At 33.4% G+C, this 113,011-nt stretch overlaps 4 protein-coding genes across 5 annotated transcripts; all 4 read right to left on the bottom strand.

The window, feature by feature from the left end:
• Positions 1-19,284: 19,284 nt before the first annotated feature.
• Positions 19,285-36,655, bottom strand: LOC111511681 (inactive pancreatic lipase-related protein 1). The gene is made up of 4 exons (XM_023167715.2): positions 36,499-36,655; positions 28,888-29,415; positions 26,036-26,381; positions 19,285-21,066 (listed from the first exon to the last, which is right to left on the bottom strand). The coding sequence occupies exons 1-4, from the start codon at positions 36,551-36,553 to the stop codon at positions 21,009-21,011; spliced, it is 987 nt and encodes a 328-aa protein (XP_023023483.2). The 5' UTR covers positions 36,554-36,655; the 3' UTR covers positions 19,285-21,008.
• A 3,463-nt stretch (positions 36,656-40,118) lies between these two features.
• Positions 40,119-75,329, bottom strand: LOC111511684 (uncharacterized). Its single transcript, XM_074185709.1, has 7 exons — positions 75,162-75,329; positions 70,772-71,230; positions 63,325-63,667; positions 60,432-60,439; positions 50,764-51,249; positions 49,437-49,779; positions 40,119-41,881 (listed from the first exon to the last, which is right to left on the bottom strand). Exons 1-7 carry the CDS (start codon positions 75,235-75,237, stop codon positions 41,824-41,826), a joined length of 1,773 nt encoding a protein of 590 aa, XP_074041810.1. The 5' UTR covers positions 75,238-75,329; the 3' UTR covers positions 40,119-41,823.
• A 9,854-nt stretch (positions 75,330-85,183) lies between these two features.
• Positions 85,184-85,990, bottom strand: LOC141487014 (uncharacterized). The gene has a single exon (XM_074185708.1). It carries the CDS (start codon positions 85,988-85,990, stop codon positions 85,184-85,186), a length of 807 nt encoding a protein of 268 aa, XP_074041809.1.
• Positions 85,991-93,732: 7,742 nt separating this feature from the next.
• LOC141487048 (lipase member I-like) lies at positions 93,733-110,506 on the bottom strand. 2 transcript variants are annotated; one of them, XM_074185838.1, is made up of 4 exons: positions 110,349-110,506; positions 106,481-106,930; positions 96,538-96,919; positions 93,733-93,866 (listed from the first exon to the last, which is right to left on the bottom strand). In XM_074185838.1, the coding sequence occupies exons 1-4, from the start codon at positions 110,401-110,403 to the stop codon at positions 93,809-93,811; spliced, it is 945 nt and encodes a 314-aa protein (XP_074041939.1). In that variant the 5' UTR covers positions 110,404-110,506; the 3' UTR covers positions 93,733-93,808. The 2 variants fall into 2 exon arrangements, with proteins under 2 accessions (XP_074041939.1, XP_074041938.1); XM_074185837.1 differs by having other exon boundaries at positions 106,481-106,972; positions 110,349-110,503.
• Positions 110,507-113,011: the final 2,505 nt, after the last annotated feature.

Raw genomic sequence — 113,011 nt, 5'->3', positions numbered from 1 at the left:
GAAATAAAATTTTCTGACAAATGGATAATAAAAATTTTTTCCATATGATGCAAATTTTTGAAACTCACTGTACATCAACAGTACATTGATTTTTCGTACTAGCTTCATCAACTTCGATAGTCAGCCCTCTGAAGTGATTCATTATCTAGATATCGGTCTTGCTCCTGGGGCGAATTGATAAATGTTGAACCTATGAAATCTGATTACTACTTTTTTTACTTATTTCATTTGTTAATATTTATTGAAGTCCAGCATTATTCTCAGCAATCTACGGTATTGATCAGATAAAAAAATAATAAAATCGTTGGGTCTAGCCTTACTTGAGTAAATATGTAAATACTACGTCCAAAATTTTTATTATTTTTTTATCTGGTCAATACCGTAGATTGCTGAGGGGAATGGTGTGATGTCTGCCACCATGCAGCATCCGAATCATTTTTTTAGTTTTCAGTACATTATCTACATCTTTTTTTTTCCAATGAAACTGTTCAACATTTTTTAAAAATTATTTCATTTTCAAGTTTTTAGTACTACCTACTATTTTACTAGTCGAGCCCTGTCATCAGGAAGGGAGTGGGTCAAACTTCAATTACTAAATGAAACAATTTTTAAAACGAAAAGATATGGAACCTGAAACTGCGCTCTATATTCAGAACACTTTTAAAAATTGATTATTCCATTTATAGAAGTCTTTGTTTTTGTTTCTCTTTCCCCAGCATTTTGCAAGCAGGTCTAGTCGAATAACATGATCTAAAAATTACTGATTGAAATGAATTATGCAATTATTATACAATAATTGTGTCTAATTGTTATCTTAATGAATCATACAGTGTGTCCCACTTCTCATGGAAACACCCCCGTATCTTCCGTAATATTCGAGGTGGAACGATGAAACTCTCAGGACTGATGGAAATGCTCAAATTGCACCTACCACCTGAATGTGGTTGGCCAAAGTGATATACACTGTCCGCCACTCGCGATGGAACACCTCATTTTTACGGTAAAACATATTAGGGGGCAAAATAGGCACAAAATTCCTATATATTTTATGTACAGTTCCAGGGTGTACAGCTACCTCTAGCGGGTGTCTTCTATTAAATTCAGCGGCCGCTTCACGATAGGACCTCATCCCTTCACCAACAATTAAAACAATTTCAATTTTTGCTTGAAGTGACAGACGTGCCATGTTGAACTTTGTCAATTAAAATGAGCTGATATCAGATAAAATGGGAACTTCAGAAATATTAAAATATGAACAGGAACTCACGAACGGAAAACAACTGGAACACAGGAACAATATCCTACACAAATACAGGAACAATAAACACAATGGGAACAAAAACACGGCAGAAACAACAGGAACAACGGTGATTCAAAGAACAACAATACCAGAAACAACAAATGCAATGAAAACTGGTCTGGGGGTTAATACAACAAGATCTTTCAACAATATTGTCAAGTTGACAGTAAATATCAATGAGCAACTGTTCTCCATGGTGATTTCAGGGCACCGCATGATTCAATGAAACTGAAACAATCCCTTCAAATGATTTCAGACAACAATTCAGCAAGTAGGTAAAATAATCTAAATTCTACATGTTCACCGAGTGCGATTTTTTCTTTAAAAATTAACAGTTGTGTCGGTGTTGCAATGAGTATGAAGATCAATTTTGTTACGGATGGTAAAATGTTTCTTCAATATTTTGATAAAGGACCCCGCACATTTCTTATGAGAAATGGCTTGCCTTGAATTTTGCCGAAATTTTGATATGTTGTAGTTCTTGATGTGCTGATTGAAAGTATCCACAGCCAAAGCTCAGAATTGTACAGTTTTTGAGATGTGAACCTTTGAATATATATAGATTTTTTCCATTTTTTTCAATTTTTGCTCATCAAGCGAGGGCTCTCACTTTTGGTTGGAATTGAATTTGGATGTTCAGCAACCAGAATTAGTTTTACGAATAATCTTCTTCAGTTATAATAGATGCCGCCATCGATAATTTTTCATACACTGATTCACACTATCTCGATAATCTGAGAATGCGGTGCTGTGATATTTACCTCAGATAGGCTCAAAATAGATGATAGCATCTCACAGCATCTGTATCTTTCATACCTGAGAGTACTCTCCAGATAGAATGAAGGGGTTCAGGTATTGGAAGCGAACTATTTTGCGCCGTAATATGTTTTACCTAAAAATGGGGTGTTCCATCGCGAGTGGCGGACAGTGTATAATACTTTGGCCAACCCCATTCAGGTGGTAGGTGCATTTTGAGCATTTCCATCAGTCCTGAGAGTTTCATCGTTCCACCTCGAATACTACGGAAGATACGGGGGTGTTTCAGGAAAAAAGTGTATTCGTAGTGAGTTGGTAGTAATGATCACGAATCTGAAGGAATTTTGAGCCTATTTTGCCCCCTAATATGTTTCACCGTAAAAATGTGGTGTTCCATCGCGAGTGGCGGACAGTGTATATCACTTTGGCCAACCCCATTCAGGTAGTAGGTGCATTTTGAGTATTTCCATCAGTCCAGAGAGTTTCATCGTTTTACCTCGAATATTACGGAAGATACGGGGGTGTTTCCATGAGAAGTGAGACACACTGTATATTTGGTTGAAACACCTAACGTTAAACTAATTAAAGGTGGAACTAGAACCTCTGGCATAATAATAATAATAAATCCAAAACAAGCACTCTTTCCCATCACCAGATATTCAACTTCCGTTCTGAAGCACCTTTCACTAATTATGTGAGCTTCTTCAGGAGATGAAGGAAACTGTGTTTTCACATTTCGTCGATAAGAGTATTGCATTTCTGGTGATTGGGAAAAGTGATCGTTATGGATTCAACGTATAATTGTTTGAATACATTATAATAAGAATGATATTTCTTTTATCAGGTTTGAAAAAATTACACAATCGATAATATGCACGGAACACTAGGATTGCTGTTGAAAAATAGAAACTTAGAAAGATACAAAATCAACAACCCCCAAATTAAGAATTGCTCTCTTCAGATGCTCCATGTATGAAATGGTAGGAAATCATAATGAAGAAAAGAGAATTGAAACTTTCTATGTTTTTTACCAATTTTATTTGTAATTAACGTTATTGCAGTAACGTTAGTTACAAATATAAGTTCGAAAATGTCCGTAAAGGATGAAACTGCAGTAACGTTAGTTACAAATAAAAGTGGTAAAAACCATAGAGAGTTCAATTTCTCTTTTCTTCATCACTCCTTTATTCAATATTCTTAATTATCTAGAAAATCAAAACATTTTTTCGTATTATTCCCTGAATTATACTACCTGACACTTTACGTGTCAGGTAGTATAATTCTGACACTTTACGTGTCAGGTAATATAATTCTTCCTAACTCCAATTGATTTCTTGATCGATTTGCTTACGGAATGTGGATTAAATGATTCCCGTTCATTGTCGTATCTTTTTATACAGCAACATTCTCCTATTGTTCAGAAAGAATGAATATTGAAATATTATTTTTAATCAGTTGACGTCTGATTTGACCCTTCATCTTGTGATGCCATTCTTGTCGGCGGATTATTTGATAGCGGATATTTCAATGATGTGTTTGAATCAAGGATAAGCGCCTCTTTCTATTTTGAGTAACCGTAGAAATAATAAAATCTTACGTGTATTTTATTGTGCAAATTTCAATATGGCATAAGAATTTCATTTGATAATGGTTTGCTACTTAATTTTATTTATCGTAAATGCAAATACATCAACTTAACTGGTCCCTCTACTATAGTTTAACGCGCAAATCCTTAGCTTTTGTTTCTTAGACATTTTGACTTCAAAAGTCGAACATTTCAATCTGTAGTCGTAATTTTGAGATTGAAGTTGAAATTTTGAGATTAAAGTCGAAATTTCGATTTCGAGTTCAAAGGGTTGAGAAAATACTCAGTCCATGACACTTTCTCAATATCCACCTATGCTTTCCAAAACTATCAGGAAATAGAGAAGAACATATAATAACAATGGCTGGTTCATTGAAAAAGGTTCACTTTCGAATTCGTAGTGAATATATTCCTTCAAGGGAGCTATGCTACATCATAACTTTCTACAATGCGTCTTTATAGGTTCATTCCCTAACCCTCTAGATCCACCCCATGATTTCTCAAGCAGAAAAAGAAGTTATAATTTGACTAAAAGGTGTTTCCATAGGACCTTTTGTTTGTTTTGGACTTCAATGAATTTTTTAGCGAGAATTAAGAATTAAAAAAATTGGAATATTAGCATGTCTGATGTAGGAATGTAGGCTTTTACGGTTGGTGTCAATGTTTTTATTGTTTGCAGTTGAATTCAGTTTCAGTTGACACGTCAAGAAGAGTATTTTGACCTAGTCATTGAAGATGACTACCGCAGTTGCAGTTGAAACGTTTGGAGATTATTACCAAAGAAGACCACGGCAAAACCTGAAAACTAACTGAAACACATCTGTTTTTATTTGAAATCACTTCACTAAATTTTTTCATCGAGCGCTAATAATGACACCGACACCATTATTGTATCTATTCCATTTCCAGTCATCAAAACTCACGGCATCGCACCAACTTTTTGAATATGAAGGGTTAGGTTAGCTTAGGTCCAAAGTGAGTGGGTCTATTCGACCCTTCACCGCAACCCGCAAGGGTTCATTGTGGTTCACACCTATTCACACTCGACCAAATAAACCCAGCAATAATATTTTGTATTCTGTAACTGTTTCCATTTTTCAAAATAAATATTTTTTCAAAAATTATTTCAAAAGAGAAGATAAGTTTTTTGGCTTCCAACGCCTTCTTCATCGTCAAACGAAAAGAAGGAAAGACTTTCCAAAGATAGATTACTCACAGAAGTTTCATTCAGACATAAACTGTAAGAGAAAAACCTTTTCGAAACCAACTACTTCCATACAAAAATTGAATTAATTTTTTCCATTCAGTTCTTAGTCCAAATATTTGTTACAGAATTGAACTGATATCATTCATATAAATGCTACACAACGTGATATATGAAATATAGTTGAAAGAGTATTGATGAAAACATCACTTACGGAAAAAGTGGTTTTCGTGTAATTTAATGTTCATATGGAAGTAGATGTTTCGAAAAGACATTTTGCTTTCGTTTAATTGAAAGGTCATGCGAAAGTAGTTATTTCGAAAGGTTTTTTGTAACGTCCTGTATGTTTTATCCACGTTTATATTCATTTCATTAGTATGTATTGGAAATATGATTTTCCCTGTGCTTATCTTCACTTTTTACACTGAATCGTCAAATCTCTGTTGAAATTTGTTTTTCCGTTTACCAGTTGCTACCCCCTATAAACGACAATCTTCAAAAGAATACATTTGTTCAAGCTAATGATCAACGAAGTCTCAACTCTGAAAATACGATTCCCAGCACTATTTTCCATAAGGAACATGCGTGGTCCAACCCATTTTTAAATGGGGTATGTAGAAAGTGAACAGATTTTTTTCAAACCAATTTCATAAATTTGATATTCAGATTTCGAAATATCAATACACGTCGCAATATAAATTTTCCGTTTCCATATAAACTCATATAATTTTCGGAATAGTGTTTCCACCTACCTTTGAACTACTGCTAAATAAATTGGTCTTTGAATGAGCATAATATTACTTCAAAATACAAACTCTAAAAATTTTTATTAATAATTAAATATATCACATCTACATTTGATTGTTCATCACTTGAAGGGTGAAGTGTGAAGGGCTTCCTTTTCGTTATGGACGCGCCTTCATGGCTCCACTGGGGCCATGGAAACGAACCCAGCGATGTTACTGGGCTGCATTCACCAAGGAAAGTATACTCCGTATTATTCGTGAATTTCACTAGTTCGGACTTCCATTGTCTACTATATAAAATGATTTGAAATCCCTGAAACAAGTAAAAAGGAATAATTAAAAAAAGAATAGCTGAAGATAACAATTATATTAAGCAAACAATAAACCTGAAATGAAATGATAGTGAAATAACCTACAGGTAAAAATATAATAATTGAATAAATAAAAATTAAAGGAATGAAAAAAGAAAATAATAAAAAAGTGTAGAGATTCCAAGTCACGTTAGTTCACGACGTTTCGATTGTGGGTATCTACAATCGTCTTCGGGTGATAACTGGACTGATTCCTCCGAGAGATGACTATTTATAGGTCGTTGAAATACTTTCACTTTCTCTGCTTTCCATTTTCCGCTTCACTGATTCCGTGAGAGATGACCGTTTTGGCGGGAGTTGGCCATTTTTCGTTTGATGATGACCCATCATCAAACTAACCAGTGGATTCGGCCGGTAGCTCTCCTTCATATTTTTTGATTTACCTGGTTTATGAATAGGTACTTACTACCTTAGCGCGTGTCAGGCAGTCTGGGTAGTGCTGCAATTTAGAGATCGCGTTTACGATATGCACTACTTGCACGAGACCCTTACGCGGTAGGTTTCGGAGCAGAACCGCCTCAACGCCATCGCTACCTGGCGCCTTGTTGAAGGGCAGGTAAGCATAAACATATGGTAAGCATAAACATATTCCATAAACGTATAGTGAACGAAAAAAAAAATTAAACATCTTTCTATGATTGATGATTGTTGATTATTGATGTATTTTCGTGTATTGCAAAATGAAAATTTTTCACATTACTTTCTATATATCTGAATATGAGAATTTTGACAACACCCTCAATATGTACACTTTCAATTAAAAAATCTCACTAGACATATTCTCGACAATTTCAAACGAATTTTGATTACTAATCTAGATAATGTGATAATCTAGTCAATGAAGTTAATTTCTGAATCAAATTTACAATTCTTACTTTCCTAGATTCTGTAATAATCTTTTTTGTGCAAAACGAATAGTCCCCCATTTGGTATCCTTCAAGATTTCAATATATGGTATTGAATTGAAGTTACCTATATTTATTTTAGTATTCCAGCTAAAAAACGTCAATTAGGAAACCTACAGGAAAATCAAAATGTGGTCCATAGAGGAACAGGTTGAGTGATAGTTACAATTTGGGATGGTAACCGGTTGGGTTGATGTCATCCAACCCGTGCTAGGAATCACAAGTTAAAAGGTAAGTTAGTTAGTCCTCAGCTCGTACAAGTTTCGACTTTTGACAGTTGTCGTTAGTCGGGGTGCGATAGCTGGTTAACGTAAAAACGAAATTTAAACAGACAGACAGATTTGAAGAAGATGACTTTGTCAAAGTGTTCTGACAAGTGAAGGGTGCTTTCAATAGATAAGTTTTTTCATTTCCGATTCACACAAAATAGATGCGGTCGCAGACTTTTATCTCACCTAGAAGCGACGCAGAAGCGTGTGAATTGAGTGATCTGTTTAAAAAGGAAAGACGCAGAAATAACAAAAGTATCACGTCCGCGCCTCGTCTCTACCCGACTAACGATTAACGTTTTCTGACCTTCTAACGTACTATTCCTAACAATAATTGAAATATTTGTATATGGGGTACATTAGAGTAGAAGGGCAAAATTTTTGGGGAAAATAAAAACTGTTCATTTGATTTCACATCATCATATAATAATATAAAAATTACATAATTGAGATACATAAAGGCACTTTATTAAACTCATCATCAAAATGAATGGATGTAAAACACGGCAATCCTTCATAATTTTCTTAACAGCACCGATTTGCAGAAACATTTGGATTTAGATATTACCTACCCTATAATTCGAAGTTGATCCTATACCGAGGGTTGGTTTTACCCCGGGGTGGATGACCTCTTTTCGTAGGTGAAAAATGTTTCATTGGATAAAAATTTGTTTCAAAAAATCTGTCTTTCCGTTAACCAGCTGTCTCACCCCTACGAACGACAACTCTCAGAAGTCGAAACTTGCGTGAGCTAAGGACAAATGAGGTATTTCCTCTTAACGTGTGATTACTAACACGGGTTGGATGATAGCAAGTGAAAATCGATCTTTCAGCCTGTGGCTTGAACCAGCGACCAACACTGCGGTCGATTTGAGTGAGTGAACACAGCACCCACGTCGAACCGACAGGCTACCGTCCGCCGATTGAATAAATCTGAATAATTTTTGTCTTGTGAAGTGTTGTCCAAATACTTGATACTTTTCGATTAATTCGCAGGTAAATTGTCAAATTTTCCACCAAGGATACCCAAGTTTTCATAATACCTTTCGAAAAAATCATTTTTAGTGAAAAGGTAGCTCAAAAATAACAAAAAAATTGTATTTCTATTGTTTGTAGACCCAATACAAATGGAGTAATAGATTGTTTAAGTTGGTTTTCATTATTCAAATGTCAAGAGTCCCTAGTTCCACTACTAAGCCGGTTATTACTATTAAATGCTAAAATCACTCTTTGTTTACCACCGTTGTGGAATTGGCCGCGATTCGATTAATTCGCAGGTAAATTGTCAAATTTTCCACCAAGGATACCCAAGTTTTGATAATACCTTTCAAAAAAATCATTTTTAGTGAAAAGGTAGCTCAAAAATAACAAAAAAATTGTATTTCTATTGTTTGTAGACCCAATACAAATGGAGTAATAGATTGTTTAAGTTGGTTTTCATTATTCAAATGTCAAGAGTCCCTAGTTCCACTACTAAGCCGGTTAAATGCTAAAATCACTCTTTGTTTACCACCGTTGTGGAATTGGCCGCGGTGGTAGTGCGCCCGACTCACGATCGGAATACCATGGGTTCGATTCCTGCCTCGACCAGATATTTTTCCCGAGAGAATTTATCTGGTTTAAGCTGGGATGATTCTGCAACCGTGCTGCAGAATCATCCCAGCTTACACGTTAAAAGGTAAGACCTCGTTAGTCCTTAGCTCGCACAATTTTCTCAACTTCTGAGAGTTGTCGTTCATATGGGGGCGACAGCTGATTAACGGAAAAACAGATTTCAAACAGATTTTTCAAACTCCAATTCAAAATAAACGTTTCCACCGTACAATTCACTTTATTCATGTACTTGTCATGTGCTCTAGAAGTTTGACTGGTTTGAAGAGCTCATTTTTCCAAAACGAGAACTTTTTCCAAACAACAGAACTGCAATACTTTTTTCGACGCGCGTTTCCTCTTCTGAAGACGCCAACATGATTGGTGAAACGCGCTTCGAAAAGAGTATTCCATTCTACTTTTGAATTTATTCAATGTCAGAGGTTTAATTTTTTTACTTGGTGTCGAAAAAAAGTGAGCTTGAAGTGAAAGAACATTTTCGTATTTCTGCAAAAAATATTTTTCTAAAAAAAGGTGGAAATTATCATTTGAATTATTTTTTGAAAATTACAGAAATGCATTTTTTACTTCAAGGTCATTGTTTTTTTCAAAACTAAGCACTTTGAATCTATCGTACTTCTGGAGTGTATTACAAGCATATGAATAAACTGATAAATATTATTTTCAATTGAGCAGGTGATTTTTATATTTTTTTTGCCGAAAAAGTAGGTATCGATTCGCGAGAAACTGCCTGAAAGAGAGAGTTTATTGGCTGAAAATTGACACCAAGTCGCGACTAAGTTGAAAAGTATTGATTTTTATTAAAAAAATGAGGAGCAAAAGTTGCCTAAAAATGATCAATGTATTCATTGCTTGATTGATTTTCAATAAAAAAATGCTCATCCCTGAGAAGGGGTGACATCCACACCCAGGGTAAAAACATCCTCCGGTAAAGTGTTTACTTTGAAGTAGAGAGTAAATCCAAATTTTCATGAATATCGGCGCTACAAAATTATACGGGAAGGAAGTCGATGATAGTTTATCTATTTTATTTGTTTGAGATTTTCATCGGTGGTTTCCTCCTTGCTTATCCGAGGGAAAACGGTGATTTGCCATTTGTTTTCAAATAGTATTCTCCAGAAACTCTGTAACAGTAAAAATGACTTTTGAATTTTCATCAAGAAATCAAGGAATATTTTAAGTTCGATGATAAGGACAACCAGTATATATTATAAATTAATATTTCTCGCCAAGTCTATCTGTCTAAACGCGATAAACTTAAAACCTACCAGACACGTTTTCATAGAGTTTTCACAAATGGACGTAATAATTGAAAAAGAAGGTTTTGGTGTATAAATCATGGATATTTCATGTGAATTGGTTGAATAATCACGATGTTAACTGTGTGGAATTGGTGCAGATGTCTTACTCTACGAGCTTTCATCAAAAATGGGTTCTGAGGTGAAAAAGTTATATATGTTGTGGGCAACCACAACATATACATATATATATATATATATATATATATATATATATATATATATATATATATATATATATATATATATATATATATATTTATACTTTATTATATTATTTTATTTATATTATATATTATATTATTATTTATTTATTATTTATATCATTATTATATATATATATATATATATATATTCATACTTTATTATATTATTTTATTTATATTATATATTATATTATTATTTATTTATTATTTATATTATATATATATATATATATATATATATATATATATATATATATATATATATATATATATTAGATCGAAGGTTTTCACGGACAGGAATATGATGAAATGATTTTTCGGGTTTGTTCCGTGTGGTGTATTATCATCCTCGGTGGGAATGAATTTCGCAACGTTTCGACAAAGTCTCATTTGTCATCCTCTGGCGATTAATGTTAAGTGTTCGGAAATCATCTGACCCTACTCAGATGACTTCTTACTTAACGAACACTTAACATTAATCGCCAGAGGATGACAAATGAGACTTTGTCGAAACGTTGCGAAATTCATTCCCACCGAGGATGATAATACACCACACGGAACAAACCCGAAAAATCATTTCATCATATTCCTGTCCGTGAAAACCTTCGATCTAACATTTCAAACCTTAACGGGGAGAAGGGGTCATATCGAGAAGAAGAAGAACTCAGGTACCAAAACATACAGGTACCAAATTCAGGTAATAACCAACGGTATATATGTAACAGAATCATTATACCCACATAGTAAGAAGTCATCTGAGTAGGGTCAGATGATTTCCGAACACTTAACATTAATCGCCAGAGGATGACAAATGAGACTTTGTCGAAACGTTGCGAAATTCATTCCCACCGAGGATGATAATACACCACACGGAACAAACCCGAAAAATCATTTCATCATATTCCTGTCCGTGAAAACCTTCGATCTAACATTTCAAACCTTAACGGGGAGAAGAGGTCATATCGAGAAGAAGAAGAACTCAGGTACCAAAACATACAGGTACCAAATTCAGGTAATAACCAACGGTATATATGTAACAGAATCATTATACCCACATAGTAAGAAGTCATCTGAGTAGGGTCAGATGATTTCCGAACACTTAACATTAATCGCCAGAGGATGACAAATGAGACTTTGTCGAAACGTTGCGAAATTCATTCCCACCGAGGATGATAATACACCACACGGAACAAACCCGAAAAATCATTTCATCATATATATATATATATATATATATATATATATATATATATATATATATATATATATATATATATATATATATATATATATATATATATATATATATATATATATATAGAGGTTGAAGGTTAGCACGACTGGCTAAGTTAAGAAATAGCACGGGGATTGAAACGGGTGTGCAGTCGGAGACAGAGAAAAATGAGAACTCTTTTTTCTGTTCAAGCTTTCGAGACTTTATTGACTCTTCTTCAGGAACTCTAGATGATAAGATGCAAATTAACAATTGTCAAAATTTGTTGTACTTTACTTACGAAAGTTGAGGTTATGTATATGAAGCAAGCATGGGAAGAATTATTTTCTTAAAACACTATGAAACTGTGATGATTTATGAAACACTCATGATACTGGATAACAGGTTAAAATTGAGAACATTATAATAAAATGTGGATGGCACTAATAACATTAGATTGTTGTAAAATAATTTTTTTTAAATTTTTGTATACATCTTGTGAAAGGGACATGTCCAAGTCAACTGTCAATTGTCTTGACCTAATTTTCAAATATTTGTACGTGACTTCTCTTTTCAAGCTTGGGAACGAATCTTCCTTTGTTTTGTGACGTAGGTCACCAAACCAAAAAACTAACAAACATCTTCAAACCCCTGAGCATCAACATCACATACAAGCCAAACACGGAATTAACACAAAATATAAACAGCTATGAAAAAGAAGAAAACAAACACCTAAACGGAGTGTACAGCATACAATGCTCGAACTGCAACAAATACTATATAGGCCGAACCAAGAAAAAACTAATCCAAAGGTACGGCGAGCACACGCCATACAAAACAAACATAACTTTTCCCCACCAGAGAATATAAACTCATAAAACAAGTCAATAAAGGAAACCGTATGAACATCTGGGAAAACATCCATAAATTTTAAAGTCATAAATCACTTATCGATGAACAAATAAAAATCAAAACACAACAAGACCTATCATTCAATATACTACACAATACAATACACATTTCTAGGAAGAGTGAACCTAGAGAAAAGCCAATACAAAAGATAGTACCTAATGTAACCCAGATGCAGGCAAAATTAGCTGCGGTACCTGTCTTAAGGCGTTCTAACCGCATAAAAGAACAAACAAGGGGATGAAACGTTCAGTTTGAGTAGAGCCAAGAAGATGATAGCACGACCAGCTATCGAAAGCGCTCGTATATAATAAATAGAAATTATAAAGCTTCAAATTCTTATATATATATATATATATATATATATATATATATATATATATATATATATATATATAGAAATAGCACGGGGATTGAAACGGGTGTGCAGTCGGAGACAGAGAAAAATGAGAACTCTTTTTTCTGTTCAAGATTTCAAGACTTTATTGACTCTTCTTCAGGAACTCTAGATGATAAGATGAAAATTAACAATTGTCAAAATTTGTTGTACTTTACTTACGAAAGTTGAGGTTATGTATATGAAGCAAGCATGGGAAGAATTATTTTCTTAAAACACTATGAAACTGTGATGATTCATGAAACACTATGATACTGGATAACATTATAATAAAATGTGGATGGCACTAATAACATTAGATTGTTGTAAAATAAAATTTTTTAAATTTTTGTATACATCTTGTGAAAGGGACATGTCCAAGTCAACTGTCAATTGTCTTGTCAAAAAATATTTTCTAAAATATTGGAAAAGGAGAAAAGATCCATGTCTGTGGTATGGAATGCAAAAGTGACTAAGTTTATCATCAGACAGGAATAAAGTGCTAATTGAAATTTGTGATGAATTTTTAAAAATAAATTGAATAGAATTTTGTTTTGGTTAACATCTTGGAGGAATGAACAGTTGTCTTGTCATTTACAGCACATATTGAAATTGATAGATGAATGGTTAAATGTAAATTTATTTTTTGATTGAGTTAAAAGAGTTTGAGAGGGTTTATTGACAGATATTTCCAATCATTATGATGTGCAGATTGACTTTTATTATATTGGATTGGTAGCAGGATGGTTGGTGCGTCTGTTTTGATTGTCTAAGTGAAGTAGGTAAGTATAGATTATACTAAGTCCTTCTATGTCTCTTCTAGAATTCATACTATTTTTGTTGCACTTTAGCACAACATTCCATCAACCATGACCACAAAATTGCATATGACAATGTCAAAATATTAGACCAATCCAACAACGTACACAAAAGAATGTTCCTAGAAATGGCAAACATTTTCAAAAATCCTCTCAGTATGAATTCTAGAAGAGACATAGAAGGACTTAGTATAATCTATACTTACCTACTTCACTTAGACAATCAAAACAGACGCACCAACCATCCTGCTACCAATCCAATATAATAAAAGTCAATCTTCACATCATAATGATTGGAAATATCTGTCAATAAACCCTCTCAAACTCTTTTAACTCAATCAAAAAATAAATTTACATTTAACCATTCATCTATCAATTTCAATATGTGCTGTAAATGACAAGACAACTGTTCATTCCTCCAAGATGTTAACCAAAACAAAATTCTATTCAATTTATTTTTAAAAATTCATCACAAATTTCAATTAGCACTTTATTCCTGTCTGATGATAAACTTAGTCACTTTTGCATTCCATACCACAGACATGGATCTTTTCTCCTTTTCCAATATTTTAGAAAATATTTTTTGACAAGACAATTGACAGTTGACTTGGACATGTCCCTTTCACAAGATGTATACAAAAATTTAAAAAATTTTATTTTACAACAATCTAATGTTATTAGTGCCATCCACATTTTATTATAATGTTATCCAGTATCATAGTGTTTCATAAATCATCACAGTTTCATAGTGTTTTAAGAAAATAATTCTTCCCATGCTTGCTTCATATACATAACCTCAACTTTCGTAAGTAAAGTACAACAAATTTTGACAATTGTTAATTTTCATCTTATCATCTAGAGTTCCTGAAGAAGAGTCAATAAAGTCTTGAAAGCTTGAACAGAAAAAAGAGTTCTCATTTTTCTCTGTCTCCGACTGCACACCCGTTTCAATCCCCGTGCTATTTCTATATATATATATATATATATATATATATATATATATATATATATATATATATATATATATATATATATATATATATATATATATATATATATATATATGTATATATATATATATATATGTATATATATATGTATATATGTATATATATATATATATATATATATATATATATATATATATATATATATATGTATATATATATATATGTATATATATATATATATATATATATATATGTATATATATATATATATATATATATATATATATAGAAATAGAATATATAGAATATATACATATATATATATATATATATATATATATATATATATATATATATATATATATATATATATATATATATATATATATATATTATATATATATATATATATATATACATATATATATCGATAGCTGATCGATAGCTGGTCGTGCTATCATCTTCTTGGCTCTACTCAAACTGAACGTTTCATCCCCTTGTTTGTTCTTTTATGCGGTTAGAACGCCTTAAGACAGGTACCGCAGCTAATTTTGCCTGCATCTGGGTTACATTAGGTACTATCTTTTGTATTGGCTTTTCTCTAGGTTCACTCTTCCTAGAAATGTGTATTGTATTGTGTAGTATATTGAATGATAGGTCTTGTTGTGTTTTGATTTTTATTTGTTCATCGATAAGTGATTTATGACTTTAAAATTTATGGATGTTTTCCCAGATGTTCATACGGTTTCCTTTATTGACTTGTTTTATGAGTTTATATTCTCTGGTGGGGAAAAGTTATGTTTGTTTTGTATGGCGTGTGCTCGCCGTACCTTTGGATTAGTTTTTTCTTGGTTCGGCCTATATAGTATTTGTTGCAGTTCGAGCATTGTATGCTGTACACTCCGTTTAGGTGTTTGTTTTCTTCTTTTTCATAGCTGTTTATATTTTGTGTTAATTCCGTGTTTGGCTTGTATGTGATGTTGATGCTCAGGGGTTTGAAGATGTTTGTTAGTTTTTTGGTTTGGTGACCTACGTCACAAAACAAAGGAAGATTCGTTCCCAAGCTTGAAAAGAGAAGTCACGTACAAATATTTGAAAATTAGGTCAGAAACAATTGAAGTCCAAGTATTCCATTAATAATAAATTATAATTAAACGAAATCCAACACTAACTACCTGCAAAAGCCAATACATCACGTAAGAAAATAGAGAAAGTATCTTGAAGGAGAGTTCGGATTTCCGAAGGCCGGTCCTAGAGATTTTCATCAAATTGGTACATCACTTCACACATAAAGGTGAGAAATCAGGTATTTATACCAAACTCCGTCATGGACTTGCACCAAATCCATGCCGGTCATAAGTCCGGGAAAAGGAGTAATGGTCTGCAGTTGGGAATCCGGACAATATATCTCTACCGTCCGGCTCTTCCCAACAACATATTTCACTTTGTTTCAACTTGTCTTGGGTGAATCTGCCTTCGTGCTTTTCATCTATGATCTTTCGGTCGCTCTCGACCAACTCTTGCTCTTTTTCGACCCTGACGCTATTACAACATTCGAGGGCTGTCATTCCTTTCACGACTATTTCGCGCAGGGAGTAAACCCTTTCAAAAATCCGAAATCCAAGGTGTAAACCATACCGTGCTGAGATATGAATGGCTCCATTCGTTAAGCAGTCAAGAACAGTGGCTGTGAGGATCTGGCGCGCCCTCGTAGTATTTAGCCTTAGCGGGGCAAGGGAGCACTACCTCGCCGGATAGATAGTTCTGCCCAAATAGTGGGAACTGTATCGATACACTTAATAGAGCTAACAAAACGAAGGTGCAGAAAATGACAGAAGAACAACTGAAAAAGCTCGAGGAAAGGAGCTCCTCCAGAACAAAATAGGAGGGCACAACCGAAAATCAGATTGGAAGAGGATGATGAAATGCCAACAGGAGGTAGGCAGATACAGACTCAGACGTCAAATGCAGAAGAAATGAGGAAAAGCATAGATAAGCATTCAAGCCTTGGACTCAAGGAGGGATGGAAAAAAGGCTTGAGAGACACTTCTTCCTTCTCAGAGGAAGATAACACCCAAAGAGGAAATACTTCTTCCTTCTCAGAGGAAGATAACACCCAAAGAGGAAGAGAGAGGGCACCCCTCTTGAGAAAAAACGGGGGTGGGGAAAAAGAGTATTAGCGGTGAGGAAGGGATTGAAGAGATCAGGAGGGCAATGGAAGATCTCATGGAAAAGATGGAAGCTCTGAAGAAAGTTGTAAAAGATACACCAAATACGCAAGAAGAAATTGAAGAATTAAAAAACAGGTTGAAGCGATGGAGTATAGTATGAATGTGGTGAACAGGAAAATGGGAACCTACAATTTTGCACAGAACCCAGAAACCCACAAAAGGCAGTCAAATCACATTAGTACTCAAACTGACTCGTCACAGGATGGGAAACAAGGGACACAGGAAAAAAGAACGATAAGCACACAAACATATGACAGCATGGAAGAAGAAGAAGAAAACATACGATTATGGCAGGAATAGATAGCGAACCAAACTATATTAGTGGTCTTCATGGCTTGTTGAGTATAATCGACCTGAATTGGCCAGAGGGTAGATACCAGAATACTAGCCTCGAATATAGAGGAATCTACGAAGCAAGAACGGACGAAAACGTAGTAGTAATGTAAGACCCCACCATCCTGTTGGAAAGTGTCGATGAAATGAGAAAGGAACTGGAGAGGACATTTCCAGACTTATATGGAATAATAGGGGATGGATTATAAAAAGGCGACATTGAATACGCACAAAGAACTACATAAATTGAACGTTCCAAGGGTCAGAGCGAACAAAGAAGTTCACTCTACTTTGTGGTGGCTAGTGATTAACGAAACAAGAAGAACCGTATCAACAGCAAGTAGTATATCGGCTAATAATGAGCCTCAAAATACTACAAATTGATGTTGGGAGATCTAAAAGCTCCCATGACCTCACCTTTGCGACCGCCGAACAACGGAACGTAGATTTGGTACTGTTGCAAGAACCAAATGAGGCATATGCGACGAGACAAAATTTCATCACTGACGGCAACTAGAAGTAGGAAAAGGATATGCGGTAGTTCATTTCCGCAGCTTCGCCCTCTATAATTGTTACGTCTCACCAAATAGCACATTACAAGACTTCGAGAGGATAATTGATACCATCATGAACAGTATAAGAACTGACTGTGCGGTAGAGAATGTAAGGGGAGAATATATAGCGTACTGGTTAAATGCCGTAGATATGGCCGTCGGAAACAGTGGAAACTCTCCCACCTTCGTTAGAGGAAACAGCGAATCCATTATAGACATAACTTTTGCAACATCCACTATATTCAAGAAATCAACAAACTGGGAATTATTGCAAAAGGAAGCACAATGATGGAGTGTAAGGACTGGAAATACCTGGGAGCTGCAAAACTATTGCATAGGCAGACGACCTTGCACTTGTAGTCAGAGCAATAAACGAACTAATGATCTGTACCAACTTAGGTCTTGAAAAAATTGAGAACAGGATCTCAGACAATGACCTAGAAATGGCCCCAAAGAAAATAGTAGCCGTTGCTACTATTTTCTCTGGAAACAAGGAGGGTATATTGTTTGAGGTGAGCAGTCATAGCATTAAACCGACCAAACATATAAAGTATCTCGGAGTGTGGATCGACGATAAGCTAATTTTTAATTGTTACGTAAGAAATACCATCGAGAAAGCTCAGAAAAAAGTTACGGCGATGGATGCTATAATGAGCAATATTGGAGGACCGAGCTGTGGAAAAAGAAGGATGCTTAATGGGGTGGTACAGTCAATAATGGCCTAGGGGAGAGTTATGGTCATACAGTTTCTGTCGGGCCATGGAACTTTCAGAAGTTATACGAATGAAATAGGAAAAACGGATTATAGATGTGTATATTGTGGCCAAGTGGATGATCCCGAACACGCAGTTTTTCACTGTGCTAGTTGGCAAGACATGAGAATACGTACCTTCTTATCTCTAGGACAAATCCTAACACCGGATAATGTGATAGAAAACATACTGAATTCGGAAGCTGCATGGAAAGAGGGAAAATACAATGATGAAAGGTGAGGAGAAAAGCCGCTGACATACCTGTGTTATATCCTTCTGGTTTATTCCGGCGTTCCGGCGTCAGACAGCAAAGATGAAAGTGGGGTTTTAGTGGGTTAGAGTCCCACCCTACCCTGTTACTTTCTAGCGCAGGGTGTGCATGAGCACTTCACCACTCACAAAAAAAAAACAATCCTTTTAAAAGTTCAAACTTGTCACCAAATGAAAATACGCATATTAAAGACATGTCCGAATAGACAAGCAGAACAATACATTCGAAGATATACCTACTCATAAAAGTTTCAAATAACAAAAAGGCGATTTTTGTTAAAACTGATACTTGACGTTTCCACAATAAAGTGCGTTCCGTTTTCAATTCATAGTTCGATTAGCATAGATCATACTTTAGACTAGATTGATGTTTTCATTCTTTTACACTTTTATTTAATTGTTTTGTGTCTCTTCCAACATTTATCCACAGGTACATCTGCAAATCGTGTTGTTTCCTGGTGAGTTATATTTATATTTGACGTGTGAATCGGTGGTTCGAACCGTAATGCTGAACGATCGAATTCCACTTCCTATCGTGCTAGCAATCACACGTTAATTCAAATATTTGTATGATGCGATACATTAGAGTAGGAGGGCGCAATTTGTGAGGAAAATAAAAAATGTTCATTCGATTTTATATTATCATATAATACTATAAACAATACATAATAGAGAACCATGAAAGCACTTCTATGACTCTACAGTTTAATCTTCTCTTACTGTAAATAAGGATACATTGAAGACTTTATTGAACTCATCATCAAAATGAATGGATGTAAAATACGGCAAAACTTCATAATTCTCTAAACAGCACCGATTTGCAAAAAAATTCGATTAACAATCTACCGATCCTATACTTCGAAGTTGATCTTATACAGAGAGTTGGTTTTAGCTTGGGGTGGATGACCTCTTTTTGGAGGTAAACATGTTTCGTTGGATAGATTGAATAATTTTTGTTTTGTGAAGTATTTTTCTAATACTTGATAGTTCCTGATTAATTCGCAGATAAAGTGTCAATTTTTTTCTTCAAGAATACCCAGGTTTTCATAATATCTTTCGAAAAAATAATTTTTAGTGGAAATTTAGCCTAAAAAATAATAAAAATTGTATTTCTATTGTTTGTAGACCCAATAAAAAAGAAGTAATAGGTTGTTGAGGTTTGTTTTCATTAGTCAAAAGTAAAAAGTCCCTAGTTTCACAATAAAGCGGGTTATTACGGAAATAATGTTGATCCCTATTTTTCTGCGACAAACAAATGCTAAAATCACTCTTTATTTACTACCCCAATTCAAAATAAACGTTTCCACTTCACAATCCACTTCATTCATGTACTTGAGATGTGTTCTAGAAGTTTGACTGGTTTGAATTGCTCAGTTCTCCAAAACGAGAACTTTATACAAACAACAGAACTACACTACTCTTCTCGACGTGCGTTTCCTCTTCTGAAATTCAGTTTTGAAAAAAAAAGAGCGTGAAGTGAGAGAGCATTTTCGTATTTCTGCAAAAAATCTTTTCCTAAATATAAGTTGAAAAGTATTATTTGAGTTATTTTGTGAAAAATTACACTAATGCCTTTATTACTACAAGCTAATTTTTTTTTCAATACTAAGCACTTTAAACCTGTTGAACTTCTGGAGTGTATTACAAGCATATAAATAAACTGGGAAAAATTATTTTTTATTGGGTGGTAATCAGGGGGTGATTTTAATATTCTTTGTTGCCGAAAAAATAGGTAACGATATAATTTTCAGCATAACTTGCTTAGTTCAGATGCCAAGGAATTCAATAAAAAAAAAATAATAGAAACTTTTTGAAGCATTTCAAGAATGGGTATTTCTGGTTGAAACTTTCGATTTTGGCATTTGACGATTACGAATCAATTTTCAACAAGCTCTCACTCTGTTTGTATTGATTCTGAAGACCAATATTTCTTTTGTTATTTCTGAAAAACTTCTTCACATGGAATGATTTTTTTCAATGAAACACTCTCTCTTTGAGTTATTCGCGAGAAACCACCTGAAAGAGATAGTTAATTGGCAGAAAAATTGACACTAACTCGCGAATAAGTCATATTGTATTGATTTTTAGAAAAAAAATACGGAACAGAAGTTGCCTACAATTGAACAATCCATTCATTGATTCTATTTTCAATAAAAAAATATCTCATTCTCGGAAAGGGGTTACATCCACACCCAGGGTAAAAGCATCCTCCGGTATCGTGTTAACTTTGAAGTAGAGGGTAAATCCTAATTTTCATGAACATCGGCGCTACAAAATTATTCGGGAAGGAAGTCAATGATAGTTTATCTATTTTATTTGTTTGAGACTTTCATGGGTGATTTCCTCCTTGCTTATCCGAGAGAAAACGGTGATTTGTCATTTGTTTTCAAGTAGTATTTACCAGAAACCCTGTAAAAGAAAAATTGATTTTTGAATTTTCTTCATATATCAGTACATATTATAAATTAATGTTTCTTGCCGAGTATATCTGTCTAAACGTGATAAACTTAAAAACTAACAGACATATTTTCCACAAGACGTAATAATTCAAAAAGAAAGTTTTCTCGTATAATTTATTAATATTTCGTATGAATTGGTTGAATAATTACGATGTCAACTGTGTGGAATCGGGGCAGAGGTCTTTCTCTACGAGCCATCATCGAAAATGGATTCTGAGGTGAAAAGGGAAGTATTTTTGAAAGAATGAGCGTTAGAGGGCAACCACAACATATATAACTCCCTTGATCATTCTATAATGAACTATTTTTTGAAATATTTTCAAACGTTTCAGATTTTAACCGAATATTCCATCAAATTTGGACTGGACATATACGGAATATTGTGGAATGCTCTCAAGCACTGTTGAATTTTTTGGACTGTCTTAGAACTTTCTAGAGGACGGCACACCCAACTCCTTTATCTTCAAAAGAAGACTTTCTTCATGGAGGAGCTGATGTGACACTGACCAAAAAATGTAAACATGTATTTTCTGCTACCAGTGTGAAGCCAGGTTAGGTTGCTAGTATAACATTTGTTTCAAGTAATGGTAAAATCAACGTTATGCAAGATATCAATATCCTTGATTTCAATTTGAGACCCACCGGTAGGCAAGTATTTCAGCCTGTTGGGCATCATCAGTACCGGGCAGGCGATCCTCGATTGAAGACAAACTGTGAATGAACTAAGAAGAGTACTTGATAAAAATAATACCCAGACAGCTGGAACAGCTGTCTACCAGTGGCTCTTAAATTGAAATCAATATGGGAATTATCAGAAAATTACGTATCTATTTATATTTTTTCAGTATATTTCACACCTATGTCAGGACAACTACAGTAATATATTTTGTGAAAATACAAATATGAAGATTTTCAATATCAGCTTTTTTATTCATTAAGTGTTCCTCGTGATTGTCATGTATCATTTCTGATAAATATGATATATTATTTGAGTTGTATTGATTTCTCTATGTAAAAATGAGGGTTTTCAAAATTAATTCTATGATTCTCCGAATTATTATGTTCTGCTAACGCACAAAAATTTGCTTTTCGTTTACAATCGCTCTAGTGGGATGTAATGCGACTACTTAGAGGTCTAGATGTTTGTCCCATATAAGTTATAAAACAATCCACACAAAAATATTTTTATTTCAAATTGGATATTTGTTTATTGGAAATTGAAACTTTTAGTTTACTATATAATTCAGATATGGTAGTGACATTCATTTTGTAAATTTAGAGGTCATCATTTCTGAAAACATTAATTATTTTGGTGAGAGCGATTTATATATGAATGAAGGTATAATGTTGTCGCAAATAGTTCTTTTTCTGAATGTGTTAAACTTTTTTTGTAGACATTCTATTTCCTCTAGTTTTGTCAAGTTACTGTCATTGATATATGATTGATAAGTCAATTGAATTGAATTTCCTTTTGAATATATTTGAGTCTGTTGAGTACTTTCATAGTTTCCGATCCATATTTAGTCCTACAGTCGACGTATTCATTCACCGGGTAGGTGAATTTCGAATATTTAACATTTGGCGACCGTGACAGGAAACCGACTATGGAGAAGGTAGTAGCAGTGCATCGAAGAACGTTCGATCAGGTTTTCAATGATATTTTGAACTTGTTTGACCAAGAAAACACTGACAAGATTGCCATATTCAGCAAAATTAGTATTCTGGGGGAGAAAGTCCAGGTCCTGATGGATTTCCACATACATATGGTGGATATTTCATTAGACGACGAATATGCTTTGAACAAAGAAATATCTACAGCTGATGAATACTCTGGCAAGTATTTTAAAGTCAAAATTTAAGCTGAAAATCTTTCAAACAAGAACATTATTGCTTACTCTCTTTCTCAATGTTCTAGTGAAACGTAGAAAAAACTGAAATTACCGAAAATTGGATATAGGAAGTTTGGTGGTTAGATCAAAGAATGGCTTTCCTTTTGGGAACAATTTCAGAGGGTGAATAATGATGAAGACATTGCACCAGAGGACAAATTTCAGTATCTGATCCAAGCATCGATACCCAATTCGAAAGCTCGTCAACTCATAGATAGTTACCTCCCCAGTGTAAAAAATCACCCGAAAGTAATTTGAAGGCCTAAAGAAAAGATTTGGGAGGAAACATTTTCCTGTAAAATTCTACATGCGTAATTGTTGAATCTAATACTGAACAATTTGTCGACTCAAAATAACCTCAGCTTCCTTTACGACAAAATGGAATCACAATTACGTGCTTTGGAGACCCTCGCAGCTTGTGCAGCCATATTATATCCTTTAGTGGAGTCTTGTCTTCTAGAAAACCTCATACGAGTATGGCAACGAAGCAGTCTTTACGACATTAACTCTACATTCAAAGATCGCCTTGACAAGTTGATGAATTTCCTCAGGAAAGAAGTCGAGAACGAGGAAAGAATAACTTTAGCTACATCTGGATTCGGGTAAATTCAAGAAGAAAAATGATTCCCAAAAACATCATTCTTCTCTTCCAACCGCAATTGTATTGATGAATAACAAACTATACAAAAAATGTAATTTCTGTAGTGGACATCATCCAAGCGAATTCTGTACCGACGCAAAAAGTGGACATTATTTAACCGTAAAAAGAAACTCCTTGGAAAAACCTGCTATTATATCTGCTTGAATTATGGATATATTTCCAAAAATGTCGTGTGTCCATAACTTGCACTCTTTGGGGTGGTAAACATCATGCCATTATGTGTTCCAAGTCCGACGATTCAGACTCAAAAGCAAGTGTTATGAGTACAAGTGTAGAAAACAGTCTATCAATCAGTTCATATTCCGAAGTTTTTCTAGAGACATTAGTGGTCAATTTGAATGGATTCGACAAATTCAGAACAGCTAGAATAATTTTTGATACCGTTTCTCAAAAATCATACATCACAAAATCTGCAGCTGAAGAGATGGAATACAGCTGCTCGCGGCAAGAAGAAATTATTCACGCCTTTTTTGGTGGTTCAAGAACGAATGTTGTCAAAGATAATTGTTATCGCATAAAATTGAGTGACTTGAAGAATAAATATGCTATGCTGATGATGATGGTATTTTGAGATTAAGAACGAAGGTTCCCGAAAGAACCGATTTCAGAACAGATAGTTCGTTTTCCTATCATTGTGCCTTCTAAGCATTATCTTGTGAGTAAGTTAATTCACGAAAGTCATGTCCGAGTTCTAGGATTATTGAGTCTCCTGCGTGAGAGATTTTGGATAATCAGAGGGAGAAAATCAGTTTGATCCATCATTCCAAAGTCTCCAAAATGTAGCTGATTCAACTCCAGACGTATTGAGGTTCTAGCCATAGCACATCCAGAAAATCGTGTGCGAGAAGCCAAAGTTTTTGAAGTCTTCGGTGTAGATTTAGCTGGTTCACTCTACATTCGAACCGGAGAGAAGGCTTGGATATGCCTATATACATGTGCCATTTATAGAGCTGTTCATTAAGAACTTCTCTCATAACTGTCTCGAGATGTTTTCTTACAATCATTCAGAAGATTCGTGGCCAGAAGAGGAAAACCATCGATTGTAGTCAGCGACAATGGCACAAATTTTGTTGGTGCTGAAAATGCCTTTTCACAATTGGATTGGAAAATGATAACCACTTACAGTACCACCGAAAGGATAGCGTGGAAATTAAATCCCCCAACACTGCCTGGTGGGGTGGTTGGTGGGAGAGGTTAATCGGAATTATGAAGGATCTACTGAGAAAAGTTTTGGAAAAAGCCAGTTTGACATACGAGGAGTTATTCACGATACTTTGCGATTGTGATTCAGTACTGAATTCGAGACCCCTCACTTATATGTCCGAAAATTGCAAAGATTTTGTTCCTTTGGCTCCTGCTATGTTCCTCAAGGGGATTTCAGAGTGCGGAGTTCCGGATTTAGACGCCGTGGAGAGTTCAGATTTAAGAAAACATCTGAGATACAGGATGAAGCTGATAAATGATCTTCGTAGGAGATTTCTGTTGTAATTGTCATCGGAAAAACGAAAACAGAGAGAAATCAAAATTGGTGAAGTCGATCTGATAGGCACCGATAATATCAGAAGGATGGAATGATCTTTGGCGTATATTCAAGAGCTGATACCTGGGAGGGCTAATAAAACACGTCTGATCAAACTAAAGACAACGAAGAAAATAGTACTCAGGCCTCTACAACGATTATATCCCTTAGAGATGAATTGTGCTGATGATTTGGACTCAACTCAGATATCAGACAGAGCAGTTTCTGCAAGAGAGACCGAAAGTAAAGAAACTGAAGAAATACAAGAAAATGACAAGGGATGTTTCGAAAATTCTGAACCACTTCCGATAACTACTACATATGGAAGAAAAGTTAACCTGTTCAAAGATTCTCTTCGTAGCAATTTGAGTCGTTGGTGAACAAGGTTCCACAACTCAAGGTGGGATTATGTCGCAGATAGTTCATTTTCTGAATGTGTTAAACTTTTTTGTACACATGGTATTTTCTCTATCAAGAGTTGTCAAGTTGCTGTCATTGATATATGATTGTCAATTGTATTGAATTTTCTTTTGGATATATTTGAGTCTGTTCAGTATTTTCATAATTTCCGATCCATATTTCGTCCTACATTCGATGTGTTCAGTCACCGGGTAGGTGAATTTTGAATATTTAACAAACGTCCTGTTCAACTCTTTCATTATTTTGAAAGTCTTTCACGAAATAAGATTCTATCTACTAACCTGAAATACAACAAAAATATCAATAATAGAAACGGAATGAATGAAAACGTTGAAACCAATTTGATCTTTCGAAGGCGATAATCGTTTTCCTACAATACAATTGTTCATTACCCCGTTAACTAATTACTACTCCAGGAGTTGAGTCTTACCCTTCGTCAGGTGAGTAACCTCCCATCTGAGATTGCATATTATCTTCACAATTTCCCGTATCATAGTCCCATTGACTGTTACACCTCTCTGCTGAAAATCCACCGTTCACTATAGATTCTGCATAGAGTTCGTAAGATCTTGTGTGCGAGCACGACCCGGTTATATCTAAAGGACAACCTGGCTGAAATTCGCCCCCATTCGGATAGTAGTCCACATGACCTAATGTTCTCCTGAATCCAAGAAAGGCAGTATTGGTATGAATAACATGAACGAATTGTGCATCTGTGGGATCCAGTCGGTTGTTTGTTATTTCATAAAAAAATCCAGGTCCAGCTGGATCCAGCCCTGAAAACGAGTGGTAATAGTAAATGAATGAATGAAAATCTCTACAATAAAGAATGTATGATAGCAGAAAAAGTCATTAGTAATACTTTAAAAATTGGAAATAATCAACAAGTTACAAAATATCTTCAATGACAAAAAATAGACTGGACTAAAATGTTTGTTGAACACAAAAACTGGTTCACGGTGACTCATTTCTCCCTGAATTTGGGGAAACTCATTCGTTCCAGCAGATGAAAAAAGAAAGGTCTTTTTCTTACCGTTTTATTAAATGTAATGTAATTCATTGAATTCTTTCATTGTGAAAAAAAATGTACCTGTTTTTCATTTGGGTCGGGAAAGTCCTACTACTGATTGAAAATATAATAATAATTTGTAGCTCTTTCCTTCTTGGGTGAATTTTTTCAAAAGTTCCAACAATGGAAATATTCAAGGTTTCGGATTTAATTAAATTTTTCTTCAGGGCTCGAAAAGTAGTTTTTCGTGTTGATAAATTTCTATTTTAACATATTGAGATACATATTGGATACAAATGTAAAAAAAAATAAAAAACATTGCAATAAATTGATGGATGTAGCCGTTACTACATGGTAGGAAATCATAATGAAGAAAAGAGAAATGAAACTTTCTATGTTTTTTACCAAGTATAAGTTTGAAAATGTCTGCAGTAACGTTAGTCTGAAACTGCAGTAACGTTAGTTACAAATAAAAGTAGTGAAAAACATAGAAAAAAAAACTTTGCAACAACCAAATTTCCAAGACAACACCAACACAAAACGACATGAAACAAACGTTTGTTTCATCATGCTGGAAGGTTCGCCGTCTAGAAATTTATAGAACAGTCCGAAACACGCTGGTGTATTCGAGAGCATTTCACAACATTCCAGGATATCCCAGAACATTCTGGAATGTACAGGGAATTCCTGGAACATTCAAGAATACCCCAGATCATTGTTGCGGACTATATTGTACGGAAGAAGAAATCAGTGTTAGGAATATACAGTACGATGAAAATTGCTCCTCTCTTAACTTTCAAACGGGATAAGGTATCGAGGTTGGAGAAGGTTCACGTAAGAAGGTATTTTATTCATTTTTGGTGAGAAAGACAATAATGCTGTATCACCGAGAGGGTGGTTACAACTTTTTTCCCAATAGAAAGGGGAGTCTTCTGACACCTCGTTTGATAGATGTTTCAATTCTCTTTCCACAATATCTTCATTTCTGAAAATTCAATCATCCTTTCCAGAGTGATAATTAGTTCTATACAATATGTGAAGATTTGCAAACAAACGATTAATCATCATAATTTCAAGAAAAATGTGTTTATCCACATCTGAATAAATGTACAAAATATTCAACATTCACTCCCTGACAATAATGGAATATGTTAACAATTTTTCTCCTACATTATGAAATGTTCCTGAGTTATTCCATTACAAGCACCTCGTTTCCTATCAACGAGTTCTAGAATGAACAGTGATTGTGTATATAGTAAACTCCACATGTCACGTATCACCTCAAATGAGCATGTGATCTAGTGAGCACTTCTAAGGGATTACGTATTAAACGATTCGAAAAATGGTCGAACCCAGATGATTTTTCAACTGAGGAATCACACGTTAAAAGGTGAGACCTCGTTAATCCTTAGCTCGCACAAGTTTCGACTTCTGAGGGTTGTCGTTCGTAGGGGTGCGACAGCTGGTTAACGGAAAAACAGATTTTTTTTTTTTAAACATCGGTTTTCAGCAAGATGTGGTACCTCTTCATTTCGGTAGGCTGCTTTGGTCCATTAGAGTGACTCGCTGGATCAACTAATATGAGGCCGTGAGATTTTTTTATGAGGATTTGTGAAATCTTAAGTATACGGTAGTCTATTCCGGAGCTCACGGTCGAAAAACGAGATGCTCCCGAACAAATTACCCCAGAAACATTCGGTGATGTAGGAAATGAATTTGTGAACAAACTTCATCATTGTCCGGAAGTGAAAGGTGAACATTTTCTGAAATGAACTGGAATTAGATGTGAATACATGTTTTCTTGAAATTATAATATTTATCCTTTATTTGCAGATCCTCAAAATCAATAAAAACTGCTAATTACTTTGGCTAATCAGATTTTCGAAAATCAAAAAAAAGTTGGATATCAAAAGAAGTATCACAAGATCCCCCTCTACTTTTGAAAAATTGAAAGTGTCCTCTCGGTGACTAGTGATGAAACACTATGTCTTTCTCATCAAAAAGTTTTTGAAATGATATCTTTTTACATAGAATCTATCCGACCTCTATACCTTATCATGGGTGGATGAGTAGAGGAGGGGGTATTTATATCTGCAAACTCGTATATAAAGCAAGATCTGTCAACGTAATTAAAATTTCGTCTAATTACTGTAACTACAACACAATTTCATATCAACTTCCTCAGATAGTAAATAATAATAGGTTTGTATCAATTCAGGATTTGTTGTGAGATTTTTCAAGATTCCATTGTTTGAATCTATAAAAAAACTTACCCACAATTAGAGGCAGATTTCCTTTGAAATCTTCTCCTATTCGCCCTGCGACATGTGCTCCAAGTGAATGGCCAACAATAAAAATTTTGTTAATGTTAAGTCCATGATCCGTTATGAGAACTTTGATCAACTCTCCAGTTAGTCTGCCTACATCCGGAACTGCTGCAAATGCTTCAAGGTAAGTTTTAAGAGCGATACTGCTCCAGTCCACGCAAAAAATATTCACATCCTCCTTTTCCAAAAGTGCGTTGCCTACTATTTCTCTCATGCGCGATGAAAAGTCGTTCTTCCAACCATGTACTACGAACCAAGTATCTTTCTTAGGTGAAAATGAGGTTTTATCTACTGAGCTTGGATCTTTTGTATCGATTAGTACAGGAAGTTGATCTTTGCGGCTCGCAAAATAGAATTTTATATCGTTCTCTGTCGCATGGTAAGGTGGTATGGAACCTGTTCTATTCTCCAACTGGTACACCCCCGGAGCAGTTTCCACAATGGTACTGAACACACGATAGTCGCTATCAGTAACTGAAATATTTCATACTATATCAATGTTTACGCTCATAACAGTGAAACGAAGATGACCGAATTTGTAATATAAATTATTCGTTAATTTTTGGACTGTTTTTGGATATTATTTCTTAAAAGTTGTGATATATTAAAAATGAAAACACTCTCATGAAATATATATTTGTCAAACAAAGAAAATACAGTAGAATTCATATATAACGACCCCAGTCATAACGTCTATCTATATTTAGTTATTGAGAAAATATACCATTTAGTGCGACTCCGGTTTAAGCGACCAACCTCTTATAGCGACCGTTTTTCATGATAATACATCCGATTAAAACGTCGCGCAATGTTTTGTTTACACAATCTGCGCACCAATACGTTGGCGAACTCCCTCTTCTCCCCTTCTCCCCTACTAAGAGGTAGTATTCTTAGGTACCTCTATTGATAGATACTACTAACATATATTCATAGATACGCCAGAGGTTCCAGTATGAAGTTTTTGCCACTTGTAAGTTCATAAAGTTCGACAAAATGAATTCTGTGAAGCGAAAGTGTTTTGCAATTGAAAAAAAAATTGCAATATCACACGGATTAGAAGCCGGTGAATCAAATATAGCCCTCGCAAAGAAGTTTGACGTATCCCATTCTACAATATCCACAATTAAAAAGAATAAAGATAAGATCGATTCGCTGTTCCAAGCCAATGTTTTGAAATGCAAACGTGTAAGGACTTCTACTCATGAGCAGTTGGATAAGGCATTGTTAAAGTGGTTCAAGCTTCAGCGCGAAAAGTGATGTACACTTTACTACCAGAAAATTAATCCGTTTTGTGCGTCGTCCGGTTAGTACGACATAGTATACCCTGTTCCTTGAAAGTCGTTTTATCCGGATTCTACTGTATTTTTTCATTCGAGAAGTCTACCAGACGAAGAAATTGAAGGCTAGGCTACCAAAATGGAGTTTAACTGCGATAACATGATTATTCCGAACGGCAGCAATAAAACTGACTACAGTCAGTTCATCATCATGATAACATGTGAATATTACTGGAGTTTTTTCCCAACACCTAATCGTTATTTTTAACACCTTGACAAGTGTTTCGATCACCAAGTGATCACTTTCAAGAGGAAGATTGAACTGGAAAAACTAGCAAGTTTAATCCTATTTATCTATACAGGTGTACCATACAGGTATACTCTACAGGTATACCACACATACAGGTGTCTTTAATCTATTAATTTTACAATTTGTCCTTATGTAATAGTTAGTTGAATCTAATATTTAGGTAAAAAGGCACAATATTGCCTATTTACCTGTCCTAAATTTATTTTAACAAGTTATATAGTATGCTATTAAGTATTGGTCCGTCATCGTTATTCATAATATCATTATGTTTACTCATTTCTACACTCTCATAGTAGTTGCCTGTTATTGTAATTGTCTAACTAATCTTAATGTATTGAAGTCTATGGATTGGTTTTGTTGCAAAATATGATGGGCGACTGTTGATTTTTTAGGTCTTCCGTATTTTTAGTGTACTAAGTGTTCCTTATATCTAACTTTAATTGATCTTTTTGTCTGTCCATAATATTCTGCATCGCAGTCTTTACATTCAATTTCGTGAATTTTACTTACCGGTACGTGTGCTTGTACGTACAGGTATATTCCTGACAGTTCACATCACTGTGGACATAAAGACATATTGTAAAATTAATAGATAAGACAAATTGTAAAATTAATTTAAGACACCAAAGATGTGGTATACCTGTATGTGTGGTATACCTGTAGGGTGTACCCGTATGGTACACCTGTATAGATGAATAGAGTTAGTCTTGCAAGTTTTTCCAGTTTAATCTTTCTCTTGAAAATGATCACTTGGTGATCGAAACACGTGTCAAAGTATTGGAAATAACGATTTGGTGTTGGGAAAAGAGTCCAGTACTATTCATTACTACACCAAAGGTTCCAAACAGTGCATAACAAATGGTAACATGTTATTAAGGAACAAAATTGGTGCAATTTGAATAATATCGATGCATTTAGCTGAGAATATGTCATGGTCTCTATTACAACTCATACGACTATCAAATAAAATTCATTCATACAATTAATATTCAAATAAAATAGACCGAAAAAAAATTGCCACTTTCTACTGATTCCCATAACCTCACGGAAATAAGACAACGATTCTCCAGTTCTAACTCCATCTTGAAAACCAAGAATTTATATATGATATTCAGAAATTTCCATATTTTATTCGGAACTCGTCGGTATAATATAATGTAGCAATTTCATTGAAATAGAAATGATTAGGCGACGTACAATAAGTGCATCTAGCCGCGTCAAGTAGATAAGTTATATGACTCGGGTGCCGGCTCTACGGTTTCATGTTGAGGCACGGTAGATTTCAACAATGAAATCCTATTGTTGAAAAATACCCAAATAATCTATAATGATTTGATCATTCCTGTCATTCCTGTTTTGTCTTTGTACAGGATTACTTTTTAACATAATTTTTGATACTGCACCAGTTTCATTGAATATTTTATTTATTTTATTTACCGTACCGCAGCTAATACGAGGACGATCTGGATGTTTCTCATTAAATACTCTACAAACCTCTTTAGCACTTCTAACGTCATCTCCTTAAAGGCGTACAATTTCAATTTTCTCTCTTACACTCAATCTTGCAACCATGGCACAAAATAATTCGAAGAACTGTAAGGTGAATATTGTTGACAATAGTGCACTTGAATCTTTCACAAATGGCAAACTGTAATGTCATTTCCATGGCAACTAAGATTTCAATTGAAATATTAGGTCTTAGTTTTAGTTAATTTGCGTGAAAACTTGAATGTAATTACGCTATTTTCATTAAAAATATTTACGTTATTTGTTTTTTTTAATAATGTTATAATAAAAAAAAATTCTCATGGGTATATCTGTTGATATAGAGTATTTTTTTGTAACTGTTAGCTGTGTGAGTTTTCGAATTTTTGAGTTGTCATAACTTTGTTAATAATGAATATTTTTTCATGAAATTTTGGTCACACCTGTTTAGAGGCACTCTGAATCCAGTGGCGTAGTGATTTTTTCAATAAAAAAATCGCTAATAAAAAAACCTGATTTTCAATTAAGGAAAAATATCGTAGTATGCCCTGAAACTTCAATAAACATTTCAAATTTTGTCCCAAGGTAGACCTTTCAGTATTTGACGGGTATAGCAGTCAGAGGCAGAAAGATTGTAAAATTCTTTTTTCTGTTCAAGCTTTCGAGGCGTTTATTGTCTCTTCATCGGGAACTCTACAATAATTATTGAATAAACAAACGGGTATGGACAACGTGTTCATACTTACGAAAGTGAGGTTATAACGAATTTAACACATAAGTAACAAAGAGGATCCTCATATATGTATGTCAAGATTAAAATTGGTTAAAAACATGTAATATTCAGTCAGAATTTTGCAATAATGTGAGATGATTGCACGAATAATATGAAACAATGAATTTGAAAATTGAACTCAACAGGTAGTCAGACATGATTACCACAAAACATTAAGTTTGACAGAATTTGTTGTTCTGACCAATGCATTGCTGCCAATGAAATTTCACAGAACTGTAAAATGATGAATCACAGAGAATGAAGGTAAGGAGTTTCTGTTCTGAAATTGTTAAGTATTATCAAATTTATTTTTTTATTTAAGCAAAGGAAATAGGTATAAATCAGGCTGAAACTTTCAATTATTATTTTCATACAAATTGTTATTATCTAGAATTGTGTTAATGGAAGATCTGTTGAAGAGTAGTTTATAAATGAGAGATTTTGGATAGCCATTTTGAAGAAACAATTCTGCAAGTTTTTTTAAATTTTGTGAACGAAGGCTGCTATGAGTAGTGCACACTACTCGATTTTTCATCCCCAATATTAAATTTATTTTTTGTTTTTCCTGATGGAAAGAGTAATAGTGTAAAAATCTGCCAGATGATCCTGGTTTTCTATACCACGAAGTTATTAAGGAATTGTCCTCTCGCCTTATTAGTCGGGAATCTAAGAAGGGAACACTTCTGTTGGAATCCTCTTCCTCAATAGTGAACTGTACCAGTTCATCATAATGGTTAAAAACCTGCAGAATTTCATTGATTCCATTATGTGGAATACTGAGAATAATGTCATCGACATATTTTTTTAAAAAGGAATTTGAAAGGATAATTTATTAATACACGCTTCCAGCAGATCTTCCATTACATATTATACTAAAATGGGTGAAAGTGGGCTGCCCGTAGGCATGCCTTGGATTTGTTTATAAATGTTATTGGAAAAATAAAATACAGTAGAGTCATATAAGAACTCTATTGCTTGAATAAATTGAGAAAGAATAAGTACTTTTTGATCATTCTTATATTGATTTCAATTCAAGAGCCACCGGTAGACAGCTGTTTCAGCCAATTGAGCATCTTCAGTACCGGGCAGGCGGTCCTCGATTGAAGACAAAATGATAGTCATCATCGTTTCTGTCAGGTTGGAGGAGACAAAATGAGAAAAACCAAAAAAGTACTTGATAAAAATAGCTGCATAAACGCAAATGAAACATAAGTCGAACCAGCTATTGGTGTGACACCTAGTCAACTTGCGAAGTTTTTATGTCAGTGTTGGTGGTTTGACCAATCAACCGACAACTGCAGTAGCAGAAATTTGGGAAGCTAACCTGAAATGCCATCGGAAAACGAATCTATATGTTTCTAGAAATCGACAAAAAGTTAATGCAGTCAAGCTGCTGGAAAATAATTCCATGAAAATCAAAACATAAATAGATAAGTACTTTCTAATCATTCCCATATTGATTTTAATTTAAGAGCCACCGTAGACAGCTGTTTCAGCCTATTGATCTTCGTCAGTACCGTGCAGGAGTTGTTCGATTGAAGACAAAAAATGTGAAAAACCAAGAAAAGTACTTAATAGAAATAACTGCGTAAACGCAAGCGAGACATGAGTATAATTTTATACATGTTTAACCTTCTCGGTCAATTTATATGTTCAATTTATTGTTTTCAACTCATTGTTACTGCCCTGAAGAAGCTTCCCCTTAGAAGCGAGGTTGCAGTCAATAGCTGGGCTGTTGTTACAATATATATATATATATATATATATATAATATATATATATATATATATATATATATATATATATATATATATATATGTATATATATATATATATATATTTATATATATATATATATGTATATATATATATATATATATATATATATATATATATATATATATATGTATATATATATATATATATATATATATATATATATATATATATATATATATATATATATATATATATATATATATACCACCCGTAATATACTAGAAGCCTTCAAATATTTGATTTTGAGACACGAGTAAAGTACTCTCATGGCCAACTAAGTGAAGTTTCATTTTTTTACCTATTTTTTTAAAATGGGGACTTCGAGAAAAAATTGCCTAAACGATAAATAGACAGTATCCAGTATAAGACGGTTGATTTTAAAAGCCTGTAATATTACGTATTAAACATCTATGGTGATAACCACGATCAATTATTTTTAAGAGTAAAATAATTTTCAAAATTTTTGTTGCAAAGTTATTTTTATTTTTTGTTAAAATCGAAAATTACTCAAAATTATAACAAACAACAACTTGATATTCAATAATATCTAATCACAAAACAACAACATGAAATTGGTATTTCGGAACAAACTCGTTGATTTTCTTGTCCAAAATAATTCTCCAAAATAATCTCCAGAAAATCAAAGAGTTGGTTTCATAATACCTATTTTATTTTGATGTTTTGTGATTTGATATTATTGAATAGTAAGTTCTTGTTATATTGTATAATTTTGAGTAATTTTTGGTGTTAACAAAAAATAAAAATAACTTTGCACCAAAATCTTTGAAAATTATGTTACTCTTCAAAAAAATTGACCGTGGTTAACACCATAGTTGTGTATTTTGTAATATTGCAGACTTTTAAAATGAAACGCCGTATACAGGATGCTGTTTATTTATGGTTTTAGCAAAGCTTTCTTTTCGTAGTACCCAATTAAAAAAATGGGTGAAAAAAATAAAACATCACTTTGATGGCCATGATTTCAAATCTAGATGTTATTTTCAATGCCTAACAACTTTTCTGAATAACATTTTCCGAAATTTTCCTAAATGAGAGTACTTTGCTTTTGTCTCAAAATAAAATATTAGAAGGATCCTCGTATATTACGTGTGTTTTACTGTATTTTGTTGATGCATGGTTAGTTTTAGGGGATGCACAAACTTTCATCAGGAATAACTTTTTGTCGAAAAACCCTTAATAAAGAAGTTTCCCATATGGTGTATACTTTGGCGATGACACTGACACTGTATAGCTGGGTAAGTTGTTTTTCCGTTGGTTATCTACCACACGTATCTACAAGGTCGCAGGTCTGCATGAGAGGAAAGAGGCAAATGCACCTCCAAAATGACCATGATGAAGTAGTGTACTTTGATTAAAATGTTGGTGATTATAGTTATAACTATTTTATTAAAAATTTCGACACTCAAAAGATAACAAGCCGATCTTAAATAGTAAATTGTGATATTAACACGCCCAAATTGTTGATCAAATTCGAATAACTTAAACTAATTGAAGTAAAAGAATCTGGCTAATCAACTTTCATGAAAAAAGCATTGTAAGATGATTAATGGAAGTATATACCAATTTTATTGTAATTGAGATATGGTTAATAGTTTTCAACATATTTCAGTCCTCATATTACAATGAATATTATGATTTCAATGCTCAATTTTAGAAAATAAGTTCATATTTTTCACTAACGAATAAAATAAAAATAGATAAAATGATGTCAAAAATAGCATCCAATTAAAAAAGAAATTCTGCGTCGAAAGTACATCGACAAGCTGTAGCGAAGGAAACATATACAAAATCAACGAAAAGCGCTGATTGGAAAACGAAACATTCAGATGGAGTCAAAATACCGTATGTAAATCAGTCGAAACAACTTCTTATAGGAATTCTTACAAATAATTAACTTTTTTATATGTACTCACTTGGGATACCAGAAGTGGTAACAAATAAAACCGAAAGCGTTATAATGACCTTCATAGTTGAACTTTTCGCGATTTCTGATTATATTGATATGCAATGATGAATTTATATAGCTTTGAATTCAAATTGATTTTATCATATAACATAAATGAAAAAGTGATCGACATGTGCACCGATAAAAATTTAAATGATTTGTAATTGAAATATCTTTATACACATCCACACCAACCTAAAAATTGTTATCAAAAGATTATTTCGAAAGTACCATATCCTATGAACTAAAACAATAATATTGATGTATTACGTACATGTTGAGGCTAATGGAGGCCAATATTGGGAGATGAGATCTTATTGTTACCTTTTTGATGAATTGGGGATATTTTTAAAGTGAATATAATAATTGCGGAGTAAGTCCTCTGCAATTATCAATCATCAATTATCATCCGGAATAGTTCCGGATGAACGCTAGAAAATCATCAACAGTTTGGATATGATTTTCTGTCTCACGTCAAAATCGAAGGAATCGATCAACTTCTTGACAAGAAAAACAACAAGTGCGAAGCCTTCTTTTGAAATATCGAAATTTCACATTTATCAAATCACCTGTTTTCTGATATTGGAAACTATATACAGCCCCCTGAAGTGCTTCTTTATTCAGATACTGATCTTGCTCCTGGAGGCGAATTGATGAATGTTAAACAAATGAAATCTAATAACTGAGTTCAATAAATATTAACAAATAATAAATATTGAAAAATAGGTTGAATGGTACTATTGAAAAAAAAATATTGTAAATAATGTACTAACACTACGGTATTGATCAGATAAAAAAAATCAAACCATTGGGTGTACCGTAACCTGACTAAATATGTTAATATTACGCCCAACAATTTTATTATTTTTTAATTTTTTTTACAATACCGTAGATTTCTAAGCAGAATGGTATAATGACTGCTACCTAGGATCATCCGAATTATTGTTGAAGTTTTTAGTACACATGTCTGCATCACTATTATTTCTTTTTTCAATAAAAACGCTTGACATACTTTCTTTACTTATTCCATTTTCAAGTTTAGAGTTTCTGTTTTTCTTACTGAATTCATCTCATTCTGTTTAGTTCATTGAATGCCTCATGTTATATGTAATCTGCCGTTTGGTAGCTGCGGCCATCTTGAATTTGCATGTTTTTCAAAGCGTATCACTATTTTACTAGTCAAGCCCTGTGTTATTTGTTACCCAAATTGAGGTAGGTAGTTGTGAAAAAACATGTCTTCCGCCATTTTGTTGCTGCGGCCATCTTGAATTTGCATCTATTTCAAACTGTACAACTATTCTGCTAGTCAAGCACTGACATTTAATACTCATATCGAGATAGTTGTGAAAAAACATGTAATCCGCCGTTTTGTTGCTGCGGCCATATTGGATTTACAATGATACATAATTTATTGAATTGTATTGTTTGTACTAAATATCAGATCAGTCTGTCAACAGGAAGGGGTTGAATCAAACTTCAACTACTAAATAAAATCGTTTCAAAAAGGACAAAGAGATGGAACCAGAAACTGCGATCTATATTCAGAACACTTTGAAAAATGGATTATTTCAATTATAAAAGTTTGAAGGAACGTAAGATCCCCTTTCCCCATTTTGATTGTACAAATTATTTTGGAAGCAGGTTTAGTCGATGAACGTGATCTGCAAAATACTGATTCGAATGAATTACGAAATTAATATACAATAATGGTGTTCAATTGTTATCATTAATGAATCATTTATTTGGTTGATGCACCTAACGTTAAACTAATTAAAGGTGAAACTGGAACCTCTGGCGTAGAATAAATCAAAAGCAAGCACCCTTTTCATTCACCAGAGATGCAACTACCGTCCTGAAGAACGTTTCACCAATCAAGTAAGGTTCTTCAGGGGATGAAGAAAACCGTGTTTTCATATCTCGTCCAGAAAAGTATTCCATTTTTGGTGATTGGGAGAAGTGATTGTTATGGATTTAATGTATAACTCTTTGAATACATTATAATAAGAATAATATTTCTTCAAACAGGTTTGCAAAAAATCACCACACAATCGACAATATGCAGGGAAAACTAGAATTGCTCTTGAAAAATTGAAACTCAGGAAGATACAAAATCAACAACTCTCAAATTGATAATTGCTCGTTTCAGATGCTACATGTATGAAATGATTTTTGATTAGATGCTGAAAATCACTTTGTTATTTCAATTTCCCAATTATTTGGAGAATTGAAAAATTTTCCTCATATCATTTCCCGAATGAAGTTTCAACACTGATGTATCAGGTAGTATAATTCTTCCCAACTCCAATGGATTGCTTGATCTAGTTGCTTACGCAATGCGGATTAAATGATTTCCGTTCATTGTCATATCTCTTTATTCAGCAACATTCTCCTATTGTTCAGAAAGATTGAATAGTGAAATATTATTTCAAATCAGTTGACGTCTAATTTGAACCTTCATCTTGTGATGCCATTCCTATCGACAGATTATTCGATAGCAAATATTTGAATGACGTGTTTGAAGCAAGGTTGAGCGCCCTTCCTATTTTGTGTAACCGTAGAATTAATAAAATCTTACCTATTTATTGCGCAAATTTCGATACCGTATGAGGATTTTATCTGATAATTTTTGTTTGCTTCTCAATTTATCGTAAATGCGAATACATCAACTGACGTGGTCCCTCGGCTATAGTTTGTAAGCGCAAATTTTTATCATTTGTTTCTTGGACATATTGACTTTAAAAGTTGAAATTTCAAGTCTGTAGTCGTAATTTTGAGATTCAAGGAGAAATTTTGAAATTGAAGTCATAATTTCGATTTCGATACAATACTACATCATACAAAAAGAGGTTATAATCTGAATATAAGGTGTTTTCATACGACCTTGTGTTCGCTTTGGGTTTTGATGAATATTTTAGCAAAAATTGAGAATCAAAAGAGTTGGAACATTAACATATCTAATTTTATTTGAAATCACTTCACTGATTTTTTTATCGAGCAATAATAATGACAACGACAACATTATTATTGTATCTATTTATTTTATCACTTGACTGAATGTTATTATTGAACTCTATTGATGATTCTATTCCGTGAACATTCAACGAATTGAACGGCTATTGATTCAGAAATTTTAACGACTTGAGATAGAACAATCTCTTTTATTAGTCGCCAACTCAAAATTACCATTCAAGAATTGAAGAACAGAAACAATATTGTGTGTTTCCCTTCCTGACGTTTTTCTGTTATTTCAATTAACCTGATGATGATTTTATTGCAAGAAAGTTGTAAATAATTTCAACTAGTTAGTTAGATATGTTCAAATATGTTAGCAGCCCATCCATTGAATTTTTTGAGATTGCTTGCTGCATACATGCAATAGTGTCAGTTGTATCAATTCACTTTTTAAACAGTAAAACATATATTCCACATGGTATTTTTATTTCCCTTCATAAGAATAGTACGTGGCGGTCAAAATCATCTCCTTGAAGATTATGCACCATTTTCATCAAATATGGTTCACTTTGAGACTCTTCAAAATTGGAAGATGGGTACTTAAATGATACTAGATGGGGTAAACGGTTTTTCTTTATTTCTCATTGCGAACTGTACATCAAATATTGTTGCTAGTGATCCCTTCTGTAGAAACTTTTTTATCAGGTCTGATACATGTATTTAAAAATCTGAGTGAAGGGTCAATCTTAAGTCCTCTTGTGGAGTTGATTTTGTTGAATGACCCCAACTTCAACATGAATCCTATAAAATATATTCAGTATACTGCTAATTCTTCGATGATAAAATTATTCTACAACTCCAATTGAAAAGAGTCAGGATAAATAGAAACAGAAGTCAAACTTTAGTTTTCTCATAAAATTTTCAAATCTCAGAAATCACCAGTTCATATTGAATATCTCTTCATTTGAACAACTGCAAGATTCTTTGAACTTTGACGCTATGTTTAAAACCTACTTCGCATGTTGTTTTCATTTTGAATATGGATATGGGGTGACTCATGTATTGTTACCCTTCGAGAAAAGGCAATGAGAATTATCACATTGGAGTCAGATATAGTTGCAGACAGTTATTCATCAGAAATGAAGTTAAACCTCCACCGTACGCATATATTTCTGAAACCAAACATGAGATATATCTTAGTATACAATCATAAAACTAGAAATTTCAATTACCCAGCAGTTGTCAAAATAACTCCGCTAATCTGAATAAGGGCCGGTTTATCAATCGCCAGCTAACCTCATTTGACTAATGGTTTTGTCTTAGCTCCTAGTCAAACTGTTTTTCGTTATCATGTTACCATCAACTGGTAGCTGAAGTCTCAGTGACCGTAACAGTCGCTAGAAAGTGATAGTTTTTTTATTTAAGCTGACAGTTATGTCACAAAATATCAGTTCCGATATTCTGTGGTTATGTGGTCGCGCATGCGAAATTAGGTTATTTATGTTTTTTGTGATAATTTGAGAAATACTTTTTGCAAGTAAAGGGTTAATTACTACAATTGTTTGATTAAAGAAGTTTTTCATTTGTTGAATGACGAAGATGAGGATATATTGGAGTTCAAAGAAGACCTTACATTGTTAATGAACGTAATGATGCTTTCAAAGAATTAGATGAGGTAGAGACTTACAGGTCCTGATGTAGAGGAATTAAAATCAAATTCAACTCTTTTCCAGGCCTCTTCTTTCTTCTTCCATGTGAAGGCATCAGTTTTTTTTTGTTCTCAATGATAAATTTATAGGAATTGGCAATTTTTATTAGGAGTGATCTGTCTGTTTCGGTAAAATTGGATGTTCTTTTATTGCTCATTTTCGTTTTTCATATGCCCTCTCAACTCATATAGGTTATTATGTATAACTCATGAACTTTTTGTTAGCAGTTGTCATTTTTGAAAATCAATCCTCCAATATAAACAAGCCCCTGAAATAGTCACTTATGCAAACCTTAGTTAACTAACAGTTATTAAACATTAGCATCAGTCAGGGTATGATAAACGATTTGAATACTAACTGCAACATTGACTATCAGCTAAGCTTAGCTTCGAGGTAGCTAACAGGAGCATTTAACTACATATTGATAAACCGGCCCTAAGTCTAATTATCTACCGAATGACATGCAGATCCACATAAAAATTTCAACAGAAACCTGAGGCAATATTTTTTGCGCCGTTGTTTTCATAGTGTTTCATAGTTTTTTGAAGCTGGTTTCTATCTATTCAGTATTAGTTAACATTACAGGTTTATTCAGAAAGAAAGAAAATAAAACAAACAATATACTTCAATTCCTAGTTTTCTGCAAAAGGTGAGATAGGGTTAGTTTCCAAGAAGTAGGTTCCAGTAGCACTGTAATGAAATGAAAATGAATTTGAATTAGTGGTTATTCAATGAATTTATAAATCACTGAATCACTTCCGAAAATTAGCAAAAGTGTTCTGAATTTAGTGCAAAATATTTATTTACGAGTTTTGAATTTGGGCTTTATTGTTGAGTTGAATCCTCATAGTAACAAAAGACAATAGGCGCCTTTTCCATCCTTACATTGAAGGCAGCATAACTTTGTTTGTTTACAAGAAGTGAGTTGGACCATAAAACAGTGGCGGTTGGTTTAGTTGATACTCGGAGGGATACTATATATATTTATAAAATGAATCATTTCAGGTGAAAATGTATTCTGTTCAAATAGTTCCTACAGAAAATCTGATTTATTATTAATGATTATGAAAATGGGGCCAGTTTTTCTATCACCTTCTAGATTTTTATTTATGTATGGCTTTATAATAAAGCGCATGATTTACTGGGTTAAAATTAAATTATTTCAAATGAACTTATTCATAACAATGATCAATGTTAATTTCAAAACTAATGAACTTTGCTTCATAAAATCACATGAAGAAATTTGTGATTTATTCTCAGATTTGATACGGTTTGTGAGGTCCGATATAAAGAATTTTCGATTAGAAATCATGAATATTTATTATTATGTGATTTCATTCAAAATTGGTATCTAGGGGTCGTTGTGGACCGACATTATGAAAGGGGTTATTTTTGATGTTTTTAATGATAATTTTTTTCATCTTATTCTTATAAATAAACTTTTTGAAACTAGGTTTATATTATTTCATTATTTGACATTTCCCAACCAAAAAAAGGTTGGAAAAATGACAACCGTCATTTCTTATTGAATATTGTCTATATGTAACTCGAGAGCTTCGTGCAAAGAAAGAAAAACCAAAACGGAAATCATATTCTTTGTGTGACGTGAGTTAGTTGTTGAGTGAGCAGTAACAGATTTAACACCGGTTGCACAAGAATATCTATTTGGTATACAAACTTAACATTGAACAGAAACCATTTAAGTCTGTTGATCACAGAATGAATATGACCTGTAGCACACATATGAAAAATATATTTTTCATGTTTGAATACAGTTTTTTTCATCTACATTAATGAATTTTCGTAATTATAGAATTCGTCAGCATGAATTATTGAAAAAAACATAATGTCGGTCGGTAATGAATGATATCACATAATAATATCAAACCATACCGCTTGTTCGTCAAATCTGAGAATAAATAAAAAATTTCTTCATCTAATTTTATGAAGCAAAGTTCATTACTTTTGAAATTAACATTTATCCTTATTATGAATTAGTTCATTTGAAACAATTTAATTTTAACCCAGTAAACCACGCGCTTCATAATAAACCTATACACAAATAAAAATTTAGTAGGTGGTAGAAAAACTGGCCTCATTTCCATAATCATTAATAATAAATCAGATTTCCTGTAAGAACTATTCGAAAAGAATACATTTACACCTGAAATGATTTGTTTTATAAATATACCCAACTGGCAATTTCGTATTTTATAATAGTTGCGGAAACGTTTCGGAGAAACAAATGATAAAACTACATTTCTCCCAGAAATGTTTTCAATGTGTTTATAAAACTGTTATAAATAGGAAATTGGCACCGTTTTATGTATAGTTATTGTCAATATTTTGTAAGGCCTTTTACAAACACTAAAAAAAACAGTTTTATAAACATTTTGGCAGTTACTATAAAATTTGTCTAACACTTTCAAAAAGTAGTTTTGTAAAAACTTTCCTTACTGCACTTTTGCAACATATTTGAGCGATACCTATAGAATAATCAGAAGACAGTTTCATAAGAGTTTTTTAGTAGTTCCAAGTAGGCGTTATAAAATATAATACAGCCCAAAACGATAACAATAAAATAAAAAAGTGTTGAAAATATTTTCTTGAAGATGCAAGAAGTAATTTTGTATTGAATACTAGGAAAATATAATTGATATGTCACCAAGAAAGGTTGAAGCCATTTTATAATTTCACTTTTGCACTCATAAAACTGTTTGTGTTTCGAAAATTGATATTTTCACTACAAATGGAATTTTATTGACAAATGTATAGCCTATTATCAGCAAAATTTAAGCGCGCCCCTCATTTATAAATGTTTTCGGTGAAATTATTAAATATACAAAAATTCACTCTGTCGACATATTAATTTTCTAGTCACACACTTCACTTACTTCATTCTAAATGATATAATATTTATATACTTTTCAGCTGTAAATATTACTATGTGTGCGGTATTTCATATTTTCAACTCATCTAATTTCAGTACCCCGGATCGCTATCATTTAAAATAGCGTCGTTCTATAAAATAAATTGGTATCAGTAGCAAGCACTTCAAAGTATTTTAGCTACTATGTTACCCCTATAAAACTGTTAAAAAACACTCAGTTTTGGAAGTGATGGTATTGCGGCAGAGTCGAACTACTTTTAAAGCTGTAGGTTTCTACAAAAGTGCTTGTATGAGTAAAGGATTTCTCACATACAGTTTGGTTAAATATTATCTGTCGGGATGGTTTGGCTGAAAAGTTTCTTTCGTCGATTATAAAGGCCAAACGACGGGTTTTAACCATTATAATAAACTTTTCCTGTTTTTCGCAAAAAAAATTGAAGCACTAGGTTAGGTGGGATAGTTTTAAGTATTTTTTTCAGTATTTCCAATATACAGAGCGACTCAAAGCTTCCAGAAAGTTTTCATTATGGAACACTAAGTCATTCCTTCGTCTATTTGAAGCACCTCGAACTGAATCTAAAACTATTATATACCCCCCAATAAATGTTCAAAATGCCCGCCATTGAGTTATTATTTATTTTTATTTATATATTCAGGATACAAACAGAAAAATCCACTTCAGTATCCACACAATGGAATTATTATCAAATTGAAAGTATAACATATATATACACACACATTCTATTCATTGATATATATATATATATATATTCATATATATATATATATGAATTCATATATATATATATATATATATGAATTAAAAATATTGAATTTACTTATGGGGTACCTATACTCAATAAAAATCAAATATTTAGAAGTTGCTGAAGAACTAATTTCCACCACGATATCGATAGTGTCCGACTTGAACTAAACAAAACAAAAATATTCTTACTTAACATATTTTTTAAAGTTGTGATTAGGAATCGATGTCAGCTGGTTGTTCTTAAATGCTGCATTTTATTCTTGGTGGCAGCAAATATATATTAGCAAAAGCAATTTGATTTCATAACAGTTATATTAGTGTATTTGAATTGTAGTTAATATACCATTCTATAAAATAGTTGGGAAATAGTGACAATATGATAATGAAAATAAAATAGTATCTGAAAGCATTCCAATGAAATAATTTAATTAAAAATACAGGAGACAGTTATAAAATAAGCTTGACATAGTTTTATAACTATCATAAAAATCTCGCAGAAAAGTGATATCAAACTGCTACATAACAATTTACTTTTATAGGAAAATAAGTTTTATAAGTTAGTTGCAAAAACGTGTCTGTGATAATTTCCTGACTATTTTATAATGGTTTTTTAATTTTATTTCATAAAAGTTTCTAAGACAAATTTATAAAACACTTCTATTGCCTACAACTATATTGTGTTCACCGATCATATAATATAATCAATTAGCATTTTGGAGGTAATTATAAAATACTCACAAAATAAAACTGTTGCAACATCATGGAATTATAAAACAACTTTGCTGGTTGGGATATAATATCCTTCCGATTATCAATTAAACCAACCGCCACTGTTTTATGGTCCAACTTATTTAAAATGTAAAGAAATTCTCCATAACCTCTCAATACCCGCCACCACCCTCGACCATAAGTTGTACAGAAAAGGATAGTCGGATACCCGCTTCAAAATACATGTATTGTATTGGCATGGCAACTCTTATGTCTTATTTTATTACTTTGAGGTTGAATCTGTAATCATCTTCAAGTAGCCAAAAACCCTTTTTGTGTTATGCGTTATCTCACCCCTCATATCGGGAAAAAAATCCACAACAGTCTTACAAATTTTTTCATAAACCTGATTTGATATAAAATCTTCTGGAATTGCTACATGGATAGAGATAGATCGAGAGTATTGACGTATCAGACATTGTGAAGATATTATAATTTTTGAAAATGGAAAATTACAAGCAAGAATGTCAACAGTTTTTCGAACCATGTTTTTATAATAGGAGAGCCCAAGCGGGGTTTTCGGGATTTACTAAAGCGCTGCAGATTGATATACAGGATGATACCTTGTACGGTTAAGTATCTTCACCAAATATGAGCCCCATATATAAGGCCGCCTGTGAGGGATAAAGGATCAGATTAGTAGAAAAAAAATTAATCATCAGAAATTTTCGAGTGTGTCAGATTAAGGTAGGGTGAGTTATTTACCTGCTAAAAAGTGTATATTCCAGTAATCTGACAATTTGAGAGTGACGTAAAGAAAGGGTAGGCAGCAAAGTTGTAAAAAATAACGTCATTTCGACATTCTCAAGCGTAGCTAATTTTTTTTAATCGCAAAGGAAATAGTTGAAGGATAACAAAAAATATATAATCTGACGATTTCCGCAAGCCGAAACAACAAAAATTCGTCGATAACGTTTAATGCGTGCAGCTGTGTGATACCTATATTTCCCTCTCCGAGTTTCTCTTCCTCTATTCTCTATTCACTTTTTTTCTATCTATTACTCTCTCACTCTGTCCCCACTCTGAATTCTGTTGCCATGACGCCATCATAGCTGATCACAGAGACTCGTTCGTGATGAAGATGAAAATGATGATTAATTAATCAATTGGTTGATGGATGTAGCCGTTACTACGTGGTAGGAAATCATAATGTAGAAAAGAGAATTTTTTTATTGCAGTTTCGTCCTATAAGGACATTTTTAAACTTATATATTGTATAAGTTTGAAAATGTCCTTATATGACGAGACTGTAGTAACGTTAGTTACAAATAAATGTGGTAAACAACATAGAAAATTTCTCTTTTCTTCAATAATTAATCAATTGATTATAAAAACTTAATTTTTTTTGAGCATTTTTTATGCTTATAAATACATGTATTCTACTTAAAAAACATACACTCATTTATTTGCATGCTATCTCCTGAGCTTTTCAATTAATCAAATACAATGAATGAGAAAAAACTTAAAAAAATATTGTTTTTGGCAGATTAAGCGAATCCCTCTAGATAATCGTCAGATTATGAGACAGCACGTCTAAAACATAAAGATGAACCATATATATTTCAATCTGACGCACTTGAGTATTTCAAAATGGCGAATTTTTTTTTCAACTTATAACAATGGCCGCGAGTTTGCGTCAGATCGAAATCGTCAGATTATTGAATGAGAGCTTTTTTTTCTGTTACACTCAACACCCCCTTAGAGAATGTGATGCGCTCGATTAATTTTTTTTTACTTTTAACCCTTACGTACAACCACCCACATCATACAAACGATCAGATTAACATACCAACATTATTAAAAATACGTAGGACATTGATGCTATCAATATCTGACGCGTTCGAGTATGTCCATGCAACAGTATTTTTTTACATATTTAAATATCTGTAGCCGCTTCCCCCACCGATGAAAAGGTATATATTATATAACATGTTTTTTATCATCTAAGCTTTGCAACCTGATATGTCTAAGTGACGCTAGAGTAAATCCCCATCTTGCATCGTGGGCTCCTCTGCTATTACTCTCGGAACTGATGTTTGAGTATTTCATAATGAAGAAATGTATGACTCATTTCTTGACATAACCATCTAATTTGATCAGATGATAATTCTTGTGAAATCATTATGACTTCTTCAACTTTCAAAGTTGTTGCCATACATGCATCACGGTTATGTAAATTTTATGAATTTTTATCAGGTATCGGCCAATTCCCTGAAAGTTATTATAATAGATACAGTGTCAAAATCGTAGCAAAAACATGTTGCTTACAACAAAGCATCAAAAAAATTTGTTTCTTATATGTTACTGTCGAGTCTTTGTAGATATCAAGTCAAATTCTCAACCTTCTTTCATGACACGTCAAAAATGTTGTTTCACAAACTAGTTTATATATTTTGAATATTTGTCTGTTCTGTTTATAGTTCATGGCAAATATAAGGAGTTGCAATATGTGTCTAGCACCTCGGTAACTGTTTTGTCTGCGATTCTTTAGTGTCCACTTACAGAGTCAACATACAGTGTCCACGTACAGAGTCAACCATCCCGGTCCGCCATTCACTCCATATCTCCATGGCTTTTCTTGACAGTCTACACTCTTGAATTCATCAGTGTTTCGAGTGCAGCCTGGTAATCTTTCAGAATACTGACCCGCAAATGTACAAGAAATATATTGAGAATTTTAGATGCTTGGGTGATTTGAGTATTTACGTCCATAAAATACCTAATTATCAATTAATCCGTAGTATGCATTGGGAACAAAATATGTTTTAGTCAATATTGTTCACGAACACTGTATAACTACAGCTGATGACCATCCTGTTGAATGAAAAATCAACTCCCTCTATGGAAGACTGCTTAATATTTAATTATATTTGAGGCGACACTCTTCGAAAATCAGCCCTTATTCTCTTCTTCATATTTTCCAGTGTGGTTGAAGTAGAGTCATAAATCTCATTCTTCAAGTATCTCTATAGAAAAAAAATTGAAGCAAGTCAAAACTGGTGTCCTCCTGGTGTCCTCCCCTATCAATTCATTTATTCGGTAAGCATTTATTCAAAAATTGTCAACAACTCTTCATCCAACACATACATTTGAACTAACATTTCGAAAAATTGAAATAAAAAAGTTTTTGAATGTTTGAGTTGAAAGGAGAGAGATTAATTTTTGGAAAAAGAAAGGTTTTGGCTTCCTAGGGCTGAGATTCAATCAAATAGGAGAATGAATGTCATTATGTATTGTCATCAATGACATGAGTGGATTAAACTCATTGGTGACATTAAGTCGTAATTTTATGAATGAATTGAATGCTTTTTCTTATGTTGTTATCCAGATTTGGTGCTGAAGATCTGATAAGACAACTGCCTCACGGTGAGGATGACAGTGTTTCATGTGAAGTGAAATTTTACCTTTTTCATTTACTGTATTGTGGAGCAATCCTGTAATGATATCTAATTCAATTCCATAACGAATATTTGGAATACAAACTGAATAAAAAAATATTTTTTGCATATTTCAGCGTTCATATAAAAATATTTGTTTCGAAAATATTCTTAATTTGTGTAATTCAATGTATATATAAAAGTAGCCCTTTTGAGAGGCTTTTTTCTCAGTTTTTGTATGAAAGATATTTCTTTGTATGATCGGAACATTTTTGTAATGAGTTACTTTTCTGAAATCGATTTCTTTCTTCCTTTCTTTAGAAGATTTTCACATTTTTGTATGAAGATGGATGAGTAGAAAGTCAAAACTGGGGAATGAATACAAAACGCTGCCCTCAAACAAATTGCAACACAAAACTGATAAAATGTTCTACAAAAACTTACTTTTTATCTATATTGCATTGCCCCATCATGGAAATGAAGTTTTTGTTACACTTCTTATTCGTAAAATTATCATAGTTGTCACAGCTGTGACTTTTGAAATTTCCAGTAAGTAGTGATTCCGAGTAATATTGGAAAGCTCGATGATGACTACATTGTCCTTTCAGAATAACATTGCAACCAGGTTGTTCCTTACCACCATTGGGATAATAATCGGCGTGACCAATTGGATTGAACATGCCATATATATTACTAGTGTGAATAACTTGAACGAATTTTGCACTGGACGGATTCAATCGGTTTGTTGTTTTCTTGTAGGAGAAAAGGGGGCCTGCTGGATCCAGACCTAGATGATTGAAAATATTTTTGAAAAATTCCAGAAAAAAATTTGTTGAAAAACGGCGATGAAGGAGTAGTTTTTCAATACGTCAGGAAGAGCTGATTAAAAAAGAGAACATAATAGTTGATTTTTATCGAATGAATATCAATATTGAATAATTCACAAAATTTTCCATCAAATTCAAATGTGTTGTTCTCTGGTATTTTTCTCCAAAACAAATTATAGTTTTTAGCTATTGATAAATCGATTAATTTCTGTTTCTAGGGTTGGGTTCTAATCAAGGAAAAATCATTTAGATACCCTTTCAGATAATTCAAATTCACTGAGAACGAATCCAAAACAAGGACTACTCTGTAAAACCTAAACTGCAACACTTTTTTGGACGCACATTTCACACATCATCAGGAAATGAACTTGATCAGATTAAACTTTTTGAACAATCAAATGTTCATATGAGAGTAGTTGTTTCGGAAGTATAGACTGTGACATGAATTTATTCGTAAGACTGATCGAAATACTGAATTTCGTTTCAAAGAGCCCTCAGAAGTCTAATATTCTTGAGATTGGTGAATGACTCTAGACTTTTGAATAGGAGTTCAACAGCTCATTGTTCATTTTTATATAAATCATCATGTTGAAATTGAGCTCCCGATGACTTCAACTTGGCTATTAACATTTGTTATTCTATTTGTTTCCATTTGTTATTCGAATTCTGTAAAAAAGAAAACTAGTTTTTCATTTGAGACGATTTTTAAACGTGATTTCTGTTTTGGAAATTGAAAGGGACTGCTTTTCAAAATGTTAACTATTCACGAAGCGAATGATTTTTTCTTTTCTTTCTTTTTTTGGCGATAGAATTCATAAATATGATACTGATGGATAAGTCTTTTTCTTCAAAAATTATATTATGCAGTACGTTTTTACGTTAACGTTTCAGTTGACTATCCTTCTAGTTCTCTCAACATATTTTCAATAGTTTATGACAAATACCTATGATATAATCCACTTGTCCACCAAGAAGAGTTCCAGCTACTCCTGCAACATGGGCACCGAGTGAGTGACCAGTTAGAGATATCTTTTCCAGACGCAGATCATTATTTTCTACCATCTGTCGAATTAGGTCTCCCAAAATCTTTCCAACTGGTTCGACAGCTCTGAAAGCTGTAGTATAGAACCTCAATGAATATTTACTCCAGTCTACAATGAATACATTACAGTCAATTTTCTTCAAAAGGGCGTCTTTAATGCTCTGGCAACTCTCAGAAGAATAGTTATTTAGGTAACCATGAACTACGAAATGAGTTTGTTTGGTTGAATCAAATGTACTTTCATGAATAGCTGTGGAGTCGGATAAATTGACTTTGATGCCTTTCGAGAGATTTTGGGAGTTATAAAAGTAAATCTTGATATCTGTATCTTTGATAATCAACTCCAACAATTGAGCCTCTCCGTCTGCTTCCAATGGTTGGGGTATAGCTGCAAAGAAAGAAATCAGAAAAAAATTACCTATATAATTGAAAGGTGAGAGTTTTAAAATAAAATGAAAATAAAATACAGACATTTATCTAACAGGAAGTCCTTCAAAATTTTTTTGGAAATATTTATATTATTACAGTCACTAACGTGTATTGGAAGAGTATTAAATAATCTCAAACCTAAACAGCTTGGCGCACAAGACGTTAATTTTTTTGCAAATGGTATGACATAGTTTTTAGTTTGTCTTGTGTTGAAAGAGTGATATTCATCAACACAGATGAATTCATTTCTGTTTTTAAAAATATACAGGTACATTTCATAAACATACAATGACACAACAGTTAAAATTTTATAATTTTCAAAGTATTCGCGGCAAGATGTCCTTTTTGGAAGACCAATAATACATCTCAGTACTCTTTTTTGCGATTTCAATATTTCCGGAGTGGAAGTGGAATTTCCCATTCACAAGTACCATATCGCAGCCTTGAGTTGACCTGAGCAAAAAATAAATTTATCTTCTGACCTAGATTCAAAATCGATTTCAGATTATGAAACAAATATGTTATGGAGTTCAACTTATAGACAATTCCAGAGCAATGGAGTTTGCAATCGAGATGCTTATCAACCTCAATGCCTAAAAATTTAACACCATTTTTTTGTTCTATCTGAGCATTTTCAAGATACACGTTGATTATCTTTTCTGCTTTTTGTTTGTTAAGAAAACATATAATGTTGGTTTTGGGTGGATCAAAAAGTAATAAGTTTTGACAAAACCAGTTATTCATTGTAGAAACTACCCTATTACATTTGTTTTCCAAGTCGATTGCCAGTCTATCTGATATAATTGCAGATTTGTCATGGGCATATTATGTAATGAGAGCATCAGGTACACTGAGAGAATAACACAGGACCCAAAATAGAACCCTGTGGAACTCCAATATACTGAAACCTAAAGTGATTTTATTGTTTTCATTTTTCCCCCCTCACAAAAATTCAGACTGACAAACTGTTTTCGATCAGTCAGAAATGATGAGAGCCTGTCCAATGCTGTTCCCCTGATACCATATTCCTCTAATTTCTTCAACAACATATCGTGGTTGACGCAGTCAAATGCCATGCTGAGATCACAAAATAATCCCACAGGACATTCTCCCGCATTAAGAAACGAGACCAACTTTTCATAAAAATGCATTTAAAGCTGTAACCGTCGAAAAACCACTTCGGAATCCATGCTGATTTGGAGAAATTATCATAACTCAGAAAACAGTATTCAAAAATTTTACCCATACTAGGGGGAATGGTGACTGGTATACAGTTTTTCATAAATGTTGGATCTTCCTTTTTTAATGACATAACTACCTTTCCCACCTTAAGACGATGTGGAAAGCAGCCTGACTCAAATTATTAATTTACTAGATGGGTTATAGGTTGTAAAATAGAAATTAAAACTTTCTTTATTATGAAAGGTGGAATATCATCAAAACCTAATGATTTTTTATGTTTCAATTTATTATTGATAAGCATCAGACGCTCGTATTCGGTAAAAGGCGATTAAAACAAAGTATCCCTATTGTTAATTATTCGGCCATTCAGCCCATCGTTGACCTTTGGAATTTGCGATAAAATTTCTCTAGGTGTCTCTGCAAAAAAAGTGCAAAATAACTTAACCATGTTGTCAGGTTGATTTATCAAAATAATGTTATTGTCCTTAATTTTTATATTGTTGGTTTTCGATCTATTTTCATTGGACAATTCATTTATTACACTCCAGGCAGTTTGACTAGAGTTCGCTGATGAAGAAATTTTTCTTGATAATATTTTCTTTTTGTATCGCTTATCAACTTGAAGTGTTCTTTTTCTGCCTCGGAATATATTCTGAAGATCTGGGTGAGTGCTTTTCATTCTAAAGAGATTTTTTAGGTTATCAGAAGATACTTTTACTTCATGATTTACCCACCTTTTATCCAAAAGGTGCTTATTAATGTCACGTTTTCTTATAGGAAAATAGGTATTGAAGTGATATAAAAATATATCATAGAAAAAATCAAATGCTTTGTCAGAATTGAAAATGTCATAAATATTATTCCAGTTTTTCTGAGACAGAGGATTTTCGAAATTTTGTATTGAATTATTATCAAATGATCGTTTAAAATACTCCAATCTATGGTTATAGTCTCCCATTGACATATTCAATTCAATTAATACCGTTTTATGATCTGACATGTTTTTATTTATGACGAAACAAATTCCATCATTTGGAAAATTCAAAAATATATTATCGATAGTACTGATCTGATAAACTAGTAGAACTAAAATTTTTTTCACTTTGCAATAACCATGGTGAATATTTGAATAAAAGATAGATAAATTGGTTTTATTATATGAATGTTGAAGGAAAGAGAAATGAAACTTTCCATGTTTTTCACCACTTTAATTTGTAACTAACGTTTCTTCAGTTTTGTCCTATACAAAATGCACTAACGATAGTTACAAATAAGAGTTGTAAAAAACATAGAAGTTTCATTTATCTTTTTTTCATTATGATTTCCTACCACGTAGTAACGGTTACATCCATCAATTTATTTATATGAATATTGTTTATCTCTAATTTCATAAATACAAATATAGCGAGGCCTGATTGTTATGCCAACAGATTTGAAAGAATGACAAGGAAATTGTTCTGTAATGCTTTTTCACCAAAAAAAATCTTTTTACTACGCATTTTTTTGTGATATACCATTTTTGAGTTCATGAAATTAGAGTTTCTCTGAATTTTTAACAAAAAAAAATCTGTTTTTCCGTTAATCAGCTGTCGCCTCCATACGAACGACAACTCTCAGAAGTTGAGAAACTTGTGCGAGCTAAGGACCAACGAGGTCTTACCTTTCAACGTGTGATTTCTAACACGGTTGCAGAATCATCCCAGCTTCAACCAGATGAATTCTCTCGAGAAAAATATCTGTCGAGGCAGGAATCGAACCCACGGACTTCCGATCGTGAGTCGGGCGCACTACCACCGCGGCCAATTCCACAACAATCAAATATTGAAAATCAAAAAATTGGATGCATATGATTTTCAATAGTTTTCATAAATCACTCAGAAAACAATTTTTTTAGCAAAAGTATGTTCTCAGAAGAAATGTTCACTCATCTTCCGGAAGTGATTTATCAGGACATTGGTGAGTTGAAGAAATGAAAAAACGTGTGTGTTTCGGAATGTACATATATATAGTAGCTATCATAAGACAATTGTTCCTTTTGTAGGAATAAATAATTATACTAATAATGCACCGACACAGATAAATATCATCATTTTTGAGTTACTTTTTACATAATAAAAAACTATTACGTGCTTGCTGGGTACATTTTTATAGTAATCATAAACACTATGTATATGCGAGAGAGAGAGAGAGAGAGAGAGAGAAAGTTAAATTTCATTCACCGACTTATTTCAGCGTTGAAAACAGTTTTCCAGACGTAGTTACACGATTTCAAAGAATAACAGGTTCCAAATTTCTTCATATGTTCTCTAAAATATAATCGAATGTTGTAAACTCATTCTTATATAGTTGTAAAATTTTTTGTATGGCACCTTAGCTCGTAATAAAGGATAGAAAAATCGCCAAAATTACTTCTTTGATCATTTATTGAATGAACACCATATCTAAGTACTTAATAATTACTTAATTTTCATTAGGAGATATGGCTCCAATAGTTTAACTTGTAACGGTGACAAGCAATATTGCTCACAACACTACTTCAGCACGACTGACCGACCATGCCCACATGAGATATTTCTGTGTCGCAAAAGAGTGAGGAGAAAGGGCAGCCAGACATACTGATGCGTTACGTTACGAAGCGGTTTACCCCCCCCCCATAAAAAGTTGTCACTTCAATCATCCAAAATAACGTTATTTAAAAGAGCCAAACAAACAAACAAACAGGGCAAGCTGAATAAAACTGTTTAAAAAATATAAAGTTGTACAGCTACCTACGTGTAGAAAATCATCATTTCAAAAATATAAAAAGGACAATTACTCTGATTTCTTATAAAATAGCTTATAAATATTATTGATCATTATTTGTTATTCCAGTTTTGCGATTAGTACATTATTCGTACGTTTCAAATATTTAATAATATGTATTGCATCACAAGCGTATTTTTTATGAGATAAGCTGCGAGCTGATAAAAAAAAGTAGTTTTTAATTTATAAAATTCCATAAATTCAATAGAAATTTAACAAATACTCAATGATTGGAGTTATGATAATGATATTATATATCAGTAACTCTTGAATCCATAATGAAAACCAACATTTGAAAAATCTATAAAACTACTCACCAAGTTATATAATTTATAATATGTGGCTTTTATTATTTGAATTCTGTAATGATTTCAATTGATGCAGTTACACGATTCAATATATCAAAGCAGTGACTGAGTAAATTTTTTCCCCATCATCTAAAAGGCAAATTTTCGCATTTGGCAGATATAAAGGTCTGTAATGTAGTTTGTTTGGAGTTGGCATGGCAGATGACGTCAGAGGGTTATTCACAGAGCAAGGTTGTGTATATTGTAAATATATGAAGTAACTAATAGTGACGTGAGTTTGAAGAGATGTGTGTAATATATTTAGATACATTTCTTTTTTTATGCATATTTATATGATGTTATTATATTTACCATACTCAGAATTTATATCACGCCTTGTTAGTACTTCCCAAAACATAACTGTGATTCAGGTAATTTGATATTCATGCAACATCGAGAATTTGGAACAATCGCCAAAAAAACATATAATGGATATTTTATGATGGTATTATCATTTTCGAAATAGAAATCAGACATTTCTTTTGCGTATACAGAAAATAATGTTTACCGGAATTCCGGTTGTACTGGTTACGCGTGTCAAAGTGCTTACATGATAACATTACTGAATCTTCCCTATCTATAACGTAACGTAACCCAGAATACGTTACTGAGGTTACGTTTCGGGCCATTTAGGCGCCTCATATTTGAACCATATTCTGTCACGCATATGCGTAGCAAATATCGATGGTGTGTCAGCTCTGATCATTAAATTAACCTAACCCCGTTATAAAAATGGGGAAAAATAAATGAAAATAGGTCAAAATTTATTTGTCGTGTTGCACTCAACTCAGCTCTCCCATCAAAACAAACAGGAAAAATCTTAATGTCATAATCTCTTGAAGATGTTTACTATATTACTGTTGTGGAAGAAGTTAATTTATTAGATTCATTCTATGCCATTTCTACCTATCAAGTCACATAGATACATACGAACTACACGGAAAATGATTTGATCTTCACAAAATTTATTTTCAAATATATCACATATTTCGCTATCACAGAGTAGCCTTTTCGTAGTGAATAACATACTGACTAATTCTTTACTCCAACTTATATATACCCCACGTATTCACCAGTCAGAACTACCTAGTCAGATACATACTCAATCATAATCACCTAGACCTAGAGACTTTTATATACCTCAATTATGATTACCTAGAGCATATTATATTTATTCTACTTCTGTAATAGTATGTCTATGAAAACTAAAATAACATCGGTTTCCAAGAAAACAAGTTCAGTAATGATATTTTATTTAAATCTAGTTTGTCATTCAGTAAAATGCTTTAATTTTTAAGTTTAATAATTTCCATTGTTTTCAAATGATTCAGCTGAAGAACTTTATTTTATATGTGTGAAATTTCGAAATTTCCGTTGAAGATACATAGCTCATATGATGTTTCTGGATATGATTCCTTAATGTTCTGCTAGTTTGACCAATATATACGTTAGGACAAATTCCACAATTCAATTCATGCACTCCTGATTTTTCGAATTTAGATGTTTTGTCTTTATTATTTTTAACTTACTTTCCCAACGTATTACCTGTTCTATATGCAATTTCAATATCTTGTTCATTAAAAAATGAAGCCACTTTTTCTGTTGTTTATTCAAATTATGTTAAAGCTCTACAATTTCAATTTTGATTATCTGACTCATCATTAGAAAAAACGTCACGAATCGCTTTTGAGTAGACTTTTTTAGAAAGTATTGTCTATTAAATCAGCTTTAAATCAGTTGCTTACTGCAGGTCGCCTAATAATATTGATTTTTCATTATTGGAATTAGTTATTGAAAGTTAATCAGAAAAACGAATATACACGGTTGAATTTGTGATAGGTTCTTGTGGTTTGGCACTTGTGAGGACCTGGCCTCAACATTCAAAATATATAACATTTTACAGACCGACAGTCTTTGAAATTTTGACTTTTTGACTTTCCTCTAGTATTTGTACCCAACCTTGAAATAATTTCAGATATTGGAGAATGTATGTCAAGAAAATATCTTCATCAGCTCAGTCCTAGTGAAACGCGTCTTGAATTAAATTCAAAGTGTGGAAATTGTGTAATTATTATCATTGATAGTGTTATTCATTTATTTTCATTAAGTAATGGGCCAGTGTATTTATAACTTAGTTCTAATTACATAGTGGTTCAGTGACTGAAATTAAAATCATTTTGTGGGTATTGTAATAAACAGATTATATCTACATAACTGTCAATTTGATCCATCGAAATTTCTTGAAAAATATTGGCAGCACGTCTCAATAATGAATGGTTTGAAGTAGATAATAATGTGAGAGATGTATTCATTGGAAAAACAAACATCAGTCAAGAGGATTCACGTCTGGACGATCACAAAATTCTGAAACCTGAATTCATTGAATTCATATGAATACTCAATAATTTAATTATGATAAAATGGACGTTAGTTGATTTGATGAAAAATAATTTCAAATGACCTATTGTCACCTTTCGTCGACCAATCAAAACCAATGAAAACTTGTTGAATAATGCAATGGGATATATACTCAGTACTCAAATTCGTATATAATTTTTTTATCGTAATTAATGAAAAGCTTACCTGAATTCACGATTAGAAGAAAAACTATCGCTACGAACTTCATTGGAACTACTCAATAATCGAAATTATTGATGTATTGTACTCTATATGCTTATCAATTCTAGTAGTTACGATGTTTATGAACAATTCATTTCAAAATAAGATTTGAATTGATGTTTACCACTCACCAAATTATAGGTTACCTTGATTCTCAAGTACCGATACCCTAAATAACTATCAGATTGATTTTAAAATCTAAGAAAAAGTTCTTGAAGAATATGGATGAAAAAGTATTACAAATTATTATGAATCATTCAATCACCGGTGTGTCGATAGATGCTAATTATATATTCATACAGCGTAAATACGATAAAGTATCACATATATTTGAAATAGGATGAAATTATTTTTAGGGAATATTTTTTTGGCTTTCTACTCCTACTTCTTTATATGCGAATTCATTGAAGTAAGTTTCATACACAAACTGGAAAAAAACCCTTTCAGAAGAATTACTTCAAAAGAACATAAAATTTTGCTCATCTCTTTCATAACATTACAATTTTACGTCACTAGAAGGGACAAATCTACTCATGTCACAATGGCTCCAATCTGGCAAGCACCTCCTAACCAAGTATTTATAACAATGAATATTTAGCACCTCACGCTTTTTTACAATAAAGTTTATTGCTTGTAAATAAATTCATACTGATTTCATACTTATTAAAAGTCATTAGTTACATGACGCCATATCGATGTAACTTAAAAACACGCTTTTAAAGAACATCGAACTAAAAAGTTGAAAATATGTTTTTTTGAAATATATAAGCTCAAAACAATAACGAACGAAAAATACCAGTATTATTGTGAAAAATTCTACGGGCGCTTGATATACAAAAAAATGGCACAAAGCGTCATTATGTGTGTGGCTATTTGATTAAAAAAAATCCCACGTTCATTCCTGTCAAATGTGTGACGACGTTTCCAAAGAATGTCAATAATTGGTTGCGGGTGAATTATTCACGTATTATAAAGCTCATTATTGCGATAAAAGTATAAATTTTGGGTTGTTGAGGGTTCCGAGTGAATTTTTTGTTAATTATATTTTTAAAATAGAGGCATGTTATACTTCTATGTTTGAGTTGTACTCAGGAAATTTTTCATTCATACTTTAACACTTTGAAAAATATAGAAAATTTCCACCCTTGCTTTGAATTTTCTTGTTCATACGTATTGAAATTGTTCATCAGATCAAGAATATTTTATGCTCAAAATATACGAATAGAAATATCATAACTAATGAAAAAATATGAAAAAATAGAAAACTGACTATTCTATCATATTAATAATGTGATATATAATATGTAGTCGTTTCTCATAGTTCATTTGTTTTGCAGCCACTGATGTGTCAGTAAAACTGAAGTTATTTGAATATTTCGCAAAGTGCTCTCTTAATTTCTGTTCATAATTGTCTCTGAATTGGCAATTATGTACTCCATTGATGATCCAACATATGAGTTTTCAGATATCTACCGCTTTGTCCGATGTAGATCGTAAACGTTCGCGCATTTGAAGTGGAAAAATACTTTCACACACAGTGTTCTTTACAAATATGATCTCTACTTCATTTGATGAGAGTACCTTTGCAACTCTCTCGAAAAAAAATTCAATCGTGGTATTCTTTGATAAAATGAGTAACTTTTTTTGTTTTTATATTGTGATGTAGGTTTTGTGAAACTCAAATAATTCAGTTTATGTAGATAAACATATTTTGTGTAGGTTTTTTCATGTTTTGGTCATAATTTGGGAGGTATACAGCTAATAATACTCCACAGTATATATGATACTGACTTTTTATGGAATAGCATGATTGGATTGGTGATTAACAAATCTTTCTGGAAAGCTTGCATGGTTTGTAGAACCAGTCTGTGTTGATTTAGCCATTATCGGACGAATCAAATCATATTCAGTGAAGTGATTTTGTTTTCATTTTCACAATCTACTGTATGCAATTTTATTCTCGAATATCAATCAAAGAAAATATTTTTCATTTTGGCAAACTGTTCTTTTTCATCATTTTTGAACGATACGTCTCAAAAAAGGAGACTGACACAATGAATAAGATTATCATCCAAGATTGAAATTCGCAGTAGAGTGTATAATAGTTGACCCTATTTATAGCTTACAAAGTGAAGCATTAGGTGTGTCACAATTCATTTATCAAAACAAAAATTTGTGAAACATAAAATACCTTCTACCCTAAAATCACAGAAAAACGCCATCACACCATAAGCAGAATCAGGGAAAACAACTGAAGGTTTTCAATTTATCGTATTTTCGAAAGGTACTCTCAACAGAGTAGTGAAGAACACTGTTAGTAGTAAAAACTGTGTTAGAAAATATTTATAAACCTCTGAAGAAGTTACCAAATCACGCGCGCGAAGCATCAGGAAGAAAATCCAAAAATTCAAAGCCTTCAAACACAAAAAATGTGACACCGAAAATCCAGCCGCGAAAGCCTAAACCATTTTGTCATTGCAAGAGATGAATATTACTGGAGTCTTATCCCAATACCAATCCCTCATTTTTAATATATCGACACGTATTTGGATCACCTAGTGATCATCTTCAAGAGGAATATTGAACTAAATATAATACAATGTTGCCTTATTCATACCATAGATGAGGACAACATTCTATGTATATTCAGTTCAAATCTTCCTCTTGAAGATAATCACTTGGTGATCGCAACACGTATCGAGGTGTTGAAAATAACTGTTTGATGTTGGGATAAAACTTCAGTAATATTCATTACAAAAGGTTCCAAACAGTACATCACAATTTCAAAAGGTGATAAACTTTGAAAACATAAAAATGCAATTAAAAAAACAAGCGTAGACGATTTGAGTAATATCCCCTAATATTGCTGTAGGAAAAAAAGTGTTATATTATCAGGTACGTATTTGACGAACATTAATTTGTATTCTGTCTATCTACTCTATGACATAACGAAACTATTTTTGTTCTAATATCTCAATCAAGAATATTTTTCCATTAATATCCAATTATATTCCTCCATCTCAGATCTTCCTTCCCGAAATATGAAATGTAGTGTATCATCGAATCAACTGGTATATGATTGACAATAGTTTTTTTCTTATAGGAGACAAAAAAATGAATATCTATACGTTCAAAAATAATTGTTGACAAAAAAAACAATTTCTTCAATGTCTGGCTTGAAAATTCACGAAAATATGATAATTTCTGAAAATCAATCATTGATTTATTATATTCTGCAAATTAACGTGTTACATTCAAAATACCAGATATCATTTATTACTGGCACATAATACGGGGTAATTCAGTTGTCTACTAGTACTGAGTTTCAGTCCACTCATTTATTCAATTTCATTCCTTTTTTTACATCATACAAATACAGTACACAATTTCAGTATTAGGTGTTATACAGTTTTCATTTTCCCTTTAGCGTATGGCGTTTCTTTGTTTGTGTCCAAATAATAACTACCAGAAGCTCTGAAAAAAATAATATGATTGAAAATATATTCATCGTTCACCAGAGAGCGTTAATATAATATTCTACTTGCAAACATCTTCAAAGGCTTAAACCGCAACTATGGTTTTGAGAAAATTTGAAATTTCAAAACTATCTATCACTATCACTCGTACTTTTGTATTATTTTTGAATATTTGACATTACAAGAAACGCATCTGTAGAAGCAATGATAAAATAGTAGACAGGAGTTTTTGATACCAATTCAAAACTCAACCTAATCACTCAGGTTTCTGACATTACTGAGGATACACTACAAAAACACACTTTTGTCTATTTTCCACTATATTTCTTTATTGTTGACCGGTTTCGGCTATTACACCATTTTCAAAACCAACTGATTACATTTAAATCTAAGTAATTCATACCTATGTTGCTTATTCTATCATTAATGATTTGATATACCTGATATACCTGATACCCGGTACCTGCGTTTCATATACCTGTAAAATCCATGAACATAACAAAGCTTTCAGTATAATGTAGGTTTTGGGATCTGGATTATAGGTTCAGGAGAGGACTATTATTTACATCAAGTTGTTCGTTGAGGACAATAGAATCGGGATTTTTCTTTGATCTGTTTATTTCCATAGATTCATCATTTTCCCTTTTTCGCATGTGTGTAGGATCTTTAAAGTATCTTTATCTATTTTATGTTTCTAATTTTGAAGATGTTCGTACATTAATGATTTTTTATCCGAAATGACATGTTCGTGGTACCTTGTATCAAAATTTCTCCCAGTTTGGCCTGTATATATGGCGGGGCATTCACCACATTCTATTTGATATATACCAGATCTCTTCCCTTTCTCTAATATAGGTTTGGCATTAAATAATATGTTTTCTAAATTTCCGTTGGATGTGTAGGATGTTTGTAAATTGAATTTTGAGAGATAATTTATAATATTCTCGGAGATTCTACCAGCATAATTGATACTAACATATTTGTGTTCTGGTCTTGTGGAAATTGAGTATAGTTCTTTCATTATTGATTTTTGTTGATATATCATTATTATGTTGTTAATTAGAGTGGTAGGTATTTTGTTATTAACTGCTATTTGTTTAATGATTGCGATTTCACTTCGGAGGTTTTGATCAGAAAGGGGTATTGTGAAAGCCCTATGTATCATTGACCTGAATGCAGACAATTTCTGTGAAATCGGGTTAAAAGAGTCAAAAGGTATTGTACAATATGTGAATGTGTTTTTTCGGAAAATGTTAAAGTCGAGTTTATCTTTGTTTTTGGATATTGTCAGATCTAAAAAATTAAGTCCGTTACTAGCTGATATATTCCTAAACAATTTAGAGACTAATCTAATTTTGAATAACTGTCTTTCCCATAAACATATTGTGTTCTGGTTTAGATATGTAGATGACATATTAGTAGGCTTCGATGGTTCAACAAGACAAATATCTCATTACTTGAAATTCCTCAATAGTCTACACGATGAGATCAAATTCACCGTAGAGATAGAAGAGAATAATGAGATAAATTTTTTAGATCTCATTATTCCGAAATGAATTTATAGCGACTCTATTAGACAATTTAATTTTAAAAAATGTGTACAGTCACCTTGTATCCAAATCAAATTCTCCCAAGTATGAAGATACACCTGGACAATTCTCGTCTTTGAAGTCGGCATAACTATTACATTTATAGGAATAGAAATTTCCACTGATCAGTGATTCGGAGAAAAATTCAAACGATCTGCCATGATTGCAAGCTCCCGAAAAGTCACTTTCACATCCTGGTTGAAACCTTCCTCCGTTTGGCCAATAGTCGGCGTCACCGAGAGCTACATCAAATCCAAAAACACCAGCACAGGTATGTATAACTTGGACAAATTTGGCATCACCTTTGTTCAGACGGTTATCTGTTCTGCTGATGGAGTACATCGGAAAAGCTGGATCCAAACCTGTTCAGAACAGTTTAAAAAAGCATTAACATACATTAATTCCCAAATTCGAAACACATCACTGATAAAATATAATCATTCAAATATCAATTTATTTTTGAAAAGAAAAGGAGATATTTTCATACTTTCGTGTATGCATTACATATCGTTATAAAGAGTTTCGTTTTTTTCTAAGGAAGTTTTTCACATTTTCTGTTCAATGATGGTAAAGTAGGAAGCCAAAATCTGTCCTAAACTATTCTCTGATCAATTCAAATGAAATTTCTATGACTGAGATTGACTAATATAAATATGTAAACGTACTGTCAGCGTGACGAGAGCAGATTTGTTTTTCCGGTGATATAATGTTACTGATGAGGTAATCAGTAACACATGTGTGGTGTACTTCAAAGTTTTTGGACTTGTCCAAGAACTTTATATATATATATATATATATATATATATATATATATATATATATATATATATATATATATGTGTGTGTTATTTGACATGTCAATAGTATACCGATAATACTCTCAACAATAATACCACCAACCAACTAACGTCTGAGGACTTCCGCCCCGATTCACCCAGTAATAAACCTCAACTCTTCGGCTAGTAAGGACTGTGAGAGAACTGGGCTAACCATCCTGTGAAATAAAATCTCTGTTTCTAGATCAAAACCCATCTAGTGATTACCTACATTCAACCGAAGGCTTCAAAAGGATAAATGAACCGAGTAATGTATTCAAAGCACAAGCACGTAGAGTCTAATGCATGTTCTGTGCTATGGAATGCACACGGAATTCTATATATAGTATCTGAATCATCATATCTGGCACTCCGGAACCATACTAAATTCGCAACTTTGCTGACTCTATCAACACTTCTGCATTGAAATAGTTATTCTGATTCAAGAGAACCTTGTAGAGTGACGTGTTTTCTACTCTAGAACCTCCGGTTCATACTGCCTTGATATGACATTTTGGTAGACATATAATGTTGTTATTACATTGACCTTTTCAAGAGCTTCCGAGATTACGTTCCGCTGCTGTTATTTCTGCTGTTTCTGCTGTTAGCTGTTTCCAGGAGGTAAAATAGCTGATCAATTGAATTTTCCCTATGAGTTGCAGGTGAGAGCTGTTTTGAGAGTGAGATTATTATCCTGCAGAATTTAATCGCTTACCCCAAAAAATAATTACTGCAGTTGCTACTACACTTGGTAGTAAATTTCGAATCGATTTCCAGAACAACATCAATTTTCACAATATCAGAAAAATCAATTAAAATATCAATTCGTTGTACTGATAGCTGAAAACAAACAGTTTTCGTATTTTGATACATACCGGAACCAAAGACTGTGCTGTAACTAACTAAGTCAATTTTCTTATTCCCGGTTGCGATTTCTATTCCTGATTCAGGCATAACTTCATTAGTTCATTTTATATTTTTCAGAAAGACCCTGGTGTCATGTGATTCAAGATCATATTCATTAAAACATTTAATATTGATGTATCCAATATCTCCGATATACTTTTGTTTTTCCTTAGTCCAACTATACTGGAAAGTCCTACAACTGATCTTACGAAAAAGCTATAGATTTTTCAGTAGTGTTGTTTCAATCGACGACATTATGGTACGTGAATTTCATCTCTTCTCTCGAATCTTTCAACCGCAATCGTTATTCGAAAAAAGAATTTGAAGAGTTTCGTCAACATTTTTTTTTAAATTTTATCCATGGAGGTAGGGACAGCAGACTGGACGGTGGTAGTTGACATGTGGAACAATGCTGCCTTAAAATCGTTGACTCCATTTTTGAATAGAAGTTTTTTGCTGTTAATACGTTTTTTTTTTCTCAATAGCTCATTATCGAGTTGCGTATATGTTTTTAAATTCTCTAATCACTCTTGATAAAATGATAAGAATGTGAATGCTCAATATTTCTAAAACTTTGCCGATAACTTTTTCAAGAATAACAAAATCGTCAGCTATCTAAAAGTTTCAGATTGACTCTGATGATCAGTCAACAAGTTTTTCCAGAAAACATCTGACGAAGTTGCCTTATGTTCAGTAGGGTTCATTGAATGGTCCTATCTTCTTGGTGAATTGGTCGAACAATTTTTTCAATTAAAAGATGAATTGACTTTGTTTTGGTCACGTTCCAGACAGTGAAGTGATCGGAAGGAACCCATATGGCCTTTTTTGATAACAAAGAATCAAATCGTTACTTTTTTCAGATCAAGTGAATTTGTGGGAGGTTTTATATGGTATTAACTAGTCAATTTAGTCAATTTATCAGACCTGGTATATTAGTCTTTGAATTAGCTGTTCAACAAATTGAACAGAGAAAAATGTTTTATGTATAATTTAATGTTCATAGAAAGGTATTTGTTTCGAAAGTTTTTTTTTTGTATAATTGATATTCATATGAAAGTAGCAAGCTCAGGAAGCTCCGTCACTCTGAAACCTGCTTCTAAAAAAATCTACCATTTTTTAGCCAACTTTTCCTATAAACGATACTATTAAATGTGATAATGTTCAATTTTGTAGTCTTATCGGTTACTGAGAAAGCACTATTGATAATATTCAAACTATAAATTACAAGTAATAATGCGCTGAAAAGTTTTGAAATAGGTTCTAAATTGATTGTAGTTTATTGTAATAACAACAGAATATCAATTTATTTTGTATTCTTTTGAAGTATAGCAAAAAAACTACGATAACAAGACTTCAAATCATGAAATAAGAATTGTCCTCAAACTACCAACGATGGAGTTGATTGTAGCTGAAATTAGATGTTTGTAGTTACCATTAAACATATCAGAAATGAATGCTAACCAACATATGTAACCTGAAATCTGAAGTAAAAACTAACGTATTTTAGAATGTTTCATTTAGAAGAAAGCATCTACCCTCAACATCTAACCTGACTTCCGAATTCAAAAACGAACACATGTTAGTATGTTGGAAATAATTCTTAATCCTGAACATCTAACATGAGTATAAAGCAAATGAACTTTCAAACGTTCAAACCAGTCTCTATATACCTACACAGTAGGTTTAATGGACTGACGCCTATCAGAAAACAACTACTCCCCTGGCTAATACCACGTTGGCGTTGGATTATATCCGACAGTCGTCAGTGCAGGAATCTTCACAGACAATTTCCTGCATATGCAATTGGCAATACAACTGAAAGAGTCGACCTTCAATTATGGAACGGGCACACTTGCAGACCGGTTTCGGGCTCATTAGCCACTCATCAGTGCAAGATAGTGACCATCATCGACCTGAAGTAAATGATATTCCACAATTGAAAATCGGAATTTTTTCAGAGTATTTCATTCCTCTTCCAAAGTTGGAGCGAACATCACAAAATGTCACTCCATCTAGTGGACGAGGTCCTAACCAACTGCATATCCGTAATTTGCCCGATTCCTCTGAATAAGGAACAAAAATTTTCTTATTAGTCAGTGGGCTTTGCTTGAAGATTGGCAGTCAATAATCTGAAGCAAATGAACTTCAAACGTTCAAGCCAGTCTCTATATACCTACACAGTAGGTTTAATGGATTGACGCCTATCAGAAAACAACTACTCCCCTGGCTAATACCACGAAGGGCGTTGGATTATATCCGACAGGCGTCAGTGCAGGAATCTCCACAGAAAATTTCCTGCATATGCAATTGGCAATACAACTGAAAGAGTCGACCTTCAATTATGGAACGGGCACACTTGCAGACTGGTTTTGGGCTTATTAGCCACTCATCAGTGCAAGATAGTGACCATCATCGACCTAAAGTCAATGATATTCCATAATTGAAAATCGGAATTCTTTCAGAGTATTTCATTCCTCTTCCAAAGTTGGAGCGAACATCACAAAATGTCACTGCATCTAGTGGACGAGGTCCTAACTAACTGCATATCCTTAATTTGCCCGATTCCTCTGAATAAGGGAGAAAAACTTTCTTATTAGTCAGTGGGCTATGCTTGAAGACTGGCAGTCAACAATATAAAGCAAATGAACTTCAAACATTCAAGCCAGTCTCAATATACCTACACAGTAGGTTTAATGGACTGACGCCTATCAGAAAACAACTACTCCTCTGGCTAATACCACGAAGGGTGTTGGATTATATCCAACAGGCGTCAGTGCAGGAATATTCACAGAAAATTTCCTGCATATGCAATTGGCGATACAACTGAAAAAGTCGACCTTCATAATTGAAGGTCGACTCTTTCAGTTGTATTGCCAATTGCATATGGAAATTTTCTGTGAAGATTCCTGCACTGACGCCTGTCTGATATAATCCAACGCCCTTCGCGGTATTAGCCAGGGGACTAGTTGTTTTCTGATAGGCGTCAGTCCATTAAATCTAGTGTGTAGGTATATAGAGACTGGCTTGAACGTTTGAAGTTCATTTGCTTTAGATTGTTGACTGCCAGTCTTCAAGCATAGCCCACTGACTGATAAGAAAATCTAACATGAGTTCGTTTTTGAATTCTGAAGTCAGGTTAGATGATATATGTTGAGGGTAGATACTTTTTTCCAAATTTTCGAAAGCATTCTGAAATACATTAGTTTTTACTTCAGATTTTAGGTTTCATATGTTGGTCTGGATAGGTTATGTTAGGTTAGTTTAGTTGAAAAATACTCGATTTTATTTAATTCATTTTAGATGTGTTTAATGGTACTACAAACATCTCATTTCAGCTACAATCAATGCCACCGTTTGTAGTTCGAGGACAATTGTTATTTTATGATTCAAAGTCTCGTTATCGTAGCTTTTTTGCTATACTTCAAAAGAATATAAAATATAGTAATATTTTGTTGTTACTACAATAAACTACAATCCATTTAGAACCTATTTCAGAACTTTTTGGCACATTATTACTCGTCCTTCGTACTTAGAATAATATCAATAGTGCTTTCTCAGTAACCGATAAGACTACAAAAAGGTAGATTTTTTTCAAAGCTTGTTCCAGCGTGACGGAGCTGTTTCAGGAGGGGCATTTCTGCTAGTTTCTGTCTGAAAGATACTTCTTTGCATGATTTACACATCTATATATAGAGATATTTCTTTCAAAATTTATTGCTTCATTCCTTTCTTTGTAAGATTCCCACATTTTTTTGTATCAAGATGGAGTAGGAAAATGCCAAAACCTTTCTTTCCCAAACCAAAATATTTATTGAAGTTTCTTTTTTTTTGGTATTGGTGACAAAGTCATGAATAGTCTTCATGTTACTCTTCATATTTTTTTCAATTGAAAGATCTTTCAGTGTTCAGATCTCATAATTTTGACTGAGAATACAACTTATCAAAATTATCTCAATACTATTTCGTTATCTCGCAGTTGATCGATCTAATGAAATAATAGTGATAATATCTCTGCAAAACAACATTTTCATTATTCTATTGTCAACTTATCGAAAAATATATCAAAGAGGGAGTGACGTAAAAAATGAAATTATAAATTACTCCCATAGATAGAAGATATACTTTCGATCATATCTATCGAATTTTTTTTGATCAGAACATTAGCTTCCATCATAAGAGTGAACGTTGATGAATTTTTTGTATATGATATATGAAAATTTACAAAGTGTCACCAATAGTTATAAGAAGTGAAACGAATGATCAACGATTATACTTCAATTGTCTTTCTGATAGTTTCAACTAAAACAATTAAAAAATGATTCAGATATTGGTTGATCAGTTATTTAAATGACCTGAAAATTTTTATGCAGTGAGCAATGTACTTTTCGAAACGTCTGACGTACAATAAATCCCAATCAATTAACGCTCTCAAACACCAGGACCGCAACTCCAGAGTGACGAACTCTCCTCGACGCACCAAACAAGTTGGCAACAACTCGGTTAGCGAAACACGCATCGAGAGACAACTATTTTGTTCTGGTGAGAGAAAGATGTATATACAACAGAGGAATATATAGTTCATTCAAGAAGATACTTCCATGGATAAAAAAATTGAAAACCTGTACTGGTTTAATCGAAAACGAACCCGTCAAAAATACAATTCTGTAATCCTAATCAATCACTTGGGTTTATTTGAATCACTTCATCGGTAATAGTATCGGCTTCAGTGAACCTTTTTTTTTAATATTAAATTTCTTACCCCGCAAACCACAAATGGCATCTTGTTCAAAGAATTCGTTGTTAGTCAGTTCAAAATGTGAATACAACTTCCAAAAATTGCAATTGATCATAATGAAATGTTGAATATCTTTATTTTCTGGAGTATATTGTATTTATCATTCAATATTTGAAAATTTTTTTCATTTTCATTTCAATGAAGATAGATATACCCCTTTGAATAAACATTCGATATTGATTGGGGTTATAACTAACAACACTATAATTCACTAGAAAATAGTATCGGTCAACATTGTCGATCGCAACTGGAAAATGTTTTCTCGCATGATTCCTAATAATCCTTTGTGAAACAAATGACCCTCGTATGCTCCTCAGAATAACAGCGGGTAATCCATTACAATTTTCAAGACATGTATTTCTCGAAAATATCTATCACCCATTCCATGATTTTCAATGTCTTGATTTATCAACCAATTGGATATGTCGTTGAACGATTTTTTTTCAGTAAATATAGTTTTTTATCTTCCCTAACTATATCTGATAGGAATTTTTCAGACCTCTACATTCATATATAATAATGAGTTTATTTGATGATAGTAGAGTTGAGTATCAGTGGAGTTTTATCCCAACACCAAACAATCAGTTTCAATCACCAATCTTGATCATCTTCAAGAGGAAGATTCAACTCTTATCCATCAAAAACGTTCCTGTATTTTCTGAATTCCAATTTAGTTTTCCAACATACTACATTGGTTTTTTACTTTGTCTTCATAGATATTGTAACACCATCAAATGAATTGCTTCTTTGATGATACTAGTGAATGCTAAAAGTACTTCATTATCACCAGTTATCACTATTTCGAATAGTAATCTCTATCACTATATAGACAACTGCAGAATAAAAACAAAATTGAAGAAAAATAAAATTCATTGGCAGAGAAAGGTTGATATGAACGGTAATGATATTGTTATTAAAAATTTTGTGGTTTTGCCTATTTCATAACTTACCAATAATTGTCTTCAGTTTACCACCAAGAACTTTTCCAGCAACTCCTACAAGATGAGCACCCAGTGAATGACCAACCATGGATGTCTTGTTCAAATCTAAGCCACTACTAGCAGCGAAGGACACAATGTCTTTTCCTAGCAAATTTCCAATTATTGATACTTGTTGCTGGGCTGGACCGTATTCCAAGGAGGCGATTTCACTCCAGTCCACAATGAAGACATTGACGTCTGCTGTTTTCAAGAAAGCATCTCGCACTTCCACACAAGCTGGAGATTGGTAAGAGTTTACCCAACCGTGTGCAAAGAAAACAGATTCCTTGTTAACATCGAAAGAGGTTTCAGAAATTGAAGTGCTGTTCGAAAGATCAACCTCGAATCCATTGACGTCAGTTCGAGTGTATAGAAATATTCTTACATGTGATTTGCTGAGTTGTAATCTGTAACAATTTTCTTGAGATACTAGAAAATGGAATTCTTTGATTAGTAGTGGACTATAGGCTTTACTGTAAGTATTCAACAACATAGGATATCGATATCGAAAAGATTTTTTCGTCATTAATTCTTTATTTTTTAAATATCTTTGGGGTATACAGTAAAACTACAGCTTTGGAATTATAACAGGTATTTTTGAAATATTTTTTCCCAATTTCAAGGTCTAAAATATGTAGGTATTCATATATGACTTCAATATGACTGAAAAAAATACCATTTACACACCAGAACAACAAGAGAATTAACGATTCAGTGTGATGATGTTGAATTAGATCCTTCCTCTAACAAGAGCATGCGTATCACTGATAAAATTAACATTATTAACAAAGAGAGTATTTTCTCTCGATGAAAAAAGCACTAGTAAAGATTCCCTTTCGATTGTACCTATCAAGTAAGACTCTCTACAGTCATGTGAGTTATTAATGTCTCAGTCTTCGTCTGTAGGTTTTATATTTACAGTTCGTCTCAACGAAAATTTTTCACCCCAAATTTTTCCAAGAAAAAAAAACCTGTGCGCCCGACAGAAGTGATAACTTAAACTAATCTTAGTTATATCATTCAATATTGTAATTGTTCAACTTGATAAGCTTAGGTTATCACTTGAATTTCATGTATATTAATATTTATGATATTGTAAAAAAAGGTTATTTACTATTGAAATATTTTATTAATTATTTTGTGTATGTTCATATATTGTCACTACCATAAGCTTATTGTTACTTTTGAAGGATTGAAGGATTCAAAATTGATATTGAAGCTTCACAGAAGCTTACACCTACGCGACCTTCGTAGGTTCACTTCCTGCATGCTACCAAGTGTCTCCTCAACATATTTTTGTTGGGGACTCCCAACTGGACCGACCTCATTTCTGATGTTGAACACGAATAAACGTCACATTTGTTAAATTTGAGAGAGACACACTGCATTCTGTTGCTGAGAAAAGATAAAACTCATGAATGTAAATTTCCTCTCATTCCATAACAATCCAGAATATCTAATAGCTTGGTTACATAGAACTACAGCGGAACACTCGCCTGAGTCAATAAATTCAATCAAGTGATCGTAGAGAGACAGTAGGTCACTTTGAGTTGATTTGCCACAGCGAACACCATGCTGTATTGGAGTCAGAATATTGTGTGATCCGATAAAATCATTCAGACGTTTTGAAAATGCATACTCAAAAATCTTCGAAAAAGTTGGAGGAATAGTATCTGGTCTGAAATTTTCTAATGTTGATAATTTTTCATTTTCTTGAATAGTAGTTACTTTACCCACCTTGATGGTGAGAAGATGCCGTTTGAAAATGATAGATTCACCAAAAAGGTTAACGGTTCTATGATGGTATTTGATATTTTTTTACGAAGAAGCCAGGTACGTCGTCGATTTCCGAAGACCTCTTGTTCCTCATTTTACGAGTGACGAAATCGAACAGTTCGCTTTCCATGAATTGTTTGCAACCATATTCATTATTCACTACTTTTAAGGCCAATTACATAAATATGAGCAATTTATCATTTCACAGTTGTAATGCAATTATCTATGATGGTGAATAATGAGAATTTACTAAATCAAAAATTTATTCTTAAACGTCAAACTTAATCATTGAACTGACAGTTTGTTTTGAAATATATAGTTCTGGAAGTGAAAATGTGTGAACACCACTAGGAATTAGTAATGTGGCGACATAGTTAATTTTCATCTACTAAATGTGAGCAATCAGAAACTCAGAGAGCTTTATGTCACACTAATCTGTAAGTTTTATGGAATAGTTAGGTAAACACCAAACCTAAGTATCACTAGCTAGTTATATGTACAAGTGACACCTACGGCAGTTTCTTATTTTTCCAAGTTCTCAATTTGAAATTGAATGATATAATTTTTCACTCATATAGTCAATCAGTCAATGGGCATACTTGAATACTGGCTATAAATATAATCATCTAAAAGAACAATTCGTTCAGGCCAGTCTCAACTCCCTACACTGTAGGTTGATGGACCTATCAGAAAACAACTTCTCCCCTGACGTTGGATTATATCCGACAGATATCAGTGCAGGATTCTTCACTGAAGTTATTCCTGCATATGCTGTTGGCGATACTACTGCCGCAATTGATTTTCAATTATCTTGCAGCCCGAAACCGTATCACTTTCGTAACAGTAGCTTTCAAACCCTGAAATTAACTGTGGAGTAAATCGGACATTAGTCAGCCATTAATAAAATTATTTGTTCATTTAAAATATCACATAACTGATTTGAACTACTTGAGATACATAACCTAATTGATCGATAACAAAAATAATGCTTCGAATGATTTTGAAGAACTTTCAATAACCAGTATATTTCGCCGAAGTGTATGAACAGCAACAAGAATACTTTTTTGGCTCTTTCTCTCTTCATCTCGTTATATAGATTGATTACCGTTGGACTGTACATTGAACGTTTCTGGTGAGCCAGACACCGGATCACTTTCAGAATCGAAATTTTCTTGTACCTGTCTGTTACCGTTTTCGAAATATGAATCGATTTCAATTGTTTTCTTCTGAAATCATGAGAACTAAACATGCTGATATCTTCGAGTGAAGGAATACTATGATAACAAAATTTTGTTGGGAGTTGGGTGATACTTGGAGGCTTTCCACACTCCAGCGTGATCTCCGTTACTTTAATACAGGGTGGTAAAAAATACAGACTTTTCGTTGGCTTCAAAAAGTGACTGAATGTTGATTATTTCAAATGAAACACCCTTGGCATCATTATAAATTCATAAAGCTATTGAAATTTGCCTCTTTTCTATGCATATTATGCGTATACTTAATAAGTCAAGTTTCGGACTTATGAACATTTATTTGTGAAAATGTCCCTTCGGAATGGTATCACCATTGGGTATTTCATAATTTAAAAAAAAACTGTTTTTTCGTTAACCAGCTTTCGAACCCCTACCAACGACAACCCTCAGAAGTCAAAACTTGTGCGAGCTAAGAACTAACGAGATCTTACCTTTTAACGAGTGATTCCTAACACGGGTGTACCATTTGAAATAATCAACTTTCAGTCAAGCGAAAAAAAATTTGTATTATTTACTACCATGCATTGAAGTAACGAAGATTACGCTGAAGTGGGGGAAGCCTCCAAGTATCATCTAACTCCAAACCAAATGTCGGTACCAAAGTATTTCTTAACTCAAAGATATCAGCATTTTTAGAGGTAATGATTTCTGTACAACAAAATTGAAATTAATTCATATTTCGGAAACGACAAGATAAATATCTAGAAAAGTTGTCGAGTAATTGTTATAGATTCCAAAAATGATATATACAGGGTGTTCCATTTGAGAAATCAAAGTTTTTACTACCTTCTAATGGAAGTGGCAACACCGCAGGGTCGAAAATATTTTAGTTGGGTAGAAAATGTCCGAATGTGCTCTCCATTGAATTTCCATAGTGATTCGGTGTCTGGTTCACCAGACACGTCTAATGTACCATCCAGCGTGAATCAGCCTGTATTTAATTTTTCATCCTTATCATAACTGAATTCTTCTAGTGATGTACAATCAAAAAATTATGATTTTCAATATTGAGAAGTGTTAGTAGGTTTATTGTTCCATTTCCAAATTTTTAGATGATTTTTGAATTATGGATGTTATAGTTGAATAATGAAATTAGCCATATTTGAAGTAACTATGCGACAATAAACAGAATTATGTCACTTATGACCAATTTCATAATCGTTTTCAACATTATGTGATGGAATCGGCAGATACTTGATGAAATATCTCTATGAGATTACTTCAATATACATTATAAAAATACCTAAAATTATTTATCTCAATATAAGTTTCTAGAATTCAGAAATGAAGTTGATACCATGTGAATTGTATACGTTTACATTTTTTCCTACCTGGAGTGGAAAACGCAGCTGTAACCACTGTTAAAATGAGTAAAAATTTCATTTTTCCGTGAAGAGTCCGTTTCATCACAAGTTCACAAAATTACTGACAAAACTGAATTTTTAGAACGTCAAATCACAAGATACAATTTCGCATAAACTCAGTAGATAAAGTGATAACGTAACTGAAACATTTTGAGGTGTATGATGTGAAATATTTTTAACATTAATCTAGATTATATTTGGTGATGTTTTAGAAGGGGTTGTTACATATTTTCAAATTGAAATAGGTTGGAGTTTCAATTGAATATCTTTCTTGCTGTTACGAATTAAAAAAAATCACGTGGAAAGTCGAAGATAATGCACATTTTTGAAAAAAAAATGTAGGCAAATTGATTTACTTCATACCTACAGTCCTGTTTCGACTAGCCCATGCAGAGAAAATTATCTTTCATTCAGAAAACAAATTTTATTCAACGAAGAATTTCAATTCATTCATTATGGAACTGGATATATTTTATGAAGAACAGTTTTTTGGGGTTACAAAACATCATCCGTGAGTTACAGTTCGATAACCCCTTACATCAGCAGGATATTGTTCGATGACCCGAAGACGACATCAATTGTTTTGCTGATATCTGTAAATTCGGCAATAATTTATATATAAATAGGTGCAATTGATTTGTAATAGCCAGTACCTACTTATATTTCAGAGTTATTATTTGTTACTCTGTTCAAATAAAAAGTTTTTAAAAACCCTTTTGTGTGAACGAGAAATATAATTGGCGCAGTCAGTAGGATAGTGGAAGAGTCCTTAGAAGATCCTCGTCGTTCTCAAACGTTTATCCACTATTCTCCCGAACCAAGTTCCACCGAGAAGCAAGTACTCCAGAAAGAATTTCCGACCGTAGACAAGAATACCTCTTCACTATCGTCCGTCAAGGAATATCTACAAAGAAATGAGTTTTTGGTGACAGAATATGCAACGAGCCATCATCGTCATCCTGTAAGCACAAATGAACTCAACTTCATCAATTGCAAATACTATTTTACATCCCCCTACCTTAGTTCTACCAAATTCACCTTCAAATACCAATTCTCGCCCATCCATCATTCCTCAAACAATTGACCAACCTTTAAATCCCATCAAAATGGCAAAACAATTCGACATGAAGAATTTTTGGATTGTATCCCAATACGATGAAAGCCCAAATGAATTATACCAGTTCATCAACGTATCAACAATGATTCTGAACGAATATTGGAATACTGGAGACCCCGGTTGTTTTCAGAACCATATATTGATACAAGGACTACTCAACAAGCTACGAGGCAGAGCCAAAGATGTCATCTCAGTTTATGGATGTAGTGAGTGGAATAGCATCAAAAGAACTCTAATCCAAAACTTCGCCGACCAACGGAATGAAAATTCCTCAACAAGAGATTTGGTAAACCTGCGACAAGACCAGAACGAAACACCACAACGTTTTTACGAAAAAGTCATGGGACTTTCAAACACAATATCAAACTATATCGAATTACACACCGCCGATGATACGATAAAAATCAGCAAGAAAAGCTTTCTCCAACAACAAGCTCTAACAACATTCCTAGCCGGACTACGAGAGCCCATGGGATCCACCATAAGAGCAATGAAACCAATAGACTTGGCAACAGCAATGCAGTACATCCAAGAAGAAAACAATATCCGTTATCTACAAAAGACGTTTGGACCCCCACAAGTCTCCAAGAAACCACTCCAGACCCAACAAAGAACTGCAAATCATCAATATGCCCAACAATCAATACCACAGCGGATGTACCAACCCATGCAACACTTTCAACGCCCCGGACAACAACAACCTCATCAGGCAATGGGACTCCAACCACAATTTCAACAACCGACCTTCAGACCACATTGGCAACCAAATACTCAATAAAGACAGATGTGGCCTTCAGTCCAACCACAACGTTTAGGACAGAATCAACCAAACAGGCAGAACGGACAAGAACCAACACCAATGAGCATCAGTACCAGAAATACTTATGGAGCACCAACGAGGAGCATGAGAACCCAACCTCAGGCAAGACCAAATTTCAATGGTCATGTTGCTCAATGTTCAACATTGAGCAAAGCGCTTACATCCGTGAAGCTCTCATTGATGCCCGTGATCATCTAGCCTGGACGGAAATTGCCAACTTCAGTCCAGATAAACTCCAAATCGTTCTAGCCGAACCAGTACGCAGCAGCCCAATAAATCTTCAAGAGCATCATATCTATTCTGCTGACATAATCCCATCAGGAAACATAGACCCAATCAACAACATGGATGATCTAATCAGAACAGACCACCTGAATCCAGAAGAGGAGATGCATATCAGAAAATTATGCGGAAGATATGCTGATATTTTTCACCATCCAGATTCCTCACTCACATTCACCGATCAGGTCAAACACCATATAAAAATCAGAGACGAATTCCCAGTCTACACAAAATCATACTGATATCCGTATGTATACAAGGAAGAGGTCAAGAAACAAATAACTTCGTTATTGGACCAAGGAATCATCAGACCTAGCCAATCTCCCTGGTCCTCACCAATTTGGGTCGATCCAAAAAAACTGGACGCCTCTGGAAAAGCAAAATGGCGTATCGTTGTGGATTTCCGCAAAGTCAACGAGAAGACAATAGACGACCGCTACCCTATTCCGAACATTTCTGACATCCCCGACAAACTGGGAAGGTGTCAATATTTCACTACCCTGGATTTGGCAAGCGGATTCCACCAAATAGAGAAGGCAGAGGAGGACATCCTTAAGACCGCATTCAACGTCGAAAACGAACACTACGAGTACCTGCGTATGCCGTTTGGACTGAAAAATGCTCCAGCGACCTTTCAAAGGGTTATGGACAATGTCCTAAAGGGTCTACAAGGGACTATCTGCTTGGTTCATATGGATGACATAATCATCTTCTCTGCATCTCTGCAGGAGCATATGGTCAACCTCACAAAAGTTTTCCAATGTCTACGAGAAACTGGTTTCAAAATACAAGTAGACAAGTCCTGCTTTCTAGGACACATCGTCACTCCAAATGGGATGAAACCAAACCCAGCAAAAGTCAAAGCAATCATGGACTATCCTGTACCTCGAACTGTCAAAGAGATCAGAGGATTCCTAGGACTCCTAGGGTACTACAGGAAGTTCATCAAGGACTTCGCCAAGACTACCAAACCGTTAACCTCCTGTCTCAAGAAAGATGCCCATATAGAGCATACGCCAGAATTCCTAAAATGTGTTCAAACTTGTAAAAATCTGCTTACCAATGAACCACTACTACAGTATCCGGACTTCACAAAGCCCTTTAATCTGACCACAGATGCCAGCAATTTCGCCATAGGAGCCGTTCTGTCCCAAGGACCCATAGAAAAAGACAAGCCAATAGCTTATGCATCCAGGACCCTGAACGAAACTGAAATGAAGTACTCTACCATCGAAAAGGAAATGCTAGCAATAGTTTGGGCCACCAAATATTTCCGACCATATCTTTTCGGCAGAAAATTAAAAATTCTGTCAGATCACCGTCCCCTCCAGTGGCTCTCCGCCTTGAAGGATCCAAACTCAAAACTGGTCCGATGGCGCCTGAAGCTGGAAGAGTATGACTACGAAGTGGTCTACAAAAAAGGAACAAGCAATACCAGCGCCAATGCGCTCTCCAGAATAGAGATACATACAAAGGAGCTCCATGAAGCAAATTACGACGACGACAAGGCATCTTTATTCAACCATCCTCCATCAGAAGTTCCTGAGTATGCAGATGAATTCATCAACGATCTGTTTGAAGATTGCTTTCATCACCATTTTCCTGAAGATAAGGACCCCATACCGCAAGAACAAGAAATTCAGAATGAACCCCCAAACGAAGGAGACAAGGAATGCGTGAACCTGAACCCGGAAGTTACCCCAGACGAAGATACTAGTGGCATCACTAGTATTAGAAATACCAATATCAGAAATACCAATATCAGAGAAACCTCTCAATTTCTTCAATAATCAAGTCATCTTCAAACGAGTAAGCTATAACCCAGCATGAACGGTGATAGAAGAAATATTCCCGAATAAAAGAAGATACCATGCTCAGTTGGGAAACGACAATATGGACGAAAATATTTTCAACTTTTTCAAAGAATATATCAGCCCAGGAAAGAAATACGCTTTGATGTTCGAAGATGAAGAACTCTACCCCAGCATGTGCAGAATCTTGAGAGAGACATTCAAGAATTTCTCTTTTGATCTCATAAAATGCAACCGCCTTTTGGAAGATGTCAATTGCTCAGCTAGACAAAAAGAAATAATCAAGCAGCAGCATGAAGGAAAAACAAACCATAGAAGAATCACCGAAACGGAAACTCGGATCAAAAGATTGTATTATTGGCCCAATATAAAAAAAGATATCGAAGAAGCTATCAACTTATGCGAAACTTGTCAAATCAACAAGTATGATCGAAGACCAGAGAAGCCAAAGTTCATGCTGACACCTACCCCAACAAAGCCTCTTGAAATAACACACATGGATACCTTTCAGGCTAGTGGACAAAAATTCCTTTTTTCAAAATATGGTCAGGCGTATCCAATAGAGGGATGTAATGCTATCAACACTCTCAATGCTCTCTTAGTATTCATCAACCATCATGGAATACCACATATGATCATCACTGATAATGAAACGGAATTCAAAAATGGACTGATCCAAGAATTTGTTGACACACATAAAGTCAACATTCACTATACCACTCCAGAAAACCCTCAGTCAAACGGCATAGTCGAAAGATTCCATTCCACATTGATCGAGCACTTGAGAATATTGAGAGATACGCATAAGAAAAGAGATATAATAATAATACTAATAATAATAATAATAATAATAATAATAATAATAATAATAATAATAATAATAATAATATTATTTCACAATATCAATACAAAGAATGATACAAAATTTCGATATATAATGAAATAAATATGGTTGAACTCCACGAGGGTTTCCCCTGTATGTGGAGAGGGTAAGAATAATAATTTAATAAGTACGGATATATTAGCAAGTTAATACACAATAACACAGTCTGCATAGTCACACACACATATTCACGATAAATTATACTCACTTATATGAAGACTATTCACAATACAACATTAATAAAATTCGGGGAGGATTACATTAAAATTTATTATGAGATTTCACTCATTAGCTTTCCGAGTACACATTTACACTCAAAAGGACAGTCTATCTAGTAATGATTTTTCAGGTCAATGTACTGGTGGATTTTTTTCCGTGGTTGGTCGTTTATCCAGGCAACCAATTGCTTGTGGAATGAATATATAGAAATTACTGATTTCAGTTCATTAGGTATCATATTGTAGCATCGAAGAGCCAAATAGGTGTAATTTCTCATTAGGGTGTTTTTTTCGGGTCTAGGTATTGTGAGTATATAGTTCCTATTTCGAGTATCATGTACATGGCTACTACTAGTCGCCGTTTTTTTGTTTTTGTGTTGATTAAGAACTAATTTCAAGAAGAATAGCTGTCTGACATCCATTACTTTGGTTTCATTATATAACATTTCCGTTGGATAGTCTTGTGGCTTACGGAAAATAACTTTGAGAATTCTCTTTTGTATCATTTCCAGCGGAGACAGATGATTGGAATATGCTGCTCCCCATGCAATTATACCGTAATTGATGAGGCTTTGCATGTAATACCTCATTCTATAAAGCACATACCGGAGTTTCTTTACAGTGGTATTTATATGGTCCTTCCATTTCAAGTGTGGATCTACAATGATACCTAAGTATTTTATATTATCTGCTGTGGATATTTTCACTACTTCCTCATCACTCAAAGTAATACTGAGGGATTTATATGTTGGGGTATGAGGTGAAGGGAATGAAAATGGTTTTGTCAAAATTTATTGTTGGAAGACGACTACTGAACCATTGTATAACTTTTTTGAAATCTGTTTCTGCAATACTCTTTAACTCTATCCAGTTCTCTGCAGTATCTAGTATAGCGGTGTCATCTGCGTAGCTGATAATATCTCCTTTGACTAGCTGCATATATAAGTCGTTGAGGTAAATGTTGAAAAGGATTGGACCCAGAATTGTTCCTTGAGGCACACCATACTCAACTTCTTTCGATTCACTATACTGTCTATTTATTCTTACGCATTGATTTCTTGAGGTTAAATAGTTTTTCATTAATTCATATGGAATTCCCCTGAAACCAATCCCTTCCAATACTTCCAGTAGTTGCTTATGGCTTACCGTGTCGAAAGCCTTTGCTAGGTCCACAAAGATACATAAACTAGGTTTCTTTTTATCGACATATTGGCTAATTTTACTCAGCAGATAGTTTATAGCATCTTCTGTTGATCTCTTCTCTCTGAATCCATACTGGCGATCTGATATGATGTTGTTTTTATTCAAGAAGTTAATAATACGTTTTTTCAAAATTTTTTCAAAGATTTTTGCCAAGTTTGAGATAAGGGAAATTGGCCTATAATTCGACACGTCAGTTCTGTCACCTTTTTTATATACAGGATTTATTACCGCAGTCTTGAATACCGAAGGGCATTGTCCTGCAGAGAATGTGAGGTTAATGATGTAAGTTAGGGGTTCAGCAATTTCACGCGCTATTAGTTTTAAAGTTTCTGATCGAATACCATCGATTCCTGGAGATTCCTTATTTTTTAATTCAAGTATTGTTTTCAAGACCTCAGACTGAGTAGTTTTTTCTAGGAAAAATGAACTACATAAGAATTTTTTTGAGAAGTGGGATAGTTGTTTTTTATCTATAATTTTTTCAGCCAGTATTTTACCTATGTTAGTGAAATGGCTAATAAATTCATTTGCTATATCTTTATCGTTTTTTACTATATCACCTGTCTCTGTCTTTATTTCATTTATCACTTTTTCTTTTTTGTTTCCAGATAATTCGTTTACAGTTTTTCATAAACCTTTAGAGTTATTACCGTTTTTCTCAATTTGTTTTTGATAGTACTTTTTCTTTGCCGTATCTATAATCTTATGTAGTTCATTTTTCATTTGATTGTACTTTGTTTTATTTTCTGTTGTTGATTGAGTTCTAAGTTTTTTATAAATATGGTTTTTCTCATTCGTGAGTTGAATTATATGGCTGGTGATCCAGGGACTTCGTTTTCACTTTCACTTTATTTGTACTGCTTTCGATTGCTGATTGTATTTTTCTGACGAGTATTTCTGTCGATTGTTTGAAGGTGATTGACAATGTTTCGTGATGAATTTCACTAGTTCGGACTTCCACTGTCTACTATATGAAATGATTTGAAATCCCTGAAAGAAGTAAAAAAGAATAATTAAAAAAGAATAGTTGAAAATAACAATTATATTAAGCAACAATAAACCAGAAATGAAATGATAGTGAAATAACCTACAAGTAAAAATATAATAATTGAATAAATAAAAATTAAAGGAATGCAAAAAGAAAATAATAAAAATAAAAAAGTGTAGAGATTCCAAGTCACGTTAGTTCACGACGTTTCGATTGTTGGTATCTACAATCGTCTTCGGGTGATGACTGGACTGATTCCTCCATGAGATGACTATTTTATAGGTCGTTGAAATACTTTCACTTTCCGCTTCACTGATTCCGTGAGAGATGACCGTTTTGGCGGGAGTTGGTCCTTTTTCGTTTGATGATGGGTTTCCATATGTTTCGTATATCTACGCTTGCCTGGCTGAATTCGTTGTTGGAAAACATGTATGCGGCTTCCTTAAATTTTCTCCTGAACCAATGTTCCTCTCTGTGCAAGATCTCAGCTTGGGACCACTCGATGTTGTGTTGATGGGTCCAAACATGGTCTGCTATTCCTGATTTGCTGGTTTCTCCTCGCTGTGTGTGCTTCTTGTGCTCGGCAATGCGAACATTCAATGGCCTCTTAGTTTCACCAATATAGGATTTTTCGCACTCACAGGGTATCCGGTAAATGCAATTCTTGGAATCGCAGTCCGCGTTTGGGGGCCTGGTTTTCGTGAGGCTGCTACGGATAGTGTTACTGGATCTGAAACAGGTTCTGATGTTGTACTTGGAACCAATTCTTCTTATCCTCTCCGATAATCCTCTGATGTAGGGAAGTGCAAGCACTGGTTGTGACGGCTTCTCTTCCTTGCGAGGCTCCTGCTGTCTTTTAGCCAAAGTCTTTTCTACCATCGCTTTGGAGTATCCATTCCGCTGAAGATCATTTTTGATGATGTCTAGTTCCTTCTCGAGACCTTCCTTTGTAATACAAAGGAAGACATGGCGGAATGGATACTCCAAAGCGATGGTAGAAAAGACTTTGGCTAAAAGACAGCAGGAGCCTTGCAAGGAAGAGAAGCCGTCACAACCAGTGCTTGCACTTCCCTACATCAGAGGATTATCGGAGAGAATAAGAAGAATTGGTTCCAAGTACAACATTAGAACCTGTTTCAGATCCGGTAACACTATCCTTAGCAGCCTCACGAAAACCAGGCCCCCAAACGCGGACTGCGATTCCAAGAATTGCATTTACCGGATACCCTGTGAGTGCGGAAAATCCTATATTGGTGAAACTAAGAGGCCATTGAATGTTCGCATTGCCGAGCACAAGAAGCACACACAGCGAGGAGAAACCAGCAAATCAGGAATAGCAGACCATGTTTGGACCCATCAACACAACATCGAGTGGTCCCAAGCTGAGATCTTGCACAGAGAGGAACATTGGTTCAGGAGAAAACTTAAGGAAGCCGCATACATGTTGTCCAACAACGTATTCAGCCAGGCCAGCGTAGATATACGAAACATATGGAAACCCATCATCAAACGAAAAATGACCAACTCCCGCCAAAACGGTCATCTCTCACGGAATCAGTGAAGCGGAAAATGGAAAGTAGAGAAAGTGAAAGTATTTCAACGACCTATAAAATAGTCATCTCTCGGAGGAATCAGTCCAATCATCACCCGAAGACGATTGTAGATACCAACAATCGAAACGTCGTGAACTAACGTGACTTGGAATCTCTACACTTTTTTATTTTTATTATTTTCTTTTTGAATTCCTTTAATTTTTATTTATTCAATTATTATATTTTTACTCGTAGGTTATTTCACTATCATTTCATTTCAGGTTTATTGTTGCTTAATATAATTGTTATTTTCAACTATTCTTTTTTACTTGTTTCAGGGATTTCAAATCATTTTATATAGTAGACAATGGAAGTCCGAACTAGTGAAATTCATTTCTGTCGATAGTTCAATGTTTTCAGCCGTGTAGATATCATACCAGTTTTCCTTCTGAATATTTTTTATCAACTAATTTTTATCCAGGTAGTATTTAATTATGGACGGATTATTTACACGTTTTTTCTGTGATATGAGTTGGAGAACTATAGGAAGATGATCAGTTATATGTTCCTGTATTATGTAAGGTGTATATGTAAAAATTTCTTTTTGATCTTAAATAAAAAAATGATCTATACATGTTGCTGCTAAGCCCTGTACGTGCGTGTATTTATTAATATAAGAAAGAAAACCAAATGAGTTCATGACATCAAGGTAATTATGAGTTACATCGCTTTTGTTATCTAATATGTTTATATTTATATCACCAGTAATGATATGTATATCTGATATGTATATATGTTGCAAAATTCATTAGCACAGGTTGATGGGATACACTGAAGTTATTTTTATATTTTTTGATTCAAATCTAATGTTAATTTCTATAACTTCATTAACATTTATATATGGATAGTGGACTTGATAGTTCAGATCTTTTTTAATATAGATAATTATGCCGTCGCTTCGATTTAAGTTGCCTGAATTATAGATTAAGTTATAGCCGTCAACATTGAAAATACTTTCATCTTTTATATTCCATGTTTCTGTCAATACTATTATGTCGAAATCTTGTTTGATCTGATGAAGGAATACTTGGAGTTGATCCATATTTTTTCTAATACTTCTAATATTGAGGTGAAATTAGTTGAGATTTTCAGATCCTTTTCTCGTTCGGGGTTTTCTAGGTGTAGTTTCGTTCTGAACTGGAATGGTTGTAGCAACGAACCCTTCGGTGCCTATTTGGAAAAGAGAGTTCTCTTGGTTCTTCTCTAAAATTTTTATTGGAGTATTTAGCTCACTGTTATTTTTGTGGTATAGAGGGTGCACGAGCAGAGGAGCTTTTTCTTCGATGTTTTCTTTTTCTTTCAGCTGCTGATATGTGTATTTCTCTCCGTTAACTATTAGTGTATTTCCTTTCAATACTGCTTGATGGTGGTTTTGTCTGGCACTTCTCAATTGATGGTATAGAAATCTTTGTTCCTCTCTGTCTTCTTTATTCAGGTTGTTTGTAATTGAGAGACCTGTACCTTTGAATTTTGTAACTTTGTTGAATATTTCAGCTTTTTTTAAATTTCGCACAAGCTCTAAGATTACTGGTTTAGGTTTGTTATTGCTTGGTAGTCCAATTCTCTTGATAGTATCTACTTCGGTTTCTTCTAAGGTGACTTCGAGGTTCTTCTCGATTATCGTTTTGAAGTAATTCAAAGGATCTTGTTCTTCTTCCGGTATCCCAAAAATAATTATGTTATTTCGCCTTAATTTTCGTTCAGCTATTTTAAGTTTTTCTTTCAATGAAAAGTCTTCAGTTTCAATTTTTACAATTCTTTGGTTAACTTCTACTATTTTCGTAGTTAGGTTTTTCAGGTCGTTCTTTATTTCTTTGATATTTTGGTTAATTAGTTTATTGCTTTCTTGTATTTCTGCAAACATTCTTTTAACGTTGTCCATTTTATATTCAGTAATTATTTATTGATACTGTGACGCCAATGATGATATGTAGCGAACTCAATGAAAAATATGACCCTCATAGATATCTTTATCAACTACGATAAAAAAACTTTGTAATTGTCTTTACTTTATGAAGTTTTTTGGTGGATAGGTACGGTGTGTGTCTATCTTGATATGAATCTTTGCAACGGGGTTGGACGCAAAATAGTGGCAAATGCACTTACTTGATGGTATTTCTTATCGTCATTTCTTATCACAGATGCTCTATGCCATCCTAGGATACAACAACTCTATCCATTCAGCAACAAGACAGAAACCTATGGATATTCTGAACGGACATCTCAATAGTCAAGACCTATTCGATATCGATATAAGACGAACATTGATTAATAACTACGTCCAACAACACAGGAAAAAACGAAGGAAATATATAGGAAAATCAACGAAGATTTACAGAAACAGAAAACAAATATCATAGAGGAGAGAAACAAGAAAAGAGAAACTCCTATCACCTACAAACCCTGCACCAAGGTGTACACAAGAAAAACAATGAAAAGAAATAAACTGCTTCCATCCTTCTTCCCAAAATCCATCCAAAAAGACCAACCAGTAACTGTCGAGACAGAAAATGCAAACGTCCATAAGAAAAATATAAGACATTTGCCTAATAAGATAATTAAATTCTTCGTCCCTTTACAGCCTTCATCTGACGAGAGGACAGGAGATCGAAATCCAGAACCTCAAAACAAATCCAGGACTACTTCCCCTCTAGATGGGACAAGCAAAGATCAAGACTAGTACCCACGACTTCATCCACTACTACGATCTTCAACCCATCCACGAAGAGATATTCGCTATAGAATCCCAATATGATGCCGTCTCCACTGCAATTCGTAACGGACTAAATGACCCTCATTTCTTCTACTTGCAAAATTTCGATCAAGGACTGAAGTACGAACTGAAAACTGGCAAGGAAAAGCTACAGACTCTTTATCCTCTCAGTAGACCCAAAAGAGGACTCAAAGATGGCTTAAGAAGTGTGATCAAAGCAATTTCTGGAAACTTGGACCAAGAAGATGCAAGGAAATATGAGAATGCTATTGCTTCCCTATAAAACAACCAAAGGAACATAACAAGTCATGTGAACCAACACATCAGTTTAAACACAAGAATAATGGAGAGCTACAATGAAACCATCCCTCTATTAACACATAATCAAGATACCATCTCAGTAGAAGTCAAGAGAATTGAAATCGATCTCAATAGACTCGTTTTTGACTTCAATCACTATCTGGAAACCAGAAACGTATTGAATCAAATCAACCTGATACTTCACTGAATGACTTTGAAATGGCAGTATCCCTGGCAAGGATCAATACAGTCCATAACAGCGTCCTCAAAAGCGAAGATTTGAGTTGGATCGTGAGGATACGGCTCACCTACCACTCAGAAAACCAGTTACTCTATAACCAGGAGGACGACATCCATAAATACTACGACGTCATCAAAATAGACGCCTACTACACGGAACATAAAATCGTATTCATCCTTCATGTTCCCTCAATATTTCCTGATACATTCACCTACTTCCACTCATTTCCCATTCCTACACAAAATTCGACAATAATCATTCCACCAACTCCTTACCTAACAGTCAGTCCCTACCTCTACCAATACCTAAATTCACCCTGTGAAGGAATTGGTCTGGATTACCTTTGCGAAGAAAATTTCCTCCAAGATACTGGCAGATCCCCTGACTGTGTTACCCAGATGTTGGAAATAATAGATGAAGAAGCAAGATGCGAACACGTTCCACTTTCGATGAATGCAACACTGATTCTGGAAATATCAGAAGCCCATTACATAGGAATATTTCCACAGGCCACGAAGATATCTACACATTGTTCCAGTACGAAAGTTATGGTTCTGGAAGGAGGGTATCTGATAAAACTTCCACCAGGTTGTGAATTCAAGACCAACAAAACTCCAAAAGTGTCATATTAGACGAACCCTTTACTTTACCAAATATCAAGACAGCTCACATCAATTTCTCGCTGAAATTCAAACCATTGAAATTAGATAAGATTTCCCTGGATAAACTACAACATCTGACCGTAGAAGAAGAGAGGTTACAACTCATCCCAGAAGAAACCAGACAATCTGATAATAGCCATTTCTGGATGACTCCCATTTAAATTTCAATCACCATCTTCATTCTATACGTAATTTACAGATTGAAAAGGCAAACGAAGAAAGAACCATCCAATGATGATCCACCAGTTCCCGAACACGAAGTACATCTTCAATCTTGTTCATCCCTTACAAGACTTCCCCAGGGGATGGAGAAGTTACAGTTCGATAACCCCTTACATTAGCAGGATATTGTTCGATGACCCGAAGACGACATCACTTATTTTGCTGATATCTGCAAAGTCGGCAATAATTTTTATATAAATACGTGCAATTGATTTGTAATAGTCAGTACTTATATTTCATAATTATTAGCTGTAACTCTGTTCGAATAAAAAGTTTTTAAAAACCCTTTTGTGTGAACGAGAAATATAATTCGTGCCATGTATTATCAATACAAAACTAGCCATCGAACAAATTTAAGTTTAGGGGTTGAGAAAAAGAGATAAAAAAAACGTCTCGGGACGCCTGACAAAAGTGATATCTCAAACTAATCTAATTTGAACTATCTAATATTGAAATTGTTTAACTTGAGAAAAGCTAAGGTAATATTATGTATAATATGACATATGAAATGAAATATGACAATGAAAGGGGAAGTATTTTTATATATATATATATATATATATATATATATATATATATATATATATATATATATATATATATCAAGAATGGAATAATTCGTGGAACAGCCAAGTGTATAGATGCGCAACACTTGTTTGCCGAAATCAGGAAACAACACAAACGCACGGAGTCAACAACAGGAGCCAACCGCACATTTGTGTTGCGCATATTTACACTTGGCTGCACCGCGCTGATGAGGCCAATAGCCAGAAACACGTGTCCGCGGTTTGCCTCCATATTTCTTGAGTGTTCTGTCCACGAATTTCCCCCTTTTGATATATATATATATATATATATATATATATATATATATATATATATATATATATATATCGGTTCAATTTGTGAGGTTGCAGTGTCAATAGCTGGGCTGTTACAAAGAAAACTCTTTGTTATATGTCAAGCTTTCGGTATATTTCACACCTTCGTCAGGACAACTACAATAATAAGATTATATATCTTGTGAAAAATATATAAATATGGAGAACTTACTAACATGAGAATAAAATTTAAAATGGTTCAAAAACAGATTTGGAATATATAATGGAGAATTTCGATGAGACTAAAAAAGATGTATACAGAACACAAGTAACGAATATAATAACAAATTTTCTACACAAAAATCATGACAAAGAACACTATTTGAATGAATTGTATAATAAAACCCGAAATCATATGAAAGAACATCCAGAGATTATTATCATGAATAGTGACAAAGGTAACGTTACAGTCGCCATGTGTAGAGACCAATATATCAATGAAAATCATATATTATTAGAAAACAATAAATACTATAGAATTTTAAAATCAGACCCAACTTCTACACTACAATAGAGAGCAAATAAAATTATTACAATTTTGAAAAATTGTCACAAAATAGATAATATTACAGCTAAATCATTAATGATATACAAATCCATAGCACCACGTTTTTATTCGTAACCTAAAGTTCATAAACCTACCTTATCCATGCAACCAATTGTATTTTCCATTGATGCACCTAACTCAAAACTTTGTAAATTCCTAACGAATATTTTAACAACTTCCTATAAAACAGACAATCCTTATTATATCAAAGATTCTTTTTTATCTAGTGAATTTATAAATAATTTTCAGCTTCCTCAAAATTATGTTTTGATAATCTCAGATGTTGTTTCACTTTTCACAAACCTACCGTCAAAAGTAGTGAAACAAACTTTGAACAAAAATCGGTCTAACATTGAAGAACATTGTGAATTAGACAAAATTACATTCATGAATATTTTAGATTTTATTTTTGATTCAACATATTTTATATTTGAAGACAAATTTTATAAACAAATATTTGGCACACCTATGGGTTCCACCATTTCACCAATTTTATCGAGTTTTGTTTTAGATGAGCTTATTGATGATTGTATTCAAAAATTATCTTTCCGTATTCCATTCATCAAACGTTTTGTAGATGATTTGATTCTGACCATACCTGCAGACGGAAAAGAAGAAATTTTGAACGTATTCAATTCATATGATGTCAATATCCAATTCACTATTGAAGAGGAAATAAACAATTCTATTTCATTCCTCGATATGAAGTTATTGAGATCAGAACAAAATATTATCATCACTGAATGGTACAGAAAACCAACATCAAGTAATAGATTTGTTGATTACCATTCCTATCATCCAAATGAAATGAAAATCAATTTAATAAAATCATTAAAAAACAGAACCATCAAAATTATCCATCCCGATTTACGAAACCAAAGTTTGTCTAATTTCAGTAAAATTCTGATCCAAAATTCCTATCCTATATCTTCAGTAAACAGAATTTTATTTTGTGAAAGAATAAACTTTCAAAATTATAAGGAAGAAATTGAACATAACAACGTGATACCTTCATTCATATATAAATCACTCCCATATATTCAAGAATTGACAACAAAATTAATTAATGTATTCCGAAATAATAACCTCAAAATATCTAAAACAAATGTCACTTCTATATCTAAATTATACAGTAAACTGAAAGCTCCAATTCCAAATAAACAAAAATCCAATTTAGTATACAAAATTTCTTGTATGGATTGTTCTAAAACATATATAGGACAAACATCTAGACCTCTAAGTAGTCGCATCACTTCACATAAGAGCGACTGTAGACGAAATGTTCATTCTTGTGCATTAACAGAACATGGTAATTCGGAGGATCATAAAATGAATTTTGAAAATCCAAATATTTTAGATAGAGAAACCAATACAACTGAAATAATATTTTTGGAAATGATACATATTAATAACGAAGAACATTCAATGAATAAACGAACTGATATTGATAGTCTTAGCAAAATTTATACGTACCTTCTGAAATATGATAAAGGAAATAAAAGATCTAGTAATTCGAGTATCATTCAGAATTTTCCCACTTGACATTGTCAGCCAAAAATATTTATCAACTGTCATTATTTAATGTCTTTCTATCTGTTTTTGAACCATTTTATATTTTATTCTCGCGTTAGTAAGTTCTCCATATTTATATATTTTTTACAAGATATATAATCTTATTATTGTAGTTGTCCTGATATATATATATATATATATATATATATATATATATATATATATATATATATATATATATATATATATATATATATATATATTATATATATATATATATATATATATATATATATATATTATAGACATCATAGGCCGATTGTTATTTTTGTAGGATTGAATAATGATACTGATAATTACATACACAAAATTAGAATCATCAACTTCAAGCCACGTTTCATATAATGAAAGAATATTATGTGATTGCTGGTTAGATTTTTATAATACTGTCAACAGTACATATCTAACGCACACTGAACACTGATCATCTGTACGACGAGAGAGGAGTAGCCTGCCTTTCAATGACATATGAATGAGAAAAGGAAAGCCATACAAACTGGTACTGTTACGCATTTGGTACCGAAGCGGTTTACCCTCCCATAACAAGTTATCACTTCAAAAATGCAGAAACATTCAAATATGAAGAGAAACATTTATTTTCAAGTGGGATTGAAGTATGTATTTACGCCTAATTGCACATTAAGATTTTCAATACGACCGTAGTAAATCACACTACTCTTGGTTAACTTGAAGTCTCACATCGCAAAAAGTTAGGGACCGTATCTCTCTTTTATACGTGATTTTGTGATAGTAAATCTGGATAGCATTTTTATTCGACGCAAAAAAATTGGCAAGAGTAATTGAAGTAGGTGGTGGTGAGAATTATTCTGTCAACAGTGGACATGAGATAGCTGTTCTAGTGTCTACGATACGTGTGATGTCTCTCGCATCGTGATAGGTTGACAGAAGCTAATTTTTTATGTTTAGTCGCTGACCCGGCAAACGTTGTTTTGCCTCGTGAATTATTTCTATCGAAACAATAAAACTCACAAATAATATTAATCCCTCAATGCTATAGTGTGTACCATATTTTTCGTTAGTTCATGTTCAGCTGATACAAACAAACTAGATGGTTTGGTCACTCGAGAGCATGTCACGTATAATTTTCCATGTGAAAAATATGGTTTGCTCAAATCCAAGCTACAAACAGACAATGTTTGACCTTGGGACTTGTTGATAGTCATTGCAAATGTCAATTTAATTGGAAATTGCACACGTTTAAGATGAATTTGCACATCTGTATTCCTTGATATTAATGTATTTTCTTCTCGGACATTGCCATTTGAAATACTGGCTTCAAAAAATTTTTTCACAATTTTTTTCAATGAATAATAGTGTGTTGTTGCACAGCCGGATTCAAATTGCGAAATTTAGGCGGTGGCATGCCTGGCAAATACAATGAGTTCATAAACTCTGTTGGATGATTCACACCTTCGGTGGCATCACAAACTGTATCTACGCTTGATGGATAAAGAATAATAGAAGGCGGAAAAATGGTGTAGAGAGTGAGAGACGGTTTATTGTGTGAGAAAGGCAGGAGACCGGCTTCATTCTCATCCCTACTTCGTGCTGTCTACTGAGTGAGAAGTGACGCCGGCAGACGCCTGGCGGAAATAACAATGATTAAATTACTAAAATGGCTATCAAAAATAAGTGTGTTGGTGATAGAAGGGTGGAAATTGAGTGGTTATATGTATTTCTCAATGCCACATCATAAGAAAGAAAAACAAAAAAATGCCAAAAAATTGGAATGGTGCACTCTTATCATTTGGGGGTATGGAAAATAGACTGAAACCTATTCTCAGACCTACCAAATATTTATATGAGAGTTTATAAAAATAGGTCAATTCTTTTCTGAAGAGTATGGCAACTAACACTCTGATACGAGGATTTTTTATATATTACATTATGCTTGTTTTCCAAAAAAGATGTTTCAATTCGTCTCTCTTTAAAATATTTACATAATGTTGAGAACATCAAATGAAAGTAAGTAAATAATCACAGATGGAACATGAAAGCGAGTTTATCACGTTACTGAGTTTCGGATGTTATCCGGATGTTATCCGGAACTCAGTACAGGGTCTTGAAGTGTCTCAGTTAACAAACTGTCAGGGCACTCCATCTAAGAGATCTGGAACCTTGATTTCGAAACAATGAAAAGAGATCTTTTCGGTTTATTTTGATAGAAAAAGAAATCAGTTCATCATCCAGTAATCCAGACCAAAGATTCAATGAATAAATGAATGATTTTTTTATTTGAATGAGGATTAACGACTGTCCAGGTATAAATATTAATAATTGAAATTTGAAAGTTCGTCTCAAAACAAATCAAATACGAAGTGGAATATTATGAAATATTGGTAATTTTCCTAGTTTCTTCAGCTGGGTCACACATTCTTTGTTAGTATAAGAGACTTTTCACTCAAACGAATGACAAAATCGGAAAAAATTCATAAAAAGCAGATGAATATAAAAATAACTCAACATACTGTTTAGTGAATCTTTATTATAATTTCTGAAAATCAGGTTAACTTATAAAAATGTAGACTTGCAGTTACACTCTCAACCTCTGGCATACGGTGAGACCCCATTTGTCGTCAAGTAATAAACTCCTCTGGCCCTAAAACAAATCAACTTTTATGTAGGCTGAACTATGACTATGATTGATAGAAATCAGTGTGATTATTCAATCAGTTATCAAACTAACGACAACAAGTGAATGTCTTGTTCGTGAACGCTTTACTTTTACGTTTTGCTATTGTGCCTTTCTGTGGAACAGAAAAAAAAACAGGATAATGTTCTTAGAGTCCTAGAGTCTGAAAATTCTGACGATGAAACAGGGTCGTTCGAGTTCATTCTGATATGCTACATAACTGACGAGAATACGAAAAGCCTTGAAGGTTCATAGGATTATCGATATGTTATCAATATATGCTACCTAGAATACGACCCTAATATAAGTTCAGTTATCGATATTGAAAGATCATAAAAAATCTGGCAATCGAGACGTACAAGCGAGATACACTAATGTTATCCTTTTTCAACACACTTTCATTAGCTTCACTTGTATGTTTGCTTGTTTGGCTTCATTGGACCAGAACCTGTCATTGGCATCGCTTTGGGCTTTGCCAAACAAACACTGAACACCTGGATGGCAAGAAGAGTTATGGACTTCTGGCAGAATCTTCCAGGATTGGCTTACTCCAAGGCATTGTTTCACCCTTTGAAGCCTGATTCCAAACAGTTGTTGGACTACTTCGTTAAGAAGCTGGGTTTATTTGGCCGAGTGTGAATAGATGTGAGCCACAATAAACCCTTGCGGGTTGCGGTGGAGGGTCGAATAGACCCACTCACTTTAGACCTACCTACCTGTGTGTTTGCTTGTAACCGACTCCTTTGGACTCGATTTTAAATAACTTCAAACGGACAGATGTATTTTAAACTTTTAACACTTATCAAGAATCGGTGACAATACAATAATTTCATAAGTTTCGTAATTTCAATTAATAATTTTTCCTCACAGTCACTGTGTGAGAGCAAGTGAGATAACCACAATGTCTGCGCATGCGCATATATTTTATATTGAAACAAATGGGCTTGAAATAGCAAGCCAAACTGAAAAGTGGAAAATAAATAATTGTTTCAAAAACTAAAAAACACGCTTTAAAAGGAACATAAATTGTAAATTTAAAAATAATTCGAAACTAATTTAAGATTGTGTTAAACATCGATAATAAGTCCTATGACTCGATGTTACCAATGACTGTCAAGAAGTCTGAAATCATAATGAATCTATTTACAAAAAGAATAATTTTTTTGTAAAAAAGCGTGGAGTGCTATATATTCATTGTTATAAATACTTGGTTAGGAGATGTTGGCCAGATTGGAGCAATAATAAAAATATAATTTAAAGCATCCCACGCTTTTTTACAACAAAATAAATTTTTTGTCAATAGACTCATTCTGAATTCAGTTACATCAAGCCATAGTACTTATTATCGATGTTGAACACAAATTATTTTCGAGTTGTATTTTATTTTTCAGTGCTATTCTAGCGTGTTTTTATAGTTTTTTTGAACTATTACCTATTCACTTCCCAACCACGATTGAACTTCACATATCAACCAAAATATTCTATAAACTAAATCAGGAATGGAGTCGTATTTCGTGTAAATAATTTATTTGTAAATTCACCAACACTGTAGGTGAATAGAGACAGACCTGGTGAATTGAAATTGATTCCAGCAGTTATATCGCCAACAGCATATGCAGGAAATACTGCTATGAAGATTCCTGCACTGACACCTGTTGGATACAATCCCTTCGTAGTAATAGCCAGGGGAATAGTTGTTTTCTGATAGGTGTCAGTTCATTAATCTACAGTGTAGATAAATCGAGACTGGCCTGAACATATTATTCTTTTAGTTGATTTCAAAAAGTAAGCAATTTCTCATTCGCTGGTCAAATTCGAAGTACGGCTTTGTGGCCCAACCGTTGGGATTCTCGTGTATCTATCATATTCATGGTTTGGACTTGCTGTCGGTTCCATAACAGGGGAGACATTATCGCCACACCAAGGGTTCTTTAGAACAAAATTAGTTTCAACATTGTGGTCATAATTAGGCCAAGTATCATTGAGATATATCTGTTTAAAATCTGTTTCTCCGTTAACCAGCCGTCGCACCCCTACGAACGACAATCCTCAGAAGTCGAAACTTGTGCGAAGTGAGCACTAATGAGGTCTTACCTTTTAACGTGTGATTCCTAACACTGGTTGGACGATAGCAAGTGAAAATAAAATCTATCGCTCAGCCTGGGGCTTGAACCAGCGACCAACACGGCGGTCGATTTGAGTGAGTGAACAAAGTACCCACGTCGAACCGACCGGCTACCGTCCGGTAGTAAATCGAAACAGCGCTGTCTGGTACTGAATCATAAATGAAATGTTTTTAGGATCTGATATCATTCAATTTTCTGTTGATTCACAACACTTCACTTCATCGAATAAATATATGTATTCATATATATATATATATATATATATATATATATATATATATATATATATATATATATATATATATATATATATAAATATATATATATATATATATATATATATATATATATATACATATATAAATATATATATATATATATATATATATATATATATATACATATATATATATATATATATATATATATATATATATATATACATATATATATATATATATATATATATATATATATATATATATATATATATATATATATATATATCTTACCTTAAATCAACATTGAAACCTCCCATTAATGATTTCTCATTGTGGATGCAAAGACCTTTTCTATAGTCTGAGTAACTTCCGCATTTCGTTGCTACAAACTTTTTACTTGTTAAGCTTTCCGCGTAGTATGCATAAGATCTAGAGTGTGCACACTGTCCAAACATATCCAAACCACATCCATTTTGACTCTTTCCTCCATTCGGAAAATAGTCGGCATGGCCAATGGGTGAACCAAACCCTAGAGTACCTCCATTGGTGTGAATGACTTGAACAAATTTTGCGTCAGAAGCATCTAAACGATTATCCTTATTTTTCTTCGTGAAAAAAGGTCCTGCTGGATCTAGACCAACGATACGGTTTACTTTTCCATGAAGACAGGCTCCTTGAAAACAAAAATTAATTAGTTCAAGATAATTGATCACAAGCTACATAAAGTGTTCATGAATTAGGATTCGGGAATGTTTTTTACGAATAATAATATGTTTATTATATATAAAATACAAACGCTTTTTCACACAGAAGGATGATAGGACTAACCAAGAGCTAGCTGACATCCAGCCCAGTGTTTATAAAATGATATAAATATAACATAAAATGTAAATATCCAACCTATAACACAATATACAAATGGAATAAATAAATTCAGTACCTACCCTGCATCAATCAAGTATGATTTTCATTCTATATGAAAATGTTGAAATGACAATTTGCGGTTTCAATAATCTAGATAGAAATAAAATAGTGATATATTTGATTCAATTTGCGACATTGATCTGTTACAAATCCAGCAAGTATGAAGTAATATATAACAAACGAATTGCATGCATCTCAATGTGAGCGTTGCAACTTCATTTCATTATATTGGGGTGAATTGGAGGAGTATACAAAACAGGAGTAATTTTTTTTTACCTCATTTCTCCTGAGACTTTTTACAAGCATGGAAATCGTCACATGCACAGTAAAGATTGGAGTTGAAAAATATCAAGTTATAAAATATGGAATATACATAAAAAAATTAAATCAATAGCAGATGTAGGAGATAATTATATAAAACAATTAAAAAAAACATAGTATGAACAGTAGAATAGTAAACAATTGAACAATCGTGATGTCAAGCAGCCAGACAGGTTTGAAAATATTAATCAAGTGAATAAAAGGCATTTTTGTAGAGCATATTTTTAACGCTATTTTTGAAATTCATTGGATTTGAAATTTTTCTAATGAATATTGGAAATTTATTGAATATTTTTATAGACACAACATGAGGTCCGTTCGATACAGATGTTAATTTATGTACAGGAACTATCAAATTATAATTTTGCCTGAGAGTATAACCAGCAGCTGTGCGGATAGTATCCCTTTGCTGAAATGTGACACAATTTAAAATATATATGGATATCACAGTTGAAATTTGTAACTCAGTAAATAACTGCTTACAAGAATCACCATATTTTTTAGGACACATGATTCTTAGTTTTTTTTTGAGCAATCAACAGATCATTCAATTTGCTGCAGTTACCGTAGCAGACTAAGCAATAATTTAGACTTGAGTGAACATAGGCATAGTAGTAGCTTAATAAAATATTAATGGGGACATGATTTCTGAGATTCCAAATAACGAAACAATGCTTGGATAATTTAATAGAAATAGAGTCAATATGATTATTCCAGCATAATTGGGAGTCAATGTTCAACCCTAAGAATTTGACTGATTTTTTCTGCACAATAGATTTAGTATTAGCTCTTACCAATATACTGATGTTCATTTCTCTATGCTAGAAAACAATGGTATCAGATTTATTGCTATTTACTATAAGGCCGTTTCTGACGCAGTAATTAAGCATATTAGCAACTGCAATATCAGCCTGGTCAGATAACCCTTCACAAAAAGAAGAACTCAATGAGAAAGACGTACAAACTCTACAGTACAATGTTGTTGATTAATATAAGAGATGTCGTTGACGAATAAGAGATAGAGAATAGAACCCAGGACACTACCTTGAGGAACACCTGTTAAAATGATTTTCAGAATGATATATTACAGATTTGAGGCCAACCTTAACAGATTGTGATCTGCCAGTCAGATAAGTCTTAATCCATTTTCGACTTTGGCCTCGAACTCCAGTATCATGAAGTTTATCGAGGAGAAGTTAATGGTTGATGATATCAAATGCACATGACAAATCAAATAGAATACTGGTCGATTTTTCGCCATATTCAAATTTGGATAAAACATGATTGACCAGAGAAAGAGTAGCACCTTGTGTAGATAAACCAGATTGGAATCCATATTGGCTCTTTGCAAATAGGTTATACTTTTTACAGAAGGATACAAGTCTGTTGAGATAGGATTTTTCGAAAATTTTTGAAAATGAAGACAGCAATGCAATGCCTCTGTAGTTGGAGATTGAGTGCTTATCATTTTTCTTGTGAACAGGAACTACAATAGCATGTTTAAGACACGAGAGAAATGAACCCTTAACGAAAGAGAGATTGAATGAAAAAAAATCTAGGAACGATTAGTTTATTTGGGAAGAAGCTTTTTGGCTTTCTATTTACTCATCATTGAACAAAAAATCTCCCAAAAGAAGAAAGAAATACATTAATTGCAATAAAAGCTCCCCATGAAGATAAACTCAGAAGATACACACAAAAAAAACCTTTCTGAAACAACTACTTTCATATGAACGTTGATTTAGATGAAAATCTGTTCTTTCCAGTCAGTTTGCACTACAAACATTCGTTATGGAATTGAAACAGATATTATTCATAAAAACACGATAAAATGTGATATATAAAAGAATAATGGAAAAAAATAATTGGCTTTCTATGTAGTTATGAATACATGTATAGTGATGAGTCGTTAGAAAGATTGCGTGTATCTTGAATGATTTTCACCAATAGGACAAGCCATGAGTGCTTAACAGCATATGTAGATTGTGAGTCGAACATCTATGACAATAGAAAAAAAGTACTCGTGAATCGCTTTATTTGTATCAATAATTTGAATCGTATTAACATATGTTTTTTCTTACGAACAAAATACCAAATAAATAGAAGCATAGGTGGAAATAACGAGTGACTGTAAAGCCTCAGAATCCATTACAATCTATAAAAGACGTACTGAAATGAATGAAAAAACAACAACATTTAGATGTATTGGAAGAAGTTTATATATGTATGATTCATTGATCTTTTGTGTGAATTGGTTGACAGTTGACGATATTATCAGTTAGAAGTCGAGGCGGTGGTACTACCCTGCGCTATCATCGCAAACTCTACCTAATTTCTTCGAGCTATCACAAAACAATTCACTATGATGTAATCTTCTTCATTGGGTCTTGAAATTAAAAACTGTGATAGTATATGCGTATCTTCCGAAGATGACTTATTATACATTTTCAATGTCTGAAATAATAATATGGTCAATGCAAAGCTATTTAGACCGATACGCTCTCATTTCTTATGAAATCATTACGTTAGTTGCCCTAAGCATTTTATGAACATCATGATGGTACTTCATAACACACAATCCAAGTTAGTATCTCAGGAGATATCACAAAATTAAGACTATTGAGAGAGAAAATAAATTCAAGCATCTTGACATTTCCATGCAAAAGGTTGCAATTGCGTTTTCATGTAGTGAATCATTTTGAATGTTATGGTCGCACCATTATTTCGTATTGTCATCAGATTGAAATGTACTAACATATTTCAAAACTATAATTGACAGTTGGTTAGAGATCATCATTATGACTTACTAACTGTGGTACCCGTATTTACTTAGAGTTGATATGAGATTCTATGTGGTAGCTGGACAATCCCATTCCACAACACAGCATTTCAGAATGTTCTGAAATATTGTGGAATGCTCTAGAATAGCTTCAGCTTTCAGAAGAATACCCCGTTCTTGAAATTTTATAAAAGGAGCAACTGCCAGCCTCATATTTTCGAAAGCACGCCCTTCAAATGGTATCGGGCACCTTCTTTACGGACATCACATCAATTGTCGAATGAATCCAGTTGATATATTCATAAATATTGTTTTTCACGCCTAGGTTGATATGAAATATTTTTTATATACCTATGACAAATGTAATTTCTGATAGGATTTAGCCTGTCGAAAATAAAGATCCTATATCATAAATATTTGTAATAATCTATGTCTTATTGATTGTGATCGATTATGTGGATTTGGATTAAATCTCCGTTCAGCTTATGTACATCTAATAATAAACAAAAACAGACTGACATTTCATCGTATCTAGAAAATCTAATGCCAGATAATGAATCATTTGGAATTATCATATTTTTCCACATATGATCGATTTTATGACATCCATACCCATTGTTGATTCAATTTCATTGTTTGACCAAATTTCTTTTTCCAAGTAACTCATTCGTTCCTTATCACTTCACTTTGTCGTGGTCATGCGTTTTGTTATGCTCCTGATGCCATGTTGGTTGTATCTCAGTTACTGGTATAACTACTGGTAGCTGAGCTGAACGGCTTGAGGATGAAAGGTAAGATAAGAAAGGAACCTTCCCCAGCGATACTGAGATTGAGTATAAGTCCACCTGATTCCTTGCCTGTTTTGAGAGGCATCTGAAAAAGGCCTTATCCAATCGTGTTGTGCTACCCACCCTAAAGGATGAATGGTGCTTGGGCCTTACCAGGTGTCACCAATGGAACTTCTGAGATACCGGGCAACTTTTATTCATCTAAGAGGAGGGATCCGAGGATATAGACAACTATTTCCCCCCTCTCCTTGAGTTTGTATTTGTGGTTCATTTTTAATGACTTTTCGGTCGACCACCCTGATTTACAATGAGAGTAGTATAAACCAATCTACAACATAGTGTGGGGGCTTTGGTGATCTTCACGTAAGTTATGGGGGAGCATTATATTGCTCTCATACAAAAACCTTAAGTCTACAAGGAAATGATCATTGGATTGGGAAAGATCCGGGGAAAGTTGATTTACAGCAGAACTCCCATGAATACGTATAATTATACTGTATTTTACTGTACCAGGTACTTGACGATGGTCAAACTAAATATGACTGTAGAAGTAATTATATTAGGAAACTTCACCAACCAGGACACTCAGTATATAGTCAGAAACTGAAAAATTGATGGGTGTGCCAGATAATAATCATCAACTCAATATATAGGCACCGAACCAGCTGTGGGGGTACCAAAATCTTTGTTACGGAATCAGAAAATTGAGTGGATTAAAAAAAAATAGCACTGGTGAAGCATACCCGGTAACACACATGGAAAAACTTTAAGAAAAAAAAACGTTTGCGTCTTAGAACGCCCGACTCAAAGTAAACTCAGTTGAATTATTGAATATTATAGCTTCCATAAGCCGATTGTTACTTTTGTAGGATTAAAAAATTATACTGATAATGTACATACACAAAATTAATATCATAATTTTTCAGCTTCCACATAATTAAAGAATATTACAAGCTTGCTGTTTAGATTTTCATAATACGGTCAACAGTATATCTCTAACGCACACTAAATACTGAGCATCTGTCCAACTAGAGAGGAGGAGTCTGCTTTCTGCTAATGTATGCTTGAGAGAAAACTATAGGTAACGAAGCGGTATACCCTCCCATAAGAAATTTTTACTACAAAAACCATCTGAGAAGAGAACTGTATAACTGCTTCAATAAAGCCACGGGTTAGCTCAGAACAAATACAGGTTTACTCACTGGACACTTTTTTCGAGAGGACACCTATGTATGGCGTGTGTTGCGAGGTTTGATTTATATACTATATATACATATATCCAATAGTATATAGTATATAATAGTATATAAATCAAACATAATTTCCCCGCACCAGAGAACATAAAACTCATAAAACAAGTCAACAAGGGAAACCGCATGGACATTTGGGAAAACTTGAACATCCATAAATTCAACAGTCATAAATCACTTATCGAGGAACAAGTACAAATCGAATCACAACAAGACCTCACATTCAATATATCAAACAAAACCATACACATTCCTAGAGAAGATCTAACACGATACCTGAGTTGAGACGTTCGAATCGTATAAAGAGGCAGACGACAAGTTCAGTTTGAGAAGTGCCTAGAAAATGGTAGTACGACCAGCTGTCGAAAGCGCTCGCATATAATCAATAGAAGATATAAAGCTTTAAATCCTTTTTATGAAATTCAATATTGAAATATTGAAAATAAAGGAAAGTTAGTTGCATTATTCAAAATGATATCCACCCCACAAGGTTACGCAACTACTACCAAACTACTGAACGAATTCCAGAAACTCAACAACCAGATCGTCAAGTCATACGCTAAAATATACTTCAACAAGAAATACTTCGAATCCAACGTCAAACCAAACTACACCAAAATACAGATAAAGAACAATAGTACCAGCGCAAAGAAAGCAATAGAAAAAGCCCAAACTACATGGATCCAAAACGAAATACAAGAAGCATACAAAAAGAAGAATATTTCCACCAAAAAATTATACGAAACACATCTACACCTGAAAAGTGGAATGAAAAATACGCAGGTATATTTAGGAAAAACCACCAACTCAAGGAGAAAACATACCAAAAACTTAACAAAAAACTGAACACATTAATAAAGAAACAAGATAAGGACACAACAACGATGAGAAAATACCACACATTCCATCCGAGAGTCATCAACTTAACAAACGTACACTTCAACGATATAGAAATACAAACACTTGAACTATGTCCAAAATTCAGTTCATACCAGAAAATCACGCCACAAACCTTTAAGAACCTTATTGTTGACACAGAGATGGCTTTGAAGCAAGTAGAAGCATCAAAAGTAGACATAATCAGATCAAAAGCAATCAACACGCTGAAACAAATAATCAAAAAATCAAAAAAGACTCCGAAGAAACCAGCAATCACGAAAGCCATCAAATAAATAAAAAAGAAGTTGATCTCCAACAACCTCACAGCAGTTGATGCCGACAAAAGTGACGCCACAGTTATTATTGAAAAACGGGAATCAAGTATGAAAGTGAATAATTATATAACGAAAAACGCTCTTAGCACGATGAATTACGATCCAACCACAAAATATGAAAGACAAATTGATAGCCTAATAAAATCCAACAAACACATCTTTAACAACAAAGCATTGCACAGATACACAGTCGACAACCCAAAAGCACCAAAACTCAACGCACAGATAAAGATACATAAGGAAAATAAACCTATAAGACAGGTTATCACTTTCACCAAAGCACCTTCATACAAAATTTCAAAAATCATAGCCGACGAACTGAAAAACAAAATCAACAGTAACAACGACCACAGCATCAAAAATTCAATGAAACTCACAGACAGAATCTCAACGACAAATGTCAGCCCGAACACTAAACGGTTCTCGTTCGACATAAAAAACATGTACTCCAACATACCAGTCAACGAAAGTATAAATACCTTATCTGAGAAACTAAAACTCCAAAACATAGACAAAACCTACATTAACCAAATGGAACACAGTCTAAATACAATACTTAATCAAAATTATTTCGAATCTGAAGGGAAAATTTATAAACAAATAGATGGACTAGCGATGCGATCCCCACTATCTAGCATTATATCCGAAAAATACCTGCAAACCATAGATGAGAAAATCTTAACAATATAAAAACACATGATGAAAAAGGAGAATGGTTCAGATACGTTGACCTGGACATAACCATTGGATATAACCACAACAAAACACAATTTCAAATGGCAATATACAGGAAACCTACACAAACAAGCTCCACCATACCCGCAAGTTCAAATCATCCACCATCATACAAAATGGCTGCCAATAACGCATTCATATATAGAATATTAAGTATACTATTCAGCAATGAAGCCATATACCAACTAGCGGACGAAAACGGATACACCCAAAAGACAGTAGATGAACTAGAAAACAGAATCAAACAAAAAATACAGAACAAGGATCAAACCACTCCAACAGACAATACAACACAACAATGGACAGCATTTACGTATGTAGGACACCAAACCAAAAAACTAACAAACGTCTTCAAACCACTGAACATCAACATCACATACAAGCCAAACACGAAGATAACACAAAAAATAAACGACTATGAAAAAGAAGAAGACAAAGACCAAAACGGGATATACAATATACAATGCTCGGACTGCAATAAATTCTATATCGGCCAAACCAAGAAATAACTGATCCAAAGTTACAATTAGCACAAAAAGGCACACATAAATCCAGTAGTATATAAATCAAACCTCGCAACACACGCCATACAAAACAAATATTATGTCCTCCACCAGAAAACATAAAACTTATAAAACAAGGACCTCACATTCAATGTATTAAACAAAACCATACACATTCCTAGAGAAGATCTAACACATAGAATAGTACCTGATGCAGTACGAATACAGGCAAATTTACCTTAAATACCTGAAATACCTGACCTGAGACGTTCGGACCGTATAAAGAGGCAGACAAGTTCAGTTTGAGGAGTGCCTAGAAGATGACAGTACGACCAGCTGTCGAAAGCGCTGGCAGATAATTAATAGAAGATATAAAGCTTCAAATCCTTTTTGTGAAATTTAATAATTCAATATATATATATATATATATATATATATATATATATATATATATATATATATATATATATATATATATATATTTCAGGTATTTCAGGTACTTTAGGTAAATTTGCCTGTATTTGTACTGCATGAGGTACTATTCTTTGTGTTAGATCTTCTCTAGGAATATGTATGGTTTTGTTTAATACATTGAATGTGAGGTCATTGTTTTATGAGTTTTATGTTCTCTGGTGGGGAAAATTATGTTTGTTTTGTATGGCATGTGTTGCGAGGTTTGATTTATATACTATTGAATTTATGTGTGCCTTTTTGTGTTCATTGTACCTTTGGATCAGTTTTTTCTTGGTTTGGCCGATATAGAATTTGTTGCAGTCCCGAGCATTGTATACTGTATATCCCGTTTTGGTCTTTGTCTTCTTCTTTTTCATAGTCGTTTATTTTTTGTGTTATCTTCTTCGCTTGTATGTGATGTTGATGTTCAGTGGTTTGTTATTTTTTTGGTTTGGTGTCCTACGTACGTAAATGATGTCCATCGTTGTGTTGTTTTGTCTGTTGGAGTGGCTTGTTGTTGGATTCTTGTTCTGTATTTTTTGTTTGATTCTGTTTTCTAGTTTATCTATTGTCTTTTGGGTGTATCCCTTTTCGTTCGCTATTTGGTATATGACTTTCCGTTCTTTGTTTCGGGCTCCATTGCTGAATGGTATCCTTAACATTCTATATATGAATGCGTTATAGGCAGCCATTTTGTGTGATGGTGGATGGTTTGAATTCGCGGGTATGGTGGAGCTTGTTTTATGTAGGTTTCCTGTATATTGCCATTTGAAAATGTGTTTTGTTGTGGTTATATCCTATGGTTATGTCCAGGTAGTTGAGTTTTGAGTTGTGATCTTTCTCAATGCTGAAACATAGTTTTTGTTTTATTTCGTTAATTTCTTTTTTTATTTGATTTATTCTTATTCCATTGTTTTGTGATATGTACAGTCCACCGTCAACGTATCTGAACCATTCTTCTTTTTTATCATGTGTTTTTATAATTGGTAAGATTTTCTCATCTATGGTTTGCAGGTATTTTTCAGATATAATGCTAGATGTCCATTGCTAGAATCTGAAGGAATTTTTCCTTCAGATTCGAAATAATTTTAAATAAGTATTGTATTTAGACTGTGTTCCATTTGGTTGATGTAGGTTCTGTCTATATTTTGGAGCTTTACTTTCTCAGATATATATATATATATATATATATATATATATATATATATATATATATATATGAAGCTATGAAAAAATCGTACGAGTACAATTTTCTGAATTTTCTCACCTGCATTTCCAGCGACGTGAGCCCCAAGAGAGAATCCAACAAACTTGACTTTATCAAGTTTCACTCCGTACTTCAATTTCAAACTACTTATGAAGTCAGCAACGTACTTTCCAACTCTTATCACTGATTTTTTTGCTGATAAATAATTTTTTCCTGCCATTGGACTCCAATCGACCACGAGAACGTTGATGTCGTCTTGCTGGAGTATGGTTTCTCTTATTTTTCTATTAACACTGGAATCGTTGTTACTCTTCCATCCATGAATAATGAAGAGTGTATCTTTTTTGATTTGGAAGTCAGTATCTTCCAACCGATCAATTGATGACAATTTGAGTTTTATACTTCTTCTTGGATGTCGTCGACTATAGAAGTGATAAGTTAAATCACTTGGCAACCGCAGGTTGTTGGTTTCATTTAGGTTGATGGCATCACTTTTGAATTCGCCACCATCTGCAATTGAATCCAAAACAGGAATTGAAGACCTGAGAAGAACTGAAAAAGTGGTGGATGCAATAAGACTACCGCAATCTATGTGTTAGGTCCGATACTTTTCAGCCCATGTAGTACATTGAATTTATGAAGAATAGAAACTGCTGTTCCTTGTCGGAGCAGTAAACATAACGGTTTTTTTGTTATTTTCTCAGATCCTGATCTTCATTATTTATGTTTTTCTCAGTTTTGTTCGTCATATTATATTTCAAAATCATTATTTTCAGCTGTGATAAAAGTGAGGATACCCTACAAAAACACACTTTTGTCTATTTTCCACTATATTTCTTTATTGTTGACCGGTTTCGGCTATTATACCATTTTCAAAACTAACTGATTACATTTGAATCCGAGTAATTTATACCTATATTATTCTAGCATAAATGATTTGATATACCTGATATATCTGATATACCTGATATCCGGTACCTGCGTTTCATATACCTGTAAAATCCATGAACATAACAAAGCTTTCAATATAATGTAGGTTTTGGGATCTGGACTATAGGTTCAGGAGAGGACTATTGTTTAATTCAAGTTGTTCGTTGAGGACAATAGAATTGGGATCTTTCTTTGACCTGTTTATTTCCATAGATTCCAACAGATTCATCATTTTCCCTTTTTCGCATGTATGTAGGATCTTTAAATTATCTTTATCTATTTTATGTTTCGAATTTTGAAGATGTTCGTACAATAATGATTTTTTATCCGAAATGACATGTTCGTGGTACCTTGTATCAAAATTTCTCCCAGTTTGGCCTGTATATATGGCAGGGCATTCACCACATTCTATTCGATATATACCAGATCTCTTTCCTTTCTCTAATTTAGGTTTGGCATTAAATAATATGTTTCCTAAATTTCCGTTGGATGTGTAGGATGTTTGTAAATTGAATTTTGAGAGATAATTTTTAATATTCTCGGAGATTCTACCAGCATAATTGGTACTAACATATTTGTGTTCTGGTCTTGTGGAAATTGAGTATAGTTCTTTCATTATTGATTTTTGTTGATATTTCATTATTATGTTGTTAACTAGAGTGGTAGGTATTTTGTTATTAACTGCTATTTGTTTAATGATTGCAATTTCACTTCGGAGGTTTTGATCAGAAAGGGGTATTGTGAAAGCCCTATGTATCATTGACCTGAATGCAGACAATTTCTGTGAAATCGGGTTAAAAGAGTCAAAAGGTATTGTGCAATCTGTGAATGTGTTTTTTCGGAAAATGTTAAAGTCGAGTTTATCATTGTTTTTGGATATTGTCAGATCTAAAAAATTTATCTCATTGTTCTCTTCTATCTCTACGGTGAATTTGATCTTATCGTGTAGACTATTGAGGAATTTCAAGTAATGAGATATTTGTCTAGTTGAACCATCGAAGCCTACTAATATGTCATCTACATATCTAAACCAGAACACAATATGTTTATGGGAAAGACAGTTATTCAAAATTAGATTGGTCTCTAAATTGTTTAGGAATATATCAGCTAGTAACGGACTTATCGGTGATCCCATTGGTAGGCCTGAGTTCTGTATATAAAGTGTATTATTAAATTTAAAATAGTTTTGTTTTAAACACGTGTTGAACAGTTCACAGAGTTCACTGTTGACATATGGGTTAGTATTATGTCTATCTAATATGTTTTTGATCAGGGGAAGGCATTCATCTGTTGGAATATTTGGAAACATGTTCTTGATGTCAAACGATACTAATTTAATGTTGTTGTTAATTTTTATGTTGTTGAGTTTGTTTGTCAAGTCTATAGAATTTAGTATAGTGTGAGAAGGTTTGAAATTAGGATATCAGGTATATCAGATATATCAGGTATATCAAATCATTTATGCTAGAATAATATAGGTATAAATTACTCGGATTTAAATGTAATCAGTTAGTTTTGAAAATGGTATAATAGCCGAAACCGGTCAACAATAAAGAAATATAGTAGAAAATAGACAAAAGTGTGTTTTTGTAGTGTATCCTCAATGAACATGAATTTCCACAAAATAAACAAGTCGTCAATCGAAGAAGTGTGATAAAAGTAATGTACTGAGCTGTTGAACTGTTTAATTCCTACAGGTACCCGACCGTATTATATTAACAAAGTTTAGAGACGCTTCGGTAAAAATGCTCTATAGAAAGATTTTTGTAAAAACTTGTTTAAGCTTCAGAATGGATCTCATCATGAGAATTGTGTACTAATTCTCAGTATGGACAATATCTTTCCCCAATATCCTATTATGCTCTCTTGCCATATATAGAATAACATATTGACACAAATCAGTTCATACTTTTGAGCAGTTGCTTGCAACTATCTTGCAATTTTTTTTTCTTTGCCAATCATTTTCTTTAATTTAACTCCATTTCTTTCTGTATTAGTCCACTGACTGTACCTATATTTTTTATTTTCAATGACAAAGCATAATTCCACTACATTTATCAACTGAAAAAATAATTATAAAGAAATAAAAGATCTGGCATTATTCTGAAGTCAAAAGGATATAAACTTTGAACTCTGTCTATCGCAGTTACTTTTAGTTACAAAATGAACAAGCGTTGGCGATTCTTTGTAATCTCTTGAGTTAATGACAAAAATTCCATACTTGTGATGTTAAGTAGTTGAATTGCTGATAATATATGTATTTATCGAAGGAGAAATATTCCCAAATATTTTTCACAGCAGTTTTTAGAGTGTTTCATTCTGAGTTAAGGTACTACCTTGTATTTGTGGTACAAATTTGTTCAAAACATATAAAATTTGAAAGGTAAATTGACCCTAGACGGTCTTTTTGAAATTATGGTGAAAGACATTAGGAATTTGGGGTCAGACTGATGAGAATGGAAATTTCAGTTGATCAAGTTATGCTAAAATCATTCTAGTCAAAACACAATCATCATCAAAAAATCATTTCTAGATGTAGAAATTTATCAAGTGGTTCGTTTGGATGATCTTTCAAGGATATAGTTAGTCTTCGTTTTCATTTCATTTCGAAATATATAAAATTATAGTGAAAGAGAGAAAGGAAGTAGAAATCTTGGGTCTTTTCAAGTGAAAATGAAAGTTTCAGTGAGGAAATTGATGCTAGAATTATTCAAGTTATTTGAGAACATGTTCATTATTAAAAAATCAAAAGAAGAGATATGTATAGGGCGTTATATGAAAGTATATGGAAGGCCTCCTTAAAAGGAAAAACGAATTCATCTACTCTTATTTCATATCTCGATAAATGAATTTTGATTCTGTTTCATCCCGATGATATTTCATTTCAAAGACATGTTTCACGTAATATTTCTTTGCACGTTAATTCTTTTTTCTGATCTGATCAGTAATCTTATAAACTACACCTTACCTTTTGATCTTTACAAATATTTTGACTTACCTTCCTTACATTGGCTCAAAGCAAATACAGTCACGAAAATCAAAACCAATTTCATAGTTGAAATATATTGAACAACTGCTGGAATGTATTGATCAGAAACATACACAGATAGGAAGTCATTCCGATTATATGTGACTTTGTTATCGATAATTTTAATCTGAAAATATTACATTTCGTTCAAACAATGAAATTCAGATACATCAATCTTTGCTTTCTCTATATTTTTCTCGATGACATGAGATTACTTTTTTCTTTGGGTATAAATTGTTACCAGTGTTTGACAATATACTGAGCGTTCCAATATTTTCGTTTCCATTTTCTCACATTTCCGTAAGACAGATATTATAACAGAAAAGAATGTTCATTCTCTTGGACTCTGTTACCATTTTATTTTCAGCAGATCAATATATATGAGCAAATTATATTAGGAAAATACAGAATTGGGAACACAATCACTTCGGACGAATACGATGTTGATTCTCATCAAATAAATATGTTAAATAATTGAGTAGAACTGACCGATACTTTATGAAAATCCATATTAAAAAACTAATCAATATAGTTTATTGTTTGATTTTTACTATAAAAGCAAGTTTATGCTTGAAGCATAAACTTGCTTGAAGAAGCTATTGCATAGTATACTCTTATAACACAGATTCCAAGCTTTCGATAACCTTTAGTGTCATCATCAGGGATGCTACAATAAGGTTAAAAGACAGTCATATTTATAAAATAATAATTCAAAACAACTTACAGTGTATGTGAGGTTATATGGCAGGTTGAATGAAATACGGACGTAACATATATGAAAAATTACTATGATGAAACTCAAGACATTACAGACAAACAATATATAGTAGATTTAATGATATATCATTGTATTATCAAATTAAAAATCACCTGTTCCTTGAAGAGGAAACCACGTGCGTGATTCAAAAAAGACATATGACATGTAATCCAATCCCGCATGCGATGTATAAGCCAATTACAGGGCTCAAAAAACGAATTGACATTCAACATCAACAATTGTTTGATCTGTGACATAAAACCTTAACCCTGTTGCCAAATGATTTTGGGCAATGTATCCATACAAATTAAATAAGAGTAAATTTCACTTAGGTGATTTAAGTCGGTTTTTTTATTCTTGATGTTTTGTGAATGTGCTATATGTACCATTTCTAGGAAAAGCCTCGAAGCTTCCAGAAAGTTTTTTTATGGAACACCAAGTCATTTCTTCGTCTATTTGAAGCACCTCGAACTGAATCTGAAACAATCATATACCTCCCAATAAATTTTCAAAATGGCCGCCATCGAGTAATTATTTATTTTTATTTATATATTCAGGATACAAACACAAAAATCCACTACAGTATCCACACAATGGAATTATTATCAAATTGAAAATATAACTTACAATACATATATAATATATAATATTATATATGTATTATAAGAATGTATCAATGAATTATAATTTATAAAAATGAGTTTTCAATATTTTTTTGACCGAAAGCTACGATGTATTAAAAGTATGGGAGTATTTTGCTAGAGTGTAACCTCATATTACTGGAGTTGTCTCCCAACACCAAACCGTTCTAGATTAATAGATGGATTATCTGAAATAACGTAAAAAAACAAACCAACCCTACCCCTTATTTTACTAAACAAAAAATTATAAAAATTTTTTTGTTACAAAAATTAATTATACGTCAATTAGTCAACATCCCAACATTAAAGGCCTTTACACTAACGAATACCTATGGGTACGAACACTGTCACGAATTAATTATAGAAAGCGGGTGGCGAACCTATACAATCGAATTCGAACGCGAATGCATACGCTCAAATCACAAAATTATCGGAAACCTAGATACTCCCAAATGGATAAAATGCCGTGAATCACCTTGTATGGTTTAGCTGCTGGAACTGAACTCCCATCCAACCTTAACAACTCATTTGTACATGAAATATTTTTGCGAAACACAATTAAGCACCCCGTTATTTTGATGTTTTTTTTTTAGACAGAATACTAAGAATACGGCCCTGTTAATATTTGTATGCGTTTCTGCTTCGCTGTGGCTGTGCTGTTGGTACACAACTATAAGTTATAAGTTAGTTGGCAACATTTTTGCTAATAAACGATACTTTGATGACTCTAATAATATAAATTACTTTTATTCATCACATATTACCTTTTTTATGATAAATATCCGTTGTCTAATGCTAAATACATTGTGAATATTGAACATAACCTATATGAACGCCGCGCCGATGAAATATTGTTGATATTTAATTTATCATGCGTTCAGAGGAAATGACGGGTGAGTTTTTTGATGTCGAAAAATATATCTTTTTATTAGCTTCAATAATTGACCAGATATTTCATAATTCAGGCCTATATTTTCAGTTGATAGTTTTGTCTGTTTGAAGCTGGATTTGACTCATTGTATCTACGTTTTAGGTATACATATATGTTCACCACAGTTCCTTTGTCATGAGTAAATAATAACCAACTCTCATGCCCAAAAATTTATGCTGATGAGCTAATACGAATCCATAAACTAAAACGAAGTCATTTGATGACGAAAGCTGAAGAATGACGATACAGAACAAGAAGAAATTATCAATTCTATTCAATCAGAGCAGGGTTATTTTCATTCAAA

This window comes from Leptinotarsa decemlineata, unplaced genomic scaffold (assembly GCF_025532065.1).
Source record: "Leptinotarsa decemlineata unplaced genomic scaffold, Ldec_3_MD MMD2_tig00078346_RagTag_RagTag, whole genome shotgun sequence".
In the NCBI taxonomy this organism is placed as follows: domain Eukaryota; kingdom Metazoa; phylum Arthropoda; class Insecta; order Coleoptera; family Chrysomelidae; genus Leptinotarsa; species Leptinotarsa decemlineata.
This window is presented reverse-complemented; position numbering and strand designations above follow the sequence as displayed.

Coding starts and splice junctions, on each gene's coding strand:
- LOC141487014 (XM_074185708.1), bottom strand. CDS start 85,990: ATGGACAACGTTAAAAGAATGTTTGCAGAAATACAAGAAAGCAATAAA.
- LOC111511684 (XM_074185709.1), bottom strand. CDS start 75,237: ATGAAACGGACTCTTCACGGAAAAATGAAATTTTTACTCATTTTAACA. Junction 71,231..75,161: donor AGCTGCGTTTTCCACTCCAG/GTAGGAAAAAAT, acceptor TCCATTTTCTAG/TATCTCAAGAAAATTGTTAC. Junction 49,780..50,763: donor ACAAGTGGATTATATCATAG/GTATTTGTCATA, acceptor TCAATCATCTAG/GTCTGGATCCAGCAGGCCCC.
- LOC141487048 (XM_074185837.1), bottom strand. CDS start 110,403: ATGAAATTGGTTTTGATTTTCGTGACTGTATTTGCTTTGAGCCAATGT. Junction 106,973..110,348: donor TTTGAGCCAATGTAAGGAAG/GTAAGTCAAAAT, acceptor CCACTTTTTCAG/TTCTTCTCAGGTCTTCAATT. Junction 96,920..106,480: donor TCACGTCGCTGGAAATGCAG/GTGAGAAAATTC, acceptor TTTGTTTTCAAG/GAGCCTGTCTTCATGGAAAA.
- LOC111511681 (XM_023167715.2), bottom strand. CDS start 36,553: ATGAAGGTCATTATAACGCTTTCGGTTTTATTTGTTACCACTTCTGGT. Junction 29,416..36,498: donor TACCACTTCTGGTATCCCAA/GTGAGTACATAT, acceptor GAAATATTTCAG/TTACTGATAGCGACTATCGT. Junction 26,382..28,887: donor AAATCTGCCTCTAATTGTGG/GTAAGTTTTTTT, acceptor ACTCGTTTTCAG/GGCTGGATCCAGCTGGACCT.